We start from the raw sequence: 144,179 nt of genomic DNA, 5'->3' as shown, positions 1-144,179 counted from the left end.
TTAAGATAAACTAATACTTAATTACACTACGACTATACTGATAGTTTGTTCCTTTCTATCTTAGTCGCGAGCAACTGTTTATAATTTATAAGGTACTGATAACATGATCCTCTGTGTGTGACACCACACACCATGTTATCTACAATATAAATTAATTGAACATCTACATTTGGTATATATAAATGTAGACACTTGACCAATGTGATTCTTATAAATGTATATACAAAAACTAGGCTTTTAGTATACACTCCAACATTGTGGCGAGGTTTCTCCACCCACAAGGAGCATCTATTAGCCGGTTCTCCGGGGACTCATCCACCGACGGATTGATAGGCTTCGTCCACCTTACGGACACGCCGAGGAGTAGGAGTTTCATCTCCGAACCTCGTTACATCGTCGAGTTCGAGTTTGAGGTTTGATCTTTCCTTTTTGCGTTTCTATTTAGTTATTTCCGCTGCGCTAACCCTAATCGTAGGAAGAAACGCGAAGATTTGGGGTCGTCTATTCACACCCCCCCTCTCTAGCCGCGAACATCGGTCCTAACATTCTTCTTGGCTAACTTTGGACACTTGCTCTTATAGTGTCCATGTTCCCTACACTCAAAGCAAATGATGTGATTTTTGTTATTTTCAATTGAAGTTTCTATACCTTTGCTTGTAGGTATGATTCTTGATTCTCCATTTGATGTAGCTTGAATTGTGAAGATATCATCATCTTCTAATTCTTCTTCTCCACTTGAAGATGGAGATGCTTCCACTTATTCCTCTCTTGAAGATGTGGATGCTTCCACCTCTTCCTCTCTTGAAGATGTGGATGATCTCTTCTCATCTTCCTTCTTCTCCTCGAATGTTGACCTTGTGTCAACATCGGATTGGTCCTTCTCTTCTTGAACCAATGAGTCATTCTCCTTAGGCTCATCTACTCCTTGGAATTGTGATGGATCTTCATGATAGGCAATGATCTTTTTCCAAAGATCACATGCATTTATGCATTCACCTACACTCACAATGATATTAGAAGACAATAAATTTAACAAGATTTTTGTTACCTCCTTATCCGCCTCCGCTTGCTCCCGTTGCTCCTCGCTCCAATGTTGAGGTCAGAGGTGATTCCCTTTTTTATCTTTAGGAGCTTCAAATGGGTCTTCCAATGCAACTCATTGGTTCCAATCCATTTGAAACCATGTCTCCAACCGCGTCCTCTAATAATTGAAGTCTTCTTCGTCGTATGGAGGTGGAATTCGGATATCCCATCCGAGCGGTCCTTCAATCTCCATTTTCTTCTTCCTCTAGCTTCTTGTTCTCTTGGCGGTTAGTCCGTAGAAGAGCGACCTCACTCTGATACCAATTGTTGGAACCGATGTGCCCGCTAGAGGGGGTGAATAGCATTTCATCATGCTTGCGTCGGTTTGCTTCGTCTTGTTGTTTTGCAGTGGAATACTCGAAGACAAACACTCACAATGCTAACACCTAGGATTTACTTGGTATCCACCTCAAGAAGAGGTGACTAATCCAAGGATCCACACATGACATGCTATCTCCACTAAGAAAACCTTCTTCTCGGTCGCAGCTAGAGGCGGAGAAGCCTCGTACAAACTCACACACAACACAAACACAAATACAAGAAGAAACTCTAAGAATACAAGTGAATACACCTTTCTTCTTGCTACTTGTTGTTGTCTCTTGAACCTTGAAGATGCTCCTCAAGTGCCTTCAAGAACAGACGCGAGTGCTGGAGAAATCGCTGTGAAGATTGTCGAAAAATCGCAAGAAGAAATCGCAAAGATCTGGCGAAGAAAACGCTCCATCCAAGCTATATACAATGCCTCCAATCGATTGGAATCACCCCCAATTGATTGTCACGTCAGCACCGCTCCATCACAGCCATCCATCACCAGCATCCCGCGTAACGGTCGAATCTCAATCAATCGGCCAATCGATTGGGGCAGTCTGAATCGATCCACCGATCGATTCAGATGTTTTCTGTGTTCTCGCGATCGCGCGAGGACTCCCAGCTCCAATCGATCGACCGATTGATTGGAGATTCCCAATCGATTGCCCGATCGATTGGGAAGGCCTCTGTGCTCGCGACTCATGCTCTCAATTGATCGACCAATCAATTGGGTCATTTCTTCCTTCGCAGTACACTCCAATCGATTGGCTGATCGATTGGTAGTTCAATTGATTGCCCAATCGATTGACCATCCTGGACTTGACTCAATCTCAAGTCCAAAGTCTCCAACCCAACTCCCGATCAACCGTGACATGTTGGGTCTCCTTGCCTAGCATTTGACCACACCCGACCAACCTCGAACTAGCCTTCTAGCCTCCTCCATCAACCTCACATCCCTCGGATATCTCCCCATCCTTCACGCCTTACCTTCAGGAGTTTCCTTCGGCCTCATCCTAGTTGTCGGGTTCTCCTTGCCAAGTTACACTAGGACTTATCTTGCCAAGACCACATGCTTGGACTTACATCCTTTGCCAAGATCACACTTGGACTTTCCAATTGCCTGGCTTCTCACCAGGACTTTCTCCTTTGCCAAGATCACACTTGAACTTTTCAACTGTCTGGCTCCTCACCAGGACTTTTCCTTTGCCAAGATCACACTTGGGCTTTCCAATTGCCTGGCTTCTCACCAGGACTTTTCCTTTGCCAAAACTCCTGTCAACCTTGACCTACTTGACTTGTATTCTCATCAACTTGGTCAATCCTTTAATCATCTCCACAACCGGATGATTGCTCCAGCAATCTCCTTATATCCTTATATTGTCAAACACCAAAACTCAAATCCCGACTTAAACTTAACTCAACTCAAGTTTAGTCAAACTGGTCAAACTTGGCCTAGGGAAATTACCCCAACACCTCCCCCCTTCATCGCTGCTTTCCTCTGAAGATCCCCCCCTTCGTCGATGCTCATCTCTGAGGAACTTTCGGCATCCCTCTGGCGGTTTTCCATCAGGGCTAGTTCTGCGTAGGCTTCGAACTCGAACTTGAAGGACGAAGATTGATCCCACATAGCTTTCAAGTTATTGTGCTTCGATCTTGTTGGTCGTTTGCCCTTGTCTTTCTCCTTCTTCTTTAGTTTAGGGTAGTCATTCTTGATGTGCCCTTCTTCTTGGTAATTGTAGCACTGAACCTTCCTTTTGCTCCGAAGATTCTTTTTCACCTGCGACTTGTTAAATTTATTAGTTTTAATAAATTTACTGAACTTTCTTACCATTAATGTTGTCTCATCTTCGTTGATGGATGTTTCGGAGTATGGATCGTCTGTTTTTGTCTTTAGGGCAATTATCTGACTTGGCTCCTTATTTGATTTTGCACATCTAGATTTGTGAAGTTCTAAAGTGAAAATAAATTTTTTAACGTCTTACCTCTAGATCTTTTGAAATGTAATAGGAGTCAACTATGGACGTCCATTCTTGTGTTTTAGGAAAACATTTGAAGCGTACCTTGGTAAATCTCAGTTTGTTACCTTTTCTCCAAGATTCGTAAGTCCAGTGATCAGCATCTTTAGTTTGATGTGCAGTTGCGCTACTGACTCTCCTTCTTTCAGTCGGAGGTTTATTAGTTGGTTCCGGAGCAGGTCCCATCTTACAAACTTTGCTTCGGACGTTCCTTTGTGTAGCTCCAAGAACTTCTCCCAAAGTTCTTTTGCTGATTTATAATTTCCAATTCGATTAACTTACTGGGGTGGAAGTAACCTTAACAGGTGGAACTCGTCTCGTCCGTTCACTACGAAGTTGGCTTGTTCCTTTTTGGTCCATTGATACTCTTCTTTTTCGACTCCTTATTGGTCCAATGGGTTACAAAATTATATTTAATTATTAAGAGTATTTCAAAATCTATTTTAAAAAATACCTCCATGTGTTTCTTCCATATCGCGAATTTCCCCTCGAACTTCAGCGGATAGATACTAGGTCCAACCATCGTCCTGTTTGCTTTGGTCGACGATTAGTCCTTTTGAAGCGGTTGGACTCTGATACCACTTGTTGGTCCCGTGCGGCCGGCAAGATGGGGGTGAATTACCTATAAAATAACAAATAACCTCTTTCTTAATCTTTTAACTTGGTTATATAGTGCAAATAAAATAAAGCAAAAATAAATTGAACAACTAAAAAAGGAAATAAGTAAGAAGGCTACAATGTTTTTAATTGGTTACAACCTACGTGGCTATTAATCTAAGACAGTTAAAAGCTTAATAAAATTCTTTTTTGTTAAAAGGGGAAAACCTTTTACACTCTTTGAAAGCTCAGAAATATACTAGGAAATGAATATATGAGTTGTTGTTTATTTCCTATCTTTAGGGGTTTTTTTATAGTCTCTGAAAAACTCTATCCGAAGCTTGAAGATGTCTTCAATTGGGTTCAAGACGCCTTCAAATGAGATAAGTTTTATCACCAAAGATAAAACTTTATCTTCGACCAACGGTCATTTGAAGGCGCCTTCAACTGGTTGGAAGGCGCCTTCGATACTATTCATAGAAGGTGCATTCCAAGCCATTGAAGACGTCTTCCTTGAGGTAGATCAACTACTTAGCTGATTTTCTTCACGTGGGTGATGCTCCGGTCAACCGTAGTTGAGCTCACCCCAAACTCAATTCCGACCTTCTCCTCGAGCAGGTTTCTTTCCCGACTTCTCGTCCCTCGAACGTCGCATACGTCCTTCTCGTCCATCAGTGTACTCTTGCACAGTATCTCGTCCCTTGGATGCACCGAGCTCATCTCTTCCTTTCCCGTGCCAACCTTCTTGCTAGTTACGTCTTCCGCTCAACTTCTTGTGTTCCTAAGTTCTTGTACGCTTAAATACCACGGGGTACTTACAAAAAGGACCCCGACTGAGTCCCAGCCTCCTTGAATGATTCCTTGCTTCCAAAAGGAACCCACTTGGAGACGAATGTTAGCCATCACTCGTGGAAGATGCGGGTAACACTTTCATTTATTTTAAAGTTACCTTCATTTATATTAAAAGACATGAGTAACGTTAGCAGAAATCTCAGAATACATGGAGAATATGGGAGCATAACTGTCACTCTATAAAAGATAGTCCATTCCTATAGGCAAAGGTACGTGCATATACGCATCCAAACCCTAATTACTATTCTACATTCTCCTCTCTCCTCCACCGAACATTGATTCGAATGTCGGAGTGACTGCGTTGGGAACCCCAACCATCATTTTAATCTCCTTTTCCTAGTATTTTCGTTCCAAGCTTCGACGGATCTCTCCATAAGTCCTCATCGTTGCTTAGCGCAAGATGACGCCTGCTTACCGATCATTCGTCTATCAACGTTCTTAGATAGGCAGGATCACTACATTATCAATTTTTTTTATACATCATTAGTTATTAATCTCACCTATATTGTTAATTTTAAGATTAAAGAATAGGTTTAAAATTTGACTAGCATTCTTAAATTATAAATCTCAAACATTGTATTTGCCTTGTAGTCATAATGATTATAACTTTATTTTTTTTCTTCAGTCTTTATTTCACAAATCTCCCATTGGAGATGCCAGATGTAATTTTATTAATATATAGACATCATGTAGTAGAACGCTAATAAATAGTAATTAATGTGACAAAAAACAGATGATTCGCTAAGTAATCAAGTTTGTATCCCTGCCTCCCATCTTGATCTCCTTCGAATTGCTCAAGAGTCAAGACTGTTCGTTGGAGATTAAGGGAGGTGTCTGATGATGAACAAAGCGTAGATCCAGTGCCAGGAACAAAGTAGGCCGGGCCATTGAGCAAGGCGTCCATGGTGAAATTGCCCAGATCTGGTGGGCTTGAGCTTGTCCATGATAGGCCCACTTAGTGACATCTAGGGCTGTAAACGAGTCGAGCCGAGCCAAACTTTAGGGTATTCAAACTTGTTTGATAAGATAATCGAACCGAGCCGAGCCGAGCTTAAAATGAACCAAGCTTTTGAGATGAGTGTTCAAACTTGGCTTGATTTATTTTTTATGAGCTTGAGCTTGTTTGAAGCTTGGCTTGATTTATTTTTTATGAACTTGAGCTTGTTTGAAGCTTGACTTGAGCTTGATTCGTTTAGATGTTATCAAGCTCTCAATTCAAGCTTGGCTTGAGCTTGGCTTGGGTTTGGTTCGAGCTTGGCTTGAGCTTGGTTTGAGCTTGGTCCGTTTAGATATTATCAAGCTCTCAATTCAAGCTTATTTGATTGTTTGAAACTTTTAATTGTTTGATTAGTTATTAAGATTGATAATTAAATTTATTTATTTTATTTTATTATTTATTTAGCATATTGAAAGAGTTTTATTAATAAATATGGTTTGTGAACATTGTTCATGAACGTTGTTCACGAACATTGTTCACGAACGTTAACGAGCTAAACACATATGTGTTCAAGCTTGTTTGTTTAACTTAACGAGCTGTTCAAACTTGTTTGTTTAATTAATCTTATGTATATTGAACGAACATAAACAAGCTCTTATCAAGTCGAACACCAAGCTTGTTCATGAACGCTTGGTTCATTTACAGCTGACATCCCTATTAATAATTTTATATTATTTATTTTATATTTTTGCACATAAAATGATCCATCCAGATCCTCATCCTTTAAACATTTTGTTTTAAGATTAAATTAAATTTTGACTTTAGGAATTAAACGCGTATTTATTTTATTCTAGATGAAACTTGGTTTTTGGTCAAGAATTTCGACCTGACCTTAATTTTCCATGGAGTCAATGGAGGCGGCTGATCTTTACAAGAAACTTCCAAACTCAGTTATTTGACACGGAATTGAAGTCAACTTTTTTTTTCCCTAAGAAGCAGACACAGTGGAAAGAAAATCGATTTTATATTTTATTTGTTTGCTTTCTTTATTAGTAAAGAGGAGAGAAAAATAAGCCAAAAAATCAAAGGAGCATTTTTTATGTGTCCGTTTTTCAATTTTTTGCTAATGAAAAAGATACCTCGCCCCTTAAAAAATAATACAATTACTTTCGAGTATAAATTATCATCTTCTACCATACATATTAAAACCGATTAACTAGTTATATAAATAGGATAAGTTTATATTATAACAAGTTAACAACTGTCAAATTATAATACTGATTTATTTTATTCAATAATATTCATGTTATAGTAAATTATGATACTATAATTATTAAAACTATAATAATGAGGATAGCACTGACTTATCTTATTCATATAATTGATCGATGATTTTAAAATTTAATATAAAAAATAATAATATTAAATATTTTATTTAAGTACAATTATATCAATTTAATGTGTATGATAGAAAATAATAATATTGAACATTTTATTTAAGTACAATTATACAGGGATAACTAGGGTTAGTCCTTCTTTTGATAAACAATAAATAAAAGAATCACACTATTTAAAAAACACTATTATTTTTTACCTAGATAAAATAAGAAAAAAAAATATGGAACCGCCACATCAGCGGCCCCCCTAGAGTCGGTCCCACGGATATGGAAGGAAGTAATTGCAAGTACACAGCTGAAAGCGCATAGCCGAGACGCTAACCCCAGGCAATGACACCTTGAGGATCGAACTCTGGACCTTTTGATCACGAAACCATGCGCCTCCAGCTGTGCTATGCCCTGGGGACTACCTAGATAAAATAAGAGATAATACATTATCCTTCTCTCCTCACTTTCATTTTGATAATGCCCGCTCTCGGGGTTATGATGCAGCGGCAAGGTATTTAGGTTATCATCCAAGTACTCATAGTTCGAGCCTCAAGTATGATGAATTTGTAGGAATTTTTTTTTCAAATGAGACATGCAACTAAAGGATGTTGGGCTCCTAGACTGTCCGCTGTGAGCGCTTCCCGATTTATCCTAATGGTCAATAAAAAATTTTCATAAGACCAAATCGATCACTTCAAATTCGATGTTATCCAACCTAATTAATCATTATTGTTTTGCACTTTCATTTTGACAAACATTATCTATACTTATGCGACCTACGTACGATGAATCAATTATGATCAGTTTCATATTCGAATAAAAAAAAAAAAGAAGATTATGCTTGATTATCAATTAAACTATAATAAATATTGAATGACGCCTAACTATCACTATTTGCGACCACGAGTTTTTTTTTTATCCACTTTAGTACCACGATCCATGAACATATATTGTTCGTAATAGTCCGTGGATAAATATAACCATAAAAATATTTTGATATTTAAAACAAATGAAAGGACAAATTAAAAAGGTCCTCAAATGAAATATTTTTTAAAAAAAAAGTAAATTGGCATTATCGGAAAGACATGATTATTGTGTTCTGATAAAGTGGCTTAAAGTCCTAAACCTGTTAATTGCCAAGCAAATCGTTTAGTCAATTCACCCTTTCTTAAGTAAACAAATGAATCAATGATCTACCCGACAACTTCGAGCCCAACGTTTTATTCTAATAACACCCCAACTGTTATATCGCTGTTTTTTTCTTCTTCGATATGATTAAAGTGTCAGTGATCGGTAAATTAAAAATTAATTTTCGTGTTGTCGGCATTTGCGTTAAAATACACTAAGCTCCACATGAACTGACATAATGATGGCATATATGTCGCCAGATTTGACTCAGTTTTACCTTTTTAACAGTAAAGTAACGGCCGTTACGACCATCACAAAATAGAAAGTGGCGAAATCGATCACGGAAACACTTGTTCGTAGCCGTTCCGTTATAAAGATATATCATTTCTCTCTCTACCTCTATAAATGCTTCTGGAGTGGCGAGAGGAAGAGGATTTGAAACGAATCTCTGTCTTCCTTCTTGCCGAGGACAGGCGAAGAGATGCAGGTGAGAAGCAATGCGCTAAGGTTATGATTTCTTTGAACATTTTTTTTCTTGTTTATCTTTGTGTTTGAATCTCTTGTCTCGCCCGTGGTTTTGTGAATCTCCTCGCAGACGAGAACTATTCGAGTCGCAAACATATCAGATCTGGTGAAAGAGAGGGAGATCCGTGAGTTTTTCTCCTTCTCTGGCGACATCGAACGCATCGAGATCCGAGGGTTGGTTTTCTTCTTTTAGTTTCGTCTTGTCACAATTTTCTGTGCTTCTAAGGTTTCTTGGTTAATCTTAGATTTGAGTGCTATAGTATATGTGGGTGTTGTTGACAGTGAAGGCGGAATTCGAAGAGTCGCGTTTGTTACCTTTAAAGATTCGAAAGCGCTGGAGATTGCTTTACTGCTATCGGTATATATGCAATATAATATATCTGTTTCTTATGATTTCAACGAATAGATCCTCGCTTGATCTGTCTTGGTAGTGCCTGATAGGCTAACTGTTCTCAGCTATGACAGGAAAGCTTATTGATTATCTTTTATCGAATAGGACTGAAATGTTATACTTTTATGTTTCAGACTAGGTCTATCTTGCTAACTCAATCAAACGTTATACTACTTTATTTCCTATAATCTACTGCTAATTCTTTCAGATTCTATATTTTTCTATACATTAGAACTACTAGTCACCAACAGTTGTTTGGTCTAGTATTAAGCGAGTTGCCAAAGTTCTGATCTTCAAATATGTATACTGGCACTAATGGAAAGGGCTTAACTTTGTCGCTCCTGGCCCAAATGGGGCTACCTCACATTTAATGCAGTGCGAGGACAGCTCTTGATCCGAGATTAAAAAAAACATACTACTAATCCGGTTATGACCAATATTTTGTTGATGTTTCTTGGTAGGTGGCTCGAAGTTCTTGCATACAAAATTGTATTCATCCCGCGAGGGAGGTTTACTTTTCAGTTCTCAGTTTAAGCAATAGCAGACCATAACAATCTCAAATAATTTCTAAAGTTATTTTCAAGTTTGCACTCGAACTATATAGGAAATTTTGTTGTAGTTCCAACACTAAACCATTTTGTGATATAAGCTTTGTGTGACCTTGATTTAGTTAATACATTGCTCGCTCTTTTCTATAACATACCATGATAATTTTTTCAAGTTCTACAATATTATTATACATTAAAAGAAGCTTTAGTCTATTATAACCAAAATTTTCCAATATTTCTTTATAATTAGCTCAAAGTTACATACCAAGTGCATTCATCCTTGTTATTGTCACATTAAATTTCATGCTTAGTAGTTAGCTTAAGCAATTGCAAATAATTTTGAAGTCATTTTTAAGTTACAAATGAAACTCTCTATCATTATAGGAAATTTATTGAAGTTCTTTCCTTAAGTTTTTTTATATCACTTAGTTAATACGTACTCTGATCTTTCCCTATTGTTATATCAACTTGTTTCTTTGGCAGGGAGCCACCATTGTTGACCAGATTGTGACTATAACTCCTGCTGAAGATTATGTCCCAAGAATTGATGAGGTAAAACTCATTTTATCCTATGGAGACTGTCTACTTATTTTAGTTGTTTCACTTTGTCGACTCTGTATTTTTTGCAGCAAGTTAAGGAAAATGATGTGACAATTGATATCCCTGTCGAAATCTATGCTTCAACACACGATGTCTCTGCAAACTCGAGTGTAATTATCTCTTCTGTTATGCCCTAATGCATTTTGGTTCTAGTTTCGATGGTCTAAAAGAAATAATTTGCTTGAGCACACACAGGGTGGAAGTAGTTCAAGAAATGGACGGGTTTATGTCACTAAAGCTCAAGGTGCCGTGGCAGCCGTGTTCGCAAAGGGTTCAGCGATTAGACAAGATGCTATTAACAGAGCTAAAGCATTTGATGAGAAGCATCGTTTGATGGCTACGGCTTCAGAAAAAGTAGTTTCTTTCGACAAACGGGTTGGTTTTACGGAGAAATTGACAGTTGGAATCTCTGTGGTGAACGAGAAAGTTAAGTCAGCAGAGCAAAGGCTGAATGATACTGGTTCAGCCGTCAAAACTAACAGGTACAGATTTATCTCTTATATGACTAACCTTAACAGATAGGGTGCTGTGTCGCATCTTTGTGGTTCCTTGATGAATCAAAGTGAACTAATGGCAAATACTAATTTTGGCCTGTATGAACGAAATATTTAGGTACATAACTGCTGGGACAGCTTGGCTGCAAGGTGCCTTTGATAAAGTGGCAGTAGCTGGCCATGTTGCGACAGCAAAAACAAGGGAGAAGTTTCAATTGGCCATGACAAATATGACTTCCAAGGTAAACTAATCTGTTTTCACTTGATCTTTTAATTTATAAGCTAGATTACTCCACGTCCTTCCTTTTAGACGAAACAATGGTCGATTACCTAAATTGAACCCCTTTTTATTTCAAGCTTTTAAGATGAATAAATAATCAACTTTAACATAATTTTCTCAAAAACACACAAAAACCCATGTCTTCCACGAAATCTTACTGGAGTTGTTGTTCACTAGAATAGTTATTTTATTGGTATCATGGATCAATACGTATTTCTATATTTAATTGCAAAAATGGACTTGGAGTATAGGTTGGATAGGGTGAGTCAAGTGAGCCAATTAATTCGTATGAATCAATTGGGTCAGATAAGCAAAGAGTGTGGGGGTGGCCATGTAAGGATGGATCAAACTTGACAAACTGATTGAACAAAGAGGACCATTTGGAATATGTATGCTTCAAACTGATTGACAAACTGATGAGTTAGGTGGGCAAGTCTGACTGGACCAATTGGGTCGGATCAGGCTAGTAGAAATGTTGGGCATGATGGACTATATTAGTGGGTTAGATGGGACAATGGATTCATCAAGCATGATAAAGCTCGTAGATTTGAGTGGGTGGACTGATTGAGTTAGATAGGATAAGCGATTTAGCTAGGACTGATTGCACTTGGAGGGGCTGATTGAATAGACTAATTGAGTAGGAGCAATTTAGATTAGTAGGATCAGACAAATTATGAAATTTAGATGAATTGGACAAAATATTTTACGTAACAGTATTTATTTCAGCGGTATCTATGTCTTTTGGTGAACTAATAAAACTTATCATGAGCAATATTATTTGCCATGTTAAATAACTCTTTGAAAATTTCATGCCTGACTTCCATTTCACTATTCGTGCAGGATCGAGTTGTAGCTGTATAAAGTAGGAATCAGTTAGTAGTAGCAGAGAACGACTTGTATTTCTAAATCCCCATATGACATGTCAGCACGAGTTGTTTGATGATTGCTTTTGTTCATTGTTTCATTGTGTAGATTTTTTTTCTTCCCTTAGACAAAATATGAATGGTGCATTCTTTTCTTTGTGATGAATTTTGTTACCCTACAATGAGTGCTATTTGGATATTTTCGTACAACCCTAACTTTAGCTTGAAGTATTCGGGTGAGAAATCTGCCTCTCAGAGCTTTAAATTTCTCATCATTTTACCCTTTAATCAGTAACTCATGGTCTTAGTAACTAAGAGGAAATATTATGGATGCTCAATATCTTTTTCTATCTTTTATCTACACAATGTATTATTGTCTATTGGAAGAAAAAACTAAGAGGGAAAATATCTATTTTTTTTAAAAAAATTTGTAGAGTATTTTTACAAGTTCAAAATTTTAAGATGTATTTTAAAATGGAAAAACTTATGAGCTGACATAATTGTTTTGGATGCTATCCAAATTTGAATCCAATTGTGTTATGAGCTGACAAAATTTGAAGGAAAGTCTATTTCCGTCCTATTGGATAGGTAAAAACTTCTTCAATAAAATATTTCATAGTCTGTTTTCTATTATTAGACAGTGTTTTATTATAATGGAATAAGGAGTAAATTTTCGATCGATATCTATTTTTAAATTTTTTTTATTCTTTGGTTATTTGATAGTCGACTATAAATTAATTTTATAATTTATTATTTTTCATATAATCTAAAGATATAATGAGTATTTTGAAAGGAGTATAATCATTTTTTTTGATGTTCTCGGTTATTTTATAATTGTTGCGTAACTAAAAAAGATGAACCATCAATTCTTTTATACGAAATAAATATTTGAAAAAAAATCACACATACTTGTTTTTTAATCTTTATTTTCATCCTTCCAAATAAAATGGATATCTATCATGCATTTAAACGGCAGAAGAATAAATTAATGGGTAATTGGGTAGAAAAAAAAACACTACAAAAATATTCTAATTTACCGATAAAATTTTCAATCGAAAATTTATCAGTATTTGCTTATTGATGGTGTTCTAACGAAAACTCATTTGTCCGGAGATAACTTGTCGAAAATATTTTTTTCGACGAAATTTAAACTTCTATCGTTATAATTTTCAATTGAATACATATTCCATCGGTAAATTCAAAAAAATATTTATCGATGGAACACTATTTCCAAAATTTGAATAACCAACAATTACTAACAGAAAATACTGTTTCATCGGTACCCAATAAAGAGATATACTGACGGAAATCACTATTTCTGTAGAAAAATATCGACAGACTGTAATGATATTGAACAGTGCTTACTAATGGAAATAATGTTTCTATCGGTAAAAAAATAATTAAAAATAAATATTTTGTATTTGGGATCTACTCTATTTATAATTTACATATCTATATAAAACCATCACAAGCGATAGCATTTCATACATATAAACATCACATTTTACAATCCATACATATAATCATATTTTATACATCCTAACAATCCGTACATACAAACAAACTAACAAAATTCTAACAATTCATATATCACAAATGTTGGATCGAAAATTTGTTAGAAGGGGGGATAGCGATCGTTGAAAATTTGATTTAAAAACTAAATTACGCAGCGAAAAATAGAAGCAAGAAAAACAATGCTAACACAAGTTTTTACTTAGTTTGGAGCCTTTGACGACTCCTACTCCAAGGCCCGCACTCGTCGAGTTTGTTGGATAATACACTAATAGTTTGAAGAGGTTACAGATTTCAAGTACAAGAACTAAAAACGGTATTACCGACAACAAAAGAAAAGAATCTTGATCGTTGGTTGTTGGAGGAGATTTTCAGCGTTGCAGGAGCCTTTTCGAAGCACTAAGCAAAAGAGAAAGTCGTAGCAATTGTTGTTCTGAAGCTCTGGATCGAAGGCTTTTAAAAAGGTCCATTCTGGGCACCTAGAACCCCTTCGGGCATCTAGACCACGTGGCTCGGCCAATCGACGCATTTCACATCAGCTTGTGGATAATTCTTCTGGTCCAGGTGTTGGGTTTTTCGGGCCGCGAAAACCGCTTTTTCGCATCGTGGAAACCCCGAATCACCCTAGCCAACGGATCTCGTGCAAAGAAAAGATTTCAAAACAAAATTACGAGTACGAGTTTCTACTTAGATCTACTCCTAGATCTACATGAAACGAGTTATACCTTTGAAGCAAAGTCCTTCGCGTTCCCGCTCGTCCAAACGGTGCCGAATCTCAAGAGTATCAAGATAGATACTCCTCTAGAAGTATCCACACGGACTCGTAGGTGGAGAAAAACACACAAAGAGGTGTGCTAGCACCTATGTGTGGTTCGGCCAAGTTGAGGAGGAGAGGGAGAGGAAGAGAACTCCAAGAGGAAGAAGAAGGAATAATGCACTTGAATGAGGAAAATCAATTTGATTCTCATTCAAAAGTGGCCGGCCACTTTCAAGTTGTGTAACTCCCAAAAATTGCATTAAGTGTAATTAATGTGAAGCTATTAAAGAAAATGGCTTTGTAACTTCCATGAGGTGGCACCCATGATGATGTGGAGTAACATCATTGGTCCACATCAATGCCAACTCACCAATGAGGTGGCATAAAGTCAAGTCAAACTTGACTTTTATCTTCCTCTCAAGTCAAGTCAAACTTGACCAAATCTCTTCCATGGTTAATCGAATCCAACCATTTGATTCAAGCCAACTTAATATAATGAATCTAATTCATTTAATTAAATTGATTCAATGAGTCATAATCTAAATTAGACTCATTGAACACATGAATCAACTTAAGTCGAACTCAAGTTAGCCCAATTAGGATTACTCTTAATCCAATTTGATTCATCAAATGAATCTAATTCTCTTGGTTCATCATATGAACCTAATCTCCATCTAATTGTCCTTAGTGTGTGACCCTATAGGTTCTTGTAACGTTGACAATGCCCTAAACCCATTTAGGAACATAAGTAATGAGCGGTATCTAGCAACACATCATTACTACCCAAGTTACAAGAATGTTGAGATACAACATCACCTTGTGACTACTAATTGTGACTCCTCACAATATATGACAAGTGTCCTTCTATCCTAGACATCTAGATTGGTCAATGTGAGGCATAGACCGTGTCATCCTCTGACCAATCTAAATCTTGAACTCCAAGTAGACTCACTAAATCAAATGAGCTCAATATCCTATATTGACTCATTTGGGCATGGCCATGCACTTCGTGGTCTCACTCTATCAAGAATACCGATGTCTCTCCCATCATATAGGAGGGATAGATCCCATCTACATCACTCACATCCCTCTGCATAATTTGTTATATACCCAGTAATCGCCTTTATAGTCCACCCAGTTATGGGTGACGTTTGACGAAACCAAAGTACATAACTCCTTATGTAGGAATCTATGGTGACTTCAGGTCTAAGGACTAGTAGTCATACTAATAGCCACATGAGAAAGTATATGACACTCATATAACGATCCATGATATTTTCTCATGGCGGGCCATTCAGTATATATTCTATAATGCATACCCATGTGTCAACTTGATATCTCTATATCCATGACTTGTGAGATCAAGTCATCGAGTTGACCTACATGCTAGTCTTATTGCATTAACATTGTCCCTGAAAGTTAATACTCGACTAGGAATGATTAAGAGTAGTGTTCCCTATATTATCTCACTATCGATTCAACCAATCGATTGATATAGGTAAGAACCTTCTACTCAAGGACGTTATTATACTTAGTTTATTTGGCACCAATACAAGTAAGTATAATAACCAAACAAATGCCTTTATTAATATATAAAAATATGATACAATAAGCCCATAATACAATCATCAAATGATTGGCTCTAGAGCTCTAGCTAACAATCTTCCACTGCACTAGTGCCCAAATGACCTAGTGTGCCCATCATGCTTCCTCTGTGCCAAAGCCTTGGTCAAGGGATCTGCGATGTTAGCCTCTGTAGGTACTCTGTAAATCTTCACATCTCCTCTCTCGATAATCTCTCGAATAAGATGGAAGCACCGTAGTATGTGTTTGGTCCGTTGGTGTGAGAGAGGTTCCTTCGCCTGTGCTATAGCTCCATTGTTGTCACAATAGAGCTCAATGGGGTCAGCAATGCTAGGAACCACCCCAAGTTCAGTGATGAACTTGCGGATCCAAACTGCCTCCTTTGCTGCCTCTGATGCAGCAATGTATTCGGCTTCTGTTGTACAATCAGCTACTGTATCCTGCTTCGAACTCTTCCAGCTAACAGCACCACCATTAATGCAAAATACGAACCCCGATCATGATCTATACATCTGGGTCTGGAAGCTAGCATCACTGTAACCCTTTACAGCTAGCTCATCATCGCCTCCATATATCAAGAAATATTCTTTAGTCCTTCTTAAGTACTTAAGAATATTCTTGACCGCTATCCAGTGACTTTCACCTGGATCTGACTGGTATCTGCTCGTCATGCTCAAAGCATACGAGACATCAGGTCGAGTACATAGCATGACGTACATGATCGATCCTATGGCTGAGGCATAAGGGATCTGATCCATGCGGTCTCTCTCCTCTCTAGAAGAGGGACCTTGAGTCTTCGAAAGACTCATGCCATGTGACATCAGCAGAAATCCCTTCTTGGAGTTCTGCATGGTAAACCGAAGAAGTACCTTGTCAATGTATGTACTCTGACTTAGGTCAAACAATCTCTTAGATCTATCTCTATAGATCTGTATCCCGAGAATGCGGGATGCCTCACCTAAGTCCTTCATCGAGAAGCAACTCCCTAGCCAAGTCTTGATAGACTGAAGCAAAGGGATGTCCTTCCCAATGAGTAGTATGTCATCCACATACAATATGAGGAAGACAACTATATCCCCTACAACCTTCTTGTAGACACAAGGTTCATCTTCATTCTTGATGAAACCAAACTGTTTGATTACATCATCGAATCGAAGATTCCAGCTCCGAGAAGCTTGCTTTAATCCATAAATGGACTTGTGCAGCTTGCATACTCTGCTAGTATGCTTTGGATCTACAAAACCCTCAGGTTGTGTCATGTACACATCCTCGAGTAGGTTTCCATTCAGAAACGCGATTTTGACGTCCATCTGCCAGATCTCGTAATCGTGTTAAGCTGCAATAGCAAGCATGATCCGAATAGACTTAAACATCGCTACTGGAGAAAAGGTTCATCATAGTCAATACCATGAATCTGCTTGAAACCTTTAGCTACCAAGCGACCCTTATAAATAAGTCCATCCATGTCAGTCTTTCTCTTAAAGACGCACTTACACCCAATGGATTTTACCCCTTCTGGTGGATCAACCAAAGTCCATACTTGGTTGGTGTACATGGATTCCATTTCGGATCTCATGGCCTCTAGCCATTTCTCGGAATCTGGTCTCATCACAGCTTCCTGATAGGTGGTAGGCTCATCCTCTATGAGCATAACATCATCATGGTCAGATAAGAGAAATGAGTATCTCTCAGGCTGACGACGTACCCTATTAGACCTGCGAAGAGGTATGTCTACTTGAACTGGTTGTTGTTCCTCAACTCCTTGTGGAACAACATCATCCACAACACTTTGTGGTTCTAGTTCAATTTCCATCGAGGCATCAGTGCTATTGTTCGCATCTTGAACTTCTTCAAGATCGAACGCGCTCCCACTAGTCTTTCTAGAAACAAAGTCCCTTTCTAGAAAGACCCCAGTCTTTGCCACAACTACCTTGTGCTGACTGGGAATGTAGAAGTAATATCCCTTAGTTTCCTTGGAATATCCTATAAAGTAGCACTTGTCGGATTTGGGTCATAACTTGTCTGAGACTTGACGTCTAACGTAAGCCTCACAACCCCAAATCCTCATGAAAGACACCTGGGCATCTTTCCCAGTCCATATCCTATATGGTGTCTTTATCACGACCTTGGATGGAACTCAGTTGAGTATAAAAGTTGTCGTATCTAGAGCATAGCTCCAAAGGTATGTCGGAAGATCTGTGTGACTCATCATAGATCACACCATATCTAATAGGGTACGATTCCTCCTTTCGGATACACCATTCCACTGTGGTGTTCCAGGAGGAATGAGTTGGAATAGGATCCCACACTCTGCTAGATAGTCATGAAACTCATGGCTAAGGTATTCTCCACCTCGATCGGATCGAAGTATCTTAATACTCTTGCCAAGCTGGTTCTGTACTTCATTCTTGAATTCTTTGAACTTTTCAAAGGATTCAGACTTATATGTCATCAAGTACACATAACCATATCTACTGAAGTCATCAGTAAATGTGATGAAGTATCTATAACCGCCTCTAGCAGCAACATTGAAAGGGCCACATACATCACTATGTATGAGTCCTAACAAATCAGTTGCTCTCTCGCTGTGCCCACTAAAGGGAGTCTTGGTCATCTTGCCTCGTAGGCATGACTCGCATATCTCATATGATTCAAAATCAAATGAGTCCAACAAACCATCCTTATGGAGCTGGGATAAGCGCTTGTCATTTATATGACCTAAGCGACAGTGCCAGAGGTAGGTTTGGTTCATGTCATTTGACTTGAACCCCTTGGTATTTACGTTATAGATAGAGCTCTCAAGGTCTAGAATATAGAGTCCGTTTATCAGAGGTGCACTACAATAGAACATATCGTTTAAATAGACGGAACAACACACTACAAGAAAAAAACCTAACAACAACGGTTTTTCATCGTTGTCGTAGCCTCTTTCGGACTGTTGTTAAAGGCCGTGTTGTTAAAAGGGGTACCCAAAGACAACAATTTTTAACCGTTGTCTTTGAAGGCAAAGACAACAGTTTTACAACGGTGAAAAATCGTTGTCTTTTCCTTCAAAGACAACAGTTTTTCACCGTTGTCTTTGAGCGTCTACCTTTAATAACAGGGTTTTCAACAACAGTTTTAAACTATCTACGACAACGGTGAAAAACCGTTGTCTTTTTTAGATAAAAAATAAAAAAAATTAATACACAATTTTCCAATATTATAAATCATTCAAAATACTAAATTTCAAAATAAAATTTAATATACAATTTTCTAACATTCAAAAATAATATCTATAACATTCTGAAGAAATTTCATAAGCAACCAACAAAATTTCATAAGCAACCAACAAAATGACAACACTATTAAAACAAAGGTAGAACAATATAACACGAGATTTTCTAATCTGTTTTGACTGTTGAACTTTTGCTCCTAATCTGTTTCAAGGACCGCCAGCGCTGCTACGGTGCTCTTCATGTATAAGCTCTGCATATATTTAATCTCCTCCAACTCCGAAACCCTCTCACCTGATTGTGTCGGCTTTGACACTCCATTTTGTCCGTCGCATTCTGCTGAAATTGACAGGTTGTTGCTGGGGAAGAGGTGGTCGAGCATAGCCACACACTCCTTCACAAGTTTGTATAGGAGATCAGTTGTAAAGAATGGCTGCTGCAACACCTTTTCGATGAAGGGCTGCCTGATAAGTGCTCATGTTCTCTTGTCATACTTCTTCAGTATTTTCACTTGACCTGAATTCATCACAACAAGAATAATAAACCATCTAAATGAGTGCACAAATTTAAAAAAAAAGAACCAGAAGAAAGGACAGAACAGTTAATCAATAACAATCAGATAATTGTAAACTATAATTAGGCTCTGATCATGACTATGCTAACATGAGTTTCCTTGTTAACAAATTGAGAAATAATGGTTTAGAGAAATTAACAAACAAGACATGTAATATCTAAAACAAATGGGAGAGTTTGATACCTAAATAAAATCAACCTTGTTTAGTCAATGTAAAATCAGTTATAAACTGCATTGGTAGTAGGCAAATAACATAAAATTTTCTGTTATGGAAGTTATAATGAGAGTAGATTGATTGTTTCACCAATGACAAGAGAAATATTACTGTGTGATTTGAAGAAGAAATCCAAACATCTATTCTGCTGAATGCTAATTTATCATAACCTAGCAAAACAAATTTACCAAGCTACTCCAACGCCCTTCTTAATCAATCTGATCAATCAGTAAACATGATTGTAGAATAAAACCCATAAATTGCCTCTGAAGCGAAAGTGCTAAGTTTATACTGGACTGAATGTAATTCATACACCATATGGATTGTTTGCAATGAAAATTACAAGCTCCAAAAAAAAAAAACAAAGGTTTGGAACATAAAGGGATATCAATCCATCACAACTTAGATTGTTTGGAGGATCCACAGAAGTGTATTAATTTACATGTTAGAATACTGAAAATAAGCTACAGTGAAATCTTTAATGTGTACCATGGACTACATAAGAATAGATCAAGAAAAAGTTGAATTCTTATGGAAACCTACCCGTGTAGTTAATTACGTGATCTTCTCCTTAGCCTTTACTTTCCTTTAAACATTCTTCCTTGATAGTGATCTTCAAAATTATATTAATTGTCAAGATGCATGCTATAAAACTGTTCAAACAATCACTTAGATAAAGCACAAACAATCACTTTGTTTGTGCTTCAAGATCCTACAAAGATTGAATTGCACATGGCAAAGATGTCGTCAGCATGCAAACTTCTCGCTTAAATCAATTTCCAAACATGAAATACTAGTAGCGATATTGAACTATTTTTCTAGTTGTCAGTCTTTCTTGCAAAGGATGCAGTTTATACAAAAAATGAGTATTACAATAAGATCTTTAAAATAATAAAGAAATCTTGATATACAAAATATTAGACCTACAATTTAATTTCAACAAACAAAAGAGATAATAAAAAGAATAAGAGATGAATAGTAAGTATTAAACAACATTTAGCACAAACATTTCTTGACTAATATAAAGGTTTGCAAAATAAAGGTCTCTGTAAGGACTAAGGATTATCAACCAATTTAACAAAAGTCTTAGTTTAAAATAAAATACCACTAGTATTGTATACCAAAGATCCACTACAGTAGATAACGATTTGCATGTCTGTTAAAGTCTTATCCAAGATAAAGCTATCTACATTCCATATTTGTACAGTGTGATCAGCAGTAGCAAGATACTTAAAAGTAATATAACACATCATATGTCAAGATTTAAAATCATGAATCTCTTAGAAATGGTACTTAAATTGACAATTGGTAAACGAGGGAACTATTTCAATGAGGATAATTATCAAATCCAATAAGAGTAATAATACACAACCACCACAGATTTATTTAATAGTTAATAGCAGAGTAATGACAACTAATAGTTACTCATTGGGACCACAAAATTCTGGAGAAAGCAAACACTTTAAGATATAGTCATTATGTGCTTGTAATACAAAAGAAATCCTAGATTGGTAAATTAAATGACAAAAAAGATATCAACTATTGAAACAAACAAAACTTGATACCTCTTTTAGTAAGCGTCAGACATAACATGCTCCATGATTATTTGCAGCAACAACCATGCTTCCATCCCACATCACAATCAAACTAAACCTGCGACTATGTAATATGGGCAAGTGAATTTGGGACATATCCCTTTTAATTTATTACTAAATAATAGCATTTCAAGTTAACATCTGAATATTTTTTTTCAATCAGATCTCATATCAAAACAAATGTACTTACTAACTCACAGCTGCATGAATTTGCAGTGAGATCCCATACTCTAATGTTACCATTTTGATCACCAGATATTAGTTACGTTCTTTCTGCAAGATAGTTAAACTTGATAGTTTATAAAATAGTGCCCCAAAATTAGTAGGAGGATCCGTTACAAACTAATCAAACCTTCAATTTAACAACAAGCATTGCCAATTCTAAGCATTTGATTTTCAAGAATAATGAATAATCCAACCTTGTTGAATTTTAAAATGTATGTATACTGAATTTAACACTCATAAATAAAGAATTGTGCCACAAGTGAAATTCAAGTATAATAAAAACTATAGGCTACAAATTCAAGTATAAAAAATGCAATCTACTATTTCAATAAATATGTGAATCCACAAAGAAAGTATACTTTCCAAAACTTCTAGTAAAGCTGCTACCTTAGCTTCATGCTCCAAAATGGTAATCTGTGTTATTCTATGAACATTTATGTTCAAATTACCAATTTCAACCAATAAATAGTAATAAATAAATACATAGTAGAAACAAAAAGAGTGACATTTGAGAGAATGCAGTAGGTAAAAGCAAGACCTTTAAAGAAGAAAACAAAAGGTAACAAAAATAGTTGGAATTTAACTACCAATTCTGTTTTTCCATGATTCACTTCATATTACCTAATTAATCTTGTGCAGGAATTAAGCAAGACCTTTAAAGAAGAAAATGAATGGTAACAAGGAAAGACCTTTAAAGCTTCAGGGAGTGCTGCTGAATCGTGGTGGAGACGCACGATGGAGGCCGGCGGCTGGCAGTGGCGGCGACATGAACAGAGATGCGTGAGCATGTGTGAGAGGAGCGGCGACGGGTGAGAGCAGGTTAGAGAGGAGAAAGGGAGAGGATCGGCGACAAGGATGTGAGCGTCGGTGAGAATAACGACGACAGCAAAAGCAGAATCGGCGAGAGCAGAAAGAATCGGCGGCGTGTGTTAGCTAGGGAGGAAATCGACGTGTAAGGGGAAAAAATAAGGATCGGCACTAGAGGTAATTAGGTTAGGATATGTTATAATATGGTGAACATTAATTAAGTTTGTCATCATAAATTATCTAATATGATTCTTTTAATATTTAAAATAATTTATTATTTTAAAAGTAACACTAAAAGACAATAGTTTTTTAAAACCATTGTCTTTGACATACATTAGACAACAGTTTTTTAAAAATCGTTGTCTTTGACATACATTAGACAACAGTTTTTTAAAAACCGTTGTCATTTAAAAAAAATTATGGTGAACAACAACGGTTTTCAATAAAACCGTTGTTAAATGGCAAAAAGACAACAGTTTCTCGAAAAACTATTGTCTATTAGGTGTGGTTAAATCTAAAATTTCTTGTAGTGACATTTTTTCTTTATAGTAAACGAGAAACCTTTCTTGTCCAAACAAGAAACTGATATAATGTTCTTAGTTAATGCAGGCACATAACAACAATCGACTAACTCTAGTACAAGCCCAGAGGGCAGAGATAAACAGTAAGTCCCTACAGCAACAGCAGCAGCCCGTGCTCCATTGCCTACTCGTAGGTCCACCTCGCCCTTTGTCAATGCCCTGCTATTTCTCAGCGCCTGCACATCAGTACAAATGTGAGAAGCACATCCAGTATCTAATACTCATGATGTAGAAATAGATAGATTGACTTCTATAACATATATACCTGAAGTGGAAGTCTCACTTCGCTTCTTCTTAAAATCCTCCAAATATACCTTGCAGTTCCTCTTCCAGTGCCTGGTCTGACCGCAGTGGAAGCAGGTAGCATCCTTGGTGACCCCTCCTTTAGGCTTCAGTGCCTTGCCTTTGCCCTTGGCTTGGGACTTTCCCTTGCCTTTGGGCTTGCCCTTGCCCTTATGTTTCTGAACCATCAGAACAGTGTTAGGCTTAGCCTTCTTAAGGTTTAGCTCAGCAGTTCTTAACATGCTAAGCAGCTCGGGCAGTGGCTTGTCAATCTCGTTCATATTGTAGTTTAGAACGAATTGACTGTAGCTATCCGGCAAGGATTGCAAGATCAGGTCAGTAGCCAACTCTTGGCCAAGAGGGAACCCCAACCTTTGTAGGTTCTCTATATACCCAATCATTTTGAGTACATATGGGCCTACGGGAGCCCCGTCTGACATCTTGCACTGAAACAGTGCCCTTGAGATCTCAAATCTCTCATGCCTCGCTTGTCCTTGATACAGCTGACGAAGATGTTCAACCATATCATAAGCGCCCATTAACTCGTGTTGCTTCTGAAGCTCAGAGTTCATGGTCGCGAGCATTAGACAGGACACATCTAATGCGTCATCTTGACGCTTCTTGTAAGCATCTTTGTCAGCTCGTGGGGCATTGGCAGAAGGAGTCTCCGGAATGGGCTGCTCCAGAACGTACAGTTTACGTTCTTGGGTGAGAACTATTCTCATGTTCCTGTACCAGTCCAGGAAATTTGCTCCGTTGAGCTTGTCCTTCTCGAGGACAGATCGCAGGGAGAAGGTGTTCGTGTTCGACGTCATGACAATTCTACAACAGAAATAAATGCAGAAATAAGTATCATATTCTTAATCATTTTATTAGGCCTTTAACTAAATGACGCTCCCACTGAATTCTATAATTTATGTGGGACAAGATCCACATCATACTAACCCTTGAGTTAGCTTTGGCTAATACTCCCAAGACTTAGTATGATCGGTAGGTAACGATTACCAATTACATCTCTATGCAACTCTTGTTTATAGAATCAAAATCCGCATTTATATTAAAACTCGAGTTAACTTTGGCTAATACGCCCGAGAGTTAATATATATGTGATTTTGACCTAACTTTCCAACCGTTGGAAGAATGCCTATAGTTATACTCGATCCAACCGAGTTAACTAGGAATACTCAATCTAATTGAGTTGTACTCACCCATGCGTTGATAGGCGGGACCAAGATTGTCCCTCCGTACCCTACCAAGATAGTATGTGTTGCTCTGCTTTGGCAGATTCAACAACTACATGCGATCGAGGTAGTAGTAGGTATCACGGCACGGTAGGGATTAGAGTTGACGTGATTTAGATCTAATCTAAATGATGATGCGTATCAAATACTTGATTTAGATCTAATCTAATCGTGGGGTGCATCATGTGCACGATTTAGATCTTATCTAATCGCTAGGCACTAATTAACTACTTAATTAAATATGCATCACATACATATAAGCAATTAATTAAATTATTTTGTGATTGTGTCATGGCCCTACTACGATCTTCTCAAGCCAATGAGAAGATCGGATGGTCAACCTAAGGTCAACAGCTTCTCAAGCTTCTTCCTTTGACCACCTTGTGTTGCTCGCACCCTCCTCGTAACTCCGTCTCGTGTGGACCTTCCACCGCTTCAAAATTACATTACAATTTTGAAACTCGAGTTACATTCGAGTCTAAATATAATTTACAACTAGAATAAAAGGAAGGCACGACGCGCAGGTCGCAAAAAATAAAATAAATAAAAATAAGATACAAGCACGCACATCACATAACGGCACGCAGGCCGTATTATGAATTACAATACAATTGTCCAATCGAATTGGGTCTTTGGGACATGACTATCACAAAATTAATATATAATTCAAAATTATATATTTTTCATAATTTTTTGTAATTTTTTTTTATAATTTTACAGATTTTATGAGTAAATTTTTCCCTGCGGTCCCGATTAGCGATTTCGGGCGCAATCGCGGAGCAAATCCCCTTGCGGGATTAGGGGCAGTACCCCTACCCGCGATCTAACCATCGCGAGTTGCTCCTAAGCGATCTAAGAGCGCCTTAGCCCGCTGTCCCAAAAGATTTTGGGTCGAAACATTACCGTTTTGGAAAATTCTTCTCGGTAGTCGAAGCCTACAAGTGCCGAAACACTTGTGCTTCGCTTCTACGAGAAAAATACCCATAAAATCATAAAAATTAGGAAATTCACAGAATGTTACAGTATGTATATTTTTCACAAAAATACTAATTTAAACTCGTACTCGCTTCGCACGTGGCTCTGATACCACTGTTGGGTTTTTCGGGCCGCAAAAATCGCTTTTTCGCGTCGCGGAAACCCCGAATCACCCTAGCCAACGGATCTCGTGCGAAGAAAAGATTTCAAAACAAAATTACGAGTACGATTTTCTACTTAGATCTACTCCTAGATCTACATGAAACAAGTTATACCTTTGAAGCAAAGCCCTTCGTGTTCCCGCTCGTCCAAACGGTGCCGGATCTCAAGAGTATCAAGATAGATACTCCTCTAGAAGTATCCACACGGACTCGTAGGTGGAGAAAAACACACAAAGAGGTGTGCTAGCACCTATGTGTGGTTCGACCAAGTTGAGGAGGAGAGGGAGAGGAAGAGAGCTCCAAGAGGAAGAAGAAGGAATAATGCACTTGAATGAGGAAAATCAATTTGATTCTCATTCAAAAGTGGCCGGCCACTTTCAAGTTGTGTAACTCCCAAAAATTGCATTAAGTGCAATTAATGTGAAGCTATTAAAGAAAATGGCTTTGTAACTTCCATGAGGTGGCACCCATGATGATGTGGAGTAACATCATTGGTCCACATCAATGCCAACTCACCAATGAGGTGGCATAAAGTCAAGTCAAACTTGACTTTTATCTTCCTCTCAAGTCAAGTCAAACTTGACCAAATCTCTTCCATGGTTGATCGAATCCAACCATTTGATTCAAGCCAACTTAATATAATGAATCTAATTCATTTAATTAAATTGATTCAATGAGTCATAATCTAAATTAGACTCATTGAACACATGAATCAAGTTGAGTCGAACTCAAGTTAGCCCAATTAGGATTACTCTTAATCCAATTTGATTCATCAAATGAATCTAATCCTCTTGGTTCATCATATGAACCTAATCTCCATCTAATTGTCCTTAGTGTATGACCCTATAGGTTCTTGTAACGTTGGCAATGCCCTAAACCCATTTAGGAGCATAAGTAATGAGCGGTATCTAGCAACACATCATTACTACCCAAGTTACAAGAATGTTGAGATACAACATCACCTTGTGACTACTAATTGTGACTTCTCACAATATATGACAAGTGTCCTTCTATCCTAGACATCTAGATTGGTCAATGTGAGGCATAGACCGTGTCATCCTCTGACCAATCTAAATCTTGAACTCCAAGTAGACTCACTAAATCAAATGAGCTCAATATCCTATATTGACTCATTTGGGCATGGTCATGCACTTCGTGGTCTCACTCTATCAAGAATACCGATGTCTCTCCCGTCATATAGGAGGGATAGATCCCATGTACATCACTTACATCCCTCTGCATAATTTGTTATATACCCAGTAATCACCTTTATAGTCCACCCAGTTACAGGTGACGTTTGACGAAACCAAAGTACATAACTCCTTATGTAGGAATCTATGGTGACTTCAGGTCTAAGGACTAGTAGTCATACTAATAGCCATATGAGAAAATATATGACACTCATATAACGATCCATGATACTTTCTCATGGCGGATCATTCAGTATACATTCTCTAACGTATACCCATGTGTCAACTTGATATCTCTATATCCATGACTTGTGAGATCAAGTCATCGAGTTGACCTACATGCTAGTCTTATTACATTAACATTGTCCCTGAATGTTAATACTCGACTAGGAATGATTAAGAGTAGTGTTCCCTATATCATCTCACTATCGATTCAACCAATCGATTGATATAGGTAAGAACCTTCTACTCAAAGACGTTATTATACTTAGTTTATTTGACACCAATACAAGTAAGTATAATAACCAAACAAATGTCTTTATTAATATATAAAAATATGATACAATAAGTCCATAATACAATCATCAAATGATTGGCTCTAGGGCTCTAGCTAACACCAGGGGCCTGGACCAAGTCCAGGCGCCCACGGGCATGTTTGGCGAGCCTGGTCCGGGAGCTCAGACTCCTTTTCTTCAGCTTCTCCTCCTACAAGAAAATGTTAGTTCAGGTAATCAAAAATATATTTTACCTTACAAAATAGAGTTAGCATAACATAATAAAATGTGAGTATTAATTAAATCCTGCCTTCATGAGACCAGGACCTAGTTAAGATCTCAATTTAGGTTTCTCAAATGGACCTAAGTTGGATCTGTAAGATCAAAAAGAATTTAGATATCTCCACAATGATATGATATTGTCTACTTTGGATTTAAACCCTCATGGTTTTGCTCTTGGGCTCTCCCCGGCCAAAAGGCCTTATGCCAATGGAGATATCTTTTTTTGTATAAACCCATGATCTGTCTCATGTGTTTTCAATGTGTAACTATGTTTGCAACCTTGTAACCTCAACAATCCCCCCTCATACAAAAGATCACAGGGCCCCCCTCAAGTATCGGGTCACTCTTGATTTGCTCAGGGTCTCCCCTCGAGCATTGGGTCACCTTGACTTGCTTAGAGCCTCCCCTACTTTGTTCAAGGTTTCACCCACATGGTTCAATCTTGAATCATGGTTCTGGCTTGTGCTTCTTCCAGCGATTATTCCGGTGAAGAGCAACCTCGCTCTGATACCAATTGTAGGATTAAAAAGAATTTAGATACCTCCACAATGATATGACATTGTCCACTTTGGGCCTAAGCCCTCATTGCTTTACTCTTGGGCTTTCCTCAAAAGGCCTCATGTCAATGAAGATATTTTTTTCTTATAAATTCATGATCTTTCTCATGTGTTTTTAATGAGGGACTATGTTTGCAACTTTGCAACTCCAACAGGATCAGCGCCTACAGTTCCCTCAACGGGGAACGCGACGTCACTGGATCTCTCCTCCAGTTGCTTACCTCACTTACCACTTGCAGTCACTTGACTTGCCTCTGACCCACCAAGTCTTCCCACCAGTTGTTAGGTCTGCAAACCCAACTAGATTTTGGTCGGTTGTCAGGTCACGCGAAACTCAACCAGACTTCCTGCCAGATATTAGACCCCGCGGACCTATCTGAACTTCCCACCAGTTATCAGGTCTTGCGGATCTAGCCAGATTTCAACCTGGTGTCAGGTTCCTCAAACTAGTGAACTCCTGTACACTTGGTAAAGTAGTTAGTCAAATAACACATCTAACTTTAACCTATTTATCATACATCAAAACTTGATTATTAGTGCAACCTACACCAACAATCTCCCCCTTTTTGATATAATGACAACTCAGGTTAAAGTTTGAAAAAAAATAATAAAGTAAAAAGCAAATAAAGTAGCATTAAGCATGAAATTTAAAAATGAGTTGATTTTTTCTAACCTAATCCGCTATTCTCCCCCTTTGACATACATCAAACAAGATAAATGCATAGGGCATAAATAATTAAATAAAGATTTAGCAAAGAGGATTTTTGTAACCTTAGTTTTTCAAATAAGGTCTCAAACAATGATGTCAAGTACTTTAAATAGTTCTGAAAACAAATATTTAAGAACATAATAACTTCAAATAGAAAGTGCTTATCTTTTGAAAGAAAAATTTTAAAAATAATGTTTTCAAAAAACTTTACAAAGGTAAAGACTCAGGTTTATTTTAGTGAGGAATAAAAAATTTAAAATAATTTGAAAGTAATCTTCTTTAAATTTACAAAAGATTTTCAAATAAATTCAAAGAATGCAAATGTTTTTCAAGAGAGTTTTCAAAAAGTATTAAAAACATATTTAAATGCATAATTTAATAAGAGGTTTTCAAAGGATAAGTTAAAGTAGTTTTCAAGAAAACTTTATAAGTTATCTATTTTTAAAGTAATTTTGTAATTTTTAAAAGTTTAGTCACTTTAAAATTTTAAATTTTGAAACTTTGTAATAATTTTGAAAAATATTTTCAAAGACAAGCAAATTAGTTTTTAAAACATTTCATATTTTTCAAACAAAATTCAACAAAGCGGCCTACACAGTAGCCAGCTACGTGATGGCGGTCGCCACAGTGGCCAGCCGCGTGTTGGCGGCTGCCACAGTGGCCAGCCGCGTGTTGGCGGCTGCCACAACGAGTGCTGGAGATTGGGGGAGAAGAAACCAAAGCTTTGTATTAGGAAAAGGAAAATTGAGGTGCCCTAAATCTATTCGGACTTACCGATAGAATCCTTATAAGTCTATATTACTAGAGAAATCTATATTTTGTCAGTAATTGATATTACCAATGGAATAACAATTATGCCGATAACCCCTCAATCCCACTAGTTGTGGGGTTATGTCTTCCCAACAGAAATAAAATTCTATAGATAAGTACCAATGAAATTTGATTTTCGTTAGGGATATTACCAACGGAATAACTGGTCTGTCGACAACTCTAAGCGGCCTGATAGAAATTATATTCTGTCGGTACTTAGTGGCATTTATAGTAAAATGTGTTCTTGATAGACTGACCATAGGCCGAGTTAGAATCAGACTCAATTTGAAATTGAAACTGACTTAACTAGCTAATTAATTCGTTCAACAAGCTATCTCTTTTAAGAATCGAGCCCGAATGGGTTTCTATTTATTTTAAACAATCTTGATTTTTTTAATATTTTTTTAAGAAGAGCATTTTATTTAATAATATTAATGGTATGGTTAAATATAAATTAAAAAAAATAATATGAATATAGAAAAAAAAAATATTTGATGGAATATAAATTAATGGTATGGTGGAATTATTTAAGTTAATTTTCAATCTATTTATTTTAAATTTTATAGCATGAGACTATTCTACCTTTAATTTATTAAATTTATTAATTACATATTAATACTTTATTGATCTATTCAGTATTGAATTTAGAGAAAAATCCTATAGTTGATTTGACGTTCGATTGATTTTACAATTGATCTTTTTTCATGTAATCTAGGAATCTAGAGACGGACTATATAAAGATATACTTAAATCATCTTTGTTACAATATTAAATTTGGAGACTATTTAAGCTATATTAAATAATAAATTTGTCAAGTTGTTTAACAATAAAATTATAATATAATAAAAATTATTATCGAACATTTATGCTTTGGACTTTTTGAAGCTCAAAACGACTTGATGATTGGTCGAAAAATAAAAAACAATAAAATAAATATAATTTTTAGAGAACAAAGTAGAAAGTTTAATATTGAAGGAATTAATGAAAATTCCCTTATACGCTAATCATGTCTTTTCTATTTTTTTCCTATATTTTAAAATTTATAAATATATTTTTACAAAAATAGAATAATAATAATAATTTTGAAGAGATTTTTTTATCCTTCAAATCGACGATTTTAAATCGTGGACTCATCGATCTAATTCTAACTACACCAAATAAGAGGAGATATAAATGATGTGATACCTTTTTTGTCGCACATTAGATTCCTTTTTTTTTATTAAAAAAAAAATCACAAAACATTCCATATTTATTCAAGAAATTCTAGTAATTTTTGTACGGAAATATTTTATTCCTTGCCAATTATTTTGCGACTGGAAAAGAAACAACAGCATGGAATTCAATTAATTTATTCGATATTTATCCATTTCTTAATTATGGTAACGTGCGACAATGGTAACCTACTCATAACTGGAGAAAATTTAACCCGATCAAAATTACATAATATTTTTTTTAGGAAATTAAATTAAATTAAATTCAACCATCAGAATCAATTTCTACATAAATTTATATAGCCTTCACCACAACCGCCACTACCACCACCATATTCTCTTCACGTCGCCTCTCCACTGTAATATTCTTTGCCGCAATCTCTTTTACTTTACTGCATCAAATTTTTTTCTTAGATTTTTGTTTAGTTTTCTTTTGCTACAACGGTCTCTGTGAATGTCGTTCGTCTCATGAAAAATCATCAAAAACCTCTTCTTTTTTTCTTGTAATTTTCTGCAGGTTAAAATTATGGGAACCTCGAGAATCATCGTTCTTCTTCTTCTTGCGATCCTGCAGTGCTTCTCTTCAGTAAAAGGAGAAGCAACAGAATACGTGAAATATAAAGACCCAAAGCAACCACTCCACACGAGAATAAATGATTTGTTGGAAAGAATGACTCTTGCTGAAAAAATCGGGCAGATGGCACAAATCGAAAGAGTCAGTGCAACTCCTGAAGTCATCAAGAACTACTTCATAGGTGTTTTATTTAATGACCTAATGGAGTCAATTCATGTCTCTCTGTTTTGTGGTGAAAAATTAGGGTTTTATGGGTAGTTGGTAATTTTATTGTGTGCAGGTAGTGTTCTGAGTGGTGGAGGAAGTGTTCCTGGTCCTCAGGCTTCTGCTGCCACTTGGTGCAGCATGGTAAGTGAGATGCAGAGAGCAGCACTGTCTACAAGGCTTGGGATTCCAATTCTGTTTGGCATTGATGCAGTTCATGGCCACAATAATGTCTATGGAGCCACTATTTTCCCTCACAATGTCGGCCTTGGAGCCACAAGGTGAGCATGCATGGGAAGTTTTCGGCGATCGTCATTGTTATCAGATTTGTGTTTTTGATGAACTCTATCCCATGGTCAAGCAATAGGGTTGAGATTCAAACCTCTTTAGGCTTTAGATGTTGGTTGTCTAGGAATACTCATGATCATTGTTAGTTCATCTTCATAAGGTTTTACTATATATATGAATTCTGTCAGGCTGTAGATTGTCATCCATAGGAACAAAGTATGTATTTAACTGAGAGTTTAGATGTAATTTCCATTGTTTGGCAATGTGTTAGTAGTGTTTACTGAACAATAAATTTATTGTTGGTGAACAGATGTTTCAATTTAATTTTGTGATTTTGAATAGGGATCCAGAGCTTGTGAGGAAAATTGGAGCTGCTACTGCTCTCGAAGTCAGAGCAACCGGCATTCCTTATGTTTTTGCTCCTACTGTTGCGGTTCGTTCCTACTTGGGTTCTTTGTTGTTCGATCATATTGGTCGGTGTCTCGTAAAATTGTGCAAATAATGCTGCTGCTCTTGGCATTCTTGGGCTCGTGTAGGTCTGTAGAGATCCGAGATGGGGCCGTTGCTATGAGAGTTACAGCGAAGATACACGAGTAGTTGAAGAAATGACATCGTTGATCGACGGTTTACAGGGCACTCTTCCTGCAAATTCTCAAAAAGGAGTTCCATTTGTTGCTGGAGGGTAAGAAGTTTTAACTCAATGACCAACTTTTATGTTCCTTAGTTTGAAAATTTTCTCGATCAGTCTTCTTCCATGCTCATTCCACAGGAAAAATGTTGCTGCCTGTGCCAAGCACTACGTAGGAGATGGTGGAACAAACAAGGGTATCAATGAAAACAACACCATTGTTGATTTCCATGGACTTCTTAGTATCCACATGCCTCCCTATTACCATGCTATTATCCGAGGCGTATCGACTATAATGGTTTCATATTCGAGCTGGAATGGAGAAAAGATGCATGCTAATCAGTTTCTAATCACTAATTTCCTCAAAAACAAACTGAGGTTTAGGGTAATTGATCCACTCGAGTGTTTAACTCGAAAATTACATTGAATTTAGAGATGTAACTGAGTCCTTTTGCAGGGATTTGTGATATCGGATTGGGAAGGAATCGATAGGATCACTTCTCCTCCACATTCAGACTACTCTTATTCCATTATGGCATCAATTACTGCTGGCATCGACATGGTAAGTATTTTTTTTGGTTCTTTCATCAATTTCTATTTACCAATTCGAACTCTTTCGAATATCTAGCAAGTTAGATGATACCTTCTTCCATGCTGCATTGCAGGTTATGATCCCTTATAATTACACGGAGTTCATCAATGGCCTGACTCACCATGTGCAGACCTACGACATTCCGACGAGCCGAATCGATGACGCTGTGAGAAGGATACTTCGAGTCAAGTTCATAATGGGCCTATTCGAGAACCCCTACCCTGATCTCTCATTAGTTGATCATTTGGGCAGCCTGGTACAGGGTGTCATTATTTCGAAAGATTGACTGTTAATGTAACTAAATGGGACTAGAATATGTCAAATTTGTGAATGATCAATGCAGGAACACCGTGAACTTGCCCGAGAAGCTGTTCGGAAGTCGCTTGTTCTTTTGAAAAATGGAAAGGTGAAGGAAGGCCCAGTGCTGCCATTGCCTAAGAAGACTGAGAGCATTCTTGTCGCCGGAAGCCATGCCCATAACTTGGGCTATCAATGTGGTGGTTGGACAGTTACTTGGCAAGGAATTAGTGGAAACGACAACATAACTGGTAATGTACAGCATTCAATTTGGTTACAGTTCAGTTTTGATAAAATCCTAAATTGTTCGTTGCAGGAACTACAATTTTTGAGGCCATAGAAACCAGTGTAGACCCAAGCACAAACATAGTCTTCTCCGAAAACCCCGACGCTTCCTTCCTCGAGCAAAACAACTTCTCGTATGCCATTGTTGTCGTCGGAGAACCACCATATGCAGAAACCTATGGGGACAACTTGAATCTTACTGTACCTGAACCTGGCTTAGACCTGATCAGAAATGTGTGTGCCACAGTCAAGTGTGTCGTGATCATGATCTCCGGTCGACCGTTGGTGGTTGAACCGGTCATCGACAAGATCGATGCATTCGTGGCAGCTTGGCTTCCCGGAAGCGAAGGCCAGGGGGTGGCTGATGTGCTCTTTGGCGACTATGGATTTACAGGAAAGCTTCCAAGGACATGGTTTAAGTCTGTTGAGCAGCTGCCCATGAACTTTGGAGATGCACACTATGACCCTCTATTTCCTTTAGGATTTGGAATCTCTACAAGTCCAGTGAATGCTTGATTTCTGAGGGGTTTTAGAGAAGTAAATGGCACCGAAAATAAAGTTAAATATAATCATTTCTTTTTCATTTTTCTTAGAAAACTATCCTGCTAATATATATATATATATATATATAAGAAAAAGAAGTAGGGTCCTGATTTCTCTGATGCCTCATTTGAATGTATTGTTGGTTTTTTAACTGAAAATTGCAATGTTGCCTTGTGTGGTTAATTAATTAGATTCTCTAATAGTTATTAACCTGTATGGATGTTCTTGTTAATCTATATTATCTAATAAAAAAAATTATGATTATCTAACTTAAATTTAAATTATTGTTTTATTAAATCACATTTTATAATATATTAATTTGAAATTATATTGATTAGTTTGTAATGCATTTGTTTGGTTTGGTAAATGTCTCTTTCCCTCATCCATTGGTGTAAATTTTGCTACATTTTTCTTAAGCAGGAGTCTCTTAGTGGCATGTAGGATAAGAGTAAACACCATGATTAGAAAAGGTAATGCTATTTTGAACAATACACATATCTCAAAGGTGAGCAAAGTCAAAAGAGTTTAATGGAGGAAGGGGGAAAGGTTGGGCAACAGGACACGGCCAACTTTACGGTAATCGCTACTGTATGCAAAATTCTATACCAACCATAGTAGAATCGTGATCCTATATGTAGAATCTATTTGGGGTAATATGATTGTAAAATACCGAAAAATGATGAATAATGATAAGAAAATTTTCTGAAATTTTTAGAAATTTTCTGAGAATTTTTCGGAGCTCGTATGAACGAATTTACAGGGATCAATTATGGCCCCCAAGAAAGCCTGTTTAGGCTACCCTAATTTAACGCGGAAATGTTTTATTTTTATTTTTATTTTATTTTTATTTTCCTTATTTTCTCTTCCCCCTTTCCTCTCCACGCCCATTTCTCCCCAAACCGCAGGCGACGGTTCCTTTCTCCCCTCTTCTTTTCCTCTTCGTCACCGAGCACTTCACTTTCTCCTTTCCCTCCCGAGCCGCACCACCGACGCCCTCTTCCTCTCGCGTCTCCTGATCACCACGGTCAACACCGACAAACAAGAGCAACGCCGAGCCCTAGCCTCTCCGCAGTCCCCGAGCCGATCGCCAGCCACCCGAGCCCTCGCCTCTGTCTGATTTCCCCTCTCCCTGAGTCGTCGCTGTGTAAGTGGATCTCCGTTCTTACCTTCGCCGGCAAGGACGCGCTGTGCCCTAGCAGTGTCGCCGACTCTCCCCTATGCCCTAGCGCCGCTGTCGTGCCACTGCCAATCCAGCACCAGCGCACCCGTGCCCTAGCACTGTCGCCGGATCCTTGATCACCTCCGACCAGTGGAGAGGAAGAGGTAAGATGATTAGGTTGTTGTTGCATTCGTGATCTCCATCTTGATCTCACCTTGAACTGAATTGTAGGGAAAGATTTCAGCAGAAATTGTGTATTGTGGGGAGTTCATGGTTTCGGCAGCAACCCATCCAGCATCCCCTTGTTCCAGCAGTAAAAGCACGGCTGTGTATTAAGGTTAGAAGTAGAGGAATAGTTTCATTGCTGTAGCATACACAGATTTTTTGAAGCTAGGAAAGGATAAGAAATGAATAATACATAAATTTATTTAAGTTTAAGTTTATGTGTAAATGGAATTAGGTTTATGATATTGTGTTGATTAGGATTTTGCCCTAATTTAGTGTAAGAGATTTTATTTAACTATTTATAGGAATGTAGCTAAATAAAACATATTTATGTTAGTGATACAAGACTTTGACGCGAGATGAGTATCTCGACGTCATATTTGGACCGGGTACGATCATTCCTATTGGAGGTGGGTACTTTGACTTTATGTCATTTGATATGCATAGTAGTGTTTTTAACAAATAGCAATGATTATGTTTCTTATCTGCTTCAGTTGGTCACTACCCGATACCTGTTACATGTTTATTTTGTTTACTTATTATGCACTTCATGTTAGTACCTACCTGATTATACATGTTTATAGGGGTAGTGACACCACCATGTGTTTATTATGTTCAGAATCTAGGTTTTTATACCTTATCTAATCTGTGTACTTTTGATTTGGTTCATTGTCCTATGGTATACATTATATAATATATATATATATATATATGGATATTGCTATCTTGTTCAGGATTTTGTCATGCTTAGTGTCATGCATCATTCGCATGATTGCATGCTGCGCGATAGTCTGCTCCATTATTATTGAGCACATCGCCAGTTTCATCGCTGTCAGTGCTCCGCTGGTCCGTTCATGGGTAGCGCGACGCAGCGTGGTAGCACGTTAGTTTTGCTCGGTGGTGCTCCGCTGGGATGCTCATGGGCTTATGCACACCTACCGAGGCGTACACGTGTCCTTTACCATACCTTAGTATGGGCTTACCAAAAGAGCATGCCTGACACCATACTGCTACAGTCCGAGTACCTCTCTGATGGGACAGCAGAACCTTCTGTCGTAGGATTCTGCGTATGGCTTGGTCGTCGAACATGTCTGTTGTCAGAAGATGTTCCCCAATGTCCCCTTGTCCTTGTCTCATTTTTCCCCGAGCCGAGCGTCCATCCGATCGACAGGCATCGGTCCGACCGGGCGTAGGTATCGGTCCGACCGGGAAGATTTTACTCCATCGCGTGCTCGGCTGAGACTGTTCCTTCACAGCATTGTTGCTTTACGCCTTGGCTGAGTGGGCTACCCGCTCGACTCGGCGACTCTGTTCACCATGAGCGTCGGAAACCCGACTCCCCGTCGGGTTGTCTTTGACTCCGCCCGGACTCGCTAGGCCGGTCGGCCTGCTAATACTAATCCTATCCGATCGGCCATACCTTAGGTTGACCATTTTGTCTTTTGACCTCCACGTGGCGTTGACTCCCCTCCAGAGGGGGTCCCCCGACCTTACTGCCGGATCACTTGCCTCCCCTTCAAGTTTAGTCGAATGAGGCGATTAGTCCGACTGACTGGACTGCCAGTCACGCCGAGCGGCGTGTCTGTGAAACTATCCTCCGCTCGACCCCCACGGGGGTAGCTATGACCTTAGTCAACGCCAACATTCCTCGGATCTCTTCGAAATTTGCGCCAATCTTCGACATTAAGGCCGGGCATGCGCTCTGCGCCTCGTGAAGGCGCTCATTAAATGCACTCCAGTGGTCGAATGCCACGTGGCGCTGCTACCGTCATCGTACGGCGGTGGCATTGCAGGCGACGAGACCGAGGCGGTTTAAAATGGACGGCCCGATGCGTGCTTCGGTTCCCGTGACCTGCATCCGACGATGGAGGCCGCTCGGGCTCAACCCTATAAAGCCTTCGCCTTCTTCCTCCGCCGCATTCTCGCTTTCTCGTGCTCCACAGCTTCCTCTGGCGTTTCAGACTTCCGGCGATCCCGCTTTTCAGTTTCCGGCGATCTACAGCCTCCTTTCAATCCTCAGCTTCTTTGTAAGGCCCTTACCCATTCTCTGTTATCCTCGTGTTTTTTGCCGAGTTCTCGCTCTCTGGTTGCTGTATTGTTTGTTATCTTCTTCCTTCTATCATTTGCCTCTCCTCGCCTTTTGTGGTTTCGTCCGTTCAGACAATGGTCAGTTCCTCTCATCCTCAAAACACAGCCCTCGGCCCGTGGTATACCACCATGGAGTCGCGCTTTGATCGGCGCGACGCCGAGATTCTAATGGACAATTTTGACATCCCCTCTGACTTTGAACTTATCTTACCCTCCCCCTCCGCTCGGCCACACAAACCGCCGCGCGGAGCTATCTGTGTTTTTCGCGACCAGTTCATAGTCGGTCTGTGATTTCCAATCCATCCCTTTATCGTAGAAGTCTGTAATTTTTTCAACATTTCGCTCGGAAGCTTAGTCCCTAACACTTTCCGCCTTCTATGTGGTGTTGTTGTCTTGTTCAAAATCCACAACATTCCCCTCCGACCGGAGGTCTTCTACTATTTTTATTACCCTAAACAGTCCGAGCTGGGTACTTACATGTTCCAGGCTCGGCCCGGTTTAGTCTTCTTTAATAAACTGCCCTCTTCCAATAAACATTAGAAAGAGTACTACTTCTATCTTTGTCTTCCCGAACGAGCCTCTTTCCGAACCCAGTGGCAGGTTGGACCGCCAACCTCCCCTGAGCTAAAGAGGTTCAAGACCCGACTGGACTATCTTCACGCTGCCAACATGCTAGCCGGTCTGAAGTTCGACATCAACAAGTTCTTACCTGAAGGGGTGATGTACATATTTGGCCTGAGTCCGATCCGGACTCCCCTACCGAGCGACTTCGGTAAGAATTTTTCTTGTACATTCGCCTTGATTGCTAACTGATTTTCTCCTTTTTCCTTTGCAGCGGACATTGTCATGGAGTCCGTGATGGCCGGGATTTTGAAGAGGAAAGCGGCGGCGCTCGAGGCCGCAGCTGCCAAAAAGATGGAGCAACTGGGCATCACCCCGGTCGGCTCTAACGAAGGAGAGAGCGAAACGAATGCGGGGGAGTCGGCCGCTCAGGCTTCTCACCCGGAGCCAGCGGTTGGCATAACTTCTAGCCGAGGGTCTTCCGTCCGGGAGGAAGGCTCAGCTCAGGAGGAAGAGCGCCCTCTTTGACAAAAGAGGCGCCGAGCGGAGACACCACTTCGATCGACCACTTCCACGGTCCAGCCGTCCGAGCGGACCACCGCCGATTCTCGCGGCAAAGCCCCAACGGTTGAGGCGATCTCGTCCGATCGGACCCCATCCCAACTGGGCCCGTCCGCGGATCCCCTCGAGGCCATACCTGTCAGCGCTCTTCCGCCCTCTCCCCGCCGAGTCCAACGCTCGGCTATTTTGTCCCAGTTTTCTGCACCGGCCTCCGATCCTTCCCCAGCTTCCGCCCAGACGACTCCCGGTTGGCACCGTACCATCAGGGTCTCCCTGCATCTCCCCACCGAAGAGTTGATGCCCGAGTCCGATCGGCCAATCGCGCCCGATCACATGATCATCATGAAGGGGCCCCTAGCCGAAATGTGGGCCGACGCTCGGGCACGTGTCGCAATGATTCCACTCAGCAATCTGGCCAACAGCCATATGCAGCAGGCCACTGGGGTAAGTGTGTTTTCTTTTGAAGTTTTTTATGCAGTAATTCCAATCGGCTATTAACATTCCTTATTCATGCCAGAGATGGGTAGAGGAGATCGCTGTCTCCAATCGCCTGGCCATGGTGGACGAAGAGTTAAAATGGTTGAGTTCGGGCGGCGCGCCCTCCCAAGGTCCTTCATACGCCGAGCTGCAGAAAGAGCTCAAGAAGACCCAAGATCTGTTGGTGGCTGAGCAAAAGAAGACGGCAGACCAAGCTCATACTCTGGCTGAACTTGAACGATAGGTCAAATCACTGGACCGAAAAATAAGCCTGGCCATCGATCGGAAGAAAACGGCTATCGCCGATCTGGAGAAGAAAAATGTTGAGGCCCGGGGCCTGGAGCAACGAGTCAAAGAGCTGATGGAGCAGCTGGACGGCGAGAAGGTGAGTCGCTCGGCCGAGGCGATTAAACATAAAGATGCACTGAAGACGTTGCAGGAGTCTCTCGAAGCTTCCCAAGTTGCCTTCAAGGAATATCAAGAGGCGGAACCCGGCCGAGTCGCAGCCCTGAGGCTGAAGCACATCCGCTCGACCGAATTTTCAAAAAAAGTGTGTGAGCGGATGTATAATGCCTTTGAGCTTGCCATCACCGCCACGACGAACTATCTGAAGTCCAAGGGTCAGCTCCCTGACTCCGCCAGCATCCCGGCCCAAGATTATGCGGCGCTCCTTAGCACCATCCCTAAGGACCTTTATGATTTTATGGAATAGAAGTCTTTATGTAATTTGGTCGTTCGGCCACAAACTTCAGTTTTTGTAATTCGGCCGCTCGGCCTTGATTCCTCTAATTTCAATGAAAAATTTATCTTTGTGCAACTTCATTTTTACTTTGCATGCTTGTGGGTGATTGGTCGGTTCCTATGACACACAACTCGGCCAACTAGGCCTCCCGAGCGGGCGTAGGGGGCATACGACTTGTCACTATCCCTTGCCGCTTATCTTCAAGCGTCTTTTGCTCCGGCCGAAGGGTTTATAGTCGCCGGTTCGACTCTCGATATTTAACGTCGGAGCTCGACGGTCTTCCGGCCGGAGGGTTTATAGTCGCCGGTGCGACTCTCGATATTTAACGTCGGAGCTCGACGGTCTTCCGGCCGGAGGGTTTATAGTCGCCGGTCCGACTCTCGATATTTAACGTCGGAGCTCGACGGTCTTCCGGCCGGAGGGTTTATAGTCGCCGGTCCGACTCTCGATATTTAACGTCGGAGCTCGACGGTCTTCCAGCCGAGGGTTTATATTCGTCGGTGCGACTCTCGATATTTAACGTCGGAGCTCGACGGTCTTCCGGTCGGAGGGTTTATAGTCGCCGGTCCGACTCTCGATATTTAACATCAGAGCTCGACGGTCTTCCGTCCGGAGGGTTTATAGTCGCCGGTCCGACTTTCGATATTTAATGTCAGAGCTCGACGGTCTTCCGTCCGGAGGGTTTATAGTCGCCGGTCCGACTTTCGATATTTAACGTCAGAGCTCGATGGTCTTCCGGCCGGAGGGTTTATAGTCGCCTGTCTGACTCTCGATATTTAACGTCGGAGCTTGACGGTCTTCCGGCCGGAGGGTTTATAGTCGCCGGCGCGACTCTCGATATTTAACGTCGGAGCTCGACGGTCTTCCGGCCGGAGGGTTTATAGTCGCCGGCGCGACTCTCGATATTTAACGTCGGAGCTCGACGGTCTTCCGGCCGGAGGGTTTATAGTCGCCGGCGCGACTCTCGATATTTAACGTCGGAGCTCGATGGTCTTCCGGCCGGAGGGTTTATAGTCACCGGCGCGACTCTCGATATTTAATGTCGGAGCTCGATGGTCTTCCAGCCGGAGGGTTTATAGTCGCCGGCGTGACTCTCGATATTTAACGTCGGAGCTCGACGGTCTTCCGGTTCAGCTGACGATGCCCTATACTTGCGCTAATTTTCTGATTTTTACTCCTACATTTCAAGGATACAGCCGAACGGAAAGTATACAGCATACATTACATTGGCGCACCTTTCACCCCGCCCGGTAAGGCTGGAGGTGGTTCGCGCTCCATGGTCGATCCAGTTGCCGTCTGTCTTCATCCTCCATATAATAGGCACCCGAGCGGAGCTTTTCGATGACTTTGAAGGGACCCGCCCAAGGAGCCTCCAGCTTGCCAATGTCCCCGACCGGCTTTACTTTCTTCCACACTAGGTCGCCAACCTGGAATGCTCTAGGGATCACGCGCCGGTTGTAGTTCTGCTTCAATCTCTGCCGGTATGACATCAGCCGGACGGACGCCATGGCTCGCTCTTCATCGATCAAGTCCAACTCCATGTTCCTCCGCTCGGCATTGTCATCATCATAGTTCTAGATCCGGACGGACTCTACGTCGACTTCAACTGGGATAACTACTTCACCTTCGTACACTAAATGGAATGGTGTGATGCCCGTTTCCTCCTTTGGGGTAGTGCGGATAGCCCATAGGACGCCCGGCAGCTCGTCCACCCAGCTTCCTCCTATGTGGTCAAGTCGAGTCCGAAGAATTCTGAGGATTTCTCGGTTGGTTACTTCAGCTTGACCGTTGCTCTGTGGATACACCACGGAAGTAAAGTGTTGTTCGATGTCATAACTTTTGCACCATTCTTCGAGCTACTTCCCGACGAACTGTCGCCCATTATCAGATACGAGCCGGCGAGGAATGCCGAACCGACAGATTATATGCTGCCAGATAAACCTTTTGACCATCTGCTCGGTGATCTTGGCCAGTGGCTCGGCCTCCACCCATTTGGAAATGTAGTCGACCGCCACTAGTAGAAACTTCCGCTGACCGGTCGCCATAGGGAATGGACCTACGATATCCATTCCGCTGACCGATACATGTTACATGCTTGTTTTATTTACTTATTATGCACTTCATGTTAGTACCTACCTGATTATACATGCTTATAGGGGTAGTGACAACACCATGTGTTTATTATGTTCAGGATCTAGGTTTTTATACCTTATCTGATCTATATACCTTTGATTTGGTTCATTGTCCTATGATACACATTTTATATATATATGGAAATTGCTATCTTGTTCAGGATTTTGTCATGCTTAGTGTCATGCATCATTCGCATGATTACATGCTGCGCGATAGTCTACTCTATTATTGTTGAGTACATCGCCAGTTTCATCTCTGTCGGTGCTCCGCTGGTTCGCTCATGGATAGCGCGACGCAGCGTGGTAGCACGTCAGTTTTGCTCGGTGGTGCTCCGTTGGGGCGCTCATGGGTAGTATGACTGCAGCGTGGTAGCACGCCGGGATCCCTCCCCGTCATCGTATACCGGGAGATGAGAGCATTGTGCTCCCCCACTTATGATTTGGGGTAGGAGGATAATTGTACTCCCACAGCATCTCCTCCACTCGGTCACTCATCAGGAGCAGTGATGGCAGAGTGCACGGTTGTCACAGCCCTACCCACTTGGTCTCACCATCGTGTGTGAGATGGCTGACTGGCGTGGTAGCACGCCAGGATCCCTCCCCGTTATCGTGTATCGGGAGATGAGAGCATTGTGCTCCCCACTTATGATTGGGGTAGGAGGATAATTGTACTCCGACAGCGTCCCGTCCACTCGGTCACTCATCAGGAGCAGTGATGGCAGAGTGCACGGTTGTCACAGCCCTACCCACTCGGTCTCACCATCGTGTGTGAGATGGCTGACTGGCGTCAGGGGTGACCATGACATTGGCATCATATGCATGATGCATTTGTTGCTTGTGTTTGCTGCATTTGGATGGATGCATATGATTGACATGCATACAGGATTTATGACACTCTCGGTCTGACGACCTTGTTATACTTATACTCAGGTTCTAGTTAGTACAGTTTTCTCCTGTTTATTTCAGTTGCATTGATCATTCTTATATCAGGAGACTGTACGCATGATTAGTGCTAGTTGTTATTTTCTTTATTATGCCTATCAGTTGTTACCCGCTGAGGAGTTGACTCACCCCGTGGATATTTACTATTTTCAGGTTGAGGTTATCCAGAGAGTTCCAGTGGCTAGTCCCCTGAAGATCCAGAGAGGATATATATTTATTTGGTCTTTTATTATGTTTCTTATTGCACTATCTAGACTTGTATTAGTTTACTTTATGGATATTGTCGATGAGTTTTATTTGGATTTGCTTTACTACATACCTGCCTAGACAGCAAAAGAGGTGAGTTGATTTCATCGTCGGATTTGAGCTTTATGGGTGTAGTGGAGTAGGACATCGGTTTTGTGTTTTATGGTGTAGTTGAGTGGGGTTGTTTTTGAGTCTTCTTAGCACTGTTCTAGTTTGTTAACTATTAAACTGCGTGGATGTCTATGTGTTGTATTTTATTATTATTATTGTTCCGGCCGTGTGGGCCGAGGTATATGTGACCCTAAGGGCATTGTAGAAAGTTTCAGATTGTCAGTTGTACAGGGGAGATGCTGCCGAAATTTCTTCGGACAAGTACTCTCCCAGGGCGTGAAGGATAGACCGGTTTGGATAATAAAATTGTATGATTATGTTAAAATCCTATAAATTTTATAATTAAATATTATTGTAATTATACTGATCCTATCTAAAATAGATGAAAATGGAAATGATGCGCTAGATACATGATTCTATTATTGAATGGGAGAAGATTTTGAGATGGAGAAGAAATGATACCTGACATTCCTTCTTCCGTACACTATAAAGAGAGCAAAGGGAAGCGTTAGAACGAGAACTAGGGAGAGAGTCTCTGGCGTAGTCACTCCGACGCTCAAGTCTGTACAGTAGTCGAGCAAAAAGTGGAGAGGAAGATGAACAGTAGACATGTAAGCATAAGAACGTGTAGTAAAACATTATCCATATGTGTAAAAACGCACTTGGCCAACCGAAAGAACCCCTTTTTATAATGACCCTCGGAACCTCCATAATAATGAGGCATCAAAGAATGTCTGGTGTCAGAATATGTCGGGTAACGGAATATATATGACAACTCTTCGAGGAAGGTTTTGCTTCATGCATATAAACGGTCTTTTGTAACCCCTGTATTAATGAGGCGGTTGAAAATGCTTGATGTTAGAATATGCCAAGTAACGTCAAGTGATGGAAGCTATACAGACACTCTCAGAGGAAGATTCCCTCGCATGTATGTGCTATGGTAGTAGAATATTTCATAACGAGTAGCTATTATTCTCTGACAGGTTGTTGTGATTATCTGATAATGTTGTCTCTTGGAGTCAGTCCATCCAGCCTTGTAGCCAACCGATTATATGATGGGAGATTGACACATGAGAAGTGGGAAGCTTAATCCCATAGATTTGTCCGATGCTTTAGGCCGACTGGCTAGCAAAAGCGTGGAGCTAGTGTAAGTACCCTGTGGTAGTTTTGATGTGATTAGCCAAATTAAGGTAGATCTTGTTGTGGTTTGATCCTTGTATCTAAGTGTGCATGAATTTAGGAGCACAGAAGGTCGAGTGAAAGACGCAACTTGCGAGAAGGACGACGTGAAAAAGAGATAACGAGCTCGGTGAGTCCGAGAGACGAGGAGCTATAGAAGAGTATGCTGACGGACGAGAAGGAAACGCGCAGTGGTTTTAAGAGATGAAAAACCGAAGCGGAAGGTTGCTCGAAAAGGCCGGAAAATGAGTTCGAGTGAGCCCTATTTCGGATGGCCGAAATTATCCAGGTGAGTGGAGCCAGAGCAAAAGACCTGGGCCCCTAGGGCCAGCCAGGGCGCCCCGAGCTTGTGCCCTGGTCGAGGGATGGTTCAATCCAGACCTGGTTCAGGCACCTGAACCACAAAACTTATCACTTGTCGAAGTGTGAGAAGCTTACTTCAAGTATTCCACTGCAAATCATCATCATCGAAGCGTGAGAAGCTATTCACCTCCCCCCCCCCTCTCTTAGCTCTAAAGTGACCCAATAGGAGCGTGCTCGATTTAGTGGCCTGCTGAGCTTGCGGCCATCCGGTCAAGCAGCCAGCTGCAAGCTAACGACCAACCACACTGCCAGTAGCCGACCATCAAATGACTGGATGCCAGTAGCTTGCACAGCCATCGACAACTTGTTGGTGGTCGACACAGCTGTCGGCTGCACGCTGGCGGCTAGCAAAGCCGCCAGCACAAGGCTGGCAGTCGAAAAAGCTGCCAACCACATGCTAGCAGTCGACGGAGATCGGGAAGGGGAGAAAAGGGCTCAGAAAGGAGAAAACTTACCTGAAAATCACTGAAGAGGAGAGATATCGTTGGGATCGCCAAAAAGCAGAATATGAGCTCGCGAGTAGAAGGGTCCGTACCTAATCTTATTTTTGGAATTTCTGACGAATTCCTAATGAAATTTAGAATTCTATCGAGGATTACCAATCAAAATTAGATTTCGCTGGGAATCCCCTCAAAAGATTACCGACAGAATTCAACTTTTGTTGGTAATCCCATTTTTTTTCCAAATTAATAAAATTATTAACGAAAATTGAATCCTATCGACTATATCATAAATATACTAACGGAATAATACTCTGTCCGTATATTTTGTCGAGAAACCATATTATTTTTTAGTGAAAACTTATGGGCAGTGGCATAATTGTTTTGGATACTATCCAAATTTGAATCCAATTGTGTTAAAATAAAATGAAGGAGGAAGGAAAGTTTATTTCGGGTAGATAAAAACTTGTTATTTTATAGTATGTTCTCGATTATTTTAGATAATTTTATTATAATGAGAAGTCAATTTCTAATAGGATGCATATTTTTAGAAAAAAATATTTTTATCATATAGGCATAAGTTAACTCCATGATTTATTTTTTTATATATAATCTAAAGACAAATTAAAATAAATATGATTTCATGATTTATTTTTTTAATATAAATTATAATGAATATCTAAGATGAATTTAATCATACTGCAATGTTCTCTGTTATTTTATAATTGATAAACAACCAAAAAGATAAACAGTCAATTCTTTTGTACGAAATAAATATTTGAAATAACAAAATCACACATAAAACTTTTTTTAATCTTTATTTTCATCCTCCCACATACAAAGGATATCTATCATCCATTTGAAGGGCGGAAGTAAATTAATGGGAAATTGGGTATCCATTCTTCGTTTTTTCAAGAAGAAAATGAATTCTGTATTACTCCAGGATTATATAAATGTAATAAAGTTCTTATCCCTTTCATTTAAAAGAATTGAATAAAAGAAAAAGAAATGTGTCCCTGATGGACTGACTATAGGCCGGATTAGAATCAGGAATCCAAACTGACTGAGCTAATTAATACGTTCAACGGGCCTATCTCTTTTAAGAATCGAGCCCCAAGTGAATTGGTTTCTATTTATTTTAAAAAAATATTAATTTTTTAATAATTTTTTAAGAAGAGCATTTTATTTAATAATATTTTAATAATTATCCAATCTGAAAGCGATAAAAAAATTTGCTGGGAATGTTGCTCTATTATTGACCAAATGTATAATCTGTGTTATCGTATAACATTGAGAGCATTAGTACTGGACCAAAGAAGAAATTCTCAGTATTGACCCTCCAATACTAAATCGGTAATCAATTTTGAGATGAATAATGAGAACGAACAGTATCAAAGAACGTGTAAAATTATAGAGCATCACATATCTTCACATGTAAATAAAGACCTCCTTTTATAGTATTACTGTTATACTTACGCACGTATCTTAAAATATTTACACATTTTCCAAAGTATTTCTTAGAAAGGGCATGTCATAAAGTACTTCTGATAACTTTCCTTAAACGAGCACACAAATCAAAATGATTTGACAGATTAGAAGTTTCAAAGCATAATTTTCTGACGGAATATTCTCTGTCCTTTGCAGCATAAATTTCCAAAAGAGTACGACATGATAGGTATATAAGTTCTACTATAGGCCGATCGGTTGCCACTCAGTCGAGAGATTGCCAGCTCAACCTCACAGAAGTCGATCAACAACTCATTCTTCACTCCAATGATAGAGCCGGGATAAGAGCCACCCGGGCTATAGCCCAGGGGCCAATAGCGGTGAGAAAGAAAAAAAAAACTTGGATTTATAATAGGGAAAGAAAAAAAAAAATAGAAACAGTGGAAGGTAGCCCGAGCGACTGTGTTGACAGTGACACTCGTAGCCCATAGCTCTGGTAGATCATCCAGATTGGTTCCACCATTGCTTCACTCAACCCTCCCTTTTGTCGGGGATACGTGATATATCCGGTCGGTCCGTAGGTTTAATCGGACAAAGTAGTGGACTAAGTTTTCATTTAGTTTTCAATCTCATATGAACGTCGCAAGTAATGTCTCGAAGTACTACCGATTGGGAGGTCCGGTCGGGCACTCATATCCGGTCGACCACTTACATCCAACTAGTCATTTGAGGCCCGCTCGACCACACAAGTTTGGTCGATAGTTTCAGGCCTAATCATCTTTATCACGGTATCAAATCATATTAATGGTAGTGTTCCATATAAATTAACTCATTTAATTTAAAATTTTCAATATGAGATTATTCTAAGATAATTTTCCAATCTATTTATTTTTAATTTTATGGCATGATACTATTCTACTTTTAATTTATTAAATTTATTAATTACTTATTAATCTTCTATTTTTTTATCTATTCAATATTGGATTTACGTGATAAAAGATGATTCATTCGCCGAGCATCTCTCCCAATCTATCTCTAAAACAACATGAATAAAATAAATCATAGATGACTACTAGTCGGCTAAGGTTTAAGGAAAGCATATTTAGACATGCTAAGTTTCAACTTTAAGATTTCATATGATAACATCCCATATTTTAATGATCGTATTACCCGAGGAAACTATTCAATATTGAATTTAGAGAGTATTTAAGATATATTCAATAATAAATTTGTGAAGTTAATTAACAATAAAATTATAATATAATAAGGATTATTATATATATACACTAGAATATAATAATATTAATATTATATAAAAAAAGTCATTGACATCACTATCTGGCTCTCAACCGTTTGGAAGCCCAAGACTACTTGATGCTGGGACGAAAGATAAAAAACAATAAAATAAATATAATTTTTAGAAGAACAAACTAGAACGTTTAATATTGAAGGAATTAATGAAAATTCCCTTATACGCTAATCATGCCTTTTCTATTTTTTATATTTCTAAATATTTCTTTTTAAAAAAAATAATAATAATTTTGAAGAGATTTTTTTATCTTTTAAATCGTGGAATCATCGATCTAAATTCTAACTACACCAAATAAGGGGAGATGTAACATGGACGTAAATTATGTGATACCTTTTTTATCGCACATAAGAATTAATCTAATTTGATACTTACGATTTCGGTGTTCTTTTCTCTCTGAAATCTCTTTGAACAAATTGCCTGTTTTTTTTTGTTAAAAAAAAAAAAAATCACAAATCACTCCATATGTATCAACAAATTCTAATTATTTTTGTACGGAAATATTTTATTCCTTGCCAATTATTTTGCGACTGGAAAAGAAACAACAGCATCGAATATTCAATTAATTGAATCGGTATTTATCCATTTCTTAATTATGTTAACGTGCTCATAGAAAATGGTAACCTACTCATAACGGGGAGATAATTTAACCCGATAAAATGACATAATATTTTTTTGTCAGGAAATTAAATTAAATTAAACCATCAGAATCAATTTATACATAAATATACATAGCCTTCGATCGCCACAACCACCACTACGAACACCATATTCTGTTCACGTCGCCTCTCCACTGTAATATTCCTTGCCACAGTCTCTTTTCCTTTACTGCATCAAATTTTTTCTTAGATTTTGTTTAGTTTTCTTTTACTACCAACGGTCTCTGTGAATGTTCGTTCGTCTCATGAAAAATCATCACAAACCTCTTCTTTTTTTCTTGTAATTTTCTGCAGGTTAAAATTATGGGAACCTTGAGAATCCTCCTTCTTCTTCTTCTTGCGATCCTGCAGTGCTTCTTCAGTAAAAGGAGAAGCAACAGAATACGTGAAATATAAAGACCCTAAACAACCACTCCACACGAGAATAAATGACTTGTTGAAAAGAATGACTCTGGCTGAAAAAATCGGGCAGATGGCACAAATCGAAAGAGTCAATGCAACTCCTGAAGCCATCGAGAACTACTTCATAGGTATTTTATTTAAGGACCTAATGGATAAAAGGGAATAATTCAATATACAAGATTGAACCGTACTATTAGGATTTAATAATTATTAAAATAATTTTATTATAATTATTAGAATAATTTTATTATTTATTAATTGTTCAATTGATCAAATATTTTTTTATATAATATTATATATTATATTGTCTTTAAACATTTTTTTTCTTCTTCAATTCCTCGTGTGACGCTGGCCATCTCAAACGGGCAGCTCTTCTTCAATTTCTTGCTACTGGGATCTTTGCTTCAATCTGTCTCCTCCATCGCCGCTCCTGATCATTCCTCCTGAAGGATCATTTTCTTGATCTGAGTCCTCGCTCTAGCCTCTAGCACCGGCGATATCCTCCGTGACTCATCAACGAATCCACTGCTAAGATCTGCCATGAACCTCTACCTCAAGGCGTCGTCCATCACCTCCGGCGAGTCCAACATGCATAGGAATCTCTGTATTCTCCGTAGTTTTCTTTTGACGTTTATTTTCTTGTTTCTCCTTTGGCTTTTTCTGTCGTTTATCTTCCTGCTTCTCCTTTCTCCTTTGTACTTTCTTTTTCCAAAAAAAGGAAGCATTCTTTCTTTCTCCCGCTACTTTTTCTTTCTTTATTTTAAAAAAAAACTACGAAGTCTTCCCTCTTTTGTCTTTCTCTTTTACTTTTATTTTGAATGTTAGATACTGAAAGAAGATATCAAATTTATCTCAATATTGAACATATTAGTATCCAATGTCTTAGATGATTTGATACAAATTTTATCGGTGGTCTTGTAGATTTAAGACAATCAACTGTTTCACGAGCATATTCTAAAGTACTCTTCTCTATATCTACTCCTGGTAAATCATACTAGTTTTCATCTACTGAATGGTATATTGATAATGGAGTAACTCATCATGTTGCAAATATTATAGTTAAGATATGGTATAAATAGGTGATGACTCATGTTTCCAAATTACTAATCCTGAAAACATATATATTCATTTATCTAATCGTACTTTTCACATGCGCAATATTTTTCATATTTCATTTATTGCTAAAAATTTACTCTTCACACGTCAGTTTTGTCTTGATAAGAATGTCCTTTTTAAATTTCATTATAATCATTATCTTATAAAAAATCTAGGAACAGGTACTACTATACCATGTATTATGGGGGAATCAAAAATGATTTTTATTATCTCCAAAGCTCTTCAGTCAAAGTCTTTATTGATGAACACAAAAAATAAACCAGCTTGGCAAGCTCGACTTAGTTATTCTTCTCTTCACATTATCTAGTCGATCATCAATAGGTATGGTTTACCTACCTCCTTTATCTCCACCTCATCTTATTCATGTAGGACCTGCATGGAATTTAAAAGTCATAAGTTGTCTTTTTCTTCTTCTGAGCATGTTTCTAAATTCCCTCTTGAAATAATTCATTTGAATGTTTAGAGCTCTACATCTATCTTGTTTAACTGAAGTTTTTCTATATTATATTATTTTCATTGATCATTTTAGTAAATATACTTGGCTTTATCCTATGAGAAGAAAATCTGATTTATTAGATATATTTTGTCATTTAAAAAATAAGTTGAATGATATTTTAATCATAAAATACTCTCTTTATTCTAATTGGGGAGGCGAGTATCAAGCTTTTCATCGTCATTTTTTCTCTTGTGGAATTATTCATCAAGTTTCTTTCCCTCACACTCACTACAACAAAAGCCTTCATAGACATCGATTTTCCATCGATGTCTATTTCATTTTCGACCGATGTCTATGAAGCTGATATTAAAAGTCTGTCATTTTAGACATCGGGTTAAAACCGGTGTAGTATCACTTAACGACACCGGTTTTCGAATCGGTTATTAACCGGTGTAGTATCACTTAACGACACCGTTTCTTCAACGGTGTAAAACCGATGTAATATTAGTTAATAACACCGGTTTTACAGCGGTGGAAAACCGATGTAATATCAGTATTTTTTAGTACAAATTTGATTTCCGAAATAGTAACAAAAAAAAACACAAATATTCACAAATTACATAAATATTCTTCTTACAACAGTATCCATCAAAAACACAAACATTCTTTTTACATCAAAAGCTAATAGATATCATAATCAAGGTGGAACATTCTTTTAACAACACATCAAAGTAGAACCGCACTTCAAATGTAATCTAGCATGCATTCAGCCCACTCGAACCGCACTTCATCAATTTCAACTCTGGAGTACTTGAGATTTGTAAACTGTAAGAACACATAAATAATATATTAGTAAACCAAGACCAAAAATCATAGTTGAAAAAGTAGTAAGAGCACCAGGTAACAAGATGACTAATTTAAATGCTTAAAAAGAGACATATTCATCATTTATCTCAACCACATCAATGCTTACTTCAATGCTTGCAATAAGGATCTTCAGTGGTTCACAAGGTATCAGAAAGTTGAATTTGCAGTTACAAATGAAGTAAAAGAATCATATTCAGCTGTCAAAAGATAACTAGGTCCATGCTCTTAGAGAGAACCATACAAAACAAAATGAAAGGTTTCGAACATAAAAAAAAAAAAATGTTAGTCATGCCAAGACTGAGATCACTCATCTATCTATCATTTCAACCTAATAAATTAGTTATTTTGATTTTGCAAAGTCTCCCAATTGTGTAGGAACCTCAGTAGCTTTTATCCCAAGTTCAGAGAAGAAGAATAATAATGAGGAAAATCAATTTATGTATTTACAACAATATTTTGATGTTAAATGTTGTTAACATGTTTGTTTAACGTTGTTGTCTTCTTGTTTAGGAGCATTCTTCATAGCCCGCATGAATTTTTAAACAAAATCATGTCTAGTACTGTTTTTCATTTTTCTTATTGATGGAATTGAACCCAAATCCATCGCTACGAATTAATTTGTCTCTGGAGCACAAAAAATTATGAATTTTCATAACCTCAATCAAAGCATTAGTTTGCTTTTTGTTCTAGCATCTAAAGCAAAAGAAAGTACATAAAGGAGAGAGGATAAGGAATAACCATGACAAGAAACCAGGAAAATATATAATAACAGTAGTCCTTCAAAGACAATGAAAATCAAGCAACTAACTTAAATCTGAAGGTGATGTGTAAGTTCGAAAATCTTAATAAAATACTTTGAGTGAGGCCATATTGATAACAAGTAGTCGAAGATTGTAAACCTCAAATTTCATTCCCATGCTCTGATGAATCAAGGTATAACAAGATTTTAAGATTTACGAACTACTAAACAAAAATATCATGAGGAAGAATCTATAGAAGTACCTGGACAACATGGGAAAATTCATTAAGGAATGCATTTTGTGTGGCTAGGGACAGATGACTGCAAGTCAAAACCTCCAGCATATGCTTGATAGCCAAATCAAGAACTCTAATAAAAGAATACCATGTAAGTAAATGGAAGGAGATAAGGTCAAAAGCATCAAAGATAAATGCACAAATATACAAACAAAGCATAGAGAACCTTCCAACATTGTAGTGAACATGATTAGATATATAACTCTAACCATTTTCTCTGTAAACGAAGAGTGCATTCCTGTAAGCTCGAATCACATGTTGTCTCTACATTTTACAGAATGAATGTTTTACAATTAGCACATAAAATTTTGAACATGCTTTAAATATCTGAGACACAAGTTTCAATATGAAGATAAATTTGACATGCAATCGAGTACCTGATCAGAAATGTAGTAACAGTTTCCAGACAAAACAAGATGAAAACCATACTTGCATAACATTGGTGGGATGGAAAGCAAATAGTAGTAGGATGCTTGTTCAAGCAATCGACCTGCCAAAATAATTATCTAGTTTTGTGATCTCGTAACAGCAAACTCATAAATGTAAAATGGAAATTGTTAGCGTTGATGGCAAAGTTTGATGGAATGATGACTTATGGACTTGCAACAATACAATAAAGAATAGTGAACATATATATACCAGTCGCGAAGGCATACTCAGCCGATGTCGTATCCTTTTCCCAGTCCTTCCATCTGTGTATCTGCCCAAGAGAAGATTATCAATGCAAAGTGGATACTGCAACAGCTAAACTAAATCATCCTCAGGCAATGCTATGGAATTATTCAGAATGATACATAATGTAATCCACTACTCTGTCACTGCAGATTCACCTTTGCTCTTCCAAGGACCATTATAAGAGCACTATTTACCACATGAAACACAGCCAAAAAGAAGATCAGAATGTGCAACTGGTGCAAGCCTGTGGCAGTAATTAGTTGCTCCTTTTCCTACAAGTGATCACAACTGAACATTTTAGTGAAAGCTTCTTAGATTTTGTTTACAATAGATTATTTTCAACCAAACAATCAGAGAATTGGAAGTTGCTGTGCACTACTCACTAGGGGGCATTCAACCACTGAACCACCAGCAGCTAAAATCCTGCGCTTCAGGTGTGACTCCGTCAGCACCAGCGTGAGCAGCCGCCTTTTATTTCTGCAAGTTGACTCTGCATCAGGGCGACATGGCAGCATAGAATTTGCAACTGCCTTTGGCACGCAGATTTTCGCGATCTGGTCCTGACTAAACGTCAACAGCAAGGAGATGAAGCCGAGAATCATCAACTCTGCGAAAACCACAATGGATCACAGAGTTACAGTAATTCATCTATTCCGGATACCATGCACGTCGAAAGAGTGCTCCAATTTAGGTATGAACTTTCTGGTTTTACCGGCTTTCACCTTCTCAAGAACTTCAAAAAGAGTTCTCTTTTGCCTCTTGATAAACCACTGACAACGAAGTCAAAGCAGATGTAACTGTCAGTCATATGAGAAAATGATGCTGATGCAGGACAAGATGGAGTAGCATAATTCCAAGCTAGGAAAAAGATAAGCCATTCAAGGATCTGAAGTATGAAATTATCAGGACAATTTCTCACTTGCAGCCCCAGACATTCCAGAAACTGAAAGATGATTAATCTTTAAGATATAAACTGAGAATTTATAAAACCATGCTTCCTCGTGAAACATGACTGATAACTCGTAAAGAAACCGCTTTCGCTTCATTTAATTTCTTGATGTTACTGATAACTCCCAAAGAAACAACAAAGCAAAACAACTTTTTGTATTCGCAAACCAAGTTCATCCTGATCAAGATAGTTTAGATTTTTTTTCCCAATACATACATACATAGATCAAGATTGAGACAAACGCCTCATAATTTTCCTTTAAAAATTATAGTAAAAAAATTAAATTCCTGAGCAACTTTCCTGTCAAGAAAAATACCCAAACACATATCAGACAAAGTGAAGCTCTGACTCACCTCCCCGACATGATGAAGTCCCTTCTCCAGCAACAGGGAGATGATGATGATGGCCAACTCAAAAATCGAGCAATCGACCTGCCTATCCGTGAGCTACGCCATAGGACTCAAAAATCGGCCCGGCGTCGAAGATGGAACCCTCAAACGCCATGCCTTTCTTAGGGTTAAATCGGCCGCCCATGTCGCCGCTCCACCGCCTGCCTTGAACGTGCATCACCTCGTACCCCTCCCCCTCGAACCACCGCTCCCGCTCCAGGTGGCGGCAAAGGGGGAGCCGTCGGAAGGGCGCCCACGAAGGCGAGGTCGTGATTGCCGGAGAGGTAGATCTGGCGCAGAAGGGGAGATAGCGGGAGGGGAGGGATAGGAGGAAGTAAGTCGATGCCCCTTCTATGTACGAGCTCCTGGATCTCGGTGTTGTTCTCTCTTCCTTCGGATTCCCTCACGTTGCCGACCAACCGTGCCATGGTGGTCGTGGGCGTCCTCTCGCTGTTCAGATCTCGTCGGCCCCTACCTTAGCTGGGAAGAGCGAAGAGAGGAAGGAGGAGGAGGAAGAGAGGATCGGACGAGCTTAGGACCGAAGCAGATGATTTTGATCCTGGGAGAGGAAAGGGAGTCGATCCAGGAAGGGGCATCGATCGAAGGGGAAGAAGGAAGGGGCGTGGATCGAAGGGGAAGAGGGAGATGAGGCTGAGAGAGATTGTCGGAGGTTTAGGTTTAGGTTTAGGCTGAGAGAAGGGGCGCGATATTTGTTTAGGTTTGGAGGGAACTTTGTGAAGTGTAGCTGGTGGAAAAATTAAATTATTATTTTTGGTTCATTAACACCGGGTTTAAAAAACCGCTATTAAAATCGGTGTCTATTAACAAAAAAAAGGCGCTCATAGATATCGGCTAAAAAACCGATGTCTATGAGCGAAAATCTGGGCTCATAGACACCGATTTTTGAAAAAACCGGTGTAAAATACTCAAAGACATCGGTTTTTGCTTAAAACCGTTGTTGTTCCACCGATGTCTATGAGGGTTTTTCTTGTAGTGACTCTAGAGAAAAATAGTTATGCTGAAAGAAAACATAGACATATAGTTGAAACTGTCTTAGCTTTTCTCCATTATGCATCAATTCCAAGTAAATTTTGGGATAAAGCCGTTTCACTGCAATATCTCTTATAAATTGATTTCCTACCCCATTACTCAATCATCAGTGTCCTTTGGAAAAATTTTATAATCAGACTTTAGACTATACTTTTCTTCGAATTTTTGGTTGTGCGTGTTATCTGTGGTTATACTTCTATTCTAAATACAAACTTGACTTTCGTTCATTATATTGTGTTTTCCTTAGTTATAGTATTTACACCATAGATATCATTGCTTGTATATACTAGCAGGACAAATTTATATTTCATGACATGTTACTTTTGATGAGTCTTTATTCCCTTTTTTAGTGGTTTCTTCAACTTCTCCTCTAGATGCAAGTGTTATCTTCTTAATGTCACCTAACATTGTAGGAAGTGATGGCATCCTAGGTCCTGCTCTGGAGCTCTCTAATAACTCCCCTACACCATCAGAATCATCTCAAGTTGTTGTTCCAATATCAGAAGTCTCAGCAGTCGAAGATAATATTCTTTGTAGCTCTAGATCCTTAGAAAATACAAGTCCATCATCAAAATCACCATCTCAGTCTACTTCCTCATCACTATCAACAAGTGATTCAGATGATAATCCTCCTCATCGCATGCTTCCCTTAAGTGACATATATGCACGATGTCCACTAATGACAACTCGACATCCCCTTACACGAGCTCTAGTGGTCTCTTCAAAATTTATTGAACCAACTTGTTTTATACAAGCGAATAAGGATCCAAATTGGTGTAGTGCAATGGCTACATAATTTGATGCACTTCTTCACAATGGAACATAGAGTCTAGTTCCGCGCACTCCTTTCATGAATGTTGTGGGCTCTAAATGAGTATTCCGTCTTAAGCATCGAGTTAATGATTCTCTTAAACGTCACAAAGCTTGACTTGTAGCCAAAGAATTTTGTCAATAATCACGTATTGACTTCAAAGACACTTTTAGCTCATTCATCAAAATTATATCTGTCAGACCATTGTTATCGATAACTATTAGTTCTAATTGGCATATACGACATTAGACATTTCAAATGTGTTTTTTCATGGTCATCTTGAGGAAACTATATTTATGAAGCAACCACTTGGGTTCATTCATCCATAATTTTCATCTCATGTTTGTCAACTCAAGAAATCCTTATGTGGTCTTCGACAAACTACTTATGCATGGTTTCATCAATTATCTAATTGGTTACAAGTTCAAGGATTTTCTAGATCAAAAACCTACTCGTCTCTATTCCAAATATAGCAATGGATCTATGATATTTTTTCCATATTTATGTGGATGACATCCTAATAACTGGCAATGATTACATAGGTATCATAACTTTATTAAGTCTTCTCAATCAAGAATTTTCTATGTGAGATTTGGATAATGTTAATTTTTTCTTGGTATTGAACTTATTCCACGTGAAAAAGACTATCTTCTCTTTCAGATCAAATATATTATTGAACTTCTCCAAAGAGCCAAAGTGGATGGAGTGCATCCAATTTCTACACCAATTACTATAAACAACTCTACAATTTCATTCTTCCTGCTTTGTCTGATCAATAGATTTATCGAAGCATTGTTGGAACCTTATAATATGTCATTATCACACGACCTGCTATTACCTTTTCATTAAATTGTGTTTGTCAATTTATGCATGCTTCAACTGAGCAAAAATAGGATAATGTAAAAAGAATGCTTCGTTATTTAAAGGTACTATTTTACATAGACTTCTTTTATATCGTTAATCATCTCAAAATTTACATGTATATAGCGATGCAGATTAGGTAAACTCTCCTGAAAACAGACGATCTACAAGTAAATATGTAATATTTTTTGGACAAAATCTTATCTCATAGAATTTGAAAAAATAACCTACGATATCTTATTCAACCACTGAGGCTGAATATATAACTATAGCTAATACAACATCTGAAATTATTTGGCTTAAATCACTTCTTTTTAAACTTCATTTTGCATCAAATAATGCATTAAAAATTTAGTGCGATAATATTAGAGCAACATATCTTACAACTAATCTAATCTTTCATGTTATACAAAATATAGGAAAATTAATTTTCATTTTGTTCGTGAACATGTAATAACTCAACAGTTATCCATCTCTTATATTTTTGATGAAGATCAAATCGCTAATATCTTTATTAAGTCATTATCCAGACAATATTTCAACAAGCTAGTAAGTAAACACAACGTCAAAGATCTTCCGTTAAATTTATCAGGAGGTAAAAGAAAATCATTCAATATACCAAGATTAACTAAATCGAATCATCAGATCAAATCAAATTAGTATTAGAATTTAATAATTATTAAAATGATTCTGTTATAATTATTAAAATAATTATATTATTTATTAATTGATCACCAACCACTTCTTATACATTATATTATACTATCTTTAAAAACAAATATCACAGAACCATAAGATTTATTATATTATCGCGCTCCTTAGACTCTTCCTATTCTTCTTCTTACAATGGAGTCAATTCATGTCTATCTGTTTTGTTGTGAAAAATTAAGGTTTTATGGGTAGTTGGAAATTTTATGGCGTGCAGGTAGTGTTCTGAGTGGAAGTCCTCCTGGTCCTCAGGCTTCTGCTGCTACTTGGTGCAGCATGGTAAGTGAGATGCAGAGAGCAGCACTGTCTACAAGGCTTGGGATTCCAATTCTGTATGGCATTGATGCAGTTCATGGCCACAATGCTGTCTATGGAGCCACTATTTTCCCTCATAATGTCGGCCTTGGAGCCACAAGGTGAGCATGCATGGGAAGTTTTCGGCGATCGTCATTGTTATCAGATTTGTATTTTTGATGAACTCTATCCCTTGGTCAAGCAATAGGGTTGAGATTCAAACCTCTTTAGGGTTTAGATGTTGGTCGCCTAGGAATACTCATGATCATTGTTAGTTCATCTTTATAAGGTTTTACTATATATATGAATTCTGTCAGGCTGATGATTGTCGTCCATAGGAACAAAGTATGTATTTAACTGAGAGTTTATACTGAACAATAAATTTATTGTTGATGAACAGATGTTTCAATTTAATTTTGTAATTTTGAATAGGGATCCAGAGCTTGTGAGGAAAATTGGAGCTGCCACTGCTCTCGAAGTCAGAGCATCCGGCATTTCTTATGTTTTTGCTCCTACTATTGCGGTTCGTTCCTACTTGGATTCTCTGTTGTTCGATCTTATCGATATCTCGTAAACTTGTGCAAATAATGCTGCTGCTCTTGGCATTCTTGGGCTTGTGCATGTAGGTCTGTAGAGACCCGAGATGGGGCCGTTGCTATGAGAGTTACAGCGAAGATACACAAGTAGTTGAAGAAATGACATCGTTGATCGACGGTTTACAGGGAACTCTTCCTGCAAATTCTCAAAAAGGAGTTCCATTTGTTGCTGGCGGGTAAGAAGTTTTAACTCAATGACCAACTTTTATGTCCCTTAGTTTGTCGAATTTCTCGATCGGTCTTCTTCCATTCTCATTCCACAGGAAAAATGTTGCTGCCTGCATGTGCCAAGCACTACGTAGGAGATGGTGGAACAAACAAGGGTATCAATGAAAACAACACCATTGTGGATTTCCATGGACTTCTTAGTATCCACATGCCTCCCTATTACCATGCTATTATCCGAGGCGTATCGACGATAATGGTTTCATATTCGAGCTGGAATGGAGAAAAGATGCATGCTAATCGGTTTCTAATCACTAATTTCCTCAAAAACAAGCTGAGGTTTAGGGTAATTGATCCACTTGAGTGTTTAACTCGAAAATTACATTTGAACTCAGAGATGTAACCGAGTCCTTTTGCAGGGCTTTGTGATATCGGATTGGGAAGGAATCGATAAGATCACTTCTCCTCCATATTCAAACTACTCTTATTCCATTATGGCATCAATTACTGCAGGCATCGATATGGTAAGTATTTTTTTTGGTTCTTTCATCAATTTCTATTTACCAATTCGAACTCTTTCGAATATCTAGCAAGTTAGATGATACCTTCTTCCATGCTGCATTGCAGGTTATGATCCCTTTTAATTACACGGAGTTCATCAATGGCCTGACTCACCATGTGCAGACCAACAACATTCCGATAAGCCGAATCGATGACGCTGTGAGAAGGATACTTCGAGTCAAGTTCACGATGGGCCTATTCGAGAACCCCTACCCTGATCTCTCATTAGTTGATCATTTGGGCAGCCAGGTACAGGGTGCCATTGTTTCGAAAGATTGACTGTTAATGTAACTAAATGGGACTAGAATGTGTCAAATTTGTGAATGATATCAATGCAGGAACACCGGGAACTTGCCAGAGAAGCTGTTCGGAAGTCGCTTGTTCTTTTGAAAAATGGAAAGGTGAACGAAGGCCCAGTGCTGCCATTGCCTAAGAAGACTGAGAGCATTCTTGTCGCCGGAAGCCATGCCCATAACTTGGGCTATCAATGTGGTGGTTGGACATTTGCTTGGCAAGGAATTAGTGGAAACGACAACATAACTGGTAATGCACAACATTCAATTTGGTTACACTTCAGTTTTGATAAAATCCTAAATTACCCATTTCAGGAACTACAATTTTTGAGGCCATAGAAGCCACCGTAGACCCAAGCACAAACATAGTCTTCTCTGAAAACCCCGACGCTTCCTTCCTCGAGCAAAACAACTTCTCATATGCCATTGTTGTCGTCGGAGAACCACCATATGCAGAAACCTTTGGGGACAACTTGAATCTTACTGTACCTGAACCAGGCTTGGACCTGATCAGAAATGTGTGTGCCACAGTCAAGTGTGTCGTGATCATGATCTCCGGTCGTCCGTTGGTGGTTGAACCGGTCATCGACAAGATTGACGCATTCGTGGCAGCTTGGCTTCCCGGAAGCGAAGGCCGGGGGGTGGCTGATGTGCTCTTTGGCGACTATGGATTTACAGGAAAGCTTCCAAGGACATGGTTTAAGTCCGTTGAGCAGCTGCCCATGAACTTTGGAGATGCACACTATGACCCTCTATTTCCTTTAGGATTTGGAATCTCTACAAGTCCAGTGAATGCTTGATTTCTGAGGGGTTTTAGAGAAGTTAATGGCACCGAAATAAAGTTAAATTTAAAGGGTATTTGGTTCTTTCCTAGGAATAGGAATCGGAATGAGAATTATTGTTGATACGGATATGATAGAGAGGGTAGAGAAGAAATAAGGGGAAGATAGGAGGACATTTTGGTCTTTTGGCAGGCTAGGGCTTTAAGGAGACACTGTAGCATGCATGCGAGAAGGGGCTGCTTCATGGAATTCACGTCGCCACCAACAGCTTCTTCCTCCTTACCATCCCCTCGCCGGCGCCGAAGCCGGCCATCGGCCGCCACCTCTCCTTCTCTCTTCTTCCTCCTCTCGCCCTTCGCCGGAGCCGACACTGCCGCTTCCCTCCTGTTCTTCCCCGGGACGCTGCTGCTCCAGCCGACGCCACCGAGCCACCAACTCCTCCTTCCTCCTCATGCTTCTCGCCGGAGTCGACGCCTGCCGTCGGCCTTTGCCTATGCTCCTCTCCTTTTCACTGCGCTGCCACCAAACCGCCAACTCCTCCTTCCTCCTCATGCTTCTCGCCGGAGACTCTCCTCGCCGGAGCCGATGCCAGCTGCCAACCCTCTTCCTTTCCTCTTTGCGACACCCCAGCTTCTCTCCCTCACGCTCACCTCCTCACCGGCGCCGAGGACAGCCAGCGGCTGTTTTCCTCCTCGTCAACCTCCGGCCACAGCCCGACCTCTTCTTCTTCCTCATCAAGACGCAGCCAGCTACGACTCTTCCTCTTCTCCTCTCGACGTTGACGCCTGCCACAACTCCGCCTCCTTTTCTTCTCCTTCTCCCTGCCTTGCTCCTCTCTACACCGCCGCTAGCCTCTTCTCCTCTCGACGCCACCAGTCTCCTTGCCGGCAGCAACCGCCAGCTGCCCCCACCCCCTCTCTTCCACGCTGCCATGACCAAAGAGGTGGCCAGCAGCCTTCTTTCCTCTCCCCGGCCGACGACGCGAGACTCGCGCCGCTACCGGCACTGTACACGCCTGTCCATATCCACCTTCGCCGTGCCGACGCTATCAACCTGTCCGTGCCGTAGCCGTTGCCCCATCCACACGATGGCTGAGTGTTGCCACCTTTGAGAATCCTCATCGTCGTATGCTTCCGATCTGCGTGTCACTATGGTGTTCCCGGCTTTCGTGCCGCTTGGTGTCTCGGTCTTCGTGCCGTTGTTGTGCTCCGACTTAGTGCTGACCTGGCTTGTTCACCGTGTTCCGACCTATGTGCTACTCTTGTTGTTGATGTGTCGTGTCCCGGCCTGCGTGCCGACCTAGTTTTCCGGCCTGCGTGCTGACCTCAGGTCATGGCCTGCGTACCGACCTAGTTTTTCGGCCTGCGTGCCGACCTCGTGTCCCGGCCTGCGTGCCGACCTAGTTTTCCGACCTGCGTGTCGACCTCAGGTCCTGGCCTGCGTGTCGACCTAGTTTTTCGGCCCGCGTGCCGACCTCAGGTCCTGGCCTGCGTGCCGACCTAGTAGCCCGGTCTGCGTACCGGTCTCTTATCCCGGTCTGCGCACCGGTGTCTTATCTCGATCTGCGTACCGATCTCGTGTCTCGGTCTGCGTACCAGCATTATATCCCGACCTGCAGCTCGTCCTCCGGGTCCGTGCTTCGTTCAGCTTCTCGTCGTCAGATCCAGCTCTCCAGCCTCATCGGAGTCATCTACTCTTCCGGGCCGCGACAATCCTAGCCGCGTCCCATCCGAGGGCGCCCCCCTGGGCCAGGGTACGTTTTCCGTACTCACCCCTTATTTATTTAATTATTATGTCATTAGCCGGTTACTCATATATTCGTTGGATCCGCCTCGAGACTCGGGGGTACCGGGGGCCGGGCCAACCCGGTCACTGGCTGTAGGTAGCGTTGACCAGAGGACTTTTGAAGACTTGGTCAACACGGGAGCCATCTCAGCACACCCCCCTCCGGAACGTCGCGACTTCGTCAACATTCTCGCCACCTCACCCGACGGTCCGTCTGACTCAGCTTCCGGACGGGATCAAATTTGGCGCCGTCTGTGGGAATCTCTTCATCTGTTCTGGAATGTGAAGATGGACGACGTCGGGAGGTTCTCTGCCATTATCACAATCCTGGAGTATCTCGACGCATATATTATATTCTATCCTCACTCCACCGGTATTCGGGAGTCGAGGAATTGAGGGAGCTTCAGCTGGCCGACAGGTTAGTTTTTCCATTACGTTTTTTCCCTAACTCCACGGGTATTCGGGAGTTAAGGGACCAAGACAAGCCCTTAGCCGGTTGGCACGACTTCCCGATCAGGTACGCTACAAGCTCCGCTCTCTTTTTACGATTATAGGAACTGCTATATTTCCCTAATAAAAGAGTAAGAGCCTAGTTCCTTGATCAAAGACTAGAGTCTTCAATTTCTGATCGGACACTAGGGGCTCAGCTCCCCGCTCATACACTTGGGACACAGCTCCTCGCTCATACTCTAGGGGCACAGCTCCCCACTCATACACTTGGGACATAGCTTCCCGATCATAGACTTGCAGTACCATTTCCCAATCAGGATCTAGGGGCCTCGCTCTTTGATTACAGGCTAGGGACCTTACTCTCCGATCAGGGGCCAGGGGCCCAGTTCCTCAATCATGTGTGCTACAGGCTCTGCACCTTTCACCATGAGGCTCTGCATCCTCTTACTACTACAGGCTCTGCACCCTTCACCATGAGGCTCTGCACCCTTCATCAGGAGGCTCTGCATTCTCTTACCATTACAGGCTCTGCACCCTTCACCATGAGGCTTTGCACCCTTCATCAGGAGGCTCTGCATTCTCTTACCATTACAGGCCCTGTACCCTTCACCATGGGGCTTTGCATCCTCTTACTGTTATAGGCGTTTCACCTTATTGCTATTATATGCTCTGTATTCTCCACCTGTTTTGCATCTTCTTATGTATACAGGTTCGGCTTCCTTCACCCACAGTGCTATGCTTGCCTTTACTTTTATGAACTCTGCTCTCCTATATTACCATGGGTTTCATTCTCTTTGGCGGTCAGGGCTCATATTATCATCTCCTCCCCTCGCTCCACGGGTATTCGGGAGTTGAGAGATCGAGACAAATTCGCAGTCAATTGGCACCGCACCGCTATCAGGTATGACATAAGCTTTATTTCCTCATGTTGCTACATGCTTCGCTTTTACTAGCTTCAAGGCTTATCGGATTTCATATCTCCCCCGTTCGGGGGTGAGCGGTTTCACTAGTCTCAGACCAGCTTATCGGATTTCATATCTCCCCCGTTCGGGGGTGAGCGGTTTTCACTGGTCTCAGACCAGCTTATCGGATTTCATATCTCCCCAGTTCGGGTTGAGCGGTTTTCACTGGTCTCAGACCAGCTTATTGGATTTCTTATCTCCCCCGTTCGGGGTCGAGTTTTCGCCACCGGTCTCGGACCGTAGTACATCATCATTTACCTCCCCCATTCAGGGTCGAGACATCGCCACCGGTCTCGGACAGGAGTATCATTACTGGTCTCGGACCAGCGCCATCGCCACCGGTCTCGGACCGGAGTATTATTACTGGTCTCGGACCAGCGCCATCGCCACCGGTCTCGGACCGGACTATTATTACTGGTCTCGGACCAGCACCATCGCCACCGGTCTCGGACCGGAGTATCATTACTGGTCTCGGACCAGCGCCATCGCCACCGGTCTCGGACCGGAGTATCATTACTGGTCTTGGACCAGCGCCATCGCCGCCGGTCTCGGATCGGAGTATCATTACTGGTCTCGGACCAGCGCCATCGCCACCGATCTCGGACCGGAGTATTATTACTGGTCTCGGACCAGCGCCATCGCCACCGGTCTCGGACCGGAGTATCTCAGACTCTCGCCTCAGTGCGAGTTATAAGTGAGCTCTGCTCTCACGCCCAACGACCTTTCAGGTCGGTAGCCCCAGACTCTCGCCTCAGTGCGAGTTATAAGTGAGCTCTGCTCTCACGACCAACGACTTTTCAGGTCGGCTCCCATGCGAGAATTAAATGTGAGCTCTGTTCTCACGCCCAACGACCTTTCAGGTCGGTAGCCCCATACTCTCGCCTCAGTGCGAGTTATAAGTGAGCTCTGCTCTCACGACCAATGACCTTTCAGGTCGGCTCCCATGCGAGTTATAAGTGAGCTCTGCTCTCACGCCCAACGACCTTTCAGGTCGGTAGCCCCAGACTCTCGCCTCAGTGCGAGTTATAAGTGAGCTCTGCTCTCACGACCAACGACCTTTCAGGTCGGCTCCCATGCGAGAATTAAATGTGAGCTCTGTTCTCACGCCCAACGACCTTTCAGGTCGGTAGCCCCAGACTCTCGCCTCAGTGCGAGTTATAAGTGAGCTCTGCTCTCACGACCAATGACCTTTCAGGTCGGCTCCCATGCGAGAATTAAATGTGAACTCTGTTCTCACGCCCAACGACCTTTCAGGTCGGTAGCCCCAGACTCTCGCCTCAGTGCGAGTTATAAGTGAGCTCTGCTCTCACGACCAACGACCTTCCAGGTCGGCTCCCATGCGAGAATTAAAAGTGAGCTCTGTTCTCACGCCCAACGACCTTTCAGGTCGGTAGTCCTAGACTTCTGACGGTCAGGGCTCAGATTATTCTCTTCTCCCCTTGCTCCACGGGTATTCGGGAGTTGAGGGACCGAAACGGATCCTCAGTCGGTTGGCATCACTTTATGATAAGGTATGATAAAGATTCTGTCCCTTTATATTGCTACAGGTTTCGCTTCTATGTGCTTCAGGGCTTATCCTCCCCCGTTTGAGGTTGAGCTATTACCACCGGTCTTGGACCAGAGTATTACCCTCGGTCTCGGATCAGAGTATCACTAACGATTTCTCGGTCAGGCGGTCAGACCAATGCTCATTCGGTCTTCCAAAGACCAAGTCCTGGTCAGACCTTCAGATCAATTCCTGGTCAGACCTCCAAACTGCTTCTTTGTCAGGCCTTCAGATTGTTTCTGGGTTAGACCTTCAGATCAAGGCTAGGTCAGACCTTCAGGCTGCTTCTTTGTCAGGCCTTCAGATTGTTTCTGGGTTAGACCTTCAGATCAAGGCAGGGTCAGACCTTCAGGTTGCTTCTTTGTCAGGCCTGCGGATTGCTTCTGGGTCACAAGTCTCCAGATCGAGTACTAGTTAAGCCTCCAGAGCACCTCCCGGTCAGGGTCCTAGACTCTCGCCCCAGTGCGAGTTATAAGTGAGCATGCTCTCACGCCCAACGACCTCTCGGTCGGCGCTCATCACTCACTCGCAGCTCTGCCTGACACTCACCGCACTCGCTCTGCTCACTTGTCGCTCTGCCCGGCACCCATTATACTCACTCTGCTCGCTGCTCTACACGACACTCGGCTCCCACGTTCCGCTCATCACTGTTGCTCAGTCGGCATTCATCGCTTCACTCATCGCTCTGCTCGGCACTCATTGTACACACTTCGCCACCCTGCTTGGCACTCATCATGCATGCTTCGCCGCCCTGCTCGGCACTCATCATGCACGCTTCGCCGCTCTGCTCGGGACTCATCCTTAACGCTTCGCTTACCGCTGTAGCTCGGTCAGCACTCACCGCTCACTCGCCATTCTGCCCGGCACCCATCCCACGTGATTCACTCGCCGCTCGGCTCGGCACTCATCGTGCACGCTTCGCCGCTCTGCTCGCCACTCATCCTTAGCAGGTCGCTCACCGCTGTGGCTCGATTGGTACTCACCGCTGCACTCGCCGCTCTGACCGGCCCTCATCGCACTCGCTTTACTCACCGTTCTGCCCGACACTCAGCCTCAACAGGTCGCTCACCGTTGTGGCACGGTTGGTACTCATTGCTCACTTGCCGATCTGTCGTGCACTCATAATATTTTCTTCGCTCACCGCTCTGTCCGGCTCTCACAATCCACGTTTCGTTCGCCGCTGTGGCTGGGTCGACATTCACCGCTCACTTGTCGCTCTGCCCTTCACGTTTCGCTCATTGCTGTTGCTTGGCCGTTTGCTCGATCACTCGCTGGTACCACTCAGCTAATCGCTTTATGCTGACTGGCCTATCGCTTAAGTGCTCGCTTGATCGTCACTCGCTCGGTCGCGCCCACGATTTTGCGCGCCCATCATGTTCTTTATTGTCAGATCGTGATTTACTGTCGGTCGGTCGGCATTCGCTCGGCAGCTCGCTCATATCGCTCGGCTACTCGCTCGATATGTCTTTTGTCTCTCGACCAGTGCTTATTCCTTTCGTTGCTCTATCGGGTACTCGTCGTCCCCAGTTACTCGTTCGACGTTATATGACAGACCTGCGATGTGACTTTGCATTCAGTAGCGATTCTGTTTTTTGTTCGGATGGGTCTAGTCAGTCGGACTTGCGCCTCCTTCGACTAGACTTGAGGGGGAGACTTGTGATACGGATATGATAGAGGGGGTAGAGAAGAAATAAGGGGAAGATAGGAGGGCATTTTGGTCTTTTGGCAGGCTAGGGCTTTAAGGAGACACTGTAGCATGCATGCGAGAAGGGGCTGCTTCGTGGAATTCACGCCGCCACCAACAGCTTCTTCCTCCTTACCATCCCCTCGCCGGCGCCGAAGCCGGCCATCGGCCGCCACCTCTCCTTCTCTCTTCTTCCTCCTCTCGCCCTTCGCCGGAGCCGACACTGTCGCTTCCCTCTTGTTCTTCCCCGGGACGCTGCTGCTCCAGCCGACGCCACCGAGCCGCCAACTCCTCCTTCCTCCTCATGCTTCTCGCCGGAGTCGACGCCTGCCGCCGGCCTTTGCCTATGCTCCTCTCCTTTTCACCGCGCTGCCACCAAGCCGCCAACTCCTCCTTCCTCCTCATGCTTCTCGCCGGAGACTCTCCTCGCCGGAGCCGATGCCAGCTGCCAACCCTCTTCCTTTCCTCTTTGCGACACCCCAGCTTCTCTCCCTCACGCTCACCTCCTCACCGGCGCCGAGGACAGCCAGCGGCTGTTTTCCTCCTCGTCAACCTCCGGCCACAGCCCGACCTCTTCTTCTTCCTCATCAAGACGCAGCCAGCTACGACTCTTCCTCTTCTCCTCTCGACGTTGACGCCTGCCACAGCTCCGCCTCCTTTTCTTCTCCTTCTCCCTGCCTTGCTCCTCTCTACACCGCCGCTAACCTCTTCTCCTCTCGACGCCACCAGTCTCCTTGCCGGCAGCAACCGCCAGCTGCCCCCACCCCCTCTCTTCCACGCTGCCATGACCAAAGAGGTGGCCAACAGCCTTCTTTCCTCTCCCCGGCCGACGACGCGAGACTCGCGCCGCTACCGGCACTGTACACGCCTGTCCATATCCACCTTCGCCGTGCCGACGCTATCAACCTGTCCGTGCTGTAGCCGCTGCCCCATCCACACGATGGCTGAGTGTTGCCACCTTTGAGAATCCTCATCGTCGTATGCTTCCGATCTGCGTGTCATTATGGTGTTCCCGGCTTTCGTGCCGCTTGGTGTCTCGGTCTTCGTGTCGTTGTTGTGCTCCGACTTAGTGCTGACCTGGCTTGTTCACCGTGTTCCGACCTATGTGCTACTCTTGTTGTTAATGTGTCGTGTCCCGGCCTGCGTGCCGACCTAGTTTTCCGGCCTGCGTGCCGACATCAGGTCCTGGCCTGCGTGCCGACCTAGTTTTCCGGCCTGCGTGCCGACCTCGTGTCCCGACCTGTGTGCCGACCTAGTTTTCCGGCCTGCGTGTCGACCTCAGGTCCTGGCCTGCGTGTCGACCTAGTTTTTCGGCCTGCGTGCCGACCTCAGGTCCTGGCCTGTGTGCCGACCTAGTAGCCCGGTCTGCGTACCGGTCTCTTATCCCGGTCTCCGCACCGGTGTCTTATCCCGATCTACGTACCGATCTCGTGTCCCAGTCTGCGTACCAGCATTATATCCTGACCTGCAGCTCGTCCTCCGGGTCCGTGCTTCGTTCAGCTTCTCGTCGTCAGATCCAGCTCTCCAGCCTCATCGGAGTCATCTACTCTTCCGGGTCGCGACAATCCTAGCCGCGTCCCATCCGAGGGCGCCCCCCTGGGCCAGGGTACGTTTTCCGTACTCACCCCTTATTTATTTCATTATTATGTCATTAGCCGGTTACTCATATATTCGTTGGATCCGCCTCGAGACTTGGGGGTACCGGGGGCCGGGCCAACTCGGTCACTGGCTGCAGGTAGCGTTGACCAGAGGACTTTTGAAGACTTGGTCAACACGGGAGCCATCTCAGCACACCCCCCTCCGGGACGTCGCGACTTCGTCAACATTCTCGCCACCTCACCCGACGGTCCGTCTGACTCAGCTTCCGGACGGGATCAATTGTATTGTGGAATGAGAATGGATATGAACATGAATATCACTCTTAAAAGCAATGTTTGGTTAGTTGCATATTTTCTATCGGAATAGATCAAAATTTCCCTTTTTACCCTTAAAGGAAAATAAGAGAAAAAATTAGATGTGAGAGAAAGATAAATGTGAGAGAAAGATAAATGTGAGAGAAAAATACGATAAAAGATAATGATGAGGGAGAAAGTCTGATGAGAGAGAAAGTGTGATGAGAAAGAATGAAGAGAGAGAAAGTGTGATGAGAGAAAATGAGAAAAGAGAGTGTGATAGGAGAGATCATGATGAGAGAAGATGAGAGAGAAATATGATGTGAGAGAAAGTATGATGGGTGAGGATGAAGAGAGAGAAAATGTAATGAGAAAATTGAAAGGAGAGAGTGTGATGAGAGAGATTGAGGAGAGAGAAAGTATGATAAGAGCGAACATGTGATGAGGAAAAAAAGAGAGCAGTGAGTGTGATGGGAGAGATTGAGAAAAGAGAAAGTATGATGGGAGAGGATGAAGAGAGAGAAAATGTAATGAGAAAAATGAGGGGAGAGAGTGTGATGAGAGAGATTGAGGAGAGAGAAAGTATGATGAGAGAGAAAGTGTGATGAGGAAAAAAAGAGAGCAGTGAGTGTGATGGGAGAGATTGAGGAGAGAGAAAGTGTGTTGAGGAAAAAAAAGAGGGAGTGTGACAAGAGAGATTGAGGAGAGAGAAAGTGTGATGAGAGCGAAAGTGTGATAAGAAAAAAAGAGAAAAGATAGTGTGATGAGAGAAATTGAGGAGAGAGAAAGTATGATGAGAGAAAAAGAAGGAAGAGAGTGCGATGGAAGAGATTGAGGAGAGAGAAAGTATGATGAGAGAGAAAGTGTAATGAGAAAAAAAGAGAAAAGAGAGTGTAATAGGAGAGATTAAGGAGAGAGAAAGTATGTGATAAAATGATGAGAGAGAAAATATGATGAGAGAGAACAAGGAGAGAGAAGTGATATGAAAGAAAAAATAAATAAATATATTTTGATATTAAGAGAGAAAATTTTAGTTTTAGGTCAAAGGTATTTTTGGAATAAGGAAATATTTTGATTGATGAAAATAGGGTAATGACTCATTGAAGGAGAGGTACATGAGAATGAGTTATTACCCAATTTCAAGAATTTATTCTCTTATTTACATTCCTATTCCTATAATCCAAACATTAATAATAACAATCAATGATTCTCTTTTCTTTTCTTTTTTTCTTAGAAAACTATCATGCTATTTTTTTTTTTTTTTTTTTGAAGAAGAAAAAGAAGTATCGTCCTGATTTCTCTAATGTTTTGTTTGAATGTATTGTTGGGTTTTTAATTGAAATTGCATTGTTGCCTTGTGTGGTTCAATAATTAGATTCTCTAATAGTTATTAACATGTATGGATGTTCTTGTTAATCTATATTATCTTATTATTTTATTAAGAATCTTCCTCTTTTACTTACTAATTTTAGTGAAGCTTAAAATAAAAGTACATTAATATCCTTTTTGTTATTCACACAGAAAATAATTTTAAGATTTATTAGTAATTTCTACAAATGCATCAATTAGTGAACTAGAGTACGAGATTTAGATGTGGCGCATTATTGAGAATTTTTCTCATTAATCAATTAGAAATCTAGAGTTATTTTTAGTCTCGTATCTTAGAATTGACAATTTGTGGAAACATTAAGTATGGTGTTAAAAATATCTTGGGTCAGTGATATTAAAAAGTATATTTTTCTTAATTTTTTGGCTAACATTAAGTATGATGTTAAAAATTATACTTTTCTCAGCTTTTTGACTAAGATCAAATATGATATTAAATTATTTTTTTTATAAGTGAGTTTGTTACAGTAATTTGCTACTGGGATTCTGGAGCGTCACCCTAGCATTAGAATGTCTAATGCACCCTTACCTAATTTATACTCTATCTTTTGACTAAGATTAAGTGTAGTATTTATTCTTATCAGTTTAATATCCGCACACGTTCATATGTTATATTACACACGCAAGCAGGAGCGGAGCCATATATAGCTTTGGTGGGGCAGTTGCCCCACCTCAATTTTTTGTAACCCTTGGAGGTGTGTACAATTATAAAAATATTAGAGTCTTGTCTCACTAAAAAAATAAAAATAGGGGCAATTCTCAAAAATTAAAATTATTTTGTATAAGTCAATTCTTCTTTCCTCAAATCTCTTCCTGTATTGACTCACGTAATATAAGGTGTCTAGCTCACGCAATGCCCGTGCTTATCTTATAAAAATACATTATGATTATCTAACTTAAATTTAAATTATTGTTGTATTACATCACATTTTATAATACATTAATTTGAAATTATATTGATTCGTTTGTAATTCATTTGTTTGGCTTGGCAAATGTCTCATTCCTTTATCCATTGGTGTGCATTTTGCTACATTTTTCTTAAGCTCATATCTCAAAGGTGAGCAAACCGAACTATAGGATCAATTTGAGATCACATGATAGATTAGTAACATCCTACTAAAAATCCTTAAAAAATTTATTATTAAACATTATTATAATTATTCGTTATTAATAATTAAAAAATAACTAAAAAATATTATTTATATATAAATATATTAATAATTTTACATAGATGATATTATTACACGTACAAGTTCAAATTAACTATAATTTAACAAACATTCTAGTTAGAGTAACATTCAATTATATTTATATAATTTAACTACCATTCTAACACTCACAAAATGAAACTATAAAATCTAACATTTTAAGGTATATAAAGTCTCTTGAAAAAAAAAACCATAAGATGAATGCATAGAGTCGTTTATAAGGTAGGATCATACTTGATCCCGTCCGGAAACTGAATCAGATGAAGACGGGTCTTGTTGTGCGGAAAGTTGACAGAAAGTTATTGAAGAGTTGAATCTACTGGGTGCCCCCTGGAAAGGTTCGCACGAGCGGCTGACGAAGAAAGATGACTAGGATGATGACGATGTTGCTCTGCGCACACTCAGACGAGTTCACGAGTCGTTAGAGACCAGAAACCAGGGAAAAAGTCCTCGGGTCAGACCCTCCGACGCTCAAGTCAGGTACTTTCTCCCCAGAAATCAGAGAGCAAGGACGGAAAGTAAAAACTAGTGAGAAATGACAAGTGAGCGTACCTGTGTAAGGGACAAAGCGTCCCTTTTTATACTGCAACGGAAGTTTCTGGGTCTGACGGGTGTCAGGGAATGTCGGCTGTCAGACTTTGTATGGCGGTGGATAACAGGTGGCACCTTTTCATAGGCTGGCGATGGAATCAAAAGGGTTAATGAGCCCTGACTGTGAGAATATTTCCTGACATGCTGATTATTCTCTGACATTATCTGACAGACGGTTAAGATTCCTTGGCTTGTTTGTCTGGTAGCGTCTGGACGACGAGTCTGTAGTTCGAGATCTGTACCCTGACCTGCTTTTATCTGCTGTTATCCCTGGCTAGTACGTCCAGACCTACACGCTAGGTCTGTGTCCAGACCTGCCTGTATCGGTTATTATCCATGGCTTGTGCGCCCCAACCTGCACGCCAGGTCTGTGTCTAGACCTGCATATATCTGTTATTATCCATGGCTTGTGCGTCCCGACCTGCACGCCAGATCTGTGTCTAGACCTGCCGGTATACTTGTTACCCTCGGCTTGTACGTTCCGACCTATTCATCAAGTCTGTATCCCGACTTACAATCCTTGGCTTGAATGTCCCGACCTGCACGTCAGGTCTGTGTCCAGACCTTTAATTAACTTGTAGTCTCAGTCCCGACCTGCATGCCAGGTCTATGTCCAGACCTGCATGTATACCTGTGATCCTTGGCTTGTACGTTCCGACCTGCACGCAGGTCTATGCCCAGACCTGCTTCTATATCTGTAATCCCCGGCTTGGATGTCCCGACCTGCTTCTATTTGTTATTCTCCATGACTTGTGCGTCCCGACCTGCATGTCAGGTCTATACCCAGACCTGCTTCTATATCTATAATCCCCGGCTTGTACGTTCCGACCTGCACGCCAGGTCTATGCCCAGACTTGCTTCTATATCTGTAATCCCAGGCTTAGATGTCCCGACCTGCTTCTATTTGTTATTCTCCATGACTTGTGCGACCCGACCTGCATGTCAGGTATATGTCTAGACCTGCATGTATACCTGTGATCCTTGGCTTGGATGTCCCGATCTGCACGCCAGGGCTGTGCTAGACCTGTGATCTTTGGCTTGGATGTCCGAACCTGCACGCCAGGTCTGTGTCCAGACCTTTAATTAACTTGTAGTCTCAGTCCTCAGCTATATCTAGCCCACGGGCTCGTTCATTGCCCACTATCAGGGTTGATCTTATAATCCCCTCCTTTGACTATCCCGTCAGCTGAGACTTTGACTTTGACCACGTAAGCTTGACTTTTGATCTCTCTGCTCTCCACGTCAGCTTGACTGCTGACCAACCACGGAGGCTTGACTTCTGACCTTCCTGACCTCCACGTCAGCTTGACTGCTGACCGGTCACGGAGGCTTGACTTCTGACCTTCCTGACCTCCACGTCAGCTTGACTGTTGACCGGTCACGGAGGCTTGACTTCTGACTTTCCTGACCTCAAAGTCAGCTTGACTCCTGACCCTCTTGTGGTATTGACTTATAACCACATCATTATACTGATCCCACAAAATATGCACCGTATCAATACTGATTCTATTGATCCTAAACAATCCTAACAATTACACTCCGACTCCACTGTAAAACATATACATTCTCTCCCCATGCACTAGTGCTCGTAAATTCCAAACATTCGCCTAACAATACTTTACCGGCTCCAATCGGCGAGACCATTTAGTGTTCATTTATGAGGTTGATCATAATGAACAGAGTTTTGGAACGATACTCAACACAAAAATTCTGACGGGCAAGTCTTCTGCATCCTCTACAAGGTAAATTACAGTCTATGCGTTTGGCAGCCAGATGAATTTCTATAGTTGAGAGAATTTTTTAGGTATCTCGGCTCACTTGTGAGATATTTTAGGGTCTAGTTCAAGAGATAAACAGATAGGAAGATTGAATGAATATAAATGGATAGATAATTACAACAATAATATTATTTAAATTTATTCTTTTTCTCGTTTGTTTCTTATTCATTTTATTAAAAAAGAAGATAATAAATAAATTAATTAAAATGATGGATGAGACGAGTGCTTATAAATATATACCTCCCTCAGCCTTCTCAGCTCACCTGCGCCAAACACTCTCCAAGCCAATAGCCTATTAGAGTGAACAAGTTGTAATACGCGCGCAGACCTTCCCACGGCGGACATGGCAGCTGTCAATGGCGGACATGGCAGCTGTCAATGGCGGACTCTGGCTGGCGCTCTGCCTGCTGCTACTCACAGCCACGGCCGACACGGCTCGAGGACGTCTCGATCCGTTCGGCGCTAGAAGATGCTGCATCTTCTACTGCGACGACTTACCACGCTGGTTTGGCAACTGCCACTACTGCGAGGACTGCGCCGACATTGATCGCATGGTAACTCCACTTCCAGGTAAGTCTTCTTCGCTTAATTAGAGTTTCTTTTTCTTTTTTAAAATGCCCCTTTAGAGTTTTGGGAAAAAAAACACTAAATTAAAAGTTTGGGCAAAAAAAAAAGTTAAAAAGAGGATAGTGAAGTAGAGAAGGATAATTAATGTCGAAAAGTTCCTTATCTCGAACTAATGTTACTGATAATTTAATTAACTTTAACTTCAACTTCTCAATACACCTACAGCTTTGGCAGGTGCTTCACCACCTATATCGACTGATACTGCTTCGGCAGGTGCTCTGCCACCTACATGGCATGCATGATGAACTCAAAGAACTGAACTAAAGTGGCTGCAGGGACAGCAGGGAGGAGGTGCTAAAATAATAAGAAGCTTAATCGATAAATAAGTGCAAGTTTAGGTTTGCTTAATAATGAGATCCCAGTACGTGTGATTTCGCCTGTGTTCTATATTATCTGCAATAGCATGGGAGATCAGATGACCTTCAATTGTCTGATTGATTATACTATAAGCTTTTATCTTCAGATCAAGATATATACATTTGGTCAATTATTTATTGCATGTGGAAACGATGCTGTGATCTGTTTGTACTCTAAAAATAAATTACTGGAAAAAAAAAGATATTAAGAAAACTCATTGGTAAACAAGAAAACAATGCCATTGATTAATAATAACATGTGTTAAAGCTAGCAGGGAATACAAGATGTGTATTGTTTGGTACTGTTACAAGTGTAAAAAGTGCAACTACAGGAATAAAGAACTGAATTATATTCACTGCTGACAATTCATGGAGGTGACGATTTGCTGGCTTTAAACTCTTTAAAAAAGCAGATTTCTTCGAAACCACTTAGAAAATTGCACGAGGTAAACACGAGTTCAAGGTTAAGCAAATCAATAACATAAAAGGAAACCATGAAACTCAATGAGTTAACAGAATAACAGTAAGGATAAATTAGTTGAATTCTAGCTCGCTTTGTTCTAGCCAACTTTTACACATTCCTAGTTTCTTTCTTCCTATTCCTATCCAAGAAAACACGGTGAATACGAAAAAGAAACGAAACTACCAATTGAAAGCACATGGATTGTACCTGGGATAGCCGAAATGATATAGTTAGGCTGCCGTAAGGAGTGTTTTTTTCTCATTCACATCAATCCATTTACCATGATTAATTGTTTCTTGGACATATACACAAATATCGTCATCAGAATCAGAAAAAAGACATGATAGATATGGGTCGAAATTCGGATTCGGGTATACGAAACCTAACTCGACTAGATGGGGTATTAATCGATGGGCAGAGTAATTATTTTAAAAAGTCGGGTTTAGATAATACCCTTGTGTCGGGTCAGGCTCGGGTAGGATTTTTCCTGCCCAAAATCTAATCGGTATCCAAATTTATTCATCGATGTGATGCTGTTTTTTTTATTTCATTTCACAATAAATAAATGTTGTTCATCAACGAAAACATAATGGATTTTTAAAGATATACATGTCTGTATATGTTTTTTTCCTTATTATTAAAGGAAAACACACGTTCACATTTTTATTTGTCTTTTATTATTATTATTATTATTATTATTTAATATTATCAACTTACAAATTTGTGTAAATTGACGAGGTTGAATTTACATGATAAATGATAAGATGACCGATGAAAAAAATGGACGATAAAAGTAGTGACCGATTGATGTGGAGGTCAAAGTTAAATAATCAAAATGATAGGATCGGATAGACTATGAGCCCGAGGAGTGCAGATCAAACAAGGTTAGCTGAGCGGACCCTGAGAGCTTGTCGGGCGTGAAGGGCTGACCAGACCGTCTGAGCAGTCGTCCTCCACACTTACAACGAGGCTAAGAATCAAATACTAAGTTATCCGATCCACCGCCTTGGCCGATTGGATCTTAGGTCCGATCAGATGTAATACACCTCTCCGACAACAGTAAGACCAAGTGAAGAACAAGTCGATGGCTCCATTCAGTCTGACCAAGCTGGTGACGTCTCGACCGAGTGGCCTTCGGTCGGCCTACAGCAGGACCCACATACACGTCTTATCGTGCTCTTTTGGAAGTTTGTGCCATCGACAACAGAAAATATCCTGCAGGCAAATCGTACTTTAGAAGTTTCTAGTCTGTTACATCATAGATTTATGTGCTCGATTAAGAAAATGTGTCAGAAACACTTTTTGACTTATTTTTTTCTTAAGAAGCTTTGGAAAACGTGCATATACTTTGGGATGTATGCATATTTCATGGACACTACAGTAACACTCTAAAAGAAGTCTTCATCTATAAGTGAAGGTATGCGATGCTTTATATTTGAAAACTCTCATTGCGAGAGTCTTTTTACTGTTCTTCTCCTCCTCATATACGGATTACTGACTTAAGCATCGAAGGGTCAATGTCGATGATCCCTTCCCTGGATCGGCACTAACACTCTTGGTTTTACAAGACAGCGCGAGATTTTCATCTAGTCAAGTCACATTCCCAGTTAACTATTTTCTCAGTTTTCGGATAAAATCAATAAATAAGTTAAAATTTTAATAAAAATAGTCAAAATTATTATTTTTTGTTTTACTTTCGTTAGGGGTATAAATTCCTTTTATTTATTTAATTAATATATATATATTTTTTTAAAAAAACAAAGTTATCGGATACCCGACATCGAGTACCCAATATTAGTTGGCTACTGGACTTGTGAATATCTGACCACATCGTGTAGTGATCAGATATTTTTTTTCCTAACCAATATATCGAATATCTGATCATAACTACGTACTGAATCTGATAAAATCAAACTCATGCTCACCCCTGATAATTGATCATCATACTGTTGAAATTTTTTTTGTAGAAGTTAATTTTCCAAATTATATTGCACTTTTCTTGTGGTTAATTATATTCTCTAGTAATTATTAATCTGTTGAGATATTCTTGTAAATTTATATTATATTATATTATCTTAGAATTTGAACTCTTTACTGACTAATTTTTAATGAAGTCTAAAATAAAATTAAGTTAATATCTTTTTTTTTTACACTAAAATAATTTTAAAATTTATTAATAATTTTCTCTGGTTATATTTTAGATAAAATATATATACTATTATGATTCTCTTTAATCTCACATCTTAGAATCAGTAATACCGCGAGCCGAGAAACTTCTATAAATACCTTGGATTGACAATATTAGAAAGCATATATTTCTCTATCTTTTGGCTAAGATCAAATGTAGTATCTGCTCTTATTAGTTTAATATCTGATATAAAAAATTAAATTAATTTTTTATGAGAGAAAATTTATTACAGTAGCTTGCAGCGGTGCTCTTGCATTACGCTATTGCATGAGTCTAATGCACCCTTATCAAGTCTAAATTATTGACTTGGGACACTAATTTATATTTATTATATATATATATACAGATTTGATATGCTAAGCGATGCTTTGTGTGCGATCGTGAGCGACGCGCAGACGTGGCGTTGCCAGTTCGATTTCGCTACAAAAAAAAATATGACATTTATTCTCTCTCCCCTTTTGCCTTTTTTAAAACACTTCTGCGTGAGAAATTTTCCAAATTACCCCTTTCGCCTTTTTTAAAACACTTCTGCGTGGGAAATTTTCCAAATTAAAATCTCCCTCGCTGCTCTCTCTCTCTCTCGCTCTCACCGTCTCCGTCGTCCGTCGGACCTTGCGCCTCCCGCCGGGAAAGTTTCACTGGCGTTTTCAATCTCACAACTGCTATGAGAGCTTACCACCTCTCTCCATTCCCAATGGTAATTCGTTTCATTTTAATTTGTTATTCTCTACTGTTATAGCATACATATATTAGAAGGATTAATTCTATAACACGTAGGGACGACGGCGTCTACAAGCCTGCAGGCTTCAGTCACGTCTGCGCGTTAGCTGCTACACGTTGTAACAGCTACAAACATGAAGCAACTACTTGGTAAGTTGGTTTTATGGTAGATAAATTTTCTAGCAGATACTACCCCTACAAATATTTAAGTTCATGTATAGCAACTTGGATGTAAAATTATTTGAAATTATTTTTTACTGATGTAGCGTCTTTGCTTAGTTTCTAAACGTTGCATCAACTACTTCGTAGCAAACTGTCCTTGTAGCTGTTACAACTTGTAGCAGCTAACTTGGAAGGGCGATCGTAGAAGGAAGGATTTATGCTACGACGTGCAAAGCCGACGCCTGCTACAAACGCCTGCAGCCACTTGGACTTCCTTTGCTGCTACAACTTATAGTAGATACTTCGACAGTTAACTGCTACACCTTGTAGCAGCTAACTGTCTATGTAGCTGCTACAATGTGTAGTAGCTACTTCGACAGTTAACTGCTACATCTTGTAGCAACTAACTGTCCATATAGCTGCTACACAACTACTTCGACAGTTAATCGTTACACCTTGTAGCAGTTAACTCTCCATGTAGCTGCTACAACTTGTAGCAACCGCTTGGTAAATCATTTTTTTACTAGCTATAGTTTCTAGCAGATATTAATCCTAAAAATACTTGTTAAAAAAATTATTTAAAAAAATTTATACTGTTGCAGTGCCTTTACTTTGCTGCTACACGCTGTAGCAGTCACTTCGACTAATAACTGCTACTCCTTGTAGCAGCTAGCTTGAAATGATGACGCTGCTATAACGTGTAGCAGTTACTTCTTCGTTTACGTTCAACAAGATGTTACTTTGCATTTTCAACCAATAATAAATAAATCATAGCAATCTCAATTTTTTATTTAGATTAATTAAATGAGGTTCTACACGTCATAGAAGCAACTGCAGTACGTTGAAGTAGTTAGTCATCAGAAGTTGCTACACGGTGTAGCAACTTGTCAAGAGTGGCTGCTACACTGTGTAGCAGCCACTCAAAAAATAGGGAAAAAAAAATTATACACACTCAACAAATTGATTTCTAGAATATTCCTTATCTCTAACTAATGTTTCTCCTAACTTTCACTTCAATTTCTCAATACACCTACTGCTTTGGCAGGTGCTTCACCACCTACATGGCATGCATGATGAACTCAAAGAATGCCCCCACGGGCTGGATCAGCTGGTAAGTTACCTGGTTGTTTGCTCAAATGGCCAAAGATCGAGGGTCGCCAGTTGCACACGGGAATAATATTCCTGATCTGTTGGTCAAAAAACTCCTAAGACCCCAGTCAACTTTCCAGCCCAGCACTCACCGTGATTTACTCCCTCTGAAATCCTGAGGGGCCAGGCTTAGGGGGCCGTTAGGGTGGCGGTTCCACCTTTGCTCAAATGATGAACTCAAAGAACTGAAACAAGGTGGCTGCAGGGAGGAGGTGCTAAAATAATAAGAAACTTAATTGATAATAAGTGCAAGTTTAGGTTTGCTTAATAATGAGATTCCTGTGTGATTTCGCCTGTGTTCTGTATTATCTGCAATAGCATAAGAGATTAAATATCACCTTCAATTGTCTGATTGGCTAAGCCTTTATCTTTAGATCAAGAAATATATATTTGGTTAATTATATAGCATGTGGAAAGATGCTATGATCTGTTTGTACTCAGAAAATAAATCACTGGAAAAAAAATATATTAAAAAAACTCATTGATAAACAAGAAAACAATGCCATTGATCAATAATAACTTATGTTAAAGCAGGGAATACAAGATGTGCATTGCTTAATGTTACAAGTGTAAAAAGTGCTACTACAAGAACAAATAACTGAATTATATTCACAGCTGAGAATTCATGGAGGTGACCATTTTCCGGCTTTGAAGTCTTTATAAAAAGCAGATTTCTTCGAAACCACATAGAAAACTGCACGAGGTAAACACAATTCAAGGTTAAGCAAATCAAAAACCTAAAAGGAAGAAGCCCAATGAGTTAACAGTAAGGATAAGTTTGTTGAATTCTCGCTTTATAAATAAACTAGCCAACTTTTACACATTCCTAATTCCTTTCTTCCCATTCCTATCCAAGTAAACACGGTGAATACAAAAATGAAAGGAAACTACCAACTGAAGGCACATGAAATATACCTGGGATAGCTGGAATGATGTAGTCAGGCTGCCGTAAGATGTCAAGGAGTGTTTTTTTCTCATTCACCTTGATCCATTTACCATGATTGTTTCCTGGACATATACACATATCATAACTTGGGAAGAATCAGAAATAAGACATGATACATCATCATTTTGTTGAAAAACTAGGGAAGAAGTTAATTTGTAAAATTCCTATTCATTATCAAAGATAAAACTAAAGCAATACAATCAGTTTCACTTTCATGATTGTTAGACACTTAGATTATAGACATCGTGGATTCATCACAAACCACTCAATCTTTAATTTCCAGGCATCACGAGTTCACAACCTTGTCGTTTTCCTCAAGGTTTAAAATGTTGTTCCTAATAAAGCTATAGATAAATAAGATGTTTGTGAACAAGCTCAGTAATATTAAATAGTACTAAATTCACATTGTTAATATTCATGGACCGAGATTGTAAACAATTTATATAAAAATTTATTTATTAAGTTGTCTATTATAATAATATTTTATTCATTTTTCTTCAAATTCATAAACGGAACAATATTTTGCAAATTTTCATAATTTGAAAATTCCTGTAGTATATTAAAAATGAAGAAACAATATAAGTTTCATTATTAGATCACTTTTTTTATGTAGATATGAGGACAACAATGTCTCTAGTTGAGATCAATAAGAAGCTCGAGCTTGATACGGATTTCAGAAAACCAGGATAAGCAAACCTGGAAAAGAGACTCTATTATCCAGCTCTTTCTCTAAATCCTTATCTTCATCAAATAGGCCATCAAGACCAGACTTCACTGTGCCATCTAACAGATACTTGAGAACTTCCTTCTTTGATAAAAGAGTCCCCATGCTAGCCTGATAAGTTAATCACATATTCAAAATCCCCCCAAAAAAACAAAAAAAAAACAGAATCACTCTTATAGATGTCTCCTAATACAAACAAACCTGATAGTACAATTCAACTGCATCTCTAGTATAAGCATGATTCTCATCCCATGGTAATGGCTGGGAACTTTCTGAAAACATGTTTTAAAAGTCAAGGATTTCATTTTTTCCATTTTCAAGATCATCTCATCACAAAAAGTAATCAACTCTACTGTAAATTAACTCGTCATAAGGATATCATGTCGAGATGGGATGAGAACACGTCAGTTTCACAGAAGTCCTCAATGAAGTCACTGGACATAACCTCTGCATAAAGAAGTATGACTGACCAATGAAGAATCCCACTTTTGTCTAATACAGGTTTTCTCACTCCAGTTAGTTCTTGATACTGGGCCTTCCCAAATTTTAGTCCTCTATTCTCCAAAGCAGATGAAAGCATCTAAACAGCATCAAAAGACAGGAAAGTAGTCAAATTGAATGACCTGGAGATAAATCTTCATATTGCTAGCATGGCTTACCTTAGCTGCAGCAACGACTTCTAATATTTGAGTTTTTTTATTTTCTTCTTCTTGCCTCTGCAAATCAATTTGCACAAACAATTTCTTCATCTCTTCATTAGAGGGCATTTGTTCAAGTCCCCTTTGACAAAGTGAGGTGGCTTCAGAAAATAGGTTCAAGGAAAAGGCAGCCTTGGCAGCTCTATAGTATCCCTATCAACCATTTTAAATTTACGAATTCAAGTTGATCCATCTTGACACGGAAATAAACTCAAGCAATGACATGAATAATAAACTAAGAATGATATTAAACAGGAAAACAAAGGATGACTAATCCACAATAATAAATTTACAGTCTCAGACTAGACTGATGTATCTAGAAGAAGAAATAAACTCAAGCACTCATGATAAACAATTTTTTAATAACGAATTTAAGCATAAAAATTCAATTGCTAGTGCCTATCCTGAGCAATACTAGTATATGGAGGTATCATTTACATGCAAGATAATAATCTCACGAAGAGAAGCTTCAATCAAGAAGAACCAACCTTGACATTCATTGGGCATAGCTTAATTGCTTCTTCAGCATCAGTTAAAGCACGTCTATGATTGCCCATGAGCAAATTCACTTGGGCACGATTAGCAAAGATGACTGACTGTTCTGAGTCATTGAGAATTTTCTGATCAATTGCCCTGGTGTAACAATCAATTGCCTCCTTGTAATGCTTTTTACCCATTTTCACAAACTGATTACCTTTTTCCTGAATGCTGTAATTTCATTAGCCGATAGCCATAATGTTGGATAAGGAATACAGCAACTTGATAAAGTATGTTTAACAAAAGCAGAATCATAGAACAATATAACTTGGTTAAATAAAGGAAATTTATTTATATTTTACTTATTTTTCCTTCCTCTGGTTAAATGAGTGACAAATGGTTATGTTTATTCCTCAACAATGAATTTAACAAGAGTGTATCTTTAATCTGTCACAAGGAGAACACGCACTTATGAACCTCCAAGGAAAAACATTGTCTTTTATATGATCTTTTGTGTGCCAGTTTACAAAACTACACTGAAAAATAGCAAGACAGAATTACCCTTCACTTCTTTTTGTTTCAATTAAGGACGATGATACATAAATCATTAAACATCATGAACGAATAATCACAAAAAAAGGTCATCAACTTGTTTGCAAAGTGTGTAACAGTCTTGGAAAATGTGATTACGTTCTGCCGTTACTTATTTCTTGAAAGTTCATTAGAAATATGATCTTTGCTTGCAAGAGTGAAGTTCCACACGTTGTTTTCACCCAGAGATTACAAAGCAAAGACTTCGTCAACTAAGAGTCCAGGATATCATTTCCCACATTTTGGCTTTGTAAAGATACCACAGTTGCAGATTCCATGAACAACCAACCCCAAAGTAAAGAATTGGAACTTCTTTTCCTCTTGTCTTATATAATTTGGCATTTCAAATATCGTCAAATCGTGATTACGCCACAAGAGATTAACTAGTTCTAGTCACCTACTTCATACATGGTAGTATAAAAGACTCCTCTTTAGGTTACAATTCCTTAAACAACACTGTAAAAAAATAGCAATGCAGATTTAGGTAACGAAAAGATTAGAATTTTTCTCAATAATCACCAAAAAACCAATTTTTTATATCAACTAGTACCTATCAGGAATCAACTAAGAAAAATTAATTCACAAATACGACACGATCGAAAATCTACCAACTAACCTTGAGCTCGATGGCGGCGGATTCTTTGATGGCGGCGATTGCCTCCAAGTCCGCCTTCTCGCTCTCAGAGACAGGATACGCCCCCGCGTCCATCCATAGCGCCATCTCTCTCACTCTTCCCGGCGCCTCGACGATCTCTCGAGGAGCGGCGGCGGCGAATAAACCTCTTCAACAATCTGTGATGCGCCCAAAACTTGTGAGGTTCTGGGGCTCGGGTACGTGTTAAACACACGGGGAACGAGCCCATTTAAATAGGGATAAAAAATGAGAAAATTTATGAAATTGGAGAAGCCAAAATAAAATAAAATTAATAGAATGTATTATTTTAAAAAATAATTAGTAAAAAAAATATAATTCTCGCATTTTTAAATACTATCAAAATGTAATTAACATTCTACATCACCCATTATTTACCTCCGAGCTATATACTTTTTTAAAAAATTTTAAAATTTCTCAAATTAATCAATTGTTCATATTCAAATTTATTCTATATAATAAAATATTATTATTGTTATTTACATAATTGTTTTCTTAAAACATGCGGCCCAGCCCGAAACCCGCCCGTGGTTTCTTGGCCCAACTTGTTTATTAACCCACACGCACCTCTCTTCGTCGTAAACCTCTTTGAGGCAAAATGCCGAGCACCTTCCACGGTCTCACCCGAAGGAAGCCACCGGCGGCCATCACGAAGAAGAAGAATAAGAAGCGGAAGAGATCAGTCATCGCCTTCCCCAAAATGGCACCTGAACTATGCCCTGAAGTTGAAGAAGTCGAGGATGAAGAGGATGAGGAGGACATGGAGGAGGGAGCGGAGGTGCTGGGGTTCAAGCTGAAACCCTCCGCTTCTTCACGTTTCCACGCGATCCAACCCTTAGGAAATTTACTTCTCCTTGGAGGCCCTTCCTCTTCCGCCAACGCCCGCGACGTTGGCCTCGGCGCCCTCCGCATCCTCCCTGACGACCTCCTCCTCGACGTTCTCGCCTTCCTCCCCGCGCGAGACCTCGCCGTCCTCTCTTCCACCAGCCGCTCTCTGTACGTCTTCGGCACCCACGACCCTCTCTGGCGCACCCTCGTCCTCGAACGCTTTCACGGTGACTTCCTGTTTTGCGGCTCTTGGAGGTCGACCTACCTCGCCTCTGCATCCAGAACCCTGCCACTGCCTCCCTCTGAGACTCTAGTAATCAGGAACTTCTACTCGGATTACCTCTTCCAGAGCTGGCTCTGCGCCAGCATCGAGATGAAGCCCGAGTGGCTCAAGATCGACAACATCGAGAGGCGCCGTGGCATCTCGGTCGAGGAATTCATTGACACCTTTGAGGATCCTAATAAGCCTGTTTTACTACAAGGATGTCTCGACACCTGGCCGGCTATGAAAAGGTGGAACCGAGAACGACTAGTGCGAATTTGTAGTGACGTTAAATTCGCAGTTGGTCCAGTGGAGATGACAATGGAAAGGTATTTCAAGTATTCTGATGCCGCAAAGGAGGAGCGGCCTCTTTACCTCTTCGATCCAAAGTTTGCAGACAAGGTGCTCGAGTTGGGTTCTGAGTATGAGGTTCCAATATACTTCAGGGAAGATTTGTTTTCTGTGCTTGGAAAGGAGCGGCCGGACTACCGGTGGATCATAATTGGACCTGCGGGTTCTGGGTCGTCATTCCATGTTGACCCAAACTCTACTTCCGCTTGGAATGCAGTTATCAAGGGATCAAAGAAGTGGGTCATGTTCCCACCAGAGATCGTGCCACCAGGAGTGCATCCTAGTGCTGATGGAGCTGAGGTTGCTTGTCCAGTGTCCATCATGGAGTGGTTCATGAACTTCTATGCAGCATGTAGAACATGGAAGAAGAGGCCAGTGGAGTGTGTGTGCAGAGCAGGGGAGGTAGTATTCGTACCCAACGGATGGTGGCATTTGGTGATCAATCTTGAGGATTCTATAGCCATTACACAGAATTATGTAAGCCGGTGAGTCTCTGTGTAACCTTTTAAGTGTTTTTGTTTCCATTCCAAGCTACTTTAGATTCTGAACTGATTCAAAATACTGAACTTTTTCTTAACACTTAGCATCCCTTGAACGTGAGCTTGTCTAGTGAGTAAACTGTGCCATTTAAAAATCTACAATCACATACTTTTGGTCCATTAGCTTGTGAGGCTTCACCATTGACCCAAACTGTTTAACGTCTAGTTAATAGTAGTTTTCCAAGCCTATAAAACCCCTTGAATTGCCCACATCTCCCCATGTGAGACCTTACTAGATTGTTACATCTTGGACCTTGTTGAAACATCAAATTTAAGTAAGACATGACAGACCAATTTAGCCTATATTGGAGATTATGGGTTTATTGAGGAGTTTTAGGCCTACATGGGTTAGGTTTAGTTATTTTTTATCAAGTGGTTCAAGTTCAATCATGTAAGTGCATCCCTATTAAACAACATTCCCATATTGACAATATTAAAAATTCCTTTTCATTTCAACCTACCATAGCAATCCACATTTTCAGGTTGCATATGTTTTGGTGTTGTAAGAGCATTGTTCAAACCATGTATAAGTCATAATGCAGATTATAATTTTCTAAATGGAGAACCTCGGAGGGAAGCATTACAAGTAACCTAAATTCACATCTAATTATTCTGTAGAAATACTCCTTGTAAAAGCTACTTGGCATCACTTAGGAAAATGAAGGCAGGCATAACCTATCCTTGTGTATCACTTTGATCTTGTTCGGTACATTGGTTCATGATACTTATAGCCTGTAGTTTGATGGTTGAGTTATTAAGAATGGCAAGCATGTATGCTTGTTATTCATCTTCAGTTTGAAAAGTTGCCTCCATGTCTTTGTGGTGCGCTGGTTAGGTACTCAGCGGGGTAATTGGGAAATGATGACCATTCTGTTGTTGCTAATTTGAATTTAGACCCACCTTCTCTTCTCAGAATATAGTGTGCATCCCAAAGATATGGTACATTTTTTCACCTGTAATTGTCAATTTGAATGTCTGCTCTTCTTGTTTTAGCCTTCTTTTCTTGTATAATTCATATCACATTGTAAAGTTGAAGCTGCACAACACATTCCAATACTGTGTTGGAAATACTGATAGACTACATCTGTCAGCTTAAGGATATAATCTCTTGCTATTAATTGTAGTAAATATGCATGGGTGTATGTATTGAAGTAATTTTACAACATATTACACTTGGTCTATCAGCTGCCACAAATCAGAAACTGCTCTGCCCTCAATAGTGAGTGGCCATAAGAGATCAAGTGGGATGAAATTTGAATGAGTTGAGGGTAAGTTAGAGTTCAACCAAATTGGAAGTGGTTCAGCCAAGGTGGATGTGTGTGAGAGAGGCGATTGTCAATTTATTTAACCTGCTTGGGAGTTTGATGGATCGTTTAAGGATGGTGAAGGTTGGGACATAGTGAAAAGCTAAGATGGGTGGCGGTGCTTAACTGGAAATGGCCAATTTAGTGGGTTGGAGTGGAGTTAAGTAGGGATCGTGTTATGTGGCTCGAAATGCGGTTAGAGTGTTCGAACCAGAGAAAACTCTATTGCTTTGCATGTGTTCTCCGATCCCCCAATTGGTTGGGGTCATTAGCCTGAAAGTGATCATCTGCCCAATGTCTTCTGCTTAAGTTCTTTGTTGACACTGTCTGTCCCTTTATAGTGTTGTATACATGCCCTCCATCAAATGGTCTTGATATTAAGATGAGATTGCCAATGTTTTCTCTGACTCAGAATTTTAATTCTTACTATGCAGGAGTAATTTACTGAATGTTCTGGATTTTCTTCAGAAGCCTAATGCCAGAGAGCTCGTCTCCGGAACCAAAGACAGGGTAAATCTGTTCGATAAGTTCAAAACTGCCATTGACGCATCATATCCTGGAATGATCCATGAGGTCACAGCAAAAGTACAGGAGAAGATGGCCGAGAAGAAAAGGCCATCGTTTTGGGAATCTGTTACTGATGCCAAGGCAGGAGGATTCAAGTTCTCACTGATATAGCTCATGGCATGCCCAATTCATTTCTCTTTATTCTCATTTATTCCCGATTTCTTGCACCCGATGCAATATTCCAAACTTAAACATTTCTCTTATTTAGCTTACTTAACTTTTATAATACTCAAATCACTTGGCATATTTCCGAAATGTCCCTCCATTCTTTCACGAAATAATCATTGATTTCTTCATATTTTTCCTCTATTAAATATAAAAATTCATTGTTCTCAATTTACATTATTGAATTTAGAATTGAGGACTTAACTATATTAAGAAAGTTTTTACAAGTATATTAATTTTAATTTAAAGAATTTAAAATTCTTTAACTTTATCAATTAATTTTGTCCATTTGGACTTGAGTTAGCTTGGATCAAATTTTGAATCACTTTAAATTAAAATTAATCCACTCTTAATTTAAAAAATATTAAATTTTTGAATGATATAAGTTCCGTGTGAACTTGATTAACAGATTTAGAGAATTTTAAAACATTTCAAATTAAAATATTTTTATAAACCTTGTTAATGTATTAATATGCTTATATCTAAATAGATTGATAGACTTAAAAAATTTTAAAACGTTTTAAATTAAAATTAATGTGTTTTATTAAACCTTTTTAATGTACCTATATCCTCGTATTTGACTTCGATAGAAAGAAAGAGAAGTTAATCCTTAAATATACTTGCGCGGTCCAGTAACTTTCTTATGTCGTCGTTTTGGGAATGTCGCAGATGCTAAGACCGGAGTATTCAAGTTCTCAATGATGTATCTTGACTCTTGTGGCTCGTCCAATTCAACTCTCTGTGTACTCGTCTATTCGCGATTGATCGCTCCAAATATTATTCCAAACTTTCTATTGTATTGATCGCTCCAAATATTATTCCAAACTTTCTATTGTAGGAGTAACTTGGATAAACATCCATAAGGATTTTCTTATGTTCCTTGCACCATCGTCTTATCGCGGTCTCCATACAACAGAAAAATAAAAAATAAATAAAAAAAAAATACAGATCCCTTCCCTTTTTGTAAATAAATAAATGACAAACCAAATTGCTAATGTTCCAATTATTTCGTCAAAAAATTCCTGCTCTCCTTGGTTACATCCGACGGATAAAAATCTCGACCTCGCATTTCCAACTGCTTTGGATGCACGCCACGTGTACCTGACTTCAGTCCTTCCGTTTCTTATTAGTAAGCAACGCTTCGCCTTTTCCTTCTTCATCCTTGAAACCTCCGCTCTGCCTTTTTCCGTTCTTCCTCCTTGAAACCCTCCCGGTTTAATCGCGATGGCGACTTCCGATCTCCCCGATCTCTCTCAACTCTCGATCGATCCAGGTTCCAATAGATTCTGCTCGTTATGCAACTGTTTCCATGGTGTCTCTTCCTCGTATTCCTTCTCCCTTAATTATCTGCCCATGTGTGCTATTTAGATTTTATCGCTGCTTATTTTCTAGATTTCTATCTGTTTGGGTCTGGATTCTTGTTTTCCTATGTTTCTTTTATTCAGTTCCAAGTAATGCTGGCAATTTCCGCCTACTTGGTGGCCATTCCCTGGGTTATTAGATACTCGCTTAATTATCTGCCTTGTATGCTATTTAGATATTTATCGCTGCTTATTTTCTGGATTTCTATCTATTTGGGTCTGGATTCTTGTTCTCCTATGTTTCTTTTATTCAGTTCCAACTAATACTGGCAATTTCCGCCTACTCGGTGGTCATTCCCTGGATTATTAGATACTCCCTTAATTATCTGCCTTGTATGCTAATTAGATATTTATCGCTGCTTATTTTCTGGATTTATATCTGTTTGGGTCTGGATTCTTGTTCTCCTATGTTTCTTTTATTCAGTTCCAAGTAATACTGGCAATTTCCGCCTATTTGGTGGTCATTCCCTGGGTTATTAGATACTCCTTTAATTATCTGCCTTGTATGCTATTTAGATATTTATTGCTGCTTATTTTCTGGATTTCTATCTGTTTCGGTCTGGATTCTTTCTCCTATGTTTTTTTTATTCAGTTCCAGGTAATACTGGCAATTTCCGCCTACTTGGTGGTTGTTCCCTGGGTTATTAGATACTCCCTTAATTATCTGCCCTTGTATGCTATTTAGATATTTATCGCTGCTTATTTTCTAGATTTCTATCTGTTTGGGTCCGGATTCTTATTATTTCTTTTATTCAGTTCCAAGTAACCGGCAATTTCCGTTACTTTGTGGTGGATGTTCACTGTGTTATTAGATATTCCCTTAATTATCTGCCGTTGTATCCTATTTAGATATTTATCGCTGCTTATTTTCTAGATTTCTATCTGTTTGGGTCTGGATTCTTGTTCTTCTATGTTTCATTTATTCAGTTTCAAGTCATACTGGCAATTTCCACCTACTTGGTGGTTCTTCCCTGGTTATTAGATAATAATTCTCAAGGAATAGGTACGTCAAATTTAATTGGGCTTGTTATCAAATGAAGGCAGCATGCTTCGCTGTAGAAATTCAATTACAAGGAGTTCTTTCCTCTGAAAGTTATGAGTTTAGGTGTCCTTTCAATGTTCTTCTACAGAATGTTCTGCTTTTGATACTGTTTGCAGTATTTCCTTCTTTTTCTAGAATGCTAAGTCTGTAAAACTTTGAAAGAAGTTAGAGACTTATTTTGGAGCATCTGTCTTAAGGGAAATTTCTGGCATCCAAAGTAGTGTATAGTCTGCTAGAAATATAATGAGTTGGAAGAAGTACTAAAGCTCAACAGATCTACAAAATTTGGAATTTCTTTTCAACAGTTTGTTTAATTTTGTAAATAACTAGTTAGTTTGGGTTTGGGGATGGAACAGACTATCCTTGCTACTTCTCCTAAAGTTTTCCTGTAGATTATAACTAATTTGTAGGGGGTGTCCAAAGACAGAGAAATGGATGGTGAATCTTGGTGCTTGTTGCTTATTACTATCATTTTCATGTTCATGTTCTATCTGTTTCAGTGTGCAATTTCACCAAATAACTCCAACAATCCAATAATTTATATAAAAAAATTGTATATTTGTTTTATTAGGTCCTCCTGAGAATACATCTGAATTTCCAACAGTTCCTATACATATTGTCACCAGTGCATCTCAGCTGCCACCTGAATTTCTTGATCCTCCAGCTGATAAGCAGATTGTTATTGGTCTTGATTGTGAGGGCATTGACCTATGTCGAGAAGGAGCCCTATGTGTAATGCAGGTTATTTAATTCTCCTTCGTCTTCTTGTTAAGATGAAGCTCTTCTAAATGAACTCTTTACTTCACATTTGCAGCAAATTTTAATCAAATGATTTTTTTTTAAATGGTTAGTTTATGAAATTTTGACTAGAGTCTGCCATCTACAACCACCTCAGTTTAAAAAACAAATATCTGAAGCATTAATATTTTATTCAGTAAACAATGTTTTAGAAAGGATGTATACATAATTGATGTACCATCACTTTATTTGACAATACTCAATAGATGTTAATAGTGGTTAATCATCTTTAAATCTAATTACTACAGAGTGAACAAAAAGCATTGTTCTCTTACTGACTTGTCTTCTGTTATTTATACCTTTTCAAGCTTGCACTTGCCAATGCAATTTACCTTGTTGATGCAATCGACGGTCATGAGGCACTCATCCAGGCTTGTAAGCCTGCACTTGAGTCAACTAACATTCTGAAAGTCATTCATGACTGCAAACGGGATAGTGAGGTCTGTATTTAATTTAGAGTTTTACACATTATCAATTTGTTATTACTTCTCAGTTATTCACTCCCTATACAATTCATGTAATCTTCTGTGTTTACAATTACAGGCTCTATATTTTCAATATGGCATTAAACTAAACAGTGTTTTTGATACTCAGGTAAACATTATTATTGTGATTTTTTATGTGCTTTTCCTTTTCAAAGAAAGTGTTTGAACACCATCCCATCTTCTTAGAAGTATGCCAGTCTGCTTAGTTCATGGTTTTACACCTTTCATTAGTTAACAAGGATAATTACAATGTGTATATGAACTGCTAGATTTGATTCCATTTTCTTGTTAATTATTGCTCTACTTAACCGTCTTACACCAGTAGTTTAAATTGTCATCACAAAGAAAAATTTATTACTCAATTGCACAGAATATAAGCTGATTCACTAGTTGCTTTTAGAATCTGTGAAAGGAAAATATGAACATCTTACTAGAATGGAAGAGCTCTTGAGACGATGACATTCTCAGTGCTATTTCCATGTAGATTGCATATTCTTTGATAGAGGAGCATGAAGGAAGGAAGCAATCACCTAATGACTACATATCCTTTGTTGCGCTTCTTGCAGATCCTCGCTATTGTGGTACTTTTCCCCAACCATGATTTGTTTTGCCATTATAGATTCAATTTGCAATCTATTTTTGTAGTATCTTCATCAGCATATATGGCAAAGCTAAGATTCATATATAAGATTTGATTTAGTTTGTTATTTACAATTTAGTTCATCTTCTATGGATTATATGGAAATAGCGTTTTCCAGATGGATAATTAAGTGATGTTGTTTGTATTTGTATCTTGTATTTTGTTTGATGATATTCAGCTTTTTCATGCAGGAGTTTCCTATCTTGAAAAGGAAGAAGTGCGAGATCGATTGAGACAGGTTTGATTCTAATGTAATATGGTTCAAATGGGTAAATAAACATTACAAAGAAAATATAATTGTATGTACTCCCCCCACACACACAAACAACTATTGAGCTCTATGTAGAATTTATGTATTTACCGAGATCACATGTTTCTCTTAATTAAAGTTCTCTTTTATTTTTATGCAGTAAGATTATCTTGCTCACTCCACATCTTCTGTTCTCACTTCACATCTTCCATAAAATTTCCGTTGAGAGGTCAAGCACTAAATTGGTGTCCACCTCCTTTTTAGGATCCTGAATTTTGGACATACCGACCAATGTCTGAAATAATGATTCGAGCAGCTGCTGATGATGTCCGTTTTCTCCTTCATATCTACCAAAAAATGATGTTGAAACTGAACAATAAATCCTTGTGGCACCTTGCACTTCGTGGCTCACTCTATTGCAGGTGTTTTTGCACCAATGATAATGAGTATGCAGATTGGCCATCTCTTCCTGTTCTTTCAGGTCTTCATTTTTACATTGAAAGTTAAACTTAATCTTAGTTATAAAATCAATTACAAGTAGCTATATGTAAGATGCTTTTGGCCATTTATCATATTCTACAATTTAGAGAACTTTTTCTGGTTTAGTTTTCCTGATTTATCTTGTCTGATATTAGTTATGGGTTCACTTTTTTAGCTAATCTGTGATATGGAAGTAACATTTGAATTAGAAGCTTATGTTGCCTTTCAAAGTATCTTTGTTGGCCTTGTTTTTTTGTACTTCAGCGTGGTTAACAGGCCATGCAACCTTCACAAGTATGCTGATGACAATGGGATGGGCATCTATGATCTGAAACAATAAATCAAATCAAATTTAAAAAATTCAGTTTATTAGTTTGGGTTTTTTATAAGTTAGATAAACTTATTGATTTTGGTCCAATTTTAGGTTGAACCTATACAAACCATTAAAACCAACTAAATAAAACCTATAACATTATAACACTCATTTTTCTTGTGTGAGTGTATACATAGATAGCCATAGTATTGCTTTATTGTATTCCTTATTCAATATAACCCTTAAACTATAGTGATTTTTATTGTTTTTTAAACAAAAAACTTGGTTAGAAAGTAGCTTTTTTGGTCTTGACCACAAGATGCATTCCTTGTTTGAGGCAGGCGGCTAGGTTAAAGTCCTAATAGTCATTATACGGATTTGAACTCGGAACTTTGCCAGAAACTCTTGAGTCTATCTCGCTTACCACTAGACTAACCAATTGTTGGTTTCACCCAAATCAAAATCAATTTGTTCACTTTGGTGTGGTTTCAATGGTTTGGATTGGGTTTTGGTTTTATTTTTTATTTTTGAAAACCAACATATTTTGGTTTGGTTTCTACTTTTTAGCAAGCTGACAAATCAAACCATGCACACCCTTTGATGACTGATTAAACAGTAGATCTGTGAAGAAACAATGAAAATTTCTTAATATCCCAGATACATAGATTTATTTTCAGGCAAACAAGAACATTAACATGGCAGTTGTTTTCTGTGTTATGTTATTTAGAGGACCTAATTGCTGAAGGTTATTCTCCTGAACAAGAAATATTATCGATTTTAAATGTTCCTCCTGGGAAGATGGGGCGAGTGATTGGTAAAAGGGGAGCTTCTATCCAGTCTGTGAAAGAATGTTGCGGGTATGTTTTTTCTGTCTCTATCTTGAACTAAATATTCATTTCAACCAGATACCTTTGAATAGAAATAACTATAATGAGTTTTTGTTTCTACTTTCTCTTCCAGTGCGGAGATCATTATTGGTGGTGCAAAGGGCCCCCCTGACAAGGTAAAAATGCTTCTACTTCTCACTTTTATATGATTTTTGTGAACGCAGCAGAGTGATGATGTAAAAGCTGCTGTCATGAAACAGTTTAACAATTCATATAAAATCTAGTAGGCCCACTCTGTACAAAATATTGTTCCACAGTTTGCATCCTAAAACATTGACTTTAGCAAGGTTTAAAGTATCCCTCATTTGCCAAAATTTTAATCTTCATGGAATGGTGTAGTTGGTATTATGTCATAGTAACAATATTCAGCATGCTTTTGCCCATTCAGAAGCATATCTACTAACAAACGATTGTATGTTTGATGCAATATTACTACATACATTTTCTTTTCCATTCTTGAAATGAAACGCACCAGTAACAAAGTGATTGTAATTCCATGCAATATTACTACATACGTTTTCGTTTCCTTGTAATTGGATGAAATATTACTAGGCCTCAGCCTGATGTCGATAATGGTTGTAGGTGTTCATCATTGGGCCTGTGAAGCAGGTCCGGAAAGCTGAAGCACTGCTTCGAGGACAAATGCTCGATTTTTAAGCAACCTCCTGCTTTGGTAACTTCTACCGCTGTGTGGATCCTAAATAGTTTTTTTTTGAAAAAAAAAAAAATAACGTTGTATGGTTTCGTTGATCTGTTGTCAAGCAGTAAGTTTGGCTAACAACTAAAGTTCATGCAAGTTGTGTTTTCGTTTACTTCAGAATGGTTGGGTTGCGTGTTTGGATGATTTGACATATGTTTTTTGCTCGACTTTCCGTCTCCAATCGAAAGAAAGTGCACTAATAAAAATTAAAGTCGATATTTTGTGAGACAAGAAGAGGATTTTTTTCAACCTTTCATAAACAATACAACATTTTTTTATTTGTTTTATATATTTATTTGTCGGTGCAATTGATTTCTATCTGAGAATTTGTGTCCTAGTTGCAAAATCAATTATCACCGATTCAGTCCAATTCTATCATTCTTGGGAAATATGAACTAGGCTTCAAAAATTGGTTGATTATTTTTCTAAAGAATCTTTTCTTTTTTTTTGCGCGCTGTAAAGCAGAATATTAAAGGATCAAAATTTGAATTTTAATAGGGAAAATCCTTTAAGAATATTTTGATTATTAAACCAATAAATAAAAACAATACCTCTTGCTCCAGTTAGCAAGAGTAAGAGTCCTTCTAATGATAATAATTGGACTCCAAATGCAATGGCCTAGTAGTATATGAAATCAATTTTGACGATACTTGTGGATTCTGCCCACAACATATTGTTTCATCGTGCCGTAAAAGCCCTTGGATAATGGGACAGTAGTTAGGTCATTTAAGTTGTTAATCATATATATTTAAGGGCAATGCATTATATGGATTTTTCTTTGGTCGGATGATAATAAGTTTGGTACAAGTGTCATTGTGTATAATCCTTTATAATCACATAATTAAAATTATAGAGAATAAAATATAATTTAATATTATTTGATTCAATTTAAATAATGTAATAAAAAATTATTTATTGGAAGATTTTAATGTATAATTTAATTTAATATTTTATTGTATTATCTTTTGTTATAAAACTATATTAATATTTTCAAAAATATAAATTTATTTTTTAAATAAAATATCAAAGATAGTTGCCCTCAACTAAATGCATCTAAGAATGTTGATCGTTTAGATGAGTATTTATAAATACTTTTTGATTTATTCCAGTAGTTAGTGAGAAATTGGTATAGGATTGGATTGGTTATTTTTAAGATTAATAGGTTGAAAGAGTTAGATATCAAGATTAAAAAAAATAAATTTTAAATATAGATGATAATCAAGCATAGTTGCCTTAGTAGCAATGGCATTTTTAGTGTGTTTTCTAATATCGACTAGGCATAAATGGCATTTTTACTGTGTTTTCTAATATCAAGTAGGTATTACCCCACACATACTGAATCTGTATTACGGTAAAAATTAAAAGAGCCTCTTTAATATTAAAATTATCAAAAGAACATCTTATATTCAAAAGAGTAATATATTTTTATATCGAAAATATTATAATAGTCACGGAATAATATTATAACGGATTTAAAATAAATTATTTTTTATTTCAATTTAATTAAAAATAATATATATATAGAATATTTATATATTAAAAAATATTTATCAACTTAATCAGTATTATTTAAATTTTATTAATATCATTTTGAAAAAATTAAAATCATTATAAAATTATTATAGTAGTCACTATGGGTCTATTATGATAGTTGATGGTATACTGAGTTACTCTTGAGTGTCTGGTCTTGCTTTCTAACCTATTAGTCTCCTTTTTAGAGCTCTCCCAACTCATTAGTCTCTTTAATGAGTACTCAGCGTTCATCTAGCAACATCCCATAAAATCATCACTTCTGAGTACTCACCTTCTGTAAATACCTCCATTTTGCGCTTCCAGGTGGCGAAGTCTCCGTCGAACTTCGGGGGATGGATGTTCACTCCGGCCATCGTCTTGATCGTAGTGCTTCAGTTGGCGGTTAGTCCTTCTGAGATGATCAGGCTCTGATACCACTTGTAGGTGCAGCGGAGGCCGGCAAGAGGGGGGTGAATTACTGAAAACAAAAATTAAACTATACCCTCCTCGTACTTTCAACTCAATTAGTGCAATAGTGATAAATTAATAAAGCAATAAAAGCCAAAATACAAGAAACCAGAACCCTCCAAGTACAAGAATCTGAAGGCTACTTGGTCAGATTCATCAACCTGTGAGTCGGGCATCAAAGAATTCTCAGGGTTAGCGCTATTGGCGAACCATCAACCGGAAGAAGACTCAAGCTCAGAGATGAGCATCGATGAAGGGGGAGGAACATCAGAAGAAGAAAGCAGCAGTGAAGGGGAAGCGTCACCAGACCAGGTAAGTAAGGTACGCAATCTAACCCCAACTCAATCTTTTAAATTTATCAAGTCTCTTTCTAAAGAGTTAGATCAATTAGAAAAAGAGAATGCTGAACTAAAGTTGAACTTAGCAAGAACATGCCCGTTAGAAATGTATGATCATCTAAAATCAGAAAATGAAAATTTGAAATTAGAAATTGAAAAACTGAAATCTGATGCATGCTTAAATCAATTTCCAAATTCAAAATTAAGAATTTATGGTAAATTAAATTGGTATATAAGGAAGCATCAAGGTCTACTTAGAAAAATACCAAGAAACTATGTACCCCCTAGATTTTTGATTAATCCTGTAGGAAGGAACCTCTATTGGGTTCCAAAATCTGTGCTTAATTAATTTTTTAAAAAATTAAAAGCTTACAGTGAGAAAATTAAACATTGAAATTCTTTATGGAAGCTTTGTCTAAGGAAGTGGTTGTTGCTCCAATAACCAAGAAGGTCTAGTGTCTCGCCACGACCTGGAAGCTAAAATATTGAAAGAAAATGTTTAATTAACTTTCTGAAAAAGCATTAAACAAGAATTAAATAATGCTTTGAAAGTTTATCAAATATTTGTTAAAATAAACAAAAATTCCTTAGAAATTTTTTTTTAAAAAAAATTCTAACTTAATTTTTTTTTGAATTAGAAATTTTCTTCTGGAAAATTCTAATAGTTCATTCACTTGACTTAGAATTTTTTTTTGGGAACATTTCAACATTTACTTAGGATTTTTTTTCTTAGAATTTTTTTTTTTTTTGGAAAATTCATTTTAACTTAGCAATTTTTTCAAAAATTGATTTTTAACTTAGAAAATTTTCAAAAACTTTAATCTTACTTGAAGATTTTTAAGACCCCATTTTTTGCTGTGATCAAAGGGGGAGAGAAAAGTACAAGTTTAGGGGGAGTTAGAGAAAACTTAAATTTTTTTTAAAAGTGTTGCAATTTTACTAATTGCAAAAATTATTCTTAACTTGTTAGTTTAGTAATTTTTCTTTAAAATTACTGTTTATGTCTAGTTTTAACCCTAACTTGAACTTGGGTTGATGCACATCAAAAAGGGGGAGATTGTTGGACCCCGTGGTAGTTTTGATGTGATCAACCAAGTTGGTTAGGTCCTGCTATATTTGATCCCCGTGTCTGAGTATGCAGGAGCTTAGGAACACAGGAAGTCGAGCGGAAGACGCAGCTAGCGAGAAGGACGACACGGGAAGGGAGCCAACGGGCTCGGTGCGTCCGAAGGACGAGAGAGCTGCGGAAGAGTACTCCGGTGGGCGTGAAGAGCGTGCGCGGCGTTCGAGGGACGTGAAGTCGGAATGGAAGGCTGCTCGAGGAGAAGGCCGGAAATTGGGTTCGGGTGAGCCCTATTTCGGTTGGCCGAAATCACCCAAACAAACGGAGTTTCGGAAGACAAAGTGAAGAAGAAAAGAAGTCAAAAGAGGCTGGAAGTTACTGTAACAGAAATTACTGTAGCAGGAACCTTGAAGGCACCTTAAACACATTGAAGGCGCCTTAAACACATTGAAGGCGCCTTGAATGGATTGTTTAAGGCGCCTTGAGCAGGCCAGTTTGACCGTTTGCGCTGCGGATAAAGTTTTATCCGCAGATTGAGTTGGAGGCGCCTTAAACCCTGTTAGAGGCGCCTTGGACTCTCGGGATAAGATTTCCAGGGCCTATATAAAGGCCCCTGGAGCTAGGAATTCAATAACAACTCAAGCAATCAACTGTGTAGTGTTTCCTAGCAATAGTTCTGAGTTTCCAAAGTGTAAAAGGCTTCTCCGCCTTCAGAGAAGGAGAATTTTTCTACTGCGCTTTTTCTACTGCCCTAGATTAACAACTTTCTTTGTTGTAACCAGGTTAAAATCCTGATCTTCTCTGTATTTCTTTATTTAGTTTTTATTGCTTTATTAATTTATCACTATTGCACTAATTGAGTTGAAAGTACGAGGAGGGTATAGTTTAATTTTACTAATTGCAAAAATTATTATTAACTTGTTAGTTTAGTAATTTTTCTTTAAAATTACTATTTATGTCTATTTTTAACCCTAACTTGAACTTGGGTTGATGCACATCAAAAAGGAGAAGATTGTTGGACTCCGTGGTAGTTTTGATGTAATCAACCAAGTTGGTTAGGTCCTGATGTATTTGATCCCTGTGTCTGAGTGTGCAGGAGCTTAGGAACACAGGAAGTCGAGCGGAAGACGCAGCTAGCGAGAAGGACAGCACGGGAAGGGAGTCGACGGGCTCGGTGCGTCCGAAGGACGAGAGAGCTGCGGAAGAGTACTCCGGTGGGCGTGAAGCTGGGACAGAAGGCTGCTCGAGGAGAAGGCCGGAAATTAGGTTCGGGTGAGCCCTATTTCGGTTGGCCGAAATCACCCAAACAAACGGAGCTTCGGAAGATAAAGTGAAGAAGAAAAGGAGTCAAAAGAGGCTGGAAGTTACTGTAGTAGAAATTACTGTAGCAGGAACCTTGAAGGCGCCTTAAACACATTGAAGGCGCCTTAAATGGATTGTTTAAGGCGCCTTAGCAGGCCAGTTTAACCGTTTGCGCTGCGGATAAAGTTTTATCTGCAGATTGAGTTGGAGGCGCCTTAAACCCTGTTGGAGGCGCCTTGGACTCTCGGGATAAGATTTCCAGGGCCTATATAAAGGCCCCTGGAGCTAGGAATTCAACAACAACTCAAGCAATCAATCTGTAAGCAATTCCTAACCAACTAGTGAGCTTCAAAAGTGTAAAAGGCTTCTCCGCCTTCAGAGAAGGAGATTTTTCTTACTGCGCTCTTTTCTACTGTCCTGGATTAACAACCTCCTTGGTTGTAACCAGGTTAAATCCCTGAGTCTTTTCTGTTCCTATTTCTTTTTCTGTTTCATTAATTTAGTTGCTGTTATTTTATTGCTGATTTAAATTCTGAGTTGAAATCCGAGGAGGGTATAATTTGTTTTTGTTTTCAGCAATTCACCCCCCTCTTGCCAGTCTCTGCTGCACCAACACCTTCATCCTACAACATCTCACTCAAACTCAAGCCACTTATTAAGCACTCGGCTTCACTCTTGAGCCCGCCAGTGTCTACTCCCGAGTACTCGACTTTCATCCTACGACATCCTATTGGGACTCAAGTCACTTCCTGAGCACTTAGTGTCACTCCCAAACCCATCAATCTCTGCTCCAGAGCACTCAGTCTTCGTCTAACAACGTCTCATTCAAATTCAGGAAGTCCAATTGGCTATTGGCAGCAACCGACTACTCAGTCTCAACTTCTGACAACTTGCGCACACCTAGCTAACGATATGCCAACCTTTGACACCTCGGGCAGAAGGTGACATCTGGCCAAAGTCTGACAATGGCAGAGATATGATCAAACAATTGTCGTCTCCAATGCTCTAAACCCCTCTCAGGTAGATAGCTGGTAGGAACTTGCCATCCTACATGGAGATTTCGCTCGACTATGTCAGTATATGATCGAACAATTATTGTCTCCAATGCTCTATCTATCTCCAGGTCATCTCAATCATTCTTGAAGTCCTAGGCAGAATTTTTTTTGTAAGGCCTTACTATTTGCTTAAAAAATAAATATTAAAAATATTATTAGAGACATAAATTTATTATTAAAATTTAAAAAGACAATTTCATACCTAGCAAAAGATTATTTTCAAATGGTATCTTCCCAAACCTCACTTCTAATAAAATTTTAAAAATAAAAATTTATGATAAATTTTCAAGCATAATTTATTCAAATATATAAATATTTTTAATTAAATAAATAAAGTTAAATTTTCCATTAAAATATTAAAAATACTAACTAATTTGACAATGGGGTAATAAATTATTGTAATACTATTAATATGCATTTTAATTGCCATTTTTTTTAAAAAAAAAATATCGATCAATTTTAACTTCGATGAAGGGAAGTCTTGATATAATGATAAAATTATGGGTTAATTCTCAATTTAGTCCCTCGTTATTTAACGTGGTGCTGATTTCGTCCCTAATTTTTCAATTGACCAAATTTAATCCTCCAATTTTCGAACGTTTTTCCAAATTGATCCTTCCGTCTAAATCCCCGTTAAAATAAACGGGAAGACTTGTTTAACCGGTGGAAGTGACCTAGGTCTTGCTGGATAATTCCTAATTTAGTCCCTCATTATTTGACGTAGTACCGATTTCATCCCTAACTTTTCAATTAATCAAATTTAATCCTCCAATTTTTGAACGTTTTCCCAAATCAATCCTTCCGTCCAAATCCCAGTTAAAATAGACGGGAAGACTTATTTAACCGGTGTAAATGATCAGTTGCTTTTATTCTTGCGCTATTTCCCTAATCCTGACATTGATTGAGTTCGATATTTAGAAACTTGTTTGCTTTGTTGGTTTATAAGCTGCAAAGAAGAAGCATTGATCGTATCGAAGTCTTTGTTGATTGTTCTGAGAAAATGATCGAAAGGATTGCGCAGAGAAGGGCAGGCGAAACCGTTGGAAGCACAGAACTGGAGAAAAGTTTGAGCAAGGTTGAATTTCCATAGGTCGAAAGAGAGAATTCAAGTCTTAATTGAGCTTTGAGATTGAGTTGGTACCTCAGCAACCACCAGAGCAAGGCCGAAGAAGACGGTGCTGCCATAGGCGAGGAGGCAGAGGCGATCGAAGAGGTCGAACACCTTGCTGTCGGGCTGGTGGACGGCGACGACGACCGTCATCCTCTCGCGGCGGGTGAGGTGAGCAATCCGGTGGACGACGTGATAGGCGGTGGCGCTGTCGAGCGGCTGGTGGGCTCGTCGATGAAGAGGAGCGGCGACCGGGTGAGGAGCTTGACGCAGATGCTGACGCGCCGCCGTTGATGCCTTTGACGTGCCACCCACCGATTCTAGTGTCCATGGCGGCCGCCAATCCCATCTCCCTCATCGTCGCCTCCGCCCTTGCCCGCTTCGCAGGTGTCGACATGGAGTTCGGCAGCTGGAGCTGCGCCAAGTAGCAGACGACCTCCATTTTAAAACTATCCTTGGACGAAATCGGGACTACGTCAAATAATGAGGGACTAAATTAGGAATTGTCCAGCAAGACAGGTCACTTCCACCGGTTAAACAAGTCTTCTCGTTTATTTTAACGGGGATTTAGACGGAAGGATCAATTTGGGAAAACGTTTGAAAATTGGAGGATTAAATTTGGCCAATTGAAAAATTAGGGACGAAATCAGCACCACGTTAAATAACGAGGGACTAAATTGAGAATTAACCCATAAAATTATTATTGCATGACCAAAAGGTAATAGAATCGAATAGTAAATATAGTCTCCACATATAATAGGCTTTTCCTCAAGATTTCGTATTTGTGAGAGCTTCGTACAAAATTATTTAGTTGATAAACATTGATGATGAATTATTAAAAAAGAGTATGCATAATAAGTTTAAAGGAGCAAGGGCACAAGACAATGAAAGAAGAAAATAAAAAAGAAATATATAAAATTTAGAGATAAACAATAGTATAATATTAAATATATTTTGATTTTCTAACACCCTGTTTGGAAACAACTTAAGTGAAGAAATTGAATTGAATTCTATTAGGAATTGAATTATGACAGGAATTGAATTCAATTCCTATGTTTGGAATGGATTAGTGAATAATAGAATTGAATTGAATTTCTTAATTTGGAATCTATTTGAATTGAATTCCATTCTTATACATTTACTATTTTATCCTCATAACTAATCATTTAATAATCAAGTTAAGTATTAGAGAATAGGAAGAAGGAATCGCACAGTTAAGACAGCAGTATGAAGAAGGTGGCGCACGGGAGAAACGGTGCAAGGAGAAGTTTTCGACACAAGGAGAAATGACGCACGGGAGAAAGGCAGGAGAAAACAAGATAGTCGGCAGATGAAAAAAAGGGTTTTAAGTTAAAAGGACAATTAAGTAATTTTAGTTGTTCATGGTAAATTCCTATCCAAATCTGACCATTTGAGATCTGATTTACTATTCACGTTTTGAATGGAATTGGAATTGAATTCCATATCAAATCCATCTCAAAAATTCATTCCAAATTATGGAATTGAATTCTAATTACTATAGGAATTCAATTCCATAGGATTCCAAACAGGGTGTAAAGTATTTTTTAAAAAATACCAATTAAGTAATACATATTTTTAATTTATTAACCAAACTTAATTTTAATGAGTAAATTAATTTTTTATCGATAAAAAATTAAAAATTACAAGTCAAATTTTAATAAAAATAAATTATCAACCAAATCTAACTTTAATTATAAAATATTAACCCTCCCCGATGTCAAAGGTCGCTACACTGGGACAAATACTCTCGTGATTTATATCCTTCCAAAGAGTGTTGGGTCGCCCTGTAGAGGTTGCTAAAGTGATGATTTTACTTTTTACTCTAACAGTAAAAAAATTAAAATTATCAATCAAATCTAATCTATCTAATCTTGACGAGTAAACAAAATCTAAGTTACTTATTAAAAAATTAAAATTATCGTAGAAAATAAATCTATACTAAAACTTATTTTTCAAGATATATATATATATATATAGTATATGGTTCAACGATTGTCATCTTCGGTACCCTAATTGTCTCTCATGCGAATGACTAGTAGAAATGTGACATCCTATGTGAAGATTCCATCCGACCACACGCACGCGCGGGCGCACACACACACACACACACACACACACACACACACATATATATATATATATATAATAGGGCCCTACGTATATGCCTTAATGGTCTATGCCTTGAGCCGCCTTGCTATCTCTCAGGTGGACAATTGGTAGGAATGTGATATCCTATATGGAGATTCCTCCCGACCATGATTGAAGATGCCTTAACTATCTCTCAGGTGGACAACTAGTAGAAATGTAACATCCTAAGTGGAGATTCCACCCTACCATGTAAACATATATATAATTCAATGGTTGTTGCCTCTGATGCCCTAACCACCTCTCAAGGATCATGCGGACAACTAATGGGCATGAGGGCATCTCATGTGGAGATTCTTCCTATCAACTATATAAGAATCGATAAAGGAAAGTGAAAATCTAATGATTTTCTTATCGCACACGTAGACAAGTCTTCTCTACCAACAATTCTTCTCTCTCTTGAGTATTTCTTTTTCTCTTGTGTTTCCACGAGCTTCATCTTTTCAGCTCAGCGCTGACTTGACCATCAAAGAGGTTATATCGTTAACGTCAGCCTCCACTGACGTACTTTGACTTGTGTTCTGGATGTATTTGGGGGCCCCACAGGTATTAGGGAGAGCGAGGGAAGTACATGTTGGTCATTTGGGCGATGCATTTTCCTTTAGGGTTGAACAACGCTAGAGAAGGGAGGGGGTTTTTTTTCCGCCACCGCCTCTCATATGCGCCTCCTCCCCTCACACTGGCAGCCTCGTCGCCTCTGGCCACCATTGTTGCCGCCTTCAGCCACCGCCACTGTCGCCACCTTTTAACCCTTGCTATAGGCTAGGTTACGACCACGCATGTCGCCCCCTCTCACACACACTGCCATCATGAGGTTGGGCTCACGACGCCTCTCCATCCGACATCACCTTACCCCACAGGTCACTCCTCATTTTGCCTCTCCAGGTCGATGCCGCCCTTGTTGGCCTGTAGCACTCGTCATCACCTCCCCTCACAAGAGTAGCAGCCTGCATTGCCACCTCGTCCAGACGTCGCCTCCGTTTCTCTAACTGGCACTCCCACTGTAGTGCCAAGGGCACTGCCTCACCCTCTGGGGTTGCTACCCTCACCCCATAGCCAACTGATGTCGTCCTCACACAATAGCCAGCCGCTGCCTCAACTGTCGTATGTTTCTAGTGTCTATCTAACCTTTGGGCTACCACTGTCGTGCACCCCGCGCGATGCTCTACACTTTCAGCCTTCACACCGCTATTGTGTTCCGACATGTGTGTTGTGTTCCGGCCTTCACGCCACTGTTATATTCTAGACTATGAGCCATGGTTGTGTCCTAGCCTATGTGTCGTGTTTCTGGCCTTTGCGTCACTATTGTATTCCGACATGCATGTTCCTACCTTTGTGTCACTGTCGTGTTTTGGCCTGTATGCCACTGTTGTGTTCTAGCCTTTGTGTTGATATTGTGTTTTAACCTATGTGTTGTTATTTCCAGCCTTCACGTCGCTGTCATGTTTCAGTCTACGTACCGCTATTTTCGGCCTTCGATCCACTATTGTGTTTTGGCCTACGTGTTGCTATCGTGTTCCAGCCTATGTACCGCTGTTAAGTGCTGGATGAATCCCTCCGACTCCATGTTGTCTTACGCCTCTACGTCGTCCTTCGGCTCTGCGCCACCCTTTTGCTACGGCTTTGTTCTGGCTCCAGCCCGCTCTTGCAGTCCTGGTATACTTTTACATTCAATCTTTATGTATTTCATTACAGTACTATTTATCTTTTTCATATACTGACTTGAGCATCGGAGTGAAAGCTCGGGGCAACCCGAACTCCCCTCTAACGTTTTGTCTACCTTTATTTATCTTCTAGCAGTCTTGCAGCATCATTGACCATGGACTTTCTGGGCTTCTCAGCTCCCTGTTCTTGACTCTTTTTTAGAATTCTAGCAATTCAGTCGACATAGAAGACGGCTCATCACCCCCTCCTCCCTCTAGGTCATGGCGACTTGGTCCGCATTTAGCTAGTTCATCGACAGTCCACTCTTCTCAGCTTCCATATAGGGTCAAATTTAGCACCATCTGTGGGAACTTCTCCGCCTAATCTAGAACATGAAGATGGACGATGCCAGAAAAAATCGCAATCATCACCATGACCCTAGATGATTTCAACAAATAGAGCACCACCACTGTGTAGGAGGAAGAAATTAGAGTTACTTATGCATCATTCTCATTTGACAGGGGCACCAGAAGCTTACAGGTCTTCGTCCTAACGAGACCCTTATTCTCTAGATCCTCAAACGGTACTAGTGATGGATTCTTATTATGGTATATTCTCTCCTTAACTCCATGGGCATTCGGGAGTCAAGGGATCAAGTCAGATCCTCAATCGGTCGACAAATTGGTTTATATATATTCTCTCCTTGACTCCGTGGGTAATCGAGAGTCGAGGGATAGAGTCGGATCCTCAGCTGGTCAATAGATTTGTTTTATATATATTCTCTCCCTAACTCCGCGAGTATTCGGGAGTCGAGGGATCAAGTTAGATCCGCAATCGGTTGATAGATTATCTTTCTAAATATTCTCTCCCCAACTCTGCGGGCATTCAAGAGTTGAGGGATTAACTCAAATCCTCAGCTAGTTGACACAACGATCACTGTCATCATCCGCTCGTCACGATCACTGTAGCTGCCTGCTCGACATTCGCTCAGCCGACCACTCGGCACAATCACCGGAGTCGCTCGCTTGGCATTCTCTCAACCGACCGCTTAATATGATCATCGCTACAACCACTTGTTTGGCATCCGCTTGGCAGCCTGCTTGACTGTCCACTCGGCCGCCTGCTCGACCGTCCACTCGTCGCCTGCTTGACCCTCCACTCGATTGCCTGCTCGATCGACCACTTGACACCTGCTCAGTCATCTGCTTGATGTCATCTTCCACCACTCTCTCGACACTTCTTACGCCGCTCAACTTGACACTCAATTCACCACTCATTTCGGCAATGTTCCCACAGCTCACTCGACACTCGCCTCTCTTGTCACTTCATCAGCACTTACCTCTCTCATCACTTTGTTAGCACTAGTCTCACTCGCCTCTCCATAGGAACTCACCTCTCTCACCACTCCGTCGGCACTCACCTTGCTCGTTGCTCCGTCTACACTTGCCTTGCTCATTGCACCATCGGCACTCGTCTCGCTCGCTACTTGTTCGACACCATTTTTACCGCTCACTCGTTACCATTTTTTATAACTCGTTCGGCATCGCTACCATCTCCTGCTCAGTACCACCTTCATCACTGCTCGCTTGGCATTATACGATGGGTCTAGCGATCTGACTCTGTAGGTAGGAGCGATTCAACTTTTATGATAGGTTGTCTAGTTAGTAGGACTTGTACCGCCTTCGATTAGACTTGAAAGGGATGCTTGTAATCCGAATATATCTGGGACCCCACATGGATTAAGGAGAGTGAGAGAAGGGCATTTTGGTCATTTGGGTGATTCATTTTCCTTTGGGGTTGGACGATGCCAGGGAAGGGAGGGGTTTTTTTCCGTCGTCGCCTCTCATGCGCGCCTCCTCCCCTCACACCAGTAGCCTCGTCGTCTCCAGCCACCGCTACTGCCGCTACCTCCTCACAACCCTCGCTATAAGCGAGGCCACCGCCATGAATGTTGCTCCCCTCTCACGCACACCGTCATCACGAGGTTAGGCTCGCGTCGCCTCTCCATTCGGCATTGCCTTACTGATAGCCATGCAAGCGACTCCTTGCTTCGCCTCTCCACACCGACGTCGACGCCGCCCCCATCACCCCATAGCGCTTGTCATCACCTCCTCTCACGCGACTACACGAGCAGCAACCTGCACTATCGCCTCAACTGGATGCCACCTCCATTTCTCCGATCGGCACTCCCTCTCCAATGCCAAGGGCTCTGCCCTCGCCCTTTGGGGTTGCTGCCCTCACCCTACAACCAGCCAACGCTGCCCTCACCCTACAACCAGCCAACACCGCCCTCGCACTACAACCAGCTACCACCTCCACTGTCATATGTGTTGATGCAGTTGGCACTAATGGTCAAACTTATATTTAATGAATGACAAATGGTTAAAGTTAGGTTATGTGTGATTTGATATCTTTACCAAGTATTCAGAAATTAACAGGTCTAGAGGATTTGACACCAGACTAAAATTCAGCTAGGTTTGCAGACCTGATAGTTGGTAGAAAGTCTAGATAGGTCAAGGAGTGACTCTATATTTTACGGGAAGTCCGATTAGGTTTATTGGACCTTACAGCTGGTTGAAGTCCAGTTGAGTCTACGGACTTGACAATTGGCGGGAAGACCTGGTGGGTCAAAAGGTAAGTCAAGTACGGTAAATGGTAAGTGATATAAGTCACTGGAGGAGAGTGATCTAGTGAGGATGAGTCCTGATGGGACTGTAGGCGTTAGTCCAATTTAAGTCTATTTTAGAAACCTAAACTGAAATCATGACTAAATAATGGTCTTGGTAAGATAGCATCTAATTAATAATGTTATTCTATATTATGCTACAATTTGTTTTTAGACTAATGAATTTTTACAAGGCTAAAAACCAAAAATTAACTTCAGATGAACAATATCGGAGGCACCTAAGAGGTGCTCGAAGGTGCCTTAGATCCACGTGGAGGGTGCCCTGGATAGGTTGGAGGCACCCTCAAAAAGATAAGGTTTGCAGATAAGGTTTCATGGCGCAGAGGCACCCTAGAGGCATTAGAGGTGCCTTGGAGGTGCATTGGAAGAGCCTCGGAGTCCTTGGAGGCGCCCTCGTGCAGATAGAAACTATAATCAGCGAAGCTTTTTGAGTCCAAAAACAAAGGGATTACATTCACAGTTGGAGACACCATCAACAGCCAATAAAAGAAGGGTTTAGCCAGCATTGAAGAAAGAACTGATTTTCAAGCTATTATGACTCTTCTGCTGCTCCAAACACATCGTACTATTGTAGCACTACTACTCCAAGATATCCAACTACTGCCAACAGATCAATACTGACACATGAGCCCGTTCAAACTCTACACCTCTAAATGTTGGTAACACTTTAATATTTTTGTATATCTTTCATACTTACTAAAGGAAAGTGTAGGCTGTTACACTTTCCCATCTTTTGTACTTATATTCAATTCACTCTTCCGATGATTCTGGAAGAAGTTTATTGTGGATTGCCCATCGATACAGTTTGAGGGATCATGGATCTTGGAGTAAAAGTCGTCGAAGGCTCCGAACCGAGTAACCACTTGTGTCTTGTCTTTTTCTCATTTTATTTTCATTTATTTCACTACGTACTTAATTTTAAAACAAAAGAATTTTTTAAAAATAATGTGATTCACTCGCCTGTAAGTACCTCGTGATAGCTTTTGATGTGATCAATCGAGTCAAGTTAGGTGTTGTTGTCTTTTGATACCTTGTGTCTAAATGTGCAGGAACTTAGGAGCATAGGAAGTCGAGCGAAAGACGTAGCTAGTGAGAAGGATGACACGGGAGAGAGTCGAATGGCTCGGTTCATCCGAGGGACGAGGTGCTATGGAAGAGTACGTTGGCGGACGATGTGCTACGGAAGAGTACGCTGGCAGATGAGAAAAGAGTGAGTGACGTTTTCGAGGGACGAGAAGCCAGAGTAGAAGATTGTTCGAGAAGTCTGGAAGATGAGTTCGGGTGAGCCCAATTCCGGATGACCGAAATCACCCAAGCGATCAAATAAAGAGCTAGACCAGTCAGCTGAAGCTGACTGATCCGAGCGCCTGGACCCCCGAAGTAGCCCGGGGGTGCCTCAACTCAGTGATGTTGTGGATAAAAGTCAACAAGGGTCTGGGTGCCCAGAGTTGTTCTAGGTACCCAGACCAGAGAGGTTTTATCTAGATCAAGCTATTGCGATCTGTTGTGATGTAGATAAAATTTTATCCACACCGGGCACCCGAAAACCTTCTAAGTGTTGGATCGTGAAAAGTCGATAGAGGGGGGGTGAATATCGATTCGAAAAACAACGAGTATAAACGCAGCGGAATAAAAAAATTGAACACAGTGGATTTACTTCGTTCGGAGCCTGTGACGACTCTTACTCGAAGGCCTGTACTCCGTGAGTACTTTCGTTGGACAATTCACTAGCAATTCGAAATATAGATTACAAGTTAAGTACAATATTGCTAATAAGGAAAAATTACCGACAATAAAAAGACTTAGAACAGAAAGGAAAAGCTTGTCGGAGATCGCAGCGCAGCAGGAGCACAAGGAAGTAGATTCTTCGTTCTGAGAGTTGTGTCCTTGAAGCTTGCTCACCCCCTCCTTTTATAGCCCTTTGGAGGGGTCTCCAGAGCTTATCAGAATCCAAAAATTCGGATTAGATGAGGAGAGTTCGAATCTGGCTGATCCGAATCATCTCCAACTACTTGTTTGACACAGTCATCTTTCGAAGGTCATAACTTTTGACTCCGAACTCGGAATCAAGCTCTGTCAGTTGCTACGCGTGCAGAATTTGAAGCTCTACATTTGTATATACAAAATAGAGTTAGAAAAATATATGAATAGACATTTTATATAGATTTATGAGTTAGGTCATGTCTTCCCGAGATCAGAACCTAGTCAGGGTCTCAATTTAGGGATCCAAAATGGACTTAAACTGGACTGACGCCTACTGTCCCTTAACTGGGATGCGTCCTCACAGACACTCTCCTCTAGTGACTTACCTTTACTTACCTGCCAGACGTTCGGTCAGCCCTTTGACCCGTCTGGACTTTGTGCCAGCTATCCGGTCAGCCCATCGACCTAGCTGGACTTCATGCCAAGCGTTCGGTCAGCCCGTCGACCCTCTTGGACTTCGTGCTAGCTATCTGGTCAGCCCGTTGACCTAGCTGGACTTCTCGCCAAGCGTCCGGTCAGCCTGTCGACCCGCTTGGATTTCGTGTCAGACATCCGGTCAGCCCGTCAACCTGTCTGGACTTAGCCTGCATACTCGATCAAAGCATTAGATAACGACAAACCTAACTTAACCTAATTTTTCATTCATCAAAACCTGAGTTAGACCGTTAGTGCTAACCACACCAACACTAAGCACCCGAAGCAGGGCTATAAATACAGTCCTGATCTTAATAGTTCAACACAACACTTGTAAATGAATTCTCTTTCTGTTGTACTACTTTGTTTGTGAGTTGTCAACATTGTAAGAGGCTACTCTGCCCAAAGGAGATTTTAGTGAGCTTTATTTGCCTTGGATTAGCAATCCTTTGATTGCAAACCAAGTAAAAAGATCTCCTTCTTCCTTCTTTCTTGTTAATTAGTTTATTATTAAACAAGTGTGTCTTAATTTGGTTTGAAAAGTCGAGAAAGATTTATTTTTAATTTTAGACAATTCACTCCCCTCTTGCCGGCCGCAAGGGATCAACAAGTGGTATCAGAGCCCAACCGCTTCAGAATGACTAACCACCAACTGAAGCACAAAAGACGATGGTCGAACCAAGCATCTACTCGCCTAAGTTCGAGGGGGAGTTCATGATTTGGAAAAATAAGATGGAGGTATTCTTCAAAACTGACTTTGAATTATTAATAATAATGAAGTATGATTTTGTAGTACCGAAGGATAATCAAGGGAACAACAAAGAAGAACATCAATGGACGAAAAAGGAGCAAGCCGACTTCATGGCAAACGAAAAAGTAAATTCCATCTGCTGAGTGTTTTACCACCACAAGAAGTCAACTGGAGTGGAGTCTATGAGTCAACCAAATAATTCTGGGATAAATTCTGAAAATACTCGGAGGCAAAACTCGCGAGATGAGCCTTGCTCCAGAACAAGATCAGCAACCTCCGGTTAAAAGAAGGAAAAATCATCGCACACCTCCACTTGAGAATCAAAGAACTCATTACCAGACTCATGAATCTCGAAAAAAAGGTAATCAACTGAGATTTACTAAGGTACGCGTTTAACGCTTTTCCTAGGACTCCTGAATGGGAAACCCTAGTAGATGCATATTTCATCTCTAGAAACTTTGAGGTAAGCAATTTAGAAGAATTATTCTCTACTTTTGAAATTCATAAGCTAAGATATGTAGATCTAAAGGAGTCAAACCCCAACATTGCCTTAAAGGCAAAAATGGATGAATCGGATCTGAGACATCCCTTGACGATGACAAAATGACGTTTCCGGTAAGGAAGTTCAAAAGTTTTTTTTTAAATCTAACAATTTCAATCAAGTATAGGCCAAGAAAAGGAGAAGAAAAGTAAGATGCTATCAATGCAATGAGAAGGGCACGTCAAAGATAACTGCCCAAAATTAAAGAACAAAGAGAAGGACAAGAAGCTAATCCAGATAAAGCACAGAAACCTAAAGGCGACGTGGGATGAAACGTCGTCAGAGTCGAAGATTTGAAGCCCACGCCAGACGTGTTGATGGCAAGTCACCAATAAGACGACGAAACAAGTTCATCGAAGATGAGCATCAAGAGCATTGATGAAGGAGGAGCAACATAAAGAAAGTAGCTTTACAGGTGGAGCGTCAGATAATGAGATCGATAAGGGAAGTTAGGTATGATCTCTACCTCCTAATAAGTTATTTAATTTATAAAAATATTGTCAAAAAATTCTATAAATTAGAAATTAAAAATGGAAAATTTAGGTGGCGTTTGGTTCTTTCCTGAGAATCAGAATGGAAATGGAAATCATAGTATTATGGAATGGGAATGGGTATGAGCATGAATATCATTCTTAAAAATAATATTTTGTTAGTTGAATATTTTCTATCGGAATAAACTAAAATTTTCTTTTTTACCCTTAGGAAAATAAGAAAAAAATTAGATGTGAAAGAAATTAATGGGAGAGAGCATGATGAGAGAGAAAATTTAATGAGAGAGAGAAAATATGATGGGAGAGAATGAAGAGAGAGAAAGTGTGATGAGAGAAAATGGAGAGAGAGTGTGTGATGGGAAAGTAAGATAAGAGAGAAAGTATAATGAGAAAAAATGACGAAAGATAGTGTGGTGGGAGAGAAAGCATGATGAGAGAGAAAGTGTGATGGGGGATAATGAAAAGACAGAAAATGTGATGGGAGAGAATAAAGAGAGAGAAAGTATGATGAGAGAAAATAAGGAGAGAGAGTGTATGATGGGAGAGATTGAGGAGAGAGAAAATATAATGAGAGAGAAAGTATGATGGGAGAGAATGAGGAGAGAGAGTGTGTGATGGGAGAGAAATTGTGATGAGAAAAAATGACAAAAAATGGTGTGATAGGAGAGAAAACATGATGGGAGAAAATGAGAAGAGAGATGGTATGATGAGAGAGAATGAAGATAGAGAAGGTGTAATGAAAGAAATTGAGTAGAGAGAGTGTGTGATGGGAGAGATTAAGGAGAGAGAAAGTACGATGAAAGAGAAAGTGTGATGATAGAATTAAGAAAAAAAAGTATGATGAGAGAGAATAAAAAGAGAGAAAGTGATATAAAATAAATTTTGAACAAATATATTAAGAGTATTTTCGTCCAAAGCTTATTGCTCATTCCTATTCCCATCAAAACCCAAGGGAGAATGTGGGTTTTATCAATACCCGAGTTTTTTTGTTTCATTCTAAAATTTTAATTCAAATTTTATCAACCAAACACAAGATTTGAGAATGAATTCATTCCCTCATTCTTAAACCCTTAAACCAAATGCCACCTCACAAAGGAAAATGAGGAATTAAGAACAACCGTAGCAATATCTTGTCGATTAAAAAATTTCGACAAAATAAAAATTGAAAATAAAAAAAATTGAAAGTAAACAGAAAATTAAAGAATTATGCATGCTCACATGTTCAACAAATTAAAAATGATTCAGGACTTAATTGACATTTCAGATATCAAAAGGGTCAAATTAGAAAATTATCAACAAAATATATTCCTAGAAAAATTTTTATTAATCCGATTTGAAGGAACGTATGTTGGACTTTAAAATCGTGCTTAAATTAAAATTTTTATACATATCATACTTTTAAATTGATTTAAATTGTTTAAAAGTATCTAAATAAATTATTTTATATAATTTCTATTGGAAATTATTTTTAAATTGTTCTGAGAAAGAGAATTTCATTACATCTATGTAAGATAAATTTCAGTTTTTTCTGATCATTGAATTAATTTTTATTAATTTTTTAACAAAAATCATATTTTTTTAATTTAAAAATAATTTATAGAGTTTTTTTTGTAAAATTTATTTTTCTGTGAAAATATATCATGTTAAAAACACATATTTTTTTTTAAAAAATTATACTTGTTGAATTTTTTATGATTTATTTATCCAAATACAAATTTTTAATATTAAAGTTTCTCAAAATTTTAATTTTTGAAAATTTATTTTTTATATAAAAATACTTGCTTTATTACATGCTAAGAAACTTTTTCATGATTTTTTTGAGCTTAGAAAATATTTTTAAATAATTTTTTTTAAAAAATATATCTTTATTTAGCAAAGAATTTATTACTGCTTAAATTAATTTTAATTTTTCTTGAAAATTTTATGTCTACTTTAGATATATCTGTTTAACCGCCATAAAGATTTTTAGAATTTTCCCACCATCAAAAATATTTTTTCAAATTTTTTTCCAAAAATGATTTATAAATTGTAAAAAATTATATTTTCAAAGTTTAAAGTTCATGATTTTTTTTTTTATGATAGTCACTTTATTTTTATCTTTATACTCTATTTTGAATTTATTTCAAAATTATTTTTATAGCATACCCCTATTTTTAATGTGATCAAAGGGGGAACTAGAGCTTAAATCTAGGGGAGGGTATCATCTTGATTTTTGCTCATTTTTTAATTATAAAATTTATACTTGTTACCTTATTGTTATTTGTTTTTGGTTTATCCTAACTTAACTTGGATTGCTCACATAAAAAAGGGGAGATTATAAGTAATCCATAGTAACTTTTGATGTGATCAACCGAGTCAAGTTAGGTCTTGTTGTCTTTTGATACCTTGTGTCTAAGTGTGCAGAAACTTAAGAGCATAGGAAGTCAAGTGAAAGACGTAACTAGTAAGAAGGACGACACAGGAGAGAGTCGACGGGCTCAATGCATCCGAGGGACGAGATGCTATAGAAGAGTACGCTGGCATATGAGAAGGGAGCGTGCGACGTTTTTAAGGGACGAGAAGCCGAAGCGGAAGATTGCTCGAGAAGGTCGGAAGTGGGTTCGGGTGAGTCCAATTTTGGATGGCCGAAATCACCCAAGCGTTCAAAAAAGGAGTCGCAGTCAACTAAAGCTGACTGATCCGAGCACCCTGATCATCAGGGTGGGCCGACATGGTCCAGGCGCCCAGACCCCGGGGCAGCCCGAGGGCGCCTCGACTTGGTGACGTTGCAGATAAAAGTAAATAAGGTTTTGGGCACCCGGATCTATTCCAAGCACCCAGATCAAAGAGGTTATATCTAGATCAAGCTGTTGCGATCCGTTGTGATGTGGATACAATTTTATCCACACCTAGGCGTCCAAAAACCTCCAAGCGCCCGGAGCAAGGCTATAAATACAACCTGATCTCAGTAGTTCAACACAGTACTTGTAAACGAATTCTCTTTCTGTTGTACTACTTTGTTTGTGAGTTGCCAACGTTGTAAGAGATTACTCCGCCAAAAGGAGATTTTAGTGAGCTTCATTTACCTTGGATTAGCAATCCTCTTATTGCAAACTAAGTAAAAAAGACATGCCTTTTCCTTCTTTCTTATTAATTAGTTTATTATTAAACAAGTGTGTCTTAATTTGGTTTGAAAAGTTGAGAAATGTTTGTTTTAAATTTTAGGCAATTCATCCTCTTTTGTCGATCGCAAGGGACCAACACCCCCTCACGTGTATTGGTCATACAGTATGTTTCTGTTGTCTATCTGGCCTCCTGCTACCACTGTCGTGCACCCCCTGCGGTGCTCTATGCTTCTAGTCTTCATGCTGCTATTGTGTTCCGACCTATGTGTCGTGTTCTGGCCTTCAAGCAACTGCTATATTTAGGCTTGTTAGTCACGATTGTGTTCCAGCATGCGTGCCATGTTTTTGGCCTTCATGCCCTATTGTGTTCCGGCCTGCGTGCCACTATTTTTAGCCTTCTAGTCATTGCTATGTTCCAGCATTTGCGTTGCTATCATGTTCCAGCCTGCATGCCGTTGTTTTCGGCCTTCGCATCGTTGTCGTGTTCCAGCTGCGTGTCATTGTTTTTGACCTTCGAGCAACTACTGTGTTCCAGCTTGTGTGCTACTGTCGTATTTCGGCCTACATGTTGTTGTTAGGTTCTGGCTAAATCCCTCCGACTCTGTACCATCCTTCGGCTTTGTGTCATCCACCGACTCCGTGCCATCCTCTGCTCCATGTCATCCTTCGGCTCTGTGCTGTCCTCCAGCTTTGCACTATCCTTCAGCTCCGTGTCGCCTCTAGGCCACTCTTATGGGCCTAATATGATTTTACATTCAGTCTTTATACATTTCTTTATAGTACTATTTATCTGCTTTTATATACTGACCTGAACTTCAGAATGGAAGGTCTAGACAACCCGATCTCCCCTCTAACATTCAGTCTACCTTTATCTGTCTTCTAGCAGCCTTGTAGGCATCATTGACTAGGGACTTTTTGTAAGTATCCGGGTTTATTTTGATGTGATTAACCAAATTAAGTTGGGTCCTATTTTATTTTTGATAACTTGTGTCTTATGTCTAAGTGTGTAGGAGCTTAGGGTTTAGGAGCTTAGGAACACAAGAAATTGAGCTGAAGATGCAGTGAACGAGAAGGATGGCAAGGGAAGCAAGTCGACGGGCTCAGTGTATCTAAGGAACAAAATGTTACGGAAGAGTACATCGGCAGACGAGAAGGAGGCCGAAGGCGCATCCGAAAGATGAGAAGCCGGGGAGGAAGTCTGCTCGAGGAGAAGATCGGAGTTGGATTTGAGTGAGCTCAACTCTAGATGACTGGTGCACATTCAAAGAAGAGTGAGGAAGAGTTAACAATTTTTGGAGGTTAACCGGTCGAGTTGACTGGTAGAAGGCACCCTCAAGTGTTTAAAGGCACCCTCGCGCCCCTTTGGAGGTGCCCTCGTGCCTCCCTTTGAGGCGCCTCCCGTAGCTGTTAACCTATGATAACTAGCATTTTGATGCATTATTTCTGCCGTTAATTTTCATGTTTTAATCCTTTCATATGATTAATTATCGAATCTAATTTTGTTTATTGAGTTGGATTCATATTATGGGTTTTGTTATAATTCTTCCTATTTTTATGGATTTCTACTTATAATTATACACTTTTATGTTTTAGGGATTGAGCTCAAGTTGAACCAAATTAAACCTAAAGACTTGAGTTAATGAGAAGTCCAACCTGAAGAAATCTGAGCCATTGGATTAAATCTGAAGTAAATTAAATGAAAGATTCAGATCTAATTAATTCTAGTCATTCATCAAGCTCTGGTTGATTTTGGTCAATCTGTGTAGATTTGGCATGATCTGAGCTGCTCATCTTGATCTAGCGATCCTGACCATTCAACAGGTTCCAGTTGATTTCGATCATTAACTCAGATTTGATCTCAGCCTCTCCATCAGATTGGATTGATCAGGACAGTCAGATCAGATCTGGGGAAATAAAATCTGCTCCTCTTCTTCGCGTCCTCTTCGGCTAGGGCTCGAGCGCGGACAGTACCCACGCACGCCGAAGCTTTGACGTCACCTTCTCCACTTCTTCTTCCTCCTTCACCAATGGTCGGTGACCACCTCCACTCAACCACCGCCGCCAGCCGGACACCATCTCCTTCCCTCTTCTATTCATTGAGCAGCCAGGGAGTTCCGCATTTACCGCTTAGCCTTCTCGACACTGCATCTCATCCAGGAATCCAAGCCATTGCCGGAGCTTTTCCTTTCTTTAGGTTAGAAGAGAAGAGGAGCCCCTCTTTGCATTTCAGCGAGTCTGAGTAGCACGTCCTCTTCATCAGATTTTGGCAGCAACCCTCTTTGGCATGGTTGTTTTGTTTCAATTAATTATTGATGTTTGTTTAAACGTTGATGAATGCTTGTAATTGATGATTTCCCATGTTCACTTTGCACACTCTTGGTTTAACTCAATTTATGCCAACAATGTGTTTGATGAATTGTCTCTTCCATTAGATAGAATTTAATTAATGCAATTTCTTTAGTTTACTTCTTGCAATGCTTTGTTAGTTAGATGTTTTATGTTTCCATGATGTTTGTTTCTTATTTGAATGCAATTAGGATAGATTAGCTTAGGTTTTGTTACATGCTCTAGGTTTCATTCTATGCTTAGTTCGTTAATTGTTCACTTTATGTTTTCTATAATTCTAGTGCAATTGTAATTTAGATTAAGTTAGCTTTCCTTTACTTGCATTGTCTTTCGTTTACTAGACTACATTTCATTTAATGCTTTGCTATTTTATTCCTTAGTTTAATTGTGTTGATGATGAAACTCATAGCGTAGAGTTACAATGCGTTGTGGATTAATTATTGACACTTAGTTAGATTTTACACTAGTATTATATTAGTTTCCTACGTGCTTTGCTTTTCCTTTGTAGATTTAGAATCAAAAATCAAACAGCCCCCATTTCCATATTAAAACCCCCCAAAAATAGGAATAACATATGATCCTAAGTATCATTTATCGTTACATTCGTTGGGAGATGACCTGAGTCATCTCTATAATACCTTAGTGTAGAGGGGTTTGGTAACTTCAATTATAAATTGATAAGCTCCCGTAGTACGACACTTGAGAGCCCGTATCAAATTTTGGCGTCATTGTCAGGGAATTGTAATGGTGTTTGATAATTTTAGGATTGCTTCTTATATTTCTATAAAAATTTTAAAAAAAATTGTCAAGTGTTTTAATGTTCATATATCCATGTATTTGATATCATATGCTCCTATGTCTTCTAATCTTGTCTGTTAGTATTTCAGTGTAAGACCAGGATAATTCTTTCAGTTCAACATGAATCTCTATTTTCAATAATTTGGAAGTTTCAATGAATATCACAATTTGGATACAGGGCAAGTGAGGTATATATGTACTAATTGTGGTAGTCCATCTCATCCAGTTGCTATATGTCATCTCATTCAAAAGACTGCTAGATTTCCTATGGAACCCCAGTATTCCCAACATTAATATCAAGAGGCATATGATCCAACTCCTAGCACCTATAGTCATGACAAGGGCAATTATTTGACTCAATACTTTCAACCCCAGATTCCAGAGCAGCATGGATACTTCCAATCCCAATGCTATCAACCCCGATAAATTCCTGAGCAGTATGGGGTTACTCAGCCACAGACTATTGAGCATCCTTAGTGTTATAATTCTAACTGGATAGATCATAAAACTTTCATGTAGGGGTGTAAACGAACCAAGCCGCTCGTGAGCTATTCGATAAAAGCTCGTTTGAGCTCGTTTAATGAGACTCGTTAAGATAAACAAACCAAGCTCAAGCTTCGCAATACTCAACTCGTTAGCTCGTGAACAAGTTCGTTAAGTTCATGAATTAACTTTTAAATTAAAAAAATAATAGTTTTGATATTAAATTTATAGATTTTATACTAAAAAATATAGACAAATATATTAAATTTATTTATTAGAATAAAATTATAAATTTTAATAAGAATATTATAATTTTCTCTAAATATATAATTTAATTTTTAATGAATTTAAATTTATAAGTTATACTTATTAAGCTCGTTTAGGCTCGATAAAAGCTCGAGTAAGCTCGTGAGCCATGAATATATTCGTTAAATAAAGCTCGAGCTTGGGTCGATTATAAATGAGTCAAACTCAAACATTCAAGAGTTCGGCTCGGCTTGGCTCGATTACACCCCTACTTTCATGTATGGGAATGAGCAACAACAATTGGATTAATCTTTTCCATCATATCAGAGGCCACAAAGATTTTAGGATGATTCTATGCCCACATGGTTACATTCGGTCCAGCAGATTGATCCAGTACCTTGGGGAACATTTCAAGGGTTCACTAAAGAAGTTCATGCCCCTAGTCAATCAGAATTTCAAGATCTAAAGGAGATTATACAACAAATGTAGCAACAACAAGAGGCCTATATTCAGTCTCAACAAAGAAATGAAGCATCACTACAAATTTGCCAGGTGTATCTAGATCAAATTGCAGCATCCATCAGCTAGCGACAAGCACAACTATCTAGTGAAGAGATGGATTATAGAGCCTGTGACAACCCTGATCCTAATCCTAAAGCTCTACAGGACTCCTCTGATTTTGTGTGATCCTAACTCTGATGGACTTGCTAGGGCTCGAGTGCGGATAGTACCCACGCACACCGAAGCTTTGACGTCGCCTTCGCCACTTCTTCTTCCCCCTTCACCAACGGCCGACGACCACCTCCACTCAACCACCATCGCCGGCCAGACATCATCTCCTTCCCTCTTCTATTCATTGAGCAGCCAGGGAGTTCCACATCTACCGCTCAGCCTTCTCGACGTCGCATCTCATCTCGGAATCCAAGCCACTGCCGGAGTTTTTCCTTTCTTTGGGTTAGAAGAGAAGAGGAGCCCCTCTTTACAATTCGGCGAGTCTGAGTAACACGTCCTCTTCATCAGATTTCGACAGCAGCCCTCTTTGGCATGGTTGTTTTGTTTCAATTGATTGTTGATGTTTGTTTAGACATTGATGAATGCTTGTAATTGATGATTTCCCATGTTCACTTTGCACACTCTTGGTTTAACTCAGTTTATGCCAACAATGTGTTTGATGAATTGTCTCTTCCATTAGATAGAATTTAATTGATGCAATTTCTTTAGTTTACTTCTTGCAATGCTTTGTTAGTTAGATGTTTTATGTTTCCATGATGTTTGTTTCTCATTTGAATGCAATTAGGATAGATTAACTTAGGTTTCGTTACATGCTCTAGGTTTCGTTCTATGCTTAGTTCGTTAATTGTTCACTTTATGTTTTCTATAATTCTAGTGCACTTGTAATTTCGATTAGGTTAGCTTTCCTTTACTTACATTGTCTTTCATTTACTAGACTACATTTCATTTAATGCTTTGTTATTTTATTCCTTAGTTTAATTGTGTTGATGATGAAACTCATAGCGTAGAGTGACAATGCGTTGTGGATTAATTATTGACACTTAAATTTCATTCTAATATTATATTAGTTTCCTACTTACTTTGTTTTTCCTTTGTAGATTTAGAATCAAAAACCAAGCAACTCCCATTTCCATATTAAAAACTCCCAAAAATAGGAATAACATACGATCCTAAGTTTATCAATTACTGTTACATTCGTTGGGAGATGACCCGAGTCATCTCTATAATACCTTAGTGTAGAGGGGTTTGGTAATTAACTTCAATTATAATTTGATAAACTCCCGTAGTATGACACTCGAGAGCCCGTATCAAGCTACCGTTGGGAGAGAATAAAACTCTATCTACAAGGATAAACACTATTCTCTTGGAGGTGCCCTGGACCTCTTTGAAGGCGCCTAGGTGTGGACCTCCTAAAATCAACAATAACTTCTTTTTAGGAGTCTATAAAAATTCCTCTGGAGTTAGGAATTAATTAACAATTCTTGTATTCAATTCCTAACTATTTCTGAGTGTTCAACGACTGTAAGAGAATTCTTCGTCTTCAACGAAGGAGAGTTTTTGAGCTTTTCATTGCCTTGCTAAGTTCAAAAGGAAAGAGAAATTCTAACTTCTTCTCAGGGCTATTCACTCCCTTTAGCAAGCTTAATATGGACCTACAATTAGTATCAGAGCAAGGATGCTTTAGAAGGACTAACCGCTGCCTAAAGCAAAGAAGACGATGCTCGGAACAAGCATCCACCCGCCAAAATTCGAGGGGGAGTTTACCGTCTGGAAGTGCAAAATGGAGATATTTTTAAAAATGGATTTTAAAATTTTGTTAACTATTAAATACAATTTTGAAGCACCAAAAGACGAGAATGGAAGAGAACTAGTAGATTTCCCGATGGAGCGAGAAGCAACAGAATGAGTCATGACGAACGGGAAGGTCAAGTTCCATATCCTGAGTATATTGACACTACGTCAATCGAGTAGGTGTCTACGACTCTGTAAAAGAGCTATAGGAAAAATTCCTAGAGCTTCATGAAGGGACCTCCAAAATCAAGCTCAATAGATAGGACCTTCTCTAGAATCAACTGACAAACCTTTAGCTAAAAGGAGAGTCGATCGCTCAATTGCATGCCAAACTGAAAGAGTTGATCATCGGACTCATGAATCTCAAAGAAATGTAAAGAATCAAGATTCGCTAAGGTATGAATTAAATGTATTCCCGAGAACGCCGGAATGGACCTCTATAGTATACTCCTACTATATTTCCAAGGTCCTCGAGATAAGTAATTTAGAGAGTTTATTTTCCACCTTTAAATTACATGAGTCTAGATGCATAGGTCTAAGAAAGGAAAAGGAATTAAGTTAGAATCTAGCGCTGAAAGCCAAGAAAGATGAACCGGACTTCGACACATCTCTCGATGAAGATGAAAGAGCATACATGGTAAGAAAATTTTTAAAATTTTTTAAGTCTAACAAATTTAACAAGTCGCAGGTCAAGAAGCTTCTTTAAGAAAAAAGAAAAATAAGGTCCTACCATTGTAATGAAAAAGGACACATAAAAGAAAACTGCTCAAAGCTAAAGAAAAGGGAGAAAGATAAGGACAAAGGGTAAAGCACAAGAACCTCAAGGCGACTTAGGACGAGACATCATTATCCAAATTCGAGACGGAGCAATACATCAAACTTGTGCTAATGGCAAGTCACCAAGATGAAGAAGACATTGAAAGCTCGTCCGAAATGAGAATCAATAAAGAGGGAGATACATCGGAAGAAAGTAGCAATGAAGGGGAGAGTAGTAGTTATTCAATCTAGGGAAAGTAATTAAATGTGAATATTACTTGCATTTCTTTTATACTTATATGTAATATTTATGTTATAACTATTTTTAAATTTTCTTTAACCCTAATCCTAACTTGGGTTGATGCATATTAAAAAGGAAAAGATTGTAAGTAAGTACCCGTGTTGATTTTGATGTGATCAACTAAGTTAAGTTCCCCTGTTTTATTTTTTATACCTTGTGTCTAATTGTACAGGAGTTTAGGAATACAAGAAGTCAAGCGAAAGATGCATCGAACAAGAAGGATGATACGGGAAGCGAGTCGACGGGCTCAGTGCATCCGAGGAACGAGAATTTGTGGAAAATTAAAGTATATCGGCAAACGAGGAGATGTGGTACGCATCCAAGGGACAAGAAACCAAGGAGGAAGCTTGCTCGAGGAGAATATCGTTGTTGGGTTCGGGTGAGCTCAACTCCAAACGATCGGAGCATCACCCAAAGAAGAGTGAGAAAGAGTTAACTATTTTTAGAGTTTAACTAGTTAAACTGGCTGGTAAAAGGAGCTCTCACCCCTCTTGGTGGAAGGCGCCTCTAGTATGGTTGGAGGCACCCTCGATCCCCTTTGGAGGCTCCCTCATGCCTCTCTTTGAGACGCCTCCAGTAGTCGTTAAGCTCCTATTCGGAGAAAATAAAACTCTATCTATAAGGATAAACACTATCCTTTTGGAGGTGCCTTGGACTTCTTTAGAGGCGACTCTAACCGACGAAAACCAATGATAACTTCTTTCCAGGAGGATATAAAAAGTCCACTGGAGTTATGAATTAATTAATAATTCTTGTATTCAATTCCTAATTGTTTCTAAAAGTTCAACGACTGTAAAGAGGTTTTTTCTACCTTCAATGAAGGGAATTTTTAAAGCTTCTCATTGCCTTAGATTAATAACCACCTAGATTGTAATCAAATAAACTCTTTTTGTCCTCTTACTTATTTTATGCATTTGCTTTTTATTTTTCTAATTGTGCATTCTTGCTAAGTTCAAAAGGCTAGAGAAATTCTAACTTATTCTCAAGATTATTCACCTCCTTTAGTCGACCTAATGCGAACCTACACTTTCTGGGATTCTCGACTCTCTGTTCCTAACTCTTTCTTGGAGGTCCAACAATTCAATTAACTTATAAGACAACTCATCACCTCCTCCTCCCTCCAGGTCATGATGACTTAGTCCACATTCCAACTAGCTCATCGATAATCTACTCTTCTCAGCTTCCGGATGGGATCAACTCATAAACCATCGGGAGCACATCAGAAGATGATCGAAATTTTTCATAAAGGGAGAGTAGTAGTCCGCTAGTTAAAAAAAGACACCATCAATAATACAACTATGGTATGGTAACAAAAATATGACATCCGCTACCCTAACAATCCTATACGGTTGGTTCTACGATCATCTCTGAACAAGTAAATCAAAAAATTATAATTTACTAGTAGAGGAAGAATTTTTTTTTCCAACTTTACCTAAATTCAAATTTTTATCTTATGATAGTAATTTTATCCTACACTAATCAACTTATCCTACCCGAGGCAAAAGTACAACAACTAGGATTATCTAGAACGGAGCAAATTCGTAATCAAAATTTTCTTTAAAGTTGATAAAAAAAATTGAGGATCCATTTATTTTGCAGAAAATATTTTATCTGAATACAATTATAGAAAATTAGAAACCTTTTTAAAAATTTTATATATAAGAAAATGGGTATTTGAAGTGGATATCGCTCCAATTTGTAGATCCGAATCCGATATTGGGAAGGATTGCGCTCGTCGTGGATCGGTTGACAAAATGAGTTAACGGATCCGCCGATGTAACCCTTTTACACGAATGCTACGGCCGCCGCCTGTCTTCCCTATGCACGTAATCACTCGCCCTCGAGTCCTCTCCTCCCAATTCGAAGGAATTGAGCGATCGATCGATCGACGGTGAAGAATCAGGAATAAGCTTTTGAATCGGAGGAGGTGCCTCCTCCGTTGCGCAAGCGACCATGGCCGGTACTACTTCCCTTCTCCCTCTCTCGCTACATCTCAGCTCGCTTTCCCTCTTTCCGTCGCTTCTCTTATTGCCGCTCTTCGCTTCAGATTATGCTCAGGAACAGGAGATGGAGATCGAGGCGCTTCAGGCCATTCTTATGGATGACATCGAAGGTTTAGCTTCAATTTTTGTTTAAATTTTGGATACTTGATGTTGCAAGCGCTGATAACTGCTGCTGTAATGCTTGATTGGCATATTGTTCATCTTATTTTAACTGAATGCGTTAAATTCACAGAGATTGATGCTAGCGACAGTGGCTTAAGCACTCAAAATAGGTGCTTTCGTATTTTGCTAACTCCCCAGGTGATATATCCTCTATTTCTTAAGATTTCCTTATTTTTAACTTCTCTATATCTTAAATTATGTAATTTTTTTCTGTATGCAGTCTTTACTATGTTGTAGCAACGCATTCTATACTGTTTATTAGCTAAAGTCATATTAGCATGTAAGATGACAAAGAATGATACTGCCAATTGCGCTGGATGATTGAACAATTGTCAAAAGAAGATAGAATAACTGATATGTTAATAAAGGAGGAATATGATGAGCAAAGTTGGATTTTCTTTATCAAAGATCCATCACTCGAGATTTCACTCCATGGAGAAAGAAGGTTATAGTACATGGGAGCAAGAAAAGGTACATAACTTGGGGTTGTTAGTCTCTATAAGCTACCCGTGGATGTAGTGCAGATCTGGGACCCAAGGGTTAGTGGTTGCAAAAATATTATTAAGCAATCAAGAAACTGAGCAGGGTCTCATGCCGGACCATCTGGATTGTTAGTCTGTTCAAGAAAAATATTTTCTTCTATTCCTTTTTGGAGGAGAAAATTGGGCATACATTTAATATATCCATTTATGTTGAGAAAGAAAAGACTTTGCCTTGAGATCTTTTGATTTAAACTGGCTAGTAAAACACTTAAACTTTCATCTGGGAGATGTGGCCCACATCCTTAACTTGGGGGGTTGGGGGGAAGGGTACCACCACATGTGGTCATCCTATCTGCCAACACCTTGTAAGAGGAGCCTACTCTGCAATAGCGTGGCCAATCCGACCACAGAGATTTCATCATGTTGGATATTCAACATCCAAATGTTGGCTCAGCAACTACATATATAGGCTCTACTAATTGAAGTTCCCATTATTTCTGTTGCCCTTATGTGCTTTCATAGTAAGAGATTTTTACCAAAGTGTTGGTAGAAGCTTGCCTCTTTCTACATTGAAAGTAAAAATAGTTTATTAATTGATTAAACATAGGAGTAAATAATTAGGGTAATGATATTAATGATTAATGTTACTTGATGGTCTCTCTTTCTGCTCGCTCGGGCTCCTCTCCAAAAAGCTTGATCTGCCTCTCAACTCGCGAGATCCGATGCCCTGAAACATAACATGGATTAGTGTTTGTCGGCACGGCCTCTCTGATGCTCAAGTCAGTCGTCGGAAGAAGTGGACCAAGGAGAAGAAGAAGAGGAAGAAGAAGAAGAAGAAAAGAGATTCAATGGAAAAGAGGCGTCTCTGCTTGCAAGAATAAGAAGATCAACTTCTTGTACTTTACCTCTTCCCTTGCTTATATATATATATATATATATATATATATATATATCTGAAGGGAATCCCCACGTCATTTGCCTTCGCGTCTTTCTACTTCTTCCTGCGTAAGTAAGCGAAGACGAGGTTTTTGACAATCTGTTACCCTTCTTCCACTCCTTGATCGTCATGTAAGACGAGGAAGGCATCAAGGGAACTGCTCCTGACATCCACTACTTGTCTTTCCATTCATTGATTGCCATGTATTACGAAGAAGAAATCAAGGGAATCACTTCTGACACTCACTACTTACCTCTCCATTTATCAATCGCCACGTGTTAATAACCAGAAGCTTCCTAATACTTGATGCATAGCACAATATTTGTTTTAACAAGTAAAGATATCCTTAATTCTTGGTAGAAGGTTTCTTCGAGGATCAATGTGTAATACTTTTGATGCTTGACAAACCCTGTTTATACTACTTCAGAGAGATCCAACCATATTGCTTGGAAGGGCATAACTATATTGCTTGGTGGAGCCTATCTATATCGTTCGACGGAACTTATCTATATTGCTTGAAGGAGCTTAACCATATTGCTCGACGAAACTTAATAATATTGCTTTGTGGATTTGATGATATTGCTCTGCGGAACTTAGTAATATTGCTATGCCAAACTTGATGATATCGCTCTATGGAACTTGGTGATATCGCTGAACAACTTAGTAATATCGCTTAGCTTAGTAATATTGCTTTGCAGAACTTTATGATATTGCTATTTGGAACTTAATGATATATTGCTCTGTAGAACTTGCAGAACTTGATGATATTGCTCGGCGGAGCTTAGTAATATTGCTCTACCAAACTTGATGATACTGCTATGTGGAACTTTGATGATAGTGCTCTGCGGAACTAGGTGATATCGCTATGCGGAACTTAGTAATATTGCCCTCGTTACTTAACCCATTTGCTGGGAGGAACTCAACTATATTGCTTAGAAACAATCCGCTAATGTCATGGGGATAAACCTGCCATCAGATGTTGCTCCTTCAAGTTGAACTGATGAGCGTAATTGAATGAAGGCCGATTAAATGTGTGATCAAAGATAACTGTCCTAGGGATAAATCCGACTACCATCAAATGTCCCTCCTTCAAATCAGATTGAAAAGCGAAGTCGAATGAAGTCTAATTAAATGTGTGATCAAAGATAATTGTCCTGGGGATAAACCCCATTACCATCATTGCTGACTGAAGAGATTATGCTCTCATATTTAGGCAATATGTCTTGCATATTTTCACAACAAGAAAATGATAGCCTTGTCATGTTTCCTTCTTTGTTCAATTCCTAGAGTGTACTAGCAACCTAGTTCAGTAAAACGTTAGTCTGCTTGTCCATTTGGTCAAATCATCTTTATCTCTTTGGTTAATACTAATAATCATGATTGTCAAGTCATGCTACTCCCAACTATCTTTATGCTTAATGCCAGTGGCAAAGAATAAGGAGCTGTAGCTAGAACTCCTAACTTCAGTACTAGAAACTATTTCTTCATGTCTAATCTAAATGTTAGAGAAACCAAACGTATTGTCTTTTGCAGAGTTCATTTTTTCTCCACCAACATTAAATGGCTGATTCATTGGTGATTGAGTGGTTGCTATGGTTTTTTCCTTATATTGGTGTAGTATTCTAGCCCCTTTTCACATTTGTACTAGGTACTGCTTGTATTTTTTTTTCCAGAATTTGATATGCAAGCTGTTTCTTCATATCCTTGTATAAATCATCTATCATTCCCTTGTACAGGATAATGACCTTGACGAGTCAAACACTACTCCAGGTTTGTCCATTGAACTTTATGTGATTTGAGATTAAGTGACCCTTTTGCAAAAATTTGAATGTATTTATCTTAGAAGAAACTGAAGTTCTGAAAATTAGTTCTCAAGTTGATATTTAAGTGATTCCAACTGAAATAATGATTTCTTTTGCAGTTAAAATGGCTCTGATATTTTCTCACACAGAAAATTATCCTGACCAACCCCCACTTCTGAATCTTAAAAGGTAGTTCATTTTTGGAGTTTACAGTTCGGTGTTTAGGATTTCATCTTTTACTTTTGAATTCCTAGGAACTGATTTCATTTTTTGAAACTATTCGTTTTGATCTGCAGCATAAAAGGAATTAAGCCAGAAGATCCAACCATTTTGAGAGAGAAGCTACTCAATGAGGTATATCTTTGGAAATATTTTAAGTGTATACTCTTTCTCTAACAACGAATACTTTTTCACTTTGTTTATCTGCTGACTGCTGGAAAAGTTATTATAGCTTTTTGTATTATCCTTTTTCAGTTATTATTTTGTTAATTTTTATGGCAAGCTTTGTTGTCGTCGTTGTTGTTTTATGGCAAGCCTTGCTCTTGTCAAATTTTGTTCATGTCAACCATGTCAAAGTAGTGCACTTTTCTCATATCGGTGATTTGACAACAAAAAGCAATTGAAGTTCAACAATGTGGATATTATTATCTATCTAGTATAGTTTCGTAAAGTTATGAAGGGGAGCCTTGGCGCAATGGTAAGTTGTAGCTTTGAGACCAAAAGGTCATGGGTTCAAGTACTAGAAACAACCTCTTTCGAAAAGTAAGGTAAGGCTGTGTACAATGGATCCTTCCCCGGACCCCGCATAGCGGGAGCTTCGTGCACCGGAGTGTCCCTTTTTTTATAGTTTCGTAACTGCCTTTCCAGGTCAAATATAATTTATTTTTCTTAACATGGGACTTCCTGTCATGAGGCCTACAGAAAATCTTGCTAATTATTATCTCTTGCAATGTCTTCTCAAACATTTATTCAGTTCGTGACTTGCAACCTCAGTTCTTTCTCTAATAAGGGAATTCTTATCATTGTGATCCCAATAGTTGCCCACTTGTTTCTCAGGCATCCGAGAATCTTGGCATGGCAATGATCTACACACTCGTCACCTCAGCTAAAGAATGGTTGAGTGATAAGTACCGGAATGATGCTGCAGCTGACAATGATGAAAACGACGCATCTAAAGATGAGGTATGCTACTGTAGACACAAGCTTCTGAATTTCTTTTTACGTTTTTGGAATTTAATAATTTGAAGCCTGAACCTTGATCAATATTCTCAATTGCATGCTGTTTGGTGTACTGATCTGGGATGTAATTGTTAGTATTGTGGTTAACTTAAGCTCTCCCATAGCAAAGTTACTCCATCACCATGTTGAATCCACTGTTCCTGGTAGTTACTTAAGAAAAGTACAGCATATATTTTCATGTTTTCCTTTTGACCTTGTCCTCAAAATTCCAGATAATCGTTCCTCATGGCGAGCCTGTTACTTTGGATTCTTTTGTTGCCTGGAGAGAGAGATATGAAGCTGAACTAGCACTTGAGCGTGCCAAGTAAGAAATTCTCTCTTTATTGGAAGTATGGTATTATGTTGATGGATGAATAAAGTAGAAGCTTAAAATAGCGACAATGTCATCATACCATCAAAATTATTGAAGATCTGCATAGATGAAGCAAATAGTGCTCATGCTGATACATCAAATTTAGCGATGCAAGAAGGTACCTTCATTCGGCAACCCTGCCGGACTTGTTTAAATACCAATTTTGGATGATAAACAGGTTTCCAAACCCGCAGATATCCATTGATGTCTAGGTAAATTATATGAGTGCCCATAGATACCTGAAACCAGTGTAATTTTAAGCAAATTTGAACCCTGCAAAGCCCAGCTAAGGCACAATCCACTCTACTGTGTACAACTTGTGACGTTAGTAAGGATGTTTGCTTTAATCTCTTGATGTTAAACACTGGAAGTCTATATAATGAACACAGGCTGATGCCCGAATCTGCTTTAACCACTACGAAGGAGAAGAAGCTTTCTGGAAGACAATGGTTTGAAAGTGGACGGCATACTATGGTATCTATTCTGGTCTCATTTCATCACTTTATTTCTATATTGACTCTGATATAAACCCTATTAATGTCTCCTTATCTTTCATCCACACTTGGTCTTCCCAAGTAGCTACATCACTTGAAGTTTTTTAGCTCATCAGTAGCATTGTTATCTTCTCGTATTCTTTTCATGTTATGACAATTCATGGTTTTTTTTTTAACAGAAAGGTGCAAATACAGTTAACGAGGAGTCTGAAGATGAAGAGGAAGATATCGAGTTTGATGATGACTTTGAAGGTTATCATTTATCCTAAATTTTCATTTTTGCAATCGGAATTTAACTATTGTAACATTACTGAACTCTGTAAGCAATTTTTTGATTTGGTGTTGCAGATGATGAGGAAGATATGCTCGAGCATTACTTGGCAGAGAAATCCGGAAAGTGAACTCTCTAGTTTCTATCGAATTTTGAGTTGTTGAGTTTCGTATCAATCTTGATCATTATTACTAAGTGATGGTTTGGAATGTGTTATACTTCAATATTAAACCCAGTATATGCTATTAAAATTAGGAGCAAGATTAGTTGCATCGGTATCTATATTTAAATGGAAGACCCCTTCTGTGCTTCTCAAATGTTTGTTGCATGATAGACCAGTTCTTTCTCTTCTAGGCACTCCTAGTGATATTAGATCACAAATACATGATAAAATTGAAATGGTTTTTTTGTGTGTGTATATATTTATCAAATTTTAAAATATCCTTCTATAAATATTCTTGATACATTTAAAATATTCCCTTTTACAAATTATAGTTAGTGGTGGACATAGTTTCGTTGATCCTTTTTTTCATATTGAATCCAATTATTTAATTTTATTTTTTTTTATATCGACAATAATTGGTGTATTGAATAATCATATTACTGCATAAGCCGAGTTGGTTTAATTTGATTGTTTTACTAATCTCTGACCAAACATTACCTTTTTACCATTTACTCTGATTGCCCAACGGTGTTAATAATTAACGATAATATGGTAAAAGCTTTTTTTTTCTCATTTAAAACTCTGGAATCATCTCGAAGAATCAGATAATGTTTTAGAGTATTCATACCAATTTTTTTTATCCACAATATATAGTTAATACTAATTTTTTTATTCAAAATATATAATTTAAGATACAAAATTCATATATCAGCTTCTCTAGTTTGTCCCCCTTCTTGAAAATAAAATTTATTTATTAAATTTAGAGAAGTATTATTTATAAATATAAAATTTAAAATATAAATCATATGTGCACTTTTGTTATGATGTCTTCTAGGCGTGGGGCTCCGCCAACTCAATTGCACATTCTAGGCACACATGCCTCACCCACAATCATACATTCTAGGAGCGCATGCTTGAGATGCAATGTAGCCATAAAAAAGAGTAAGATTTGGATTAGATTATATATCATTCATATTCATCTTTATTTATTAAATCTGTCCACTTACTCATCTTCATACTTATCTGACATTTAACTTTTATCCTTATTTCTCTATATGTCAGAGGATCGGATATTCATATCTTATCTATCATCTTATTACTAGTTATATTTTTTTAAAAAAATAAATTATTTCATTAGAATATTTATTAAATTCTTAAAAAATATAAGATTTAGTGAGGATATATAATTTTGATATGTCACATCCCTCATGTAGCATATTCCATTAGCACTTTAAAAAAATTCATTCTGAATTTTAACTCTTAAATCTTAAATAAAATCTAAATAAATAAAAAAAAATTAAAAGCTCATGTTACACTTGGCACACATAGCACTTATAGCACTCAGTGTATAAAATTTCATCCAATAGAGATCCTCTGATCTATTTTTTAATAGATCAAGCTCCTAATCCACTACAATGATAAATAAAATTTAATAAACCTTCACCTGTTAAACAAGTGAAGGTCATTGAATTCATCTACAGATTGGACCAAGGATCCCACCTAGATTTTATCACATTCGTTTTCATATTTAAACTCAAAAATATTCATATCTGAATATTTAATTATTTAATATGGTAAACAAACTATTCCTTAAATCGGATAATAAATTTAAAATTTTCAGCCGATTCGAAGAAAAAGGCAGTGGAACGTAACTTGACTCCGTATATTTATATACCCACACCCTTCCCGCTCTGCCTTTTCTGTTCGAAGCCGTCCGGCGCCTCCTGCGAATCCGTATACAATTCTTCACCTCGCGTTCTATTTTTTTTTTTTTTTTAGACGCTTCGTCTCCTCTTGTCGACCTTAGAGGACCTGGGTTCTGGTTTTTGTTTTCTTTTGTTTTGGTTGTAAGGTGGACGAATCCTGGGACAACGGTGGTTAGGAGTTTCTCGACTACGAAAAAGAAGAGGAAGAGGAGAAGACCCCCGATTCATCTTTTTTCTGATGCCAATTCTTCCCCTTCGCTTTGATTTCATCGCAGACGCTTCCTCTCGGGCTTGAATCATCGGATTCCTATCTTCATGGTTAGTTCTCGGCGGTATCCAGGTGTCTCATTCTTCGATCCGCTGGATCTGTGTTGTGATCTAAGATGAGTCTGCTTTGGCTGTAGGACGGGTGAAGCCAGGGACATGGTTAAGAGGAAGAGGAAGAGGGAGAAGGCCCATAGGGCACCATCTACTACGGTTTATAGTTGTAGGTAAGGAACATTGAAGAAAAAACCCTACTCATAGTAAAAGAAGAAATTACATTGTTCTGTTTATATTTCAATTCAGAATTTGCTAATCTGTAGTCAACTTCAAAAGTCGACCATATTCTATAATTTTATCATGCAAAAACTCTTTTGGATTCGCTATTTTCTTTGGTGATAATTATTACTGATATATTCTACTATCTGCTGAGATGACTGGACAGCAATTGCTCTGTTCCTTGATCATAGTTGTTTGAAGCATATAAATGATCAAATCATTTATACATTTGCTTTAATCTCAAAAAGATTACATCTTTCTGGTGTGACTGTATTTTGAAACTTCGGGCTTTGTGTTTCGTGCTTTATGGATCTTGGTATATTCGGTTTAAGGTTTCAATGTGGCGCTTGCAGGTTTTTCTGCTTATTAAAGATGGGAATTTGCATGTTCCAGACACATTGTCCATTAATGCTCACTTCTTTTTTAAATTGTTCGGTCGGCCATGTTGGCCGCTAATTGGGTCCTTCCGGATCATTAGCAGGTAGAAATGAACCAGGATCCTCTAGTCTGTATTTAGGAGATCAGATTCTGATTTACTACAGTGATTAGAAGAATTTAATGATGCTTATCTGTTAAATCGATGGGGGCCATACAATTTCTCCAATAACTGCTCCTGGTCCAAGAGCGGAACAGGGTAGACAGGACCAGAGGTCTGGTCCCGTCTGGACAGAAATGAGATCACTTTGTAGATCTTACTTTCCAACTGTGTGTTCATTAGGGTTGTTTTTGTGCTGGTCGTGGCTGATTAGGCCAGCACTGGTCTCTTATTGGGCTGATCTGCTCATTTTGGAGTTATTGAGTTTTTTACGTGCAATAGACTCTTTTGGGGCCAAGCAAGTAGACAATGCCTCTGGGTTCTTGGGTAAATTTCACCCTGCCTATACAGGTACTGCCCCAACCTCTCACAATGAGGTGGTGAGACTCACTATTTAAGTGTGGGTCCCACCATCCCAATGTGAGAGATTGGGACAGTGCCTGTACAGGCAGGATCGAATTAACCGGATTCTTGAAGGCCGTTATAAAAATGTTGCTGACTGTGGATGGAGGCTATTGGACGGTTACTGGACTCTTGATGAGCCGTTATAGGATTATATATATATATTTTCTTCAAAAAGATGATTGGTTTTAACCTGGAAATTTTTTTTCCCTATTATCAAAATAAATCGAACAACCCAATATTTTCAAACTCCCATAACGTGCTTAGATGTGATTTGAACTCTTGTTTTTGGTTCAAGATTATTATTAATAATCTTGATTATCTATTCAAGATTATTAATAAAAACTTTATTTCGTTTTTAAGTAATGAGATTCTTTGATCATAATGTATATCTGATATGTCAATAAATGAGACATACAATCCAGAATAAGAAAATGTGAGATTTTTCATGATTTCAAATTTAAAAAATCTAAAATTACCCTCAAAGATTTATTGTTTAGGATAAAAATATGCAAAATAATTTATTAAATGACAATGGCCATACTTATACCGCCGACACACGAAGTCATAATCACAGAAGCATCCCAACTCGTGAAATCCTAGCAGAGGCTTTCTCATTCCGCGAAACCTACTCCGGCTTTCGAACGCGTCCTCACTCCACGAAAACCTTAGCGGCATTCCACTCGGGAAGGCGCAGTTTTCCTTACTCGCGATCGCAAAAAATCCTAGTGGCATTGTTTATAGGTATATATTTAATTAACAGCAAGATTTTGAGATTTTTTTTTTGTCTGGTTAGTCGTTATGGAATCTAGATCTTGAACTGTTATTTTTTTCCCCTATGAAAGACCATATTTTTAAGCTGAGCATTTCTCGTTGTTTTCTTCCTTGGATATCTCTGATGAATTTCTGTCTAGGTTTGTTTGTTTTAACATTGTCTCACTGTCTTTTTACCCTTTTTACTTACAGCAAAGCTATTGAGTATGACAATGATGTCAATGAATGCATATTATGTAATTTCCTTGACATGGTGATCATGTAGTTTTGATTTAGTTAAGTTCTGTTTAGTTCTCGCTAGTTTGCTTCATACTCTGAAATAACTTTGATTTAATTAAGTTATGTTTAGTTCTTGATTAATTATTACTGTTTAGTTCTTGCTAATTTGATATTTTCCTACCATCTCTTGGTTCAGGGATAATGCTAAATTTTGCAACTTGTAAGTCGAACCTACAAATTATGTTTCAATTGATCCTTAGGCAATTCAGTTCTAAGTTCAGAAATTGCTAATTCCATTCTTGTATTTCCTGTTTAAAGCAACCCCCAGTTAGATGACTTTATACCTACCAGTCTCCTTAGCAGTAATATGGATTTCTGCAATTCCAGTACTCCTCGTAGTTATCTTGGAATACCTCAGGCTCAATATGCAAGTCTTTGAGTCATGAAAGAGTGAGCGTCATGGGGAAGAAGGAACACCAAATGATAATGAAAAGATAAGAGCTTCACTTGAAATTGATCTGTATTTAGGGAACTACAATAGGACTTGGGAACTACAATAGAACTTGGGACACACATGTAATAGTTGATACCTCAATTGCAATCCTTCTTTCCTAATCCTTCAATGTTAAGAGATCTACACCAAGAATTCAAAACTCAATAGATAAAAGATCAAACTGAATCCTTCAAAAACCCAGCAAATCCTTCCTTTAATCTTCTCTTAGTTTTTTTTTTATTGTCAGCTCACTCTGGATTTTGTTTTTTCAATCTAGAGATTTATGAACCAACTCTCTTGTTTGCATATGGTAATTTTTTTTCCAACTCATCTTCTCACACTTCTAGAAATCATACAAGAGTATAATGATTAATGCCCTTTTATCTAATCACTTAAGAAAACTTACAAATTTACTGTTTGGTTCAACTTGCAAAAATAATTAATGTTTGATTATAAGTCCAACTTGCAAACAAAATTCTGTGTTTGAAACAGAATTGTAGGTTTATATTCAGTATTATTAGTTTTCAGTTTTATTAGAATTTGAGATTTTCCACCTTGCTAATTTACTATTTGGCTCATTGTTCTATTTACATAATAGGTTGATATATGGCTTGGTTAGCAATAAGGCAAGAGATGAAGATGATTTTTGTACTCATTATGCACATGAAGACGATAGAAAACGAGTTATTTATGCTTTTATCGTTGATAATTGTCTTAGCTATTAAGAGAAAGAGTGCTAGATTGAGGAGGAGCATATCATATGTTTATCAAGCATTGTCTAGATATAATATTAGGTCTATAAACTTAAATGAGATGGTTTTTCATAGTGATTGACAATGTATTGATAAGGATGGATAGAAGGTCTTTAGGCAAACTTTGTTATTTAATAACAACTCATGGAAAATTGAAAGGAAGTAGAAATATGTCAATTAGTGAACTTGTAATATATTTTCTTTACATTATTGCACATAATGTGAAGAATAAGATCCTAAAACGCCAAACAGCTAGATCTTGCGAGAAAGTTAGTATACAATTTCATTAGTTTTGAACTCTATTCTGCGGTTACACAATATTTTGCTTAAGAAGCAAGAACCAATCCCAGAAAATTACACGGATGAGAGGTGGGAATGGTTTAAGGTACAAGTATATAATTTCTATTAAATTATTTTTTAAAACATTTAATGTACACAATAAAGTAATTTAATTTTATGATACTTCTTTGAGTAGGGTTGTTTGGGAGCATTAGATAAGACTTATACTAATGTCAATGTTCCGGCAGTTGATAGACCTACGTATTGAACCAAAAAAGGTGAAATTGCAACCAATGTTTTGAGCGTATACATACCGAACATGCAATTTAGTAAGGGATGCTATTAGTATGAGGAATGACTTAGAGAGGTATTTTGGCATTTTCAATGTGAGATTATTTTTGCTTGTTGTATTCTCGATAATTTCATAAGGTATGAAATGATAATTGATCCAATAGAAACATGGGTTATTTGGAAGATTTAATTTCAGTTTTCAATTGACAGAAAGAGTCAAAAGATGGTAAAAGTAAAGTAGTAGTAATGACCAATGATGCACTAATTTTATAGCCAATTCTATCAATTTTAGTTGAATAAGTAGAAAATTCAATGGCTACAAAGTTCAAAAAAAAAACTCAAAGCACCAAATACTTGTGGACAAAACAAGAAGATGTTATATTAATTGACTGTCTTGTTGAGTTAAGAAAAGATTCAACTTGAAAGAGCGAGAATAGGCTACCGGTTGGATAGGAGGTTGGATAGGAGGCCTATATATTTTTACCCTGTGAGCTATGGCTTCCCACTTCTACACCATGTATTCATAGTATTATTTTTTTTTTTTACAAAAAAATGTATTAATCATCAACTGATTGAAAAGGTTCTTTTTACAAATTATGGTGACTCTTCTAACGAAGGAAAAATGATTGACTGTGTCATTGATAAGTTCTATTGTGTAATTTTAAAATTTATACATGAATTGTATTTATTTATTAAATATATCATCAACCTAATAATATTAATATTATTAAATAAATTAATTTTTATTGTATTACTTGGATTAAACCAAATATTAGGTTATATTTTATTTTTTATAATCTTAGTTATGTGTTTATTTAGTAATCAAATAATAATAATTTGAACTAAACACATTATCCAGAGTATTCAGAGTATTGTCTAGAGAGTTCATCCCAATGTTAACTATCACATCATAGTTCAACTAATTCTCTATAAACTTTTTTTATTATTTTTTTAAATAAATTTAGTTAATTCTTATTAGTTGATATAATTAATTTTTAATTTGATTTAATTTTAATTCAATTCAATTAGCTAATAATAAATTAATTTTTGATTAATTAAATTAATTTATATACTGAATTAATCAAATGCCCCTCCCAAGGGTAAAGCTCATGCCCCCAGGGCAAGCTGATGTCGATATGCTATTTGGACTCCTCAAATGTGAGTTGGAATTTATCTTTAGATGACCCTACTCTGGCCCTAACGGGCTGCTAGTAGGTTACATTTCGATAATTTAACAGGCCCTACTGGCAACTACTGATACTCATATTTGAGATTCCTTAGATAATTTAGTCGGCCTTTAATGAGTAGTATGGCCTGTCAAGGACTGTTAATGGTTTGTGTTTCGATGATTTAATGGGCTAAGCCGGCTGTTGATGGGTAATTGTTAAGTAAATTATAGCAGCAATCCGTACATTGTTATTGATTTGTAATTGACCGTGATATTGGCATTCAATCGGATTCTGTCGTCCTGGGCCGCATCATGTATCAACAACTGCAATGACCCTTCCTGTCTGTTAATGGTGTGCCAATGAGTTCCATCATCATCATTAAATCGCCTTTCCACGGCCAGTAGGTATACGAAATTATAGCAACCTGGCCTGGCCTGGCCTGGCCTGGCCTGACAAGGCAAAAATTCAAAGTTGAAGTGAGTACTTTCTGAATGAGATTAATACCAGTAACAGTGAAACCAGATTCGAGGAGAAAGAAAAAATAAATCGTGTTTGCCTAGTCCTCGGTGAAATCATCTGGATGCAAAGAATCTATCAGTATGTTTGAATAAGAAACATGAATAGTTGCAAGCATGGAGAAGAATATTGAAGATAAAAAAAATAAAATAAAATCAGAACCTGTATATCGCAAACATGCCTGCTGACCTATTGATCGGTTAAATCAGTAGAGCAAGAAAAACCCTTGAACCTTAGATTCATCATTTTTGCAGAAGCAGAGAACTTCTAGAGGAACAAAAGGAAAACCTGAAATTAATCCTCTTTTGTTGGATATAAGGTGTTGGTTCCTTTGGAAGCCGGCTAGAAGGGGAAGGATAAATTGTCCTGCATAAAATCAAAAGAAAATCCTTCTCGGACTTTTAAATTAATATTTGCATAAATAAATAAACGCAATAAACTAAAAGAAAAGTCACAAGAGTTTACTTAGTTACAACCAGGGAGGTTGTTAATATTGGTGCAATATCCCTTGGATCAAGGTTGACTTGGTTGACTAAGTTTGAGAAGACTCAAGCTTGAGTCTTAATGTTTGGATTTTGATATTTGACAATACATGGAGACTGACAATACATAGAGATTGTAGGAGCAATCGTTCATTTGGGGAGATTATTGGTACAATTCTCCTCTGATCAAGGTTGACCAATTAGATGTGAAGAAGAGTCAAGTAGGTCAAAACTAGCTGGATACTTGACTGGGAAGTCATGATGAGTGAAGCCAGACAGTTGAAAAATCCTGATGAGTGAAGCCAGGTGAAAGACCTAGTGAGTGAAGCTAGGTAGAGGAGAAATCCTGGTGAGTGAAGCCAAGTGAAAGACCTAGTGAGTGAAGCTAGACAGAGGAGAAGTCCTGGTGAGTGAAGCAAGGCAGTTTGGAAATCATGGTGAGTGAAGTCAGGTGAAAGACCTAGTGAGTGAAGCTAGACAGTATGAAAATCCTAGTGAGTGAAGTTAGGTGAAGGCCCTGGTGAGTGAAACCAGACACGTGGAAATCCAGGTGGGTTAAGGTTGACCGGACATCTAGTATTGAGAAGTCCAAGTAGGTCAAAGGATTGACCGGATACTTGGCACGAGGAGAAAAGTCCAAGTAGGTCAAAGTGATTGACCGGACACTTGGTGAGGAAGTCCTAATAGGTCGAGAGTGGCTGGATACTAGGCATGATGTCCCAACAGGTCATGATTGATCGAATGTTGATTTTAGGGACTTCGAACTTGATTTGGCAAGTCACAAGTGAGCCGAATCGATCAACCGATCGATTGACTCATACCCAATCGATCGGTTGATCGATTGGGTGAGATGCCGTGACAAAACTTCTCCCAATCGATCAGTGGGGAGAATCGTCATTCGCACAGAAGTCCTCCCAATCGATCAGCCAATCTATTGGGAGCTTCCAATCGATCGGGTGATCGATTGGGAGGTTGGAAAATCGCGAGAAGTCTTGAATCGATCGAGCAATCGATTCAGGCAATTTCCATAGAGCACAGAGACGCTCTGGATCGATCAATCCAAAGCCTCCCCAATCGATTGAGAGCAATTCAATCGATTGGGATCCGACCGTTGGCACTGGATAAAGCGGTTGCAAGCGTCTTCTTCAGCACTTCTTCGCCTGATTCTTCTCCAATCTACACAGCGATTTCTCTGAGCTCTCATCGCCAGTTCTTGGAGACAAGTGCTGGTGCATGTCCAAGTCAAGAGGCGATCTACAACAAGAAGAAGAAGCTAGGGTTAGGGTTTATGCTGTAAATCTTATAAGATTTTACTTGTATTTGCTTCCCTTTCTTTCTTCTTGTACTGAGAGTGTTGTAAGACTTCTCCGCCTTCAGTAGTTACCGTAAATGAGTGTTTTTCATAGTGGAGTGTGTGTCACGTGTGGATTCTTAGATTAGTCACCTCTTCTTGAGGTGGATACCAAGTAAATCCTTGTGTTAGCGTTGTATTTTTGTTTCTTGTACATTCCGCTGCATATCATCACCAAGAAGCAAGCTACGACGAGCGCGACGAGCTATTCATCCCCCCCCCTTCTAGCTACAAATGGACCCTAACAGCTAATCCAAGGAGAATGAAGTGCAATAGATATCTCCTTTCAAGCGGAGAAGTCTCTTACAGCATTCAAACACAGAAAAATAAGAAGCTAAACTAACAATGAAAGCATAGTATTGTAATCAAAATTACTTGTCTTGTTGAGCTTTTTCGACCAAGGCTATATTTATAGCCTTGGTCGGGGCGCCTAGAACCCTTCCAGGCGCCTTGGAAGGGATAAAACTTTATCTCTTCTCGCATAGATTGCTTTTGACTGCGATCTAGATAACATCCAAGTCCGGGCGCCCGGAAGGGTTCTGGGTGGCCCGGATTGGTCCGAGCGTCCGGACCAAAAAAGTCAACAGTGTTGACTTTTTCGATTCGGGTCTTCTGCTCCGGTTCAACTCGCCTCAATCCGGGTCTTCCGCTCTGGTTTCGCTTGCTTGGGTGATCTTGGCCATCCGGAATAGAGCTCACCCGAACTCAACTTCCGGCTTTCTCGAGCAGGCTTCCGCTCCGTCTTCTCGTCCCTCGGAATCGTCGCATGCTTCATTCTCGTCCACCGGCGTACTGATCCGCAGCTCTTCATTCCTCGGACGCACTGAGCCCGTCAGCTCTCTCCCGTGCCGACCTTCTCGCTAGCTGCATCTTTTGCTCCCCGAGCAATCTTCCGCTCCGACTTCTCGTCTCTCGAAAACACCGCACGCTTCCTTCTCGCCCGTTGGTGTACTCTTCCGCAACACTTCATCCCTCGGACGCATCGAGCCCGTCGGCTCTCTCCCATGTCGTCCTTCTCGCTTGTCACGTCTTCCGCTCGACTTCTTGTGCTCCTAAACTCCTGCACACTTAGACACAAGATTAAACCATCACGTAACCTAATTTAACTCGTTTGATCACATCAAAACAACCTTGGGATTCCAACAATCTCCCCCCTTTTTGATGTGAGCGACCTAAGTTAAGCTAAGATTAACTAACATAAATTAAGAGTAATAAAATTTTACATGAAAGTGCAAAAAGATAAAAAAATAATAATTTAATGTTATCTCCCCCTAGACTTAATATTCCCTTCTCCCCCTTTGATTACATAAAAAATAGGATTCCTTAAAACGTCTAAGGGTATATTTTCAAGACAAATAAGAGAATTTAAACTCTGAATTCATAAGTTAAAATGACTTGACAGAAAAATTGTTAATCTTAAATATAAGTTTTTTTAAAAAATGATAGTGAAAGTCTTAAGTCAATTTTTGAAATCTTAAAATATTTTTCTAAAAAATAGAATATGCATTTTAACATAAGAAAATACATTTTCAATATTTAAACAAATTGTATTGGGATAAACCTTTAAAGTAATTGAATAAACTCAAACAGATTTTTTTTTGTAAAAAAAATTACAAAAAGAATAATGCTAACATACTCTTAAAAACAAAACAAAAATTAAATTATTGCTAATTATTTTCTACTTAAATTTTCATTTTAATTTATCATAATTTCTCAAATTTAAAACGGAGAATTTTAAACATACAGAAAATTTTAAACTCTATATTTGTTCCTCTGGCATGTCATTTTCTATTTTTAATTTGTCGAAATCCTCTAATCGACAAATTGTTGCTTGAGTTTCTTTTAACTCACTATTATTTGTTAATAGCTTTTTATTTTTAAATTCACAAAAAACTTTCAAAATATGATTTCTAATTTATAAAAATCTTTCGACAATATAATTTCTGATTCAAAAAAAAACTTTTGACAATATAACTTCTACTTCGCAAAAGTCTTTCGACAATAATTTGATTGAACTAATCAATTGGTCAGGAGGTGGAGACCATACCTGATTTATCTTGTCGGTTGTAGATTCTCCCCCTGTTGAGTTGTTTTCTTCTGAATACTTAGGGCTGTAAATGAACCAAGCGTTCGTGAACAAGCTTGGTGTTCGGCTTGGTAAGAGCTTGTTTATGTTCGTTCAATATACATTAGATTAATTAAACAAACAAGCTTGAACAGCTCGTTAAGCTAAACAAACAAGCTTGAACACATATGTGTTCAGCTCGTTAACGTTCGTGAACAACGTTCGTGAACAACGTTCGTGAACAATGTTCGTGAACAACGTTCGTGAACAATGTTCATGAACAATATTATTAATAAAATTTTTTTCAATATGCTAAATAAACAATAAAATAAAATAAATAAATTTAAATTATCAATCTTAATAACCAATCAAACAATTAAAAGTTTCAAACAATCAAACAAGCTTGAATTGAGAGCTTGATAACATATAAACGAACCAAGCTCAAGCCAAGCTCGAACCAAGCTCAAGTCAAGCTTGAATTAAGAGCTTGATAACATCTAAACGAACCAAGCTCAAGCCAAGCTCGAACCAAGTTCAAGCCAAGCTTGAATTGAGAGCTTGATAACATCTAAACGAACCAAGCTCAAGCCAAGCTTCAAACAAGCTCAAGCTCATAAAAAATAAACCAAGCCAAGCTTGAACACTCATTTTAAAAGCTTGGTTCATTTTAAGCTCGGCTCGGCTCGGCTCAGTTATCTTATCAAACAAGCTTGAACACCCCAAAGCTTGGCTCGGCTCGGCTTGTTTACAGCCCTATGAATACTCTCCCCCTTCATCAATGCTCATCTGGAATGAGCTTTTTGTATCCTCAAGATGGAATTCGACTGTTAGGGTTGTTCCGACAATTTTCTCGATCTCGGACTCTTTTGACGGTTACTTGGGGTCCATCGAGGAGCTGGATTCGACTTCAACTAATTTTTTGTAGAGCTTCAAGAACTTTTTCCAAAATCCTTTTGCACTTTTATATTTTCCGACTCTGTCGAGATCCTTGGCAGGTAGTACACTTAAAAGGCTAGACTCAACCTTACAATTTGCCATAACAACGTTACGTTGCTCGTCAGTCCATTGATGTTCCTCAAGTTCTTCTTCTTTTTTACTTTTGGACACTTTAAAATCATATTTCATTGTTAGACACATATTAAAGTCAATTTTAAAATAAACCTGCATTCATCGCTTCCAAAAAACGAACTCCCTCTCAAACGTTGGTGGATAGATGTTAGCTCCAACCATCTCGTTGCTTCAGTCAGCGGTTAGTCCTCTTGAGACGTCCTGACTCTGATACCACTTGTTGGTCCTTTTGGAAGTCGGCTAGAAGGGGAAGGGAGAATTACCTTGCACAAAATCAAAAGAAAACTAAGTTCATTTAAACTAACACTTGCATAAATAAATAAAAACAATAAACTAAAAAAAGAGGCACGAAAATTTACTTAATTACAACCGTGGAAGTTGTTAATCTAAAGAGAATGAAGCGCAATAGATATCTCCTTTCACGCAGAGAAGTCTCTTACAACATTCAAGCACAGAAAAATAAAAAGCTAAACTAACAATGAAAACATACAAGTGTTGTAATCAGAGTTGTTTGTCTTGTTGAGTTTCTTAGACCAAGGCTATATTCATAGCCTTGGTCGGGGCACTTGGAAGGATTCCAAGTGCCTGAAAGGGGATAAAACTTTATCCTTTCTCGCATAGATCACGTTTGACCGCGATCTGAATAACATCCAGGTCCGGGCACCTCAGACTGGTCCAAGCGTCCAAAAAAGTTTCGAGCGCCTGGACCAAGAAAGTCAACAACGTTGATTTTTTCGGTCC

At 39.1% G+C, this 144,179-nt stretch overlaps 7 protein-coding genes, 2 long non-coding RNA genes and 2 pseudogenes across 10 annotated transcripts; 9 read left to right on the top strand and 2 right to left on the bottom strand.

Moving 5' to 3' along the window:
- The first annotated feature begins 8,678 nt into the window (after positions 1 to 8,678).
- LOC122051245 (binding partner of ACD11 1-like) lies at positions 8,679 to 12,186 on the top strand. The gene is made up of 8 exons (XM_042612260.1): positions 8,679 to 8,793; positions 8,902 to 9,005; positions 9,114 to 9,189; positions 10,254 to 10,322; positions 10,400 to 10,480; positions 10,566 to 10,852; positions 10,983 to 11,106; positions 11,985 to 12,186. The coding sequence occupies exons 1-8, from the start codon at positions 8,788 to 8,790 to the stop codon at positions 12,003 to 12,005; spliced, it is 768 nt and encodes a 255-aa protein (XP_042468194.1). The 5' UTR covers positions 8,679 to 8,787; the 3' UTR covers positions 12,006 to 12,186.
- Positions 12,187 to 31,360: 19,174 nt separating this feature from the next.
- On the top strand, positions 31,361 to 34,367 carry LOC122053581 (beta-glucosidase BoGH3B-like). Its single transcript, XM_042615602.1, has 9 exons — positions 31,361 to 31,738; positions 31,838 to 32,042; positions 32,392 to 32,482; positions 32,586 to 32,731; positions 32,819 to 33,062; positions 33,135 to 33,239; positions 33,343 to 33,525; positions 33,613 to 33,817; positions 33,883 to 34,367. The coding sequence occupies exons 1-9, from the start codon at positions 31,510 to 31,512 to the stop codon at positions 34,365 to 34,367; spliced, it is 1,893 nt and encodes a 630-aa protein (XP_042471536.1). The 5' UTR covers positions 31,361 to 31,509.
- Positions 34,368 to 49,337: 14,970 nt separating this feature from the next.
- Positions 49,338 to 61,042, top strand: LOC122053580 (annotated as a pseudogene).
- LOC122051244 lies at positions 54,092 to 54,922 on the bottom strand. The gene is made up of 3 exons (XR_006131404.1): positions 54,868 to 54,922; positions 54,278 to 54,335; positions 54,092 to 54,172 (listed from the first exon to the last, which is right to left on the bottom strand). It is a non-coding gene; the product is annotated as an uncharacterized LOC122051244 (long non-coding RNA).
- Positions 61,043 to 67,523: 6,481 nt separating the features above from the next.
- LOC122050231 (proline-rich receptor-like protein kinase PERK2) lies at positions 67,524 to 68,372 on the top strand. Its single transcript, XM_042611155.1, has one exon. It carries the CDS (start codon positions 67,524 to 67,526, stop codon positions 68,370 to 68,372), a length of 849 nt encoding a protein of 282 aa, XP_042467089.1.
- A 9,694-nt stretch (positions 68,373 to 78,066) lies between these two features.
- Positions 78,067 to 78,227, top strand: LOC122054260 (annotated as a pseudogene).
- A 2,225-nt stretch (positions 78,228 to 80,452) lies between these two features.
- On the bottom strand, positions 80,453 to 84,248 carry LOC122051243 (tetratricopeptide repeat protein 4 homolog). 2 transcript variants are annotated; one of them, XM_042612257.1, is made up of 8 exons: positions 84,024 to 84,248; positions 82,828 to 83,040; positions 82,301 to 82,492; positions 82,021 to 82,221; positions 81,843 to 81,923; positions 81,614 to 81,752; positions 80,887 to 80,979; positions 80,453 to 80,665 (listed from the first exon to the last, which is right to left on the bottom strand). In XM_042612257.1, exons 1-8 carry the CDS (start codon positions 84,126 to 84,128, stop codon positions 80,595 to 80,597), a joined length of 1,095 nt encoding a protein of 364 aa, XP_042468191.1. In that variant the 5' UTR covers positions 84,129 to 84,248; the 3' UTR covers positions 80,453 to 80,594. The 2 variants fall into 2 exon arrangements, with proteins under 2 accessions (XP_042468191.1, XP_042468193.1); XM_042612259.1 differs by having other exon boundaries at positions 82,828 to 83,047; positions 84,024 to 84,160.
- Positions 84,249 to 84,643: 395 nt separating this feature from the next.
- Positions 84,644 to 88,206, top strand: LOC122051242 (F-box protein At5g06550-like). The gene is made up of 2 exons (XM_042612256.1): positions 84,644 to 85,985; positions 87,778 to 88,206. Exons 1-2 carry the CDS (start codon positions 84,658 to 84,660, stop codon positions 88,019 to 88,021), a joined length of 1,572 nt encoding a protein of 523 aa, XP_042468190.1. The 5' UTR covers positions 84,644 to 84,657; the 3' UTR covers positions 88,022 to 88,206.
- A 1,002-nt stretch (positions 88,207 to 89,208) lies between these two features.
- On the top strand, positions 89,209 to 95,044 carry LOC122051241 (egalitarian protein homolog). The gene is made up of 10 exons (XM_042612255.1): positions 89,209 to 89,348; positions 91,050 to 91,219; positions 91,585 to 91,716; positions 91,820 to 91,870; positions 92,246 to 92,342; positions 92,593 to 92,639; positions 92,916 to 93,132; positions 94,172 to 94,301; positions 94,405 to 94,447; positions 94,914 to 95,044. The coding sequence occupies exons 1-10, from the start codon at positions 89,300 to 89,302 to the stop codon at positions 94,986 to 94,988; spliced, it is 1,011 nt and encodes a 336-aa protein (XP_042468189.1). The 5' UTR covers positions 89,209 to 89,299; the 3' UTR covers positions 94,989 to 95,044.
- Positions 95,045 to 124,687: 29,643 nt separating this feature from the next.
- LOC122051238 (RWD domain-containing protein 1-like) lies at positions 124,688 to 130,943 on the top strand. Its single transcript, XM_042612254.1, has 11 exons — positions 124,688 to 124,851; positions 124,939 to 125,004; positions 125,127 to 125,194; positions 128,212 to 128,245; positions 128,397 to 128,466; positions 128,574 to 128,631; positions 129,334 to 129,459; positions 129,729 to 129,820; positions 130,258 to 130,342; positions 130,542 to 130,614; positions 130,711 to 130,943. Exons 1-11 carry the CDS (start codon positions 124,845 to 124,847, stop codon positions 130,761 to 130,763), a joined length of 732 nt encoding a protein of 243 aa, XP_042468188.1. The 5' UTR covers positions 124,688 to 124,844; the 3' UTR covers positions 130,764 to 130,943.
- Positions 130,944 to 132,654: 1,711 nt separating this feature from the next.
- On the top strand, positions 132,655 to 133,027 carry LOC122051239. Its single transcript, XR_006131403.1, has 2 exons — positions 132,655 to 132,820; positions 132,907 to 133,027. It is a non-coding gene; the product is annotated as an uncharacterized LOC122051239 (long non-coding RNA).
- The last annotated feature ends 11,152 nt before the right edge of the window (positions 133,028 to 144,179 follow it).

The sequence above is a fragment of the Zingiber officinale genome, chromosome 3A, assembly GCF_018446385.1.
Source record: "Zingiber officinale cultivar Zhangliang chromosome 3A, Zo_v1.1, whole genome shotgun sequence".
In the NCBI taxonomy this organism is placed as follows: domain Eukaryota; kingdom Viridiplantae; phylum Streptophyta; class Magnoliopsida; order Zingiberales; family Zingiberaceae; genus Zingiber; species Zingiber officinale.
This window is presented reverse-complemented; position numbering and strand designations above follow the sequence as displayed.

Coding starts and splice junctions, on each gene's coding strand:
- LOC122051245 (XM_042612260.1), top strand. Junction 9,190..10,253: donor AGATTGCTTTACTGCTATCG/GTATATATGCAA, acceptor TTTCTTTGGCAG/GGAGCCACCATTGTTGACCA. Junction 10,481..10,565: donor ATGTCTCTGCAAACTCGAGT/GTAATTATCTCT, acceptor GAGCACACACAG/GGTGGAAGTAGTTCAAGAAA.
- LOC122051242 (XM_042612256.1), top strand. CDS start 84,658: ATGCCGAGCACCTTCCACGGTCTCACCCGAAGGAAGCCACCGGCGGCC. Junction 85,986..87,777: donor ACACAGAATTATGTAAGCCG/GTGAGTCTCTGT, acceptor CTTACTATGCAG/GAGTAATTTACTGAATGTTC.
- LOC122053581 (XM_042615602.1), top strand. CDS start 31,510: ATGGGAACCTCGAGAATCATCGTTCTTCTTCTTCTTGCGATCCTGCAG. Junction 33,063..33,134: donor AAAACAAACTGAGGTTTAGG/GTAATTGATCCA, acceptor GTCCTTTTGCAG/GGATTTGTGATATCGGATTG. Junction 33,240..33,342: donor TTACTGCTGGCATCGACATG/GTAAGTATTTTT, acceptor GCTGCATTGCAG/GTTATGATCCCTTATAATTA.
- LOC122051238 (XM_042612254.1), top strand. Junction 125,005..125,126: donor TCTTATGGATGACATCGAAG/GTTTAGCTTCAA, acceptor TTAAATTCACAG/AGATTGATGCTAGCGACAGT. Junction 128,246..128,396: donor CGAGTCAAACACTACTCCAG/GTTTGTCCATTG, acceptor TTTCTTTTGCAG/TTAAAATGGCTCTGATATTT.
- LOC122051241 (XM_042612255.1), top strand. CDS start 89,300: ATGGCGACTTCCGATCTCCCCGATCTCTCTCAACTCTCGATCGATCCA. Junction 91,717..91,819: donor ACTGCAAACGGGATAGTGAG/GTCTGTATTTAA, acceptor TTACAATTACAG/GCTCTATATTTTCAATATGG. Junction 94,448..94,913: donor CAAAGGGCCCCCCTGACAAG/GTAAAAATGCTT, acceptor TAATGGTTGTAG/GTGTTCATCATTGGGCCTGT.
- LOC122050231 (XM_042611155.1), top strand. CDS start 67,524: ATGCATGCGAGAAGGGGCTGCTTCGTGGAATTCACGCCGCCACCAACA.
- LOC122051243 (XM_042612257.1), bottom strand. CDS start 84,128: ATGGCGCTATGGATGGACGCGGGGGCGTATCCTGTCTCTGAGAGCGAG. Junction 83,041..84,023: donor CCGCCGCCATCGAGCTCAAG/GTTAGTTGGTAG, acceptor TACAGCATTCAG/GAAAAAGGTAATCAGTTTGT. Junction 80,980..81,613: donor TAATAGAGTCTCTTTTCCAG/GTTTGCTTATCC, acceptor GTATATGTCCAG/GAAACAATCATGGTAAATGG.